The sequence below is a fragment of the Pristis pectinata genome, chromosome 16, assembly GCF_009764475.1.
Source record: "Pristis pectinata isolate sPriPec2 chromosome 16, sPriPec2.1.pri, whole genome shotgun sequence".
Lineage (NCBI taxonomy): Eukaryota > Metazoa > Chordata > Chondrichthyes > Rhinopristiformes > Pristidae > Pristis > Pristis pectinata.
The window spans coordinates 44401800-44537769 of record NC_067420.1 but is presented as its reverse complement, the minus strand read 5'-3'; the positions used below and the strand labels follow the sequence as shown (position 1 = coordinate 44537769).

The window sequence follows — 135970 nt, the reverse complement described above, 5'->3', positions numbered from 1 at the left end:
CTCGAGCCCCACCCCTCCCTCCCGAGCCCGGCGCCCCCTCCCCCCTCGTTCTGCAAGACAGAAGCTGTAAAATTTCGGTCGAGGGACCGGAACAAACCGCCTCTGATCGTTAACTGGAGCCAGGCAAAGAGCAACCAAAGTGCACCGCCCCATCTGAAGGACCGCACCCTGCGGCGCTCCCTCAGCACCGCCCCGCCCAGCCGGCGCTCCCTCAGCACCCCTCCCTCGGTCAGGTTGATGTCTCGGTTACCGAAGGGTTCGGCTCCCCCGGGAGGGAGGGAGCGGAGGCAATCCGGAGGCGCCGGTCACACCGTCCCCCTGATCCCCCCCCCCCCGCAACCAGTCTCTCTGCCCCCTCCAGTCGCCGTCTGTCCGTCCCCCGACCTTCTGTCCCCTTTTACCCCCTAACTGTTTCCCTTCACTCCCCCCCCCCACGTGCCCCCTCCCTTTTCAGAGACTGACATTCTCTGGGTGGGACAGACAAGGAACAGCTGGGGCTGGGAACAGTGGGCGCAGTGTTCAGGGGTCACCACAGTCTGTCGTCGGGTCTGCTCTGCTGCCACCCACACGGGCAGGAGCAGCACAATGTGCCCCCCGAGTCAAGTGGGGAACAGAAAATAGGTCTCTGTAAATGTGGAGCTATTCCTGATCAAAGGACCAGGCCATTTCCCTGGCATCACACGGATATTACTGAGTGCAGTAACATCTCATTGAATGGGGGGGGGGGGGGTCACAGAACCCTGTGGTCAACCCTTGTGTCTGTGCCCCGATTGACTGGGTCAGGCTGATATCAGATCCCCATCTCTCAGCCTCAGCTCCAGATCCCTCCATCCCCTCCTGATGGGAATCTCAGTCGTGCAAACTTCAGCTAGCTCTCCCACATCATCCAGGACTTCCAGATTCCCACTGGGAATACAGCCTCCTGCAGAGTCAGCAGGGAACAGTAAGGACAAGCAAGAATCCAACGTCATCCCAACACCATTCTAAATTGGTTTATTATGGTCACTTGTACCAAGGTACAGTGAAAAACTTGTCTACTGTTCATACAGAACAATTCATTACACAGTGCATTGAGGTAGTACAGGGTGAAAACAGAATACAGAGTAAAGTGTCACAGCTACAGGGAAGTGCATTGTAGGTAGACAATAAGGTGCAAGGTCACAACAAGGTAGATTGTGAGGTCAAGAGTCCATCTCATTGTAGAAGGGAACCGTTTGATAGTCTTATCACCTTGGGATAGAAGCTGTCCTTGAGCCCGGTGGTATGTGCCGTCCGGCTCCAGTATCTTCTACCTGATGGTAGAGGGGAGAAGGGAGAATGACCCGGGTGGGCAGGGTCTTTGATTATGCTGGCTGCTTCACCAAGGCAGCGAGAGGTATGGACAAAGTCCATGGAGGGGAGGCTAATTTCCGTGATGTGCTGAGCTGTGTCCACAACTCTCTGCAGTTTCTTGTGGTCCTGGGCAGAGCAGTTGCCATACCAAGCCGTGATACCGAGGTACAGTGAAAAACTTGTCTTGCATACCATCCATACAGATCAATTCATTACACAGTGCATTGAGGTAGTACAAGAGAAAACAATAACAGAATGCAGAATAAAGTGTTACAGCTACAAAGAAAGTGCAGTGCAGGCAGACAATAAGTTACAAGGTTACAGTGAGGTAGATTGTGAGGTCAAGAGTCCATCTTATTGCACTAGAGAACTGTTCAATAGTCTTATAACAGTGGGATAGAAGCTGTCCTTGAGCCTGGTGGTAAATATAGAACAGTGCAGCATAGGAACAGGTCCTTTGGATTAAACTAATCCCATCTGCCTGCATATCCCTCCACTCCCTGCCTGTTCATGGGTCTGTCTAAATGCCTCTAAAATGTTGCTGTCATATCAGCTTTCACCACCTCCCCTGGCAGTGTCCAGGCACCCACCACTCTCTGTGTAAAAAAAGCTTTCCCCCTCTCACCTTAAACTTCTGTCCTCTAATATTTGACATTTCTATCCCGGGGAAAAGACTCAGACAGCCTACTCTATCTGTGCGTCTCATAGTTTTATGAACTTCTATCGGGTCTCCCCTCAGCCTCCACCGCTCCAGAGAAAACAACCCAAGTTTGTCCAACCTCTCCTTATAGCTCATACCTCTAATCCAGGCAGCATCCTGGTGAACCTCCTCTGCACCCTCTCAAAGCCTCCACATCCCTCCTGTAATGGAGGTGACCAGAACTGCACACAGTACTCCAAATGTGGCCTAACCACAGTTTTACACAGCTGCAACGTGACTTACTAACTTTTATACTCAACACCTGACTGATGAAGACAAGTATGCTGTACGCCTTTACCACCCTATCCACTCGTGTTGCCACTTTCAGGGAACCATGGACTTGAACCCCAGGATCCCTCTGTACATCCTTGGGGTCCTGCCTTTACTGTAATACCTTCCCCTTACATTTGATCTCCCAAAGTGTAACACCTCACACTTGCCCAGATTAAACTCCCTCTGACATTTCTCTGCCCACATCCCCAGCTGATCTTTGTTGTTGCACCTCACCTCCAACCTGGAGCTAACCTTCAGAATGAGTGGGAAACGGTTCAGCCTACAGTGACCCCACACTGGAACAGAGTGCTGCAGGTTCAGAGGGTCATAGGTGACACAAACCTCAGTAGTCCAGCTGCAGGATGCAGAGAACACTCAGAGCCCAAGCTCTAGGATATCACCCACTCCTTCACTAAAGCAACTGAGAGGATGGGCCTTACACTCTGCTCCCGCAAGACCAAGGTCATCTACCAACCTGCCCCTTCTGCACACTGCCCTCCCACACGGAAGGCAGTGGGCTGAAGCACTGTAGAAAGTATCCTGACAGGTTGCATCTCAGCCCTGGAATGGCAACTGCTCTGCTCTGGACTGACGGAGCCTGCAGAGAGCAGTAAACACTGCCTAGTCCGTCACAGGCTCCTCACCTCCTCCCATCCAGTCCATCCTCACCGTGCGTTGCTTCAGGGAGGCTGACGATATCATCAGGGATACCTGCCCCCCCCCCCCCCCCCCCCCCCGGCCATTTCCCTTCCTCTCTTCTTCCTTCTGGGAGAAGATACAGGAGCTGGAAAGCCCGGATGTCCAGACTCGAGAACAGCTCCTCCCCACTGCTGTCAGACTCCTGAACCGCTCACTTCTCTCACACCCCTTCCCGGAGGGGCTGCCACGTTCTTGGACACTCAACTCCACCTCTTCCGTTATTGTGACTTCAGCATTTCTCTCTGCACCACGTCAGACTGCACGACAGCCTCTGCACCGTTCTGTCGTTCTGTGCCTGTCACTGTGTTTATTATCACCGAGTACAGTTTACTCTGTGAACAAGGAATTTCACTGCACCCTGATGTATATGACAAAACAACCTCATCTAATCTAACCCCTGGCCTCTTGCCCTCCCTCGATCTATTCCGCTGCTAACTGCCATCGCAACATTGACTGCCCTCTGAACCCACAGCACTCTGCTCACCAAGAACCAATCCTGACATTGTCATCAAACCAGCTCCCCGATCAGGTACAGGCAGTCCCCGGGTTAGTCATACAGCACAGAAACAGGCCCTTCGGCCCAACTGGTTCATGCCGAGCAAGATTCCCATCTAAGCCAGTCCCATTTGCCCATTATCCCTCCAAATCTTTCCTTCCCAAGCATGGGTTCCATTCCTGAGAACTGTCCATAAACCGATTTCTCCGTAGGTCAGAAATATCCGTCCTCTACAGTTACCCCTGCCATATTGCTCGACGTACATTTGCTATATTTCTTTCATTTCAATGAATAATTACCTTAACACTATGATACTGGAGGAACTCAGCAGGCCAGGACTTCCTGAGTCCTGAGGAAGGGTCCTGACCCGAAACGTTGACCGCCTGCTTTTCTCCACGGATGCTGCCTGGCCTGCTGAGTTCCTCCAGCATCATCGTGTTTTTCATCCAGATTCCAGAGTCCGCACTCCTTCGTTTCTCTAATAATTACCTTAACGCTTGCCATAATTAAACTAATGGAATGCATACTGTATCCAGTTGTTACTGAATACCATGAAACATTATCATCATCATTACAATCTTGAGAAGTTCTTTATAAAGTTATGGGAGAATTTGCATTAAGTAGGATTTCCATAAGTCAGGTTTTTCGTTACCTGGGCAGCTCCTGCATTAATCAGTTAAGTGAGGTTGGACCAAAGGAATATCCTCCTCTAATGAAAAATGTACGGAAATGCATCCCGTAAGTTAAATTGAATTTTTCGGTATTGATTAATATTAATTGATTAATTGATTAATATTTTGGCAGAGAAGCAAAACTAAATCCCTCAGAATCACTGACAGATGAATGAAGGATCTGTATTCGTGTAGCATCTCATCAGAACCCAGCACCCATGCTGTGAAAATCACTGGCGTGTTGTAGGAAAACCCAGCAGTGTCTTTGCTCAGTTTGTTGGCCATCTGCAGGCCCTGTGCGGCCTCCCCTGAGATGCACCAATACCATCCACCTTTGGTGGATAATGAGTGAGGAATGTTGGCAGAGACCGGGAAGTGATGTCATGCTGTTTGGCTGAGGGGGCTGCCTGGACCGATGCCATCAATTCTTTGCAGAGGAGGGAAGGTTGGGGGGAGATTTAACAGAGGTTCAAAATCACAGGGCTGTTGACAGAATAAATAACAGGAAACTGCTTCCAGTGGCTGGAGTTTTGGTGACCAGGACACAGATTTAGCAATAATTGGCAGGAGACCCCAAGAATTTCTGCTGGGAGTTTCTTTCCTCCCTACATCGTTATTTGGATTGTGCTCCCAGGATTACACCGGACAGAAACAGGCCATTCAGCCCAACCACTTCATACTGGCATTAATGCTTCACTCAAGCTTCCTGCTATCTTTCCCCATCTAAATCTACCATCACGATGCTCCATCGCCTCATCCCCCTCTCCTTGTCCAGCCTCCTCTTACATACACCAGTACTATCCACCTCAACCCCTCCCTGTGGGAGCAAGTTCCACATCCTCGCTTTTTCTTCGTGTAGGGAGGTTTCTCCTGAATTCTTGGTGACTCTCTTATACTGATTCTCCACCAGTGCAAACACTCTCTCTGGATTCAAACCCTTTGTAATTGTGAAGAGTTCTATAGGGCCACCCCTCGGCCTTCTTTCCTCGAGAGGAAGGAAACTGCCTGAATGAGCTGTTATTTTAAACTCTTTTGCAGAGGCGGCCAGCATTGCTAGTGGTGGTGAGCTGCTATCCCAAACCTTCTGGTGAGGGTGCTCCCACTGCGCTCTGAGGGAGGGAGTTCCCGGATGTGGAAACCAAAGGGAACTTCAGTTTCAGTGGAGGTGACGACACACCTTGGGGTTATTTTCACCTGATAAAAAGGTTCCAATTTACCAGCAGGGGTCTTAAATAGAACATCGAACAGTACAGCACAGGAACAGGCCCTTGGCCCACCGTGTCTGCACCGAACACAATGCCAACTTAAACTAAATCGTCTCACGTCCCTTCATTCCCTGCACATTCATGTGTCTATGTGACAGCCTCTTAAACGCCATCATCATATCTGTGTATCTGCTTCCATCACTACACCTGGCAGCACCCACCACTCTCTGTGTAAACAAAACTTGCCCCCTCTCACCTTAAGTGCATATCCTCTAGTATTTGTCATTTGTACCCTGAGAAAAAGACTGATTTGCCTGCCCTATCTGTGCCTCTCATAATTCTATAAACATCTATCAGGTCTCCCCTCAGCCTCTGGCGCTCCAGAGAAAATAACCCAAGTTTGTCCAACCTCTCCTTTATAGCTCATACCCTTTAATCCAGGCAGCATCCTGGTAAACCTCTGCTGTACCTTCTCCAAATCCTCCAACTGCACACAAAACTCCAAGGGCAGCCTAACCAAAGTTTTATACAGCTGTAACATGACTTCCTGACTCTTATACTCAATGCACTGACCAATGAAGGCCAGCATGCCGTACACTTTCTTTACCACCCTATCTACTTCTGTAGCCACTTTCAGTGAGCTATGGACTTACCCCAAGATACCTCTATACAGCAATGCTGTTGAAGGTCCTGCCATTAACTATATAATTTGCCCTTACATTTGATCTCCCAAAATGCACACCTCAAACTTTCTTTTTCCAAATTTATGGGAACACTCTCATGAAAAAGGTGTTGAGGCAGCTAGATGATGTGAGAGGTAAGACAGAGAGATGTGTGCTGAGCTTAGACATTCAGGACTATGGAGACGGATAGATGGAATTAAGAAAGAAATCAGTCATGATCTTATTGAATGGCAGAACAGACTTGAGATCACAAGACAAGGGAGCAGAAGCAGGCCATTCGGCCCATCAAGTCTGCTCCAAGGAAAAGGGAAAAAAAGAAATGAGAAATGGGGAATGGCGGGGGGAAAGAAAAACTACTCTAATCCCAATTTCCAGCCTTATCCCCATATCCCTTGATACCTTGACTATTTAGATATCTATCTATCTCCTCCTTGAACGCCCCCACTGATTGGGCCTCCACTGCTGTACGTGGCAAGGAGTTCCACAAATTCACCACCCTCTGGCTAAAGAAATTTCTCCTCATCTCTGTTTTGAAACTGTACCCTCTAATTCTAAGATTGTGCCCTCTGGTCCTGGACTCACCCACCAAGGGAAACAGCCTAGCCACATCTACTCTGTCCTTTCCTATCAACATTTTAAATGTCACTATGAGGTCCCCTCTCATTCTTCTGTACTCCAGTGAGTACAGTCCAAGAGCTGACAAACGCTCATCATACGTAAGCCCTGAGGGGCTGAATGGCCTCCTACAATTTGATTTGGACTTCTCTCCAGTCTCAGACTGTTGTTATTTCCAGGCCACCATTTCACTCAGCCACTGGTTACATCCCACAGACAGAGGCTCACCACTGTAGTTTGAGCCCATGGAGGTTGAGATCCCTCTGGGCCAAGACTGCTCCACAGAGAGTCGATTTCAATGTTCTTGATCCTTTGGACGAGTCATTGAACTAAGGTCTTGTCAGCTCTCTCAGGTGATGGTAAATGTACCTGTGGTGCCAACTCAGAGGGGCAGGGCTTCTTCCCAATGTCCAATAGGATCTGGGAGAAAAGATGGGGGGATGTAGGAAGAATAATGCAGGATTAGTGTAAATGGATGCTTGCTCAGCACAGAGTGGGTGGGGTGAAGAGCTGGTTTCTGCACTGTATGAATCTGTGTATCACTGAAGCAACAGCCTGCCTGCTCGTTCATCTCACTCCTGCTTTGGGACTTTATTCTGTCACAATGGGGTAAGGAGTCAGTTAGAAAACTCTCTGGGACATCCCAAGATGTGCGAGTCCTGTACTCCCACATCTGTCTAATTTCAAAAATGATCCAAAGCTTCAGGAAATGCTTTAGACGTCGGTAGTTGAAAGTAGAATGCTGAACACGTATATTGAAAGGATTGTGGTGACTGATTCAACTGTTCCCACACTCCTCCAGTTACACAGCTGGAGAAGAACAGATGTGAGCTCGTCTCATAGCCTTGTGGTCTGCTTCCCTCACTCAGGCCTGTCCTGGAGTCCTCTGGTCGCTGGCACTGACTGTCCGGTGCAGGCAAGGTTGGCAGGGAGTGGATAAAGGGAAGGAGTCACAAGTGCGAGACCACACTTGCAGCAGAGTCACCCAACGACCCAGCCTCCTGGCCGAGTTTGTTCCCTTTTAACCCACTGATAACAGGGATCAGTTCAAACAACAGGCAGGATTATACGTGTGTATCTACACCTGACCCACCCCACAGTTCAGCTGCCCTTGAAACCCTCATTGATGCCTTCCTGATCTCCAGGTTTGACCTTTCCCTGAACTCCTGACCAACGTCTCTCATTCTGTTCTCCACAAGCCTGAACCTCTGCTGGTCACACAGTTTCCTCCCCGCCCTGGGCCTCAGGAATTCCCTACCTAAACCTCTCAGCTTTTAAGGCTCCATTAAAGTAACTGTACCAAGCTTCTGGTCCTAATATCGCCATGTGGCTCACTGCCAGTTTTCTGGGAAAGATTTTTATTTCTGTGTTCAAGACATTCTTGTCATATTCAACTGAATATAAAATTATTATATTCAACTGAAAACAGGAGAGGCTCTGTGGATGAGTCATGGGTTTCTGCTGCTCCCTGGTGGACAGGATTTCTTTTACTGCTGACACAACGTGCTCATTCCTGAGAAGCCCTGCTCTGTGCTGAGGAGACTTCATTTCCATCCACAGCACTCCCCTACTTCAGATTCCTTGGGGGGGGGGGGGGGGGGGGAGGGAGGGAGAGTGTTTGTGTGTGTGTGTGTATATATATACACACACACACACACACACACACACGTACATCACCCTTTCCACTCCCTTCTCCAAACCTCTAGAAGAGGCTACAATATAGTGACAGTGGGGACAAGAGGAACCCTCAACCCTGATCCAGGGACACTGAGGTTCATCCGTGAAGATTTTAAAAATATTAAACATCACCTGAAAGTGGGGTCACCGGTAGACAGGGCAGTGAAGGCAGCGTTTGGCACGCTGGTCTGCATTGAGTACAGTTGGGACGTTATGTTGGTGAGGCAGCACTTGGAGTATTGTGGACAGTTTTGGTCACCCTGCTAGAGGAAAGATGTCATTAAGCTGGAAAGAGTGCAGAGGAGATTTATGAGGATGTTGCCAGGACTCGAGGGGAGAAATTGGACAGTCTGGGACTTTATTCCTTGGAGCGCAGGAGGTAGGGGGTGACCTTATAGAGTTGTATAAAATCATGAGGGGAATAGATAGGGTGAATGCACAAAGTCTTTTTCACAGGTTGGGGAGTCTAAAATTAGAGGGTATAGGTTTAAGGAGAGAGGGGAAAGATTCAAAAGGGACCTGAGGCGCAACTTATGCACACAGAGGGCGGTGGGTACGTGGAACGAGCTGCCCGAGGAAGTGGGTGAGGCAGGTACATTAACAATATTTAAAAGACATTAGACAGGTATGTGGATAGGAAAGGTTTAGAGGGACTAGCTTAGATGGGCATCTTGGTCAGTGTGGGTGAGCTGTGCTGTATGACTCTATGACTATCACCTTGCAGACCTGGACAAAATTTTTTAAGACCATCTATTTTATTCACATTTTCCATTTAGGATTCATGGTATTGAGGTTCGCACAGCTAGTGATGTGGATCTGAGAATCTGCCTGATGGCTGTGGGGACCAGGTAGAGGATTTTTTCTCTGCAAGTGTTCAGGAAACGGTCAGCTCAACACACCGCGTCATGGAAGCTCTGAGCACCACATCTACAGTGACAGGTGGGGAGCTCGAGACCTTGCTGACAATCTGCTTTTAGTTAAAAGTTGAGCTAAACTTTTGGTAAAAGTTAAAGTTAAGCCCACTCCTGGGATAGAGGATCCACAGAGTGGACATACCAGCAGCAGTACAAACACTCAGGAGCTCTGCAGGAAGGGTGGTGCCTACCCACACCTGATCCTGATGATAGAGACGCAGGTAAACTGAATGGTAGGGTTCAGTAAGGGGAGAGATTTCAGGGGATGGGAAGGAGGGAGTTTAGAAGAATGGGAGATGAAGGATCCTGAGGAAGGGTAGATGTCAAGATGTTTCCACAAGTGTGAGAGCCTCAAACAAGGGGACGTGGTGACAAGCCTTAAGTCTGTTTTGCCAAAATTTTATCAGCATGTGAACTTTGCAACTAGGGGCGATAACAAATTAGACCTGGTGTAAACAAACATCAAAAACTCATATAGAGTAGCCCCCCCTTCCCCATATTGGTAACTGACCACCCAGCTGTCATGCTCACACCTGCAATATAGACCTAGGGTGAAACAAGACAAGCCAGTGGTCAGAGAAGTTAAAATATGGCCACAGGAAGCAATTTCAGCATTGCAAGACTGTTTAGAAAATACACAGTGGGATATCTTTAAAGAGGCAGCAACATCTGACAATGTCATTGACTTGCAGGAAGACACAGAGACCGTCATCGGCTACATCAATAAATGCATAGATGACGTGACTGTGTTCAAGACCATCAAGATGCGTGCCGATCAGAAACCTTGGTTGATTGGGGAAGTCTGTTCACTGCTGAGAGCCCGTAATGCTGCATTTGAATCTGGGGACATTGCTGCATACAGATTGGCAAGAAAAAACTTGTCCCGGGGGATTAGGGAGGCGAAGAGACTGTATGGACAGAAATTTAACAGCCACTTCACGAACAACAAAGATACACGTTGTTTGTGGCAGGGATTTCAAACAATCACCGACTACAAGCCCCCCACCCCCGTGGATATGTCACAATGATCCCTCTTTACCGGATAAACTTAATATCTTTTATGCAGGTTTTGAGGCAAACAACACCGTTCAGGCACAGACGCTTCCACCATCATCAAGGGACCAGGTACTTCAGCCATCTACAGCTGGAGTGAGCAAGGCCTTCGCCAGCGTCAATCCACGGAAAGCTGCGGGGCCGGACAACATTCCTGGACGTGTTTTAAAGGATTGTGCAGAGCAGCTGAAGGATGTCTTTGCAGACATGTTTAATATCTCGCTCAGCCAGGCAGCGGTGCCCACCTGCATCAAAAGTACCCTCATTATTCCGGTCCCTAAAAAGTCAAACCCAGCCCGTCTGAATGAATCCGCCCTGTGGCCCTTACACCAGTAATAATGAAATGCTTTGAGCGATTGGTCATGCAGCACATTAAGGCCTGCTTCCCTGCAAACTTAGATCGCCTACAGTTTGCATACAGAGTCAATCGATCCACAGGGGATGCAATCTCCACTTTGCTCCAGCTCACACTGTCACATCTGGAGGGGAAGAATGCATACGCCAGGATCCTCTTCATCGACCTCAGCTCAGCATTTAACACGATCATTCCACAACAGCTGGTGGAAAAGCTGAGGCTGTTAGAGGTGGACACTGGCATTTGCAATTGGGTCCTCAATTTCCTGATGCAGCGGCAGCAGATAGAGTTGGCAGTCATACATCAGGAACCATCTCGGTGAGCACAGGCTCACCTCAAGGCTGCGTCCTGAGCCCTTTATTGTTTAGCCTGCTCACACACGACTGCACTGCTAGATTCAGCACCAACTACATCATTAAGTTCACTGATGACACAACAATGATGGGTCTCGTCAGTGACAATGATGAGTCTGTATATAGGATGGAGGTGGAGCAGCTGACAGCGTGGTGTAGATTCCACAATTTTGCCCTCAATGTGGACAAAGGAGATGGTGATTAATTTTAGGAGGGCTGGCAAGCATGATCATACACCGCTGACTATTGATGGTACTGCTGTGGAGAGGGTCAGCAACATTAAGTTCCTGGGGGTTCACTTAGCAGATGATCTGACCTCCATTATTAACACTGCAGCCATCGTTAAAAAAGCCCAGCAGCGACTTTACCCCCTCCGGAAACTCAAGAAAGGCAGGCCTCCTTATTCCGTACCTCATCACTTTTTACAGGGGCACCATTGAAAGCATCCTGACCTACTGCCTCACCTCCTGGTTTGGTAGCTGCAAGGCCTACGAACAACAGCAGCTCAATAGGATGGTGAAGACAGCTGGCAGGGTCATTGGTGCCCCTCTCCCCTTTTTGATGGAGATCTATCAGCAACGCTGCGTTCGCAGAGCTACGGCCATCATTACGGACTTCCATCACCCTTCTCACAACCTGTTTTCCCTCCTGCCGTTGGGGAAGAGATATCGGAGCATCTGCTCTAGATCGAGTAGGATGCTGAACAGCTTTTTCCCCACAAGCAGTCAGGATCATAAATGGACTGTGTCCCCTTCCCCTTCCACTGACAAGCTCTCCCTCCACACACACGGACAGACCCACATCAATACAGACACAGTTTGATAGTTCGTTACCTGGTACATTGAACTTCATCTCGAGCTGAATACGCACTTATTAATACATCAATGCACTTTAACAGATATGAACATGTGGTGTTGATATGTTTTTAGTTTTGTTTTAGAGATTTTTTATTGACTATTTTAGATATTTTTCACTGTTTTTGTTGCACTGATATGAGCCGGTGAGAAACAGTGTTTCATTTTTTTTGTGTATGTAAATACTCAGAGAAATGACAATAAAGCAAATCTTGAATCTTGAACTGAGCTCCATTGGAATTCCTTCTCATGGGTAGGGAATTGCTGGGATTCTCTACTCTGGAGAACAGGTAACTGTGTGTATGATCAGGGAATTGAGGGCAACGGGGAACTGGCACAGGAGAGGAGACGAGGCCTGCGGCAGATCAGCCATGATCATATTGGCTGGAGGCCAGGTTTGAGGGGCCAAGTGGCCTACTTCTGCTCTGTAGTTAGATTTTCAAGGGAGGTGGGGGGGGGGGGTGAGGGTGAAAACAAGAAGTCAGAGGGGGAGGGAAACCCATTTATTGCTTTGAGAGTTTGAAAAATGCAATAAAAGCTATAATTACCGACAAGAGGGGATGGAATAATCTGTGTGTAATCCAATAGATCCCCCCAACAGAAGACTGTGGGAATGGAACAGAAGTCCTCTCCTCAGCCCCAGGCCAGTCGTACAGCACAGAAACAAATCTCCCATGGCCTGAGAATCTGCGGTCCTCCACTTCTGGCCTCCTGTACCACCCACAGCATGCCTTCAGGGTCAAAGGTCTGGAATTCCATCTAAACCCTTCCCTCCACCTTACCCCTGACCAAGTTCTTGGGCACCTAACCTGATAATCCATGTGTATGTCTACTGATAACTCTCCTGTACCAGGTAAAACTGTGATACAAATGCAGGCCACTGTTATTGAAGGTGTGGGAAACATCCAGGCAGATCCCACTTCCCTAACTGGCAGCACATGGTGCCAGAGGATTCACGACCCAATTACATTTTTCCATCTGGATACAAGGAAGAGCTCCCTTACACTGGACCTGGGACTGCCATTACTGCACGTATTCCTCGGTCAGAGGCAGGCAGGGGCTACAGCATCTCCACATCTCCCAGCTGATCAGAAAATTCCATTCTTCAGGACCATCCAAAGTATTTCACAAACAATGAAGCACAAGGTTCATCACTGTGACACAGGAAGCAGGTGATTTGTTTACCTGTCATAGAATCATAAGAAAACAGGAGCAGGGGTAGACCACTCAGCCCCTCAAACCTGCCCCACCAGTCAATGGTCATGGCTGATCCCTGCTGGCCTCAACTCTTCTGTGCCAGCTCCCCACAGCCTTAATTCCTTGATGCCTCAACTAGTTATCTCCACTTTAAGTACCTCTAATGATCCAGCCTCCACAACCCTCAGGTGACTACAAGGGACTCGGCTCTTACCCCAGGTGGGCATAGCTGAAGTGATCAGGGTTTGAGCTTTGGTTTCTGTCAGAGGTTAAAACACTAATGTTATTAGACTATGGTCTGTTAATGTTTTGTTGAAACCAGAACATCAGCACGTGCCAAGTAACTGATCTGGATAATCTTCAAACAGGAGTGGGCAAGTTATCCAAAGCAGCAGCTGTGGAGGGGACTTTGATTCATTGCCCACTCTCTCTCTCCAGCATGGACACATGTAGGTGGCCAACTTGTGAAATGTTCCACCTCAAAGTGGAGGTGAACAGAGGTTCATTGAAGAGCAAGCCGGATAACAAAAGGAACACAAAGAATTTTTATTTGCCCATTTCCTGTAATATCACATCCTGTGAAGGTTGGCATTCACTGACCATCCCCAACTGACCCCAAACTGAGGGAGCACACAAGTCCCAAATTAGTGGGGCTGGAGTCATCGGATTAGACCTGGTACAGGTGGCAGATTCTCTTCTGAGGGATGCTAGCGAACCAGATGGGTTTTTAATGACAACCTGCTAGCTTACGGCCACTGTTACTGGTACCACTAGGGTAAGGCTTCATTTCCAGGTTTGTTTTAAATTCCCCAGCAGTGGTAGGTTTTCAAATCTATTCTGTGCTACTGCAGTGTTATTTTGTAGGGGGTGAGATGATGATTGGTTTAAGGTTCACATGGAACACAGTTGTGGAGCTTGTAGAGTGCTGTCTCATAACTCCAGTGAGTTGGTTCAATCCTGACCTCAGGTGCTGCTTGTGTGGAGTTTGTAAGTTCTCCTTGTGTGTGGGTTTCCCCCAGGTGCTCTGGTTTCTTCCCACTTCCCAAACAACATGAAGATCAGTGGGTTAATTGGCTTTCCTGAGTATGTAGGTGAGGGGTAGAACCTGGGGAAGGAGATGGTGGGAATGTGGAGAAAACAAATGAGTGTAGGATTAATGTAAATGGGTGTTTGATAGTTGGCACAGACTGGTGGGCTGAAGGGCCTGTTTCTGCACTGAGCCAGTGGCCGGGACAGATCAACTGTCTCCATGTACATTGAGCAATTATTTTCTGCCAAATCACAGAATTCATTGTAGATAGTGAACACTGATACACACAAAATGCACGATTTATTCATTCAAAGTGGACAATCATAGTAAAAAAAATTGTATTTGAACAGAAATTGGGTCATCTTCTACTAAATATATTCTGTTTTGACAACATTTGGTCTCAGCGAGACTAGTTAATTCTGTCTCTTGGCAAAAGGGAGAGGGAAGAGGTGGATGGAAGGGAGAATAATCTAACCCCCGATTCCATTATCCTGCTAAACTGGCACTCTGTGATTTTATGAATTAAATGAAAGAAAAATGTTGGGATTTGGCTGTCACAAGAAATCAAAAGTGGATCAAAACAAGTTTGGCACAAAAACCCTTACCGCAGACACAAGCCGGTACCTGGCAGGTACAGGCTACAGGTGGCACCATGACAGCCAGTAGTGCAGTTCCCCACCCGGCTGAGGTCACTGTGCAGGTGAGACCACAGGTAAAACATCCTCACCGTCATAGACTTCCCTTTGATGAGAAGCAAGGGTAGAGCAAGCACAGATGTTGCTGGGGCTGAGGTCCCTTTGCCCTGGCTGTCTGCAGTGGGGGACACTGAACAATTCCTCACCAGGAGGGAGAGTACAGAATCCACAGACTGTCAAACCTCGCAGGAAGAGATTAAACACCAACCAACACCAGACCCCAGCCCACCAACCAACACTGTTAACAGCACATTTAGCAGATCTTAGAAAGCAGAAGTCCAGCAGAGCTTCTGAGCACCAGCTCATCAGTAAACCACGGTGTCGGACTGCTGATGGCAAACATTTAAGGTATTTTGTATTAATACAAAACATTTTTATACTGAGAGCCACCCTGACATTGCCAGCTTTATAGATACCACACTCCACTTGTGGAAGTGAAGGATTCACAAGAAACAATTTTTGGGATGTCTAATCTGCACGACCTCCCCTTGACAACGATTCAGTGATACTGTGTCCTGTCCTCTTTGGAAGATTGAAGTCTGTCAGATATGGACAGGAGAGGGAGCTTAGATCTACAGCAACATCAGACACTGCCAACAGGAGACCTGCTCTTTAGGGCATGGCCTTTCATTGTGAACTCTGGATTGATCTTGGATCCAGTTTACATCACAATGCTGACAACAGAGGTCATAGCTGAACTGTCCAGCTCATCAGCTCTGGGGAAAGTGATGCAGTCACTGGCATCTAACCTGCAGACCGTCACTAGAAAATGTTCATGTCATCCAATCATTGCAGAGGTTTGTAAATACAATACTGGGCTAACACAGAGGAGTAGACGTTATGGTGGGGAGGGAACGGGATGGGAAGAGCAGATGATTGCAAACTTCTGAAGGATCGCTAAGCCCAAGTGTCTTGCACTGATCCTGCAAACTGGAGGACTCTGCACACATCACACTGCACGTCCAATAGGAAACATTCAAACTATACAACCAGATGAGGGGACTTTTCACTTGGCCAATTGTTCCCACCTCTCCTTAGTAGAAAATGACCTTGCAATTTTAATGTTACATAAAGTATAAAGCTATAGGTATTCAAAGTCAAAATATCAGTGGACAGTTTGGAGACCACTTTTACCCACTTCAGCTACAAGGCACCCTTTACCTGGCCGGGAAGCACACTTCACGAGTTTGCTGGGCTGACTGAAGTTCAGAAAGTGCCAGCAACAGGTCACAATATTACAAATAACACCAAGTGTGAACAGGCAATAAAGTGTCAGCAAGCTCTCAGCAGTTAAAGATTAAACCCAAGTTAAAAAATGTTAGTAGGTGGTCCCAGATCATAACATTTGTGCAATCACTCATTGCTTACAGTAACAGGCAAAAGAGCATTCTAACTGTGATGCCAGTGACAGCAGTGCTCATGTACACGCAGCATATTCTATTAGGCACAGTTATATAAAGTGCACACAGAAAGCTTTGGAGCTTGGGTGTGCAAGGCAGCAGAGTATCAATAAGCAGCAAGTCAACCCCTTGTACAATGACAACTCTATGACACTACACGGCTGGCGAGAATTACTTGGATTATATTCATTTCTTGTACTGCAGCTAGACCCCCAATTTAGCCCCTTACAAGGCCTGCTACTGTCCTGATCAATTCCTGGGTAACGTTACTCAGAGTGGACAGTCTTAACCATTCACCCCCTCCCACAACACTGTGCAAGCACAGGTCAGCCCGGTTTTATGACTGGAAAGCTGCTGGGATTGGTCTGAATCAAGACTGGGGATAGTCAGTGTTCGCAGTGCCAAGGATCAGAGGTGAAAAGACACCTCAGCTCCTGCATGCTGGATTTTGGTGCTTGTAATCCCAGTTTTGTTTTAATGTGCTCAGACAGATTAGAGTTGTCGAGAGGTTGAGGATCAGAGTGGTGCTTCACCTAGACAGCAAGGACCAGCAGTGGAGGGAGCTTCTGGTCACTTGACACTGACCCTGCCCAGTCTGGGTTAAACTGAACTAGCACCCTTATTCATGAATTTGGAAACTGAAGCCAGGGTAGCTCTGGACTTGGGAGACCCAGGCTGCAGAGTAGCCAGGAATACCAGCTCACCGCTGGAGATTAAAAGGCTGGCATGACCAGGTTGGGGAACACACCCACATCCCATTCAAACCAGCGAGGAGAATATTCAGATCCACAAGTCTCAACTCCAAACATTGAGAATATGCTTCTTATTTGAACACCTCTCCCCTCCATCCCCAGGGATTGGTCAGTAAAAGGTTACGATTGCAAATTGAGTACACATTAGGTCAGGTACAAAGCAGCATTGCCAACACTCCAGTCCTCCAGGATAGTCTCTCAGTTGGACACAAACATTTGAATTTACTTTGTTGCTTGTGCTTCCCCTGATGGGGGTGAACACTCAGCTGAGATGATGCTTTAAAGAAGAACACAAATCCTCCACGTCCTGCAGGACTGGCAAGGGTTGGCAATGCTGCATCTGTGCCAGTGCAGTCACCAGGCAGGAGGCTTCCCTGGTCACCGAGGGATCACGGCAATCCTAGTCACAATCAGCAAGCGTGTGCACTCAGCCAAGGGGTCACGACTACGCTGAGCACAGTGTGTTTCTCCTCCTGTGCGTTGTTACTTGGGTGGGTTTGGAGGATTTATTGGTGCCAGGTTTCTCATCTTGTAGTAAGACACTAACTGTTTCGGCACTTCAGCCAGGACAGTCTGTGCCAGAGCTTCCTTTGGAGCCTGAGGAAAGGAAAACAAATCTGAATTACCACCACAGACAGAGACAAACACACATTTTTAACGAATTCTTTACGACACGAGGCTGTTTCACCCTGTTAGGTCTTTACCCACTCACAGAGCAATCCCATTTCCACACTAATTTTTCCCGTAACCTGTTCTCCCCACATTCCCATTTCCTAGATCCTACCACTTACATTTGCAGCAATTTACAGCAGCCAATTAACCCACCAACCCACAGAGTGTTGTGGGAGTAAACTGGAGCACTCGAAGGACACCCACACGGTGACAGGGAGAATGTGCAAACTCCTCACAAACACCCGAGGTCTGGACTGAACCCAAGTAGCTGGAGTCAGGCAGCAGCTCTACCAGCTGCACTACTGGTCCACCTCTGCTGCAAGCCCCTCACAACAGTGGCACAGCTAATGGACAGGACTTTGGAACTTTTCACAGCCAGTGGAGAGGGCCTCCCTTGAATGTATTCACATAAATTCAGTGTCAGCTGGATTTTCATGTTCTGGTCCCTGGAGCAAGACTGGAATCCAAAGGCTACTGACCCAGAAGGTGGAGCACTACCAACATCAGAGCTGGCAAGAGGACACCAGGGTTCAGGTATTAGATGATCATCAAGTAAACACTACTTGTTGTGCTGTGGGAGGATGGTTTGAGGCTGCAGCTTGGTGGTTCCTGGGCTGGACTTACATTTTGAAACTGCCTGAATGGTACAAACTGCACAATGTCTCGAGCAACCGGCTCTCCTGCCAGTGATTTCAGGACCCCATCGTCGCCATCAAGAAACTCCATGGCATTGAAGTCTGCGCTTCCAACACCCACAATGATGATGGACATAGGCAACTTGGAAGCTTCCACAATGGCATTCCTAGTCTGGTCCAAGTCCGTTATCTCTCCATCAGTGATAATCAGCAGGACGTAATATTGCTGAAGGTGAAGAAAGCAGAGACGATGTAAACTCCACGTCGTGAAGGCTTCAGCATGAATCACCAACAAAAAGCCCACTGCAACTCACCAAGGATTTTCTAACAGTACCCCAGAACCACATTAATAGGCATTGACTTTAATTTCAGTATCCTGGGGAATCTTTTGTTTAACCTTCATTTAAGAAGAGTAACAGGAATAATCCAAGGAATTATAGGCCAGTGAGTGGGAGAGTACTTATTGGAGAAGGTTTGAGGAATAGGATTTACTCTCATTTGGAAAGTTGGCATGGCTGAGTGAGGGAGAATTCCTGTCTCAAATTTTTTGAGATGAAAATGATTGACGAGGGATGTTGTCTACATGGACTTCAATTAAGTATATGATAAAGGTCCTTCATGGTAGACTGGCAAAGACGATCAAGTCATGTGGGATCCACAGTGAGTTGGTAAATTGGCTTGGTCATAGAAGAGTGTTGTGGTGGAAAGGCATTTCTCTGACTGGAGGTCTGTAATCAGGTGTTCCACAAGGATCAGTGCCGTGATGCTTATTGTTTGTAATACATATTGATGATTTTGATGAAAACGTAGGTGGTCTGATAAGTTTAAAGATGAAGTTGCGGGTGGTGAGCAAGGTTGCCAAAGGATTCAGCAGGATATAGATCATTTGGAAATGTGGGGAGGGAAGTGGCAGATGGAGTTCAATCTGGACAAGTGCAAGGTGTTGTATTTTGGGAGGTCAAATGTAAGAGGAAAGTGTACAGTAAATAGCAGGACTCTTGAGAATTGATGTACAAAAGGATCTTGGGGTGCATAGGTCCCTGAAAGTGGCAACACAAGCAGATGGGGTGGTAAACCGCCTTCAGTCAAGGCACTGAGTGTAATACTTGGCACGTGTTGTTGCAGCTATATAAAACTTTAGTTAAGCCACATCTGGATATTGTAGTTCTGGTTGCAACATTGCTGGAAGGATGGGGAGGCTTTAGAGAGGGTGCAGAAAAGGTTCACCAGGATGCTGCCTGGATTGGAGAGTATTAGCTACAAGGAGAGGTTGGACAAACTTGGCATCATGGTCAGCATGGACATGGTGGGCTGAAGGACCTGTTCCTGCACTGTTCTATGTTCTAGACTGTGGTCACAGCACTGTTGAACCACACACAGACAATAAGACAATAAAAATCGTTTCCCATAACAAAAACTTTGTTCTCCAGCATTGGCATCCCTCAACATCCCAGCCCTTAACCGAGTGTTACGTTAAAACAGTTGGGCAAAGCCAGGTTTCCCAGCTCGGTACCTCCACCCTGCTCCACACCCAACCCATCCTATGAGTCAGGCCTTCACTGTGGATCCAAATTGTGGCAAGAATATACATGGGCAAACACAGGCATTAACTGCAGATCCCTACAGTGGGCTCTCAGGATGAAATAATCCCAGCTGCTCCTGTGCGAAGCTGGCAAGCTGAAGCGCGTAGCCTGGCTGTTTCCCCTTGCCCACGGCCCGTGCTGTGGATCAGCACTCACCCCTGCCACCTGTTGCTGAGCTGCAGTGGCTGCAAAACGGGACACGTGGGTTATAATGGGAGAGAAGTTGGTCGGCCCGTAGAGTCGCACGTTGACAAGGGCATTGCGGTACGCGTCAATAATACCCTGCACACCTGTTGACAGAGAACAGCATTAACCCATCTGAAAGGCACGAAATGGATGGACAACAGATTCCAAAAGCAGGGTCAGAATTCAACTCCAACATGGACATCACAGTCAATAATTTACTCCCCTTCAGAATATCTGCAATAATACCTGCTCCTTTGTCAGGACATGAGGACATTCTGCCCATTGAGTCTATGTCAGTTCTCAGAGCAATCCTACCCGCCCCAACTTATTTACCTGATTCACTAGAAGTTTACAGTGATCACTTAACCTACTAACGTGCACGTCTTTGGGATGCGGATTGAAACCAGAGCACCGGGGGGAAACCCACACGGCCACAGGGAGAACGTGCAAACTTCACACAGACAGCTGTAGAAGTCAGGATCGAACCTGGGTCACTGAAACTGAGATGCAGCAGCTCTGCCTACACCATGAATCCCAGCTGTGCCAGTGGGAATAAACCAGGATAAAATAGTTACTGCCCTTCCCCTTCCTCCACCTTCCCTCGTCCCTCCTTGGCTTGCAGGTCCACACCTCCAGCACTGGCAGGACCCAGCCCTTGGATCCACGAGCTCACACTCTCCCTCTCAGAGCTCACTGTGAGAAAGGAAGAGTGGGAAGGATAGCTGGCAAATAGAGCTCCCTCTCTCTGCCCTTCCCACTCCCTGCCCCACAATTCCCAAGAGTGGAGAGCTAAGTGTGATCAGCACCAATCAAAGCTCCCTGGTACAGGTACAGTGGAAGGGCGGTGCAGGACGAGTTCTGTCCATACCACCTCTCTCCTGGTTACCCCTGCACTGGATGATCAGGATACAGGCCTCCTGATAGGGTGAAGAATGGCTTCACAATGAATGGGGTGGGGGCAGTAGGTAACAGTGCAGCAGTCAGGGGAAATCGAATGTTCTTACCCTCATGCCTACCCCACAATTTCTGATCCAGCAACTGTGCTTCCCACTTCTTGCTCATGTTCAGCAGCCGCAGCTGAGCCCCTCTCCCTGCCCCCACCCACCAGCTGCTTCCTGCCTTGACCCAGCATTTACTACCCATCCCCGAATACCTTTGACAGAACAGCTTAAAGTTGAGGACAAGAATTTCACAGTGAGGGTGTTGCTAGACTGGGAGCTAGCGTGCGTCAGTGAACATGAAGTGGTGAATGAACAGATCGTGTACAAGCTGGGTCATGGGCAGCAGAGTTTTGGAATACCAGATAAAACAGAAAATGCTGCAAACATTCCGTGGAAAGAGAACCTGTTAATGGCTCAGGCTGAAGGTCCTTCATCAGAGTCGTTTCTCTCCAGAATCAAATTAGGTTTATCACTGACAGATGATGTGAATTGTGTTGTTTTGTGGCAGCAGTACAGTGCAAAGACACAAAATCTATAAGTTACAAAAATATAGTGCAAAAAATGCTGCCTGCCCTGCTGACTGTTCCCAGCATTTTCTGATTTATTTCAGATTTCAAGCATCTGCAGTTTTTGGTTTTCACTAACCACGATAGAAAACATCCAGCCCATGCCCTTCTCCTGTGGTGACACTGATGGAGAAACTTCCTACCTTGGCAGTATGGATTGTTAGGATTAAAATTCAAGGCAAACTCGTGAGACACCTGAGGAAAGTAGAAAGCAGCATTTAGGATTCAAATCCGAAATTTATCTGACTAAAATTACCCTGAGGAATCCTTCCTTATTTTACTCCCTCCTGAGTCAGCGTCCAATGATTCCAGACCCCACTGGACCACCTCCTGGCCCACCCCGGAACAATGAAGCAGGACTCCGTGTAATGCCTCAACCAAATATTCTCACAGAAAAGTGACCTAGAGACCAGCATACAAGATGCCCAGCTGTAAAGTGCTATTAAATGGGATCAGTGTGGATAGGTACTTAATGTTGGCATGGGCATGGTGAGTTGTATAACTGTGAGCTCAATGGGAGCAGCAGCTTCTGCTATAGGCCCCCGGGTTGAGTGTGATGGCCAGCTTTGTGGTACAGTTACACCGCCCAACAACATCCAGATTTTGGGAATTTAGAAAGTTTAGTGCTTCACAGCTGCACGTTACAGAAAGGGGAAGAGACGAGATGAAGGCAGTGAGTTGATGATTATCCACAGTAAGAGGCTTTTCAGATTCAGGTTATTGTCATATGCACCAGGGTGCAAAGAAATTCCTTGCCCGCATGAAGCTTGGAGTAAACAGTATACAGGGTAATAAAACAATAAATACAGCAATGAGCACAAAAAACAACAGAATGGTGCAAAGTATAGAAGTGCAAAAAGAAATGCTAGAGTGACAGTAATGGAATAACCGAGAGGGGTAGCTTAGACTATCCACGGTGCAAGGTTACACAGTAGAACAGATGAATAAACATACAAAATATCTCCGATTCAACAAGTGCTGTTGGAGTAGAACGTGTATTGTTATTTGGACCTGCAATATATCTGACCTATAAATGACAGCAGATGCATTTTGCTATAAATGCAATTTCTTTCTTAATCGAGAAGTGTATTGGAGAGTAAAACAACGGGACCAGACTGGAGCAGAATGCAACATGGGGAGGACTAACCCAATCCTCTAACGCTGCACAAAAAGAACAGAGCAGAATAGGTGCTGCACTAACCCCAGAGCTGCACACCACAGATATACTTACCTGCCAGTCGGGCGGGACCTGAGCACCAAATCCAAATGCAGGGAACAGCTTATCCCTGTGGAGACGGAGTGGAGCAAATCAGCCAGAACAAAACAGGTTGCTCATTTCAACAATCAGTTGAGATCTTTGAAAATAAAATTATGGACTGGGAGAAAGAAATCTTACGTGTCATAATCCTGTACGACCTGCCCAACAGACCAGACAGCAGTCAGATATTCATTGACTCCGTTAGGGCTGATGTAATGCAGGGAGTTGGGTGAACGAGGATCTCCATTCGAGCCAGTGAAGTCTATCCCAACCTGAGAGGGGACAAAGTTGTAGAGAACATTTAATGAAAGGGAAAGAAACAAAAAAGCTGAACATTTTGCTTATCAATAAAAATAGCCCGAGCCTGTGTAGTCGTCCTAACACTCAGTATTGTGAATAAATTCAGATGTTGGAAGCGTCCAGCAGGTGAGGCAGCTTCTCTAGAAAGAGAAAGTTAACACTTCAGTCCAGTAACACTAAGTGTTTCTCTCTCCACAGATGCTGCCTGACCTGCTGAGTATTTCCAGCATCTGCTATTATAATTTTTATTTTTTGATTGGCACTCTATTGGGACTGAGCATGTAAACAGGTCACGTTACAACAGCCTCCCACATGAGCCAGTACAACTCCATGGTGCACTTTCACACTGACCAGCACAAACTGCTCAACATTCCCCCGATCGGCTCGTGAACCGACTGAAACACTATTGAAATTTGGAGCAGGAAACAAACTGCTGGAGGAACTCAGCAGGTCGAGCAGCATCTGTGGAGGCAAAGGGATGGTCGACTTTTTTGCATCAAGACCCTGCATCAGTTCTGGTATGGGTCTTGACCAGAAATGCCAACCACCCCTTTGCCTCCACAGATGCTGCTCGACCCACTGATTTCCTCCAGCAGTTTGTTTTCTGCTCCAGATCCCAGCATCCAGTCTCGATGTCCATCACTAACGAAATGTACTCACTGTGAAATTGATCTGACATCCTCCCATAACATAATCCAAGAAAGAGAAATCCGTTTCTATCTGCAAAACAAAATCAACAAGATACCAAACTCCCGATCAGAAAATGAGGGACGAGGGTAGACAGGAGAGAAGTGACTCCCTCTGGTGGGTTACTCCAGAACACACCAACCCTTCCACATAAAGGGAAGTGGAAAGCCCAAGGTCTCTCCCCAACAGCTGCAGAAAGTGGTGCTGGCAGGATGCACGTGACAGATTCCAGGACAGTTTGATGTTTTATTTTGGGGATGGGGGGGAGGGGCGAGAGCAGGGTGATCTGGGCAGTAAGGGATGAACAGCAAAGGAAATAAATGGAGTTGAGATACAAGCCAGCTGTGATCTAAATAAATGGTGGAAATGGAGAACATTGTGTCCAGTTCCTGCTTAACAGGATCAATGGACTGAATGTCCTCCTCCAGCTTCTGTAGGACAGGATCGATGGGTGGAACAACCTCATGCCTCTGAACAAAGATGGGCACTGGGATCATCACCACTTTCCAGGGCAGCCCAGGGAGGAGACACTGGTAAACGCCCCAAGGTACATCAGGAAAGCATTTTTGTACCTTACAAGATCGGACCCGGATAATGCCGGAATTCTTGTAGTTTTTCTTCTTCTTTTTCTTCTCTGGATTAATGCAGTCAAACTCAATCTTCAGGAGAAGAATAGCAGTCAGTAATACTGTTTGTTTAAAATCACTCCCCGTTGGAAGCCTTTTCCCATCTCACCCTCAAGGACTGACCATATCAATGAAAGCCCAGCCTTTGGTTTCTTGTAGTCACTCTCACCTCACCACTAACCGTTTGTGTTTGAGCAAGTCTGATGTGGTGTGGAGCTGGTAATCGTGGTGAAACCTAAACCGGGCATTGGTGACCAGGTTACTGGTAAGGAAGTTGACAGCACTATCAATGACTTCCATCACTTTGCTGCTGATTGAGTTGACTAATTGGAGGAGGGTGGGGGGTGGTATCACTGACTCTCAAAGGAATCAAGTTTTAATCAGTTAACTAGATGGGGATCTTGCTGGCAATCCTTAATTGCCCCTGAACTAGGGAGAGAGCAGTCTATGGGTCTGAGCTCACAACTCTGCCTGGGGCAAGGAAGGCTGACTTTCTTCCCCAGAAACATTAGCAAAGTAGGTGAGTTTTAAATGACAATCCAACAGTTCCATGGTTACCAGGATTCATAATTCTACATACTTGAATTTCTCAGCTGCCAGGTGGCATGTAAACTTCTGCCACTGCATCAATGGACCAGCCCCTTGATGGGAATGCACCAGAAAAAGAAAAAGCTGCATGGTCGTCGGGAGAGAACGGGGGCCTGCAACTAACTGGGGAGCTCTTTCAAAGAGCCAACAGTGCTCTCCTCCTGCACTGCATCATTTGACGATGGGTCAAAGGGATAGTTTCTGGAGTAGACTTATCCTGTGGCAGTAACATGCATTACTAAGCACACAAAATAATTCACCCCAACGGCCATTGTGGGATTCATTTTGCTCCTCAGTTTCTCTGCCATTGCCTCTTTGACCAAGACCCCATGATAAACCTCCAATACCCGTCAAAATGCAGAGTTGTGTACAGTGTCCACCAGCAGAGACCCAACCTCATTGCCCTGCCGCCCCCCCCCCCCCCCCCCCCCCACAGGATTATAGCTGGTTTGGGAGGATGTAGTGAGAGAAGCACTCACACAGGAGGAAAATACCAGAAAAAAAAAAGGGGAATGAGTTAGACAGGGAAACAGAGGCAGAAAATCCAGCAGAGGGGAGACTATAAAGCATAGTACACCTCATTTCTAATGTACAGGAATTGCAGTATCCAGGTTAAGAATCCATCAGTCCGCAGTATCAGTTTGGGGTCCGCAGTATTAGTTTCCATTTGTAGAGATTCAGGAGATATAAAAGAGAATGCTCACCGGCGTTCCAGATTCCACTTGCAGCAGTTTAGAGAAGTTAGTTTCAAAGAGGCCTATCAGATCATGAGAACCATCACCATCATAGTCAGAGCAGGTGACCTACAGGACAGGTAACAGCAATGGTTAGAGGAAGTCTCACCACTTGGTTCTGTGCTTCCAGCAGCTTACAGACAGGAACAGTTACTTCCCCTATCAGATCTGAGCCTGTGCTCTCATCCTTATCGTTACAAGCCACCTGACAAACAAACGGAGTGAATAAGTTACCACGGAATCCACCCCAACAGGGAGGCACAAAGATCCCTGGGATACAGTCCCTTTTCAGCTCCATCAACACACCCTATAGTAACACCCATCCTGTCTTGACCTGGGATACATTTACCCACATACAGAGCTCAGCATGGGGTGTTCTGGTGGGTGACTGAATATATTACTATCCATTATACAAGTCCCCACCCTTATAATATCCTGAGGAACAGCTCCCATCTCTGCTTCGTCAGGAAGCAAGGTCAGCAGTCTTCTGAGTCAATCCCCACGTGGCCATCCTTCTTATGGGTGAAGCAAACTGACTGAAAACCGATTAAGCTGTGGAAGTGCTGCAATTGAGCACATCAAATGCTCAGACATTGCATTCTCTGGCATGGGTCACTCGAATGAAGAACAAAGGCAATGAGACTGACAGGAAAACCCCAGAGGTCTGGGGCAGCATAGAAATAGTCAAGGCCAGTAGATGGAATTATGGATTAGATCCGTGAGCACGCTGGCCTTCATCAGCCAGGGCATGGAGTACAGGAGTTGGGAGGTTATGTTGCAGTTGTACAAGTCGTTGGTGAGGCCACACTTGGGAGTACTGTGGACAGTTTTGGTCACCCTGTTATAGGAAAGACATGTAAAGACATTAAACTGGAAAGAGTACAGAAAAGATGGATGGTAACAATCTTTTCCCCAGGGTAGGGGGGAAAGATTTAAAGAGGGACCTGAGGGGCAACATTTTCCCCACGCAGAGGGTGGTGAGTATACGGAACGAGCTGCCAGAGGAAGTAGCTGAAGCAGGTACAATAGTATCATTCAAGCAGCAGTTGGATAGGTACATGGAGGGGCAGGGCTTAGAGGGATATGGGCCAAATGCAGGAAATTGGGACTAGCTGGGTGGGCACAGTGGTCAGCATGGACTGGTTGGGCTGAAGGGCCTGTATTTGTGCTGTATTGCTCTATGACTATTTCATTGGAAAACCAAAAGGCTCAAGGGAGGACTTCTGATTCAATGGTGCAGGATAGCTCTGGGCCCAGGGAACCCCAACCATGGCTTCACATCACTTCAATCACTGAATATACCAGGTGGCTACAACAAGCACGAGATAAAAATAAAAATAAAAAAAACTGAAATACGGAAGAAAAACAGAAAATGCTGAAAATAGGCAGCATCTGCAGAAAGAGAAACCGAGTTCTGACAACAGGTCACAGTGCCGCCTGACCTGCTAAGTGTTTCCAGCACTTTGTTTTTATAACATACAACATCTTCAGTTGAAGTTCATCTTCCTTACCCAATTCAACCTTCACAATCATCCAATTTAAATTCCTGCATTGCTCCAGGGATTAGCTCAGAAACAGGGCTGGAATCAGAAACCCACATCTGCTTATGAAAGCAACACATACAGTACCAAAGACTCAAACTGTACCTTAATGGGCTTCTGCATATCTCCGTTACACAGAGACTGCAAGGACACAGAGAAAGGCTTCCAGTTGGGATTCAGGTTGTTCTTAATAACCTGCAGGCAGGAAATGGCAGAGGGAGAGAATATTGTTAGAACACAGACTGGTTTTTGCATTTTTTACTGCAATGCAATACAACGCAACTAAATTCCAAAATATCTCAGCACCACACACTGAGTCCATTCTGCCCATTGTGCCCGTGATAGCTTATGAGTATAGCTATTTAATCAGTGCCACTCCCCTGCACATTTCTCCTTTAATCCACTTTTGAAAGTTACTGTTGTAGCTGCTTCCATCTCGTTTCCAAACAGGTATTGCAGATCCCAGCAACCTACTGCACAAGTTCTCATATCCACTCCTGGCTCCATCCTCAATTATTAAACCTTGTCCTTCGGTTACGGACATCCCAGCCACTACAAAATGTTTGTGCTTGATTTTTCAAAACCATTGCCACTTTGAACATCTCTATCAACCCTCCCATAACTCTACTTCAAGGAGAACCACCCCAGCTTCTCCATACAACTGGTCCCTCACCGCAAGGACCATTTTAATAGATAACTGCCATACCTGTTTGTTGGTGACAGATTCTAATATTTCCCCCCACCACATTTTCTATAGAAAATCTGACCAACATCACCCTCTGCCACTAACCCTGGAACAACCTTCACGACATGGTGTGTCTACTGTGTAGTGTGACCTTCTCACTTGTACAACATCAGGCAGCCTACGGGGCCAAAGTTAACATGTTTTTAGTCAATCGCAGGGTCTGTACATTGCTGGCAAGGCTGACAGTTATTGCCCACCTAAACATAGAAACACAACAGTAGAGCACAGGAACATCGTGCCAGTGCTGACCATGCTGCCAATCTAGACTAATCCCACCTACCTGCACATGGTCTATATCCCTCACTGCCTGTTCATGTGCCTAAATGCCTCTTGAACATTGCTATTGTATCTGCTTCTACTGCTTCCCTGGCAGAGTTCCAGGCACCTACCACTCTGTAAATCTTTTAAACTTTCCCCTTAAACCCTCTAGTATTTGACATTTCCACCCTGGGAAAAAAGCCATCTACCCCATCTATGCCTCTCATAATTTCGTACACTTCTATCAGGTCGTCCCTCAGCCTCCAGAGAAAACAATCCAAGTTTAGACAACCTCTTCTTATAACTAATGCCCTCCAATCCAGGAAACAACTCAGTGAACCACTTCTATGCCCTTTCCAAAGCCTCCACATCCTTCCTGTAATGTGGCGACCTGAACGGCACATAAAACTCCAAATGTGGCCCAACCAGTTTTATACAGCTGCAATATGACTTCCTACCTTTTATACTCAATGCCCTAACTTCCTTATCATATTATCCACTTGTTTCACCACTTTCAAGGAGCTATGGTCTTGAACTCTAATCAAACGGTCTTTAAGAGACTCCCATGCATCTTTTAAAGGCCACTTATCCTCAAACAGCTGCTCCCAATCGACTTTCCCCAGTTCCTGTCTAATACAGTTGTAATTAGCTTTCCCCCCAATTTAACGCTTTAACCCATGGACCAGTCTTATCCTTATCCACAAGCATCTTAAAACATTGGGAACTGTGGTCACTGTTCCCCAAATGCTCCCTCACTGAAACTTCGATCAGCTATCAGGCTCATTCCTCAAATACAAGGACTGGAATGGCCCCATCCCTAGTTGGACTAGCCTATTGTTTTAAGAAATCCTCCTGGATGAACCTAACAAATTCTGCCCCACCCAAGTCCCTGGTTGCCCTCAAGAACGTTGCGATGACCACTTTTCTTGTACTGGTGCAGTCCTGTGTGAATGCATTCTCACGGTGCAATTTGCTCCGGTAAACCACCTTGCTTCTTATTCACTGAGAGTGGGACCAATCACCAACACTATGTACCACAAGCACCTGGGAAGTGTCTACATTACGCAGACTCTGTCCTGTATGAGAATTTAAAATAGTCTTACAACTTCCATTGTTGCCTTGGCCTGAGCTCTGGAATTTCTTTACTAAATCTCTGTCTGTTCTCCTTCAGAATCCCGTTTAAGACTTTACTTTGACTATTTGCTCCAATATTTCCTTGCATCAATGTCAAAATTTTGTTTGATTACATTCCTGCAAATGCATTTTGGGGATGATTTTATAAAATGGGAATAGTTTACCTCTTTCTCTTCCCCCAGTTCTGGCAATGCTCAAGTTCCCCTCCTTCGAACTGTGCAAATTCCAGAAGGAACTGCCACAAGGTATGCTACACTGGCTGACTATAGGCTATCTGAAATGGAAAACTCTGAGCAGTCCAAGTACGGTTGATGCTTTAGTACCCAGCCCCGAGCCCAGGATCCTGCAAAGCAAATGTGAAACACAGCATGACACTGCAAAAAAGATGTGCGAGAAGGAGATAAGAATGAAAGCTACACACCAGGAAAGACTGAAGGTGCTGAGCTGAGTGGTGCCAGTACCTGATAGACATCTCTAAAATTACCAAAAAGAGTTTCACAGAGCAGATGTAAAGACGACAGGGAGACACCTAATCTAACATTGATGAATATAAACCAACCGTGAACTCAGAAGCTGTTGAATACATGGAACTCTCAGCCACGGAGGGGTTGAGGTGAACAGTGTAGCTCCACTTAAGGGGAAGTGGGATACACACATGCAGGAGTGAGGACCACAAGGTTGTACCGTTAGATTGAAGGGAGGATGGGGGAAGCTCATGGGGTGCAAACACTGAGCGGGTGGCTGTATGGCCGATTTGTGCAGGTTCTGTGTGATGGCTGGAGCACCCTGGACCAAGCTTCATATTGGCAGAATCAGGGCAGTGGATTTCAAATTTTGGCTGAGATCAGGTCCGACTGACTCCAACTCCCTCACCTCCAAGGCTACCAATGCTCGTATGTACAAGTCTCCCAGCAGTTACATCAAGTAACTGAGAACTGAAAGTAAACCCATCCACACAGTAAGATCAGCTCAACCAGACTTCCCAGATTAGTGTAGTGTTGTAGGCTGCCAGCAACCCTCACCATCTTCACTTACACTGTACACATTGAATAAAAACCTCAATGAAACAATCAGCCCACTGCTGGTTCTACCCTTACTGTCTCCCCATCCTCCTGGAGTCCACACCCCCTCAACACCAGTCTGAAGACCTAAGTGTTAGAAAAGACCAACCAGGAGCTCCCTACATAACTGGGCTCAAGCATTCACCTGGGTGTTTCTTGTATTAAATTAAAAGCCATCCTTTAGGACAAAAATTTAACAAACTTATGAAAAGGAGACATCTGCAGGTCCATAGGGAAAGAGCACAACATGAAACTGAGCAGTTCTGTGAAAGAACTGGCATGAGCGCGATGGGCTGAGTGGCCTCTCTGGCAATCAACATTCTATCCTAAATGGAGACTGTCCCAGCAAATCAACTGATTCACACAGAAAAATAAAATTGCCATCTAGTCAGAGGTCCCCAAATTCATTTTTGCTGCAGTCTACTTGAGGGAGGCGTTTCCTCTTTGGCCACCACCAACGTCTGTGCTCCCCCACCCCATTCCCACCCCCTCTTAGATACATGAGTAACTCTACCTCTGACCGGTAGGCCAGCTGCCATTTGTCACCATCTCCTTGCCTGTAGAGCTCCACAAATGGATCAGATTTCCCCATAAAATCCTTTTAAACAAAAAGAAAAAGACTTGTTAACCAAGTACAAGCACATGTAAAACAGCTGACATCTACCCAATCCTCCTGGTGAAGGTGCTCCCGGGTCAAGAGTTCCACAGTTTAAACCCAGTTTATCTGCAAGAGAGGACAGTGTGCGAGTTGGGGGGGTGGCGGTGGTGGGAAGCTTGGGCGTTGGGAGTTCCACACAGCTGCTATCCTCGCCAGTCTAGTTGGTAGGCTTGCAAGGTGCAATTGCAAAACCTTGATAAGATGGCATCATGAAGATGGTTCATGGTTCAGACTGCAGCTGATGGTGGAGTGAGTTCACGTTTAAGGTGATATATGAAAAGTGCTGGAGGAACTCAGCGGGTCAGTCAGCATCTATGGAGGGAAATATTGTCCATTTCCCTCTATAGATGCTGGCTGACCTGCTGAGCTCCTCCAGCACGTTTTGGTGTTGCTCCAGATTTCCAGCATCTGCGGTCTCTAAAGTGATACATGCACTGATTTCATTGTATTTTTCCCATCAATGCCACTTTTAATGGTTTAGGTTTACTTTGGCTCAGGAAAGATGATTTTCTATTCCGGTATTCAGTCAGATTGAAGCACGTCAGGGGTCAAACACTGGACACAGTACAAAGTCTATGTACTCCTCACTGCACCAACTATAACTTTACACATCAGCTACTAGCTGACTTCCGAGTAAAGAATGCCCAGAATTGGAGATAGTTTTGTGCTGCAAATCCACAACCAGGAGAAATCAGATTGGGAGCCTCCAAAAAAAAAAACATGGACCACCACTTCAAATAATCATCACACTTCACATTACCCGAACCACTGTTTAACCCCTCTCCCATATAGTTCGAAGCATTGTGAAAGAAGCCCACCCACACTAACCCCTGAACCATTGCTCAGCACCTTATTTTCCAGGTTCCTGGCCTCCAGCTGAAGAGCTGCAGATCTTTTATCATTCATCTCCTCGGCTACAACCTGAACACAAGAACAGAAAAAATTCACATCAGAATTTGATTCATAAACACTCAAAGCAAGATATTCCAATGCAGTTTTCTCCAGGGAGCTATTTGGAAAATCCAAGGTCAGCGGCGAATATTCCCAGCGCAGGGACAATACAGATTAGATACAGAGTAAAGCTCCTTCTACACTGAAATGAGATTTGACAGAAGATCCTCTTAAGGTCTCAGACCTGAAACAGTAACTCTTACATAGAGATGCAGAGTCATACAACACAAAAGCGGATCCTTCAAGCCACCAGGTCCATGTCGAACACCTTGCCCATCTGGACTGATCTCATTTGCCTGCATTAGGTGTGTATCCTTCTATACCAAGTGCTTGTCTCAATGTCTCTTAAACAGTGATTGTATCCAATTACATCACTTCCTCTGGCAGTGAGTTCCAGATATCAACCACTGTGTACAAAAGAGAATTTCCCCTTCAGGTCCCCTTTAAAACTCCTTCCTCTCACCTTAAACCTCTGCCAATTGTTTCCCTACCATGGGAAATAGGCTGTATCCACCCTATCTATGCCTCATAGCTTTTTATAATTTTATATACTGTCAGGTCACCCCCCAGTCTCCTTTGCTCCAGGGAAAATAAGCCCAACCTATCCAATCTCTCCCCATAACTAAAGTGCTCCGTTTAAGGCAACATCCTGGTGAATCTCCTCTGCATTATCTCCAGCGCAGTCACATCCTTGCTATAGTTTGGTGACCACAAGTGCAGTCTAACCAGTGCTTTGTAAAGTTGCAATGTAATTTCCCAACCATTATATTCTATGCTCCAATCTATGAAGGCAAGCTTCTTCACCACCCTACCTACCCGTGTTGCCACTTTCAAGGAACTATGGACTTGAACCCCCAAGGTCCCTCTGTTCATCAACATTCCTAGTGCTCTATCATTTACTGGACATGTCCTACCCATATTTGGCTTCCCAAAATGCACAACCTCATACTTGTTGGAATCAAATTCCATCTGCCAACACTCCATCCAATCTTCCATCTAATCCATATCCTGCCATAGCCTTAGGCAACCTTCCTCGCTATCCACACTACCAACTTTTGCAATATCCACAAACTTACTAATTGTACCAACATTCACATTCATGACATTAATATTGCACAGATACTGCCAGGTTCCCAGCATTTCCTGTTAATATTCCCAATTTCTCACACCTGCAATTTGTGATTCTCCTTCTGCAGGAAGTACAGCATGGGTTCAGGTATGGAGTAAAACTCCCCCTCAATCATCCCAAAGCCTGGGGAGCATTTCCTAGATCAAAGACTTTTCACGTCCTGGATTTCTGGTTCACTTTGTGTGGAGGCCTAACTAGCTTTTATTAAATAACTTTCATAAGCTTACAAATAAACCATTCATTTTCAAACCTCCATTAACTTAAGCTGGAGTCCCTCCTTTACAGTCCCGAGTTATGGAACCACTACAGTAGAAGTTATCAACCACTGGTAAGATTAACTGGATCAATGGTTATAAAAGAGCAAAATGAAAGGAAACAGACTTCAATATATTCGACATATTGACTTTAGATACCCTACTGATTTATCTGATTCCTATTTTGTGGAAAGAATTAAAAAGTCAATAGCAACACTTCTACACAAAGCCACTTGGGTCAACTGGAACAAGTCTGAAGTCTGGAACACTGCTGACCTCGGGGAAAGACACGAAATCCACAGAACGTGAGCGAATGCGGTGTTGGGGTGGTGGGGATGAGAAGTGGCAGAGGGCTGTGGGGGTGGAACAATGCTGTAATTTTACTCACAGTGATATTCCCTTTACCAGCCAACTTTCCTTTCTTCAACTCGAGAGGTCGAGTGAATGTTTTACTCGAGACAATCTGTAAAAAAAAAATCAGGAAGATGTTTAATAGACTGGCCAACACATGAATCCTAAACTGTCCCACTCCCTCCCTACAGCTCTGCACCAATGTAACACCATTGCCATGCTCCCTCCCAATATCCCTGTATCAATCCCACTGGCACATGCTTTCAACATGGCCCTTCAAATACTTTCTGCTAAAATGACACAATGCTCTTCCCTTTTCCCGTACCTTTTGCTTTTCTCATGATCTCTTTCCTTGTTTAGTTACAATTTATAATTGACTGCCCTTTGCTTCTCACTCCCCTACCAGAAGAAAGTCTTTTCCCGTTCACCATGAAAACTCTTCTGTCATTTTAAAACCTCCTCTGGGTTTCTCTGCTCCCAAGGGAACAGTCCCAGTACTTCAGATCTCTCATCTGCTATTGTAGCATCATCTAGCAATGCCATCATTCTTACTGGTCTGCCAGAGATCATCACACAGCAGAAGTAATACATATACACGGCATGTTAACTCTCAACCCTCAGCAATAAGAGGGGAGGCCATGGTCAGCCTGGGGAAACCAGACAGGAGATAAGGAACTGACAGCAGGTGCTCCGCACATTCCAGGTGCCAAGCCCTACGCTCCCACCTGGCAGTGATGGTCACCTGGCTAACATCCAGGAAACAATCCCAGTTGGAGCTTCCTTACTGGGGAGCAGGAAGACAGAAAACAGGGCAAGGTGCCTTAAATCACCAGCAGGTAACAGCACAACACACAAAGCAAGTCACCTGTCCCAGGGTGCACTCCACTCCTCCCAGGTAGTCGTCATCGTTCAGGGCTGTGGATTTATTGTCAATATCATAAATGCCAAATTTCAGTTTCTGCACACGCTCAAAGTAATAATCCACCTCTAGCTTCTTTGCAAATTCAGGCTTCTGGCAATTTTTTACCCTCTCAGTTCGGTCTAGCTGTTGGGAGGAGAACAAAGAGTTAAGTTTTCCAAAATCTCTCAGTTTTAAAGAAGACACTTCTCAGATTTATTTTGGGTGAAAAGGGATTCAGTCAGGTCATTTCTCGACAGGGACTCTCAATTCTGGCACATACCCATAAATCTCTGTAAAAGCTCCTTTTTCTTTACAATAGGGTGACCAAACTGCAGTGTCCCAGTATGGTTTAACCAAGGTTTAATATATTTTTAATTCTATTTTCTATATTTTCTATGGATCTTATTAACCTTTTCCAAAGTGTTATTTCACACTTCTATGCATTGCAGGGGTGGGTTGGCTTCAACTGAGACCAACAGTTAGAGAAAATCTATTCGCCCTCCAAATTTCTACTAGATTTCAGCTTAGTTCATCTAGTGCCCATTTACACCCATAAAACTAGCAACAATTTCTAAAATACACACGTGCTCTAGCAGTCCCCTTCTCCTCCACGTCTGAATGAAGAAGAAAGCCCAAAGTGAATATTAGAGTATTAGGGATAGGGAATAAGGGAATATTAGAATAACTTGCATTTATACTCATCACAATCATGTTCAATGATACTTTAACACATAATGAATTGTTTTTAAACTGCAATCACTATTGATGCTTAGGAATGTACTCCAGTCAATTTACAACTCTGCACAGAACAACATTCAGTGAATTAAGACAGCAAGCAGATTGTGTCAGGAGACACAAGAGACTGCAGATGCTGGAATCTGGAGCAACAAACAATCTGTGAGAGGAACTCAGCTTGACTCAGTTCCTCCAGCAGACAGTGTGCGTCTAGTTTGGTGCAGTCGTTACCTAATCCTGATTGCCCATCTTCTGTATGCACAACACTTCCAGTTTCATCAGCAAGCTTCTCAATTATAGCTTCTACAAATACATCCAAATCATTGATGAGAATGTCAAAAGGCAAGGAGTGTAACACTAAGCCCTGTAGAACTACTGAAAATAGTCCTTCAGTCACTGAAACACTTGTTGACTAGGGATCTGCCTGGGTACAAATGTTAAACCAAAACCCAACTGCAGCCAATCCAAACCCAACCAAAACCCAAGGACTAGCATTTTTTGATACCTGACAGATGGTTGGGCCCGCAGGTCAGGTTGCAGGGCTCTACTGTAAACTATTGCCCCTTACTTCCTGTACCTGGACTAATTCTAGATCCACCTTGCCACTTTCCTTTCGATTCCATGGGTTTTAACTTTTCTGACCAGACTATAATGCAGGGCTGTTAAAATTTAAATTTTTTTTTAAATTTTTAAATTTTATTTACAGCGTGGTAACAGGCCCTTCCGGCCCAATGAGTCCGCGCCGCCCATGTTTTAAACCCAAATTCACCTACCCGTACGTCTTTGCAATGTGGGAGGAAACTGGAGCTCCCGGAGGAAACCCGAGCTCCCGGAGGAAACCCACGCAGACACGGGAGAACGTACAAACTCCTTACAGACAGCAACCGAACCCTGATTGCTGGCGCTGTAATAGCCTCGTGCTAACCGCTGCGCTACCGTGCCGCCCCTTGAAAAGCCTTGAAAAAAATCTACACAGGCTATATTAAACGACATTACCTCCACCCATTGGTCGCCAGCCCCCGTGTTTTGAAGTAAGACGCACAGTGGATCAGACTTCGAGCCAACATCTTTGTCCATCAAATTCTCACAAGAAATGGTCAACTGCACTTTGGTTACACACTGCGCCATCTGGAAAAAAGACAGTTCGGTGTACTTAGAGCATTTTCCAAACAAGTTCCCTCACTGGTCTCGTTCACTTTGTTGGCAATACACACTACTCAAGATAAAACAACCACTAGATTAAGAAGTGGATCAGGTGCATTTTTTCTATGCATATGCAGTACACAATGAACAAGGCAATTGCCTGAAAATGCCACCATCACATTATATTGTTTAGTCCTGAACTGTAGCCTCAATCATTTTGCAATCTGACAAATAATTCAGCTCTGCTCAGAGAACAAAGAAGTTTCATCTGAGAGGCAGAATAACTCAGCTCCTCCTTAATACTCCTCACTTCCAAGACACAGCAGAAACAGATTTTACAGGAGATCCACCCAACACAGCTCAAAGCTGCCAGAACCTGGTAATTCAAACGCCCCAGGGGACTGTGACTGGTTACCAACACCCAACTGTTACACAATTCTAAATAACTCTGCAACCCTTTCATGAAAGATAAAACTATTACATAGCACTTCATTTGTATACAGTACATTTGCTAAAATGTCTCCTCAGCAAAATCCAAACAATTTTGCACCTCAGCTTGCCAACATATTTTAATCACTCGCCTTATTGCACAGCCACTTATAGATCATGCTCAATACAGAAAGGCAGAACACACCATTTCAAAAACACAATAGGGCCTTCCCAGCCACCACATTACAGGTCAACCCTCAGAGAAAATGCTCCTTTCACAATTTGCCTGCTATACTCTCATTGAGAGCTCAATGCATACGGGAATAATTCAGCAGTAAAGTCAGGAAATGCCTTACTTCAAAGTATCATGGAGACCTTGCAATCTTGTAATGAATTCATCTGTACAAATTGTATGCAAGACAAGTTTCTCCACTGTACCTCAGTACAAGTGACAATAATAAACCAACACTGATCTCTCACCCAAAAGACTGGGGAATGTTACCTTTCAAGTCCAAGCTTGGTATGTTTTTGTTGTGTCAGGATTAAAGAATAGTAAGTACGGTCAGGTAAAATGCTGGGGTACAGAACTCAATAAGCTTGAGAACCTAAATGGCCTTTGCATTCCTTCTTCAAATGCAATTCAAAAGCCTGCACCAAATCTGTACAAAAGTGAACCAAACTCTGATAAACAGATTTACTAAATTATCACAATAGCAGTTTCAGTGCACGGCTCAACCATGCCCAATGTACTTCTCTCCCTGCTCTGAATCAGAAGATCGTGGGCTCAGTCCCCTCTGGAAATTTGACACAAAATCCAATCATTTTAATCACTCGCCTCGTTGCACAGCCACTTATAGATCATGCTCAATACAGATACACGCAATATGCTCCCAATGCAAAAGTGAGGGTGTATGGCATTGTCATAATGTTGTCCTTCAGAAAAGATGTTAAACGGAGGCCTTTCTACATTCTCAGGGGAATGTACAAGCATCCAAGGCAGTACTTCAATGCAAGTTCACCTCAGAGAACTGGGTCAACCATATCACTAAAACACAAAACCCAATGGTTAGTATTTTGCAATACAGGGCCCTGTAAACTGCAAAGTTTAGTTGCTTCAGTTCCCACACTGACATTTCAACAAAAGTTCACCGAATCTATTAAGTGCTGTATAAGTCCGGATGAAGGGTCTTGGCCTGAAACATCGACTGTCCATTTCGCTCCACAGATGCTGCCTGACCCACTGAGTTCCTCCAGCACTTTGTGTTGCTGTATGATTGAGCCAGTCTTCCGCTAACAAGCAGTAAAGTACAAGGCAACCTGAAGCCAGGGATGTGACCAGAGTCATCATGTGCATAGTTTGACTATTTTCATTTATCACATTTATTTTTATAGTCATAGATTTGTACAGCACAGAAACAGCCCTTTAGCCCACCACATCCATGCTGATCTTTTTGCCCATCTACACTCATCCCATTTGTGTGCATTAGGACTACACACTTCACGGCCTTGTCTATTTAAGTGTCTACCCAAAAGCCTCTTGAACATTATAATCGTGTCAGATTTCACCACCTTCCCTGGCAAAGTTCCAGATATCAACCATCCTGGACAAACAATTTCCTCTCACATCCCCTTTAAAACTCCTTCCTCTCACCTTAAACCTCTGCCCTCTCGTTTTTGATACCCCTGCCATCGGGAAAAAATTTGTCTACCTAGTCGATCTTATACACCTCTATCAGGTCACTCCTCAGCCTCCTTCGCTTGTTGGAAAACTAGCCCAACCTATCCAATCTCTCCCCATGGCTGAAGTCCTCCAATGCAGGCAACATCCTGGTAAATCTCCTCTGCACTCTAACATAACCACATACTTCTTATAGTGTGGCAACTGGAACTCACATAATACTCCAAGTATAGCAAAGTTATAACATACCTCCCAACTTTTATATTCTACGCCCTGACCTATGAAGGCAAGCATACCATATACCTTCACCGCTATCAACCCACGTTGCCATTTTCAGGGAGCTATGGACTTGGATCACCAGCTCTCGGTTCCTCACATTCCTTTGCACTTATTTACTGTTTTTGATTTCTCAAAATGCATCACCCTGCACTTGTTGGGAATAAATTCCATCTGCCAACACTCTACACAAAACTTTTTAGCTAATCTATATCCTGCTATAGTCTCAGACAACCTTAGGGTTGTCCATCTCCAGCTCCACAACTCCAGTTTTCATGTCATCCGCAGACTTGCTAATCATACGTCCCACAGGCAACTTAGACAGCAACAGGCAACATACTCCACTTGGCTGATGGGTTAGAGAGGGAAATGTGCTTCCACTGAGAGGGTTGAATGTTAACCTAATGTAGATTGTCAGCAAACCAAATCAAACTGCCTTAGACTTCAATACAAGGAAACAGATATCCAAAGCTATTTAACAATGCCACACTTTCAAGATGTCAATGCTGGCAAGAGGCATGATCCCCAATCAAGCTTCCAACTACTTCAAGAAATTGGAGCACATTTAATATCTCAGGAGTTTTCCCCCAAAAGTATTTGAAATTCTGGACAAAGCAAGAGGAAAAAAATCATCCACTGGTCATTTAGCTTTAGAATGGAATAGTGGAAGTAGTAGTTGCTCCCTTCACCACCAGTGCAGTGGCTGGGTGTGCCATCTACAAAATACACTGCAGTTATTCGCCCAGGCTACTCCGACAGCAGCTCCCAAACCGGTGACCTCCACCGCCAAGAACAAGGGCGGGTTCCCTTCTCAGCCACACACATTCCTAATTTGGAAGGTATCACCATTGATCCTGGACGGCACCCCACCCCCCCCAACCACTAACCCAACCGCACCCACAGCATGGTAGGAGTACTTTCACCACACGGACCGCAGCAGGCGGAGGCGCTCCACCTCCTCCCGAACAGAAACGGGGATGGGCACACGCGCACATTCCGGGAATTAATGAAAACTCTTTCCTCCCATGTACTGGCCACAATGTGAATGACCCCGGCTAATATCAGCGTCCAGAAACAATGGAAAATACCATTGCAGATTTTACTGAAGCCAACACGATAAATGGGTGCTGCAGAAAGTCAGGTTTGGAGCAATGGTCCTGGACCCAGAGTACGGAGCAACACCCATCCTTTACCGTGTCGCATCAGTGCCCCACCACTACCCGTCAGTGCAACAAGCCAACGCTAACAGTACATCCACCTCGCCCTCTCCGAGTTCCAGCAGCTCTCGTCGCCGTCGCCCAGCTCCAGATGGATACAATTAAAGCCCCGCCTCCTTCAATGATTGGCTAACTGTTTGAAACCCGTATAAGACATTGGACTGTATTGTTGTCAATCAAAGGTCAAACTCTCAAATCTGGTGAATGGAACCAATTTCCGCCTCGCTGGATCAGGGCGGAGACGGAGAGGAGCAAAGCACACAGATCCCTACCACCATACCACCGCTGGCTCCTAACATACTCAGGTCCCAGAGTGGACAATCGCTCTGGTAGTTTCTGTAACAGAAACCAAAACCAACAACGTGCTCTAGAGACAACCTCACCAAGTTTATAATCACATTTATAAGTGGCATCCTGGTTATACAACATTATAGTTCCATTGAAAATCATTAACTCAGAGAGCTTCATCATCAGTTTATCACCACGGCGCTCCTGACCCCACCCAATCCAAGATATCTCCTGTCTTCCCCATTCGTAACTCAGATGCTGTCTGGCCCGCTGAGAGTTTCTCGCCTTGTGTTTTTAAATCATATTTTTCTCCAATGCCACCTCCATTTTATGCAACTATTAGCACAATCTACCTTCAGATTGCCATAATTTAACTTCTTCACACTCGGACTTTTCATATTCTATCTCATAACTTCACTACTGCGTGTTTTCCATCTGCCACCTTTGTCCATTTGCCAACCCTTAGTGTCAAGATAAACTTCATTTTTAAACAAGTCTCAAGGCGTCCCAAAATAGTTCACAAAGACAACTAAACCGTAGACATTAGTATAATCCATAACTTTTAACAATACTCCACTCGTGATATCAAGGAATAAAGTATGGCTCAGAGCAGTACTCAGACAGAAGATGATGAGGTTCAAGTTCCACTCTAATTTAGACTGACACTTCATCGTTGTATCAAGGGAGAACTGTACCGTCAGAGGAACAGCAAGGAAGAATGTACTTGCTCTTAAATGATTGCAAGAGAACTGTTACACATTAACACTACACCCCTTCAGCTGCTAGAATAGCTTCAAAAGGTCTGGCTGTAATGCAAAAGGATTTCTTTTGCAAATTCTGGTACTGGTTCAGTGGGGCAAACAGACTCTACTGTGTCACACTAGGATTATGAATCGTGTGACAGTCTGCTCATGTCATTAGCTCCAGAGTCACATCACAATGTGCTAAAAGGAGGGGGAAATGAATTCCAAAATGTGCAATGACCCTTGCAGATGTATTTTGTGCTTTGTATTGTATTTTCTGTAAATAATACCAAAGTTAGAATCATGAAACAATACAGGAGGCTATTTGCCCCATTATATCTGTGCCAGTTGAGAAGAGCTCTCCAATTAGTCCAATTGTCCTGGTCATTCTCCATACCCTTGAAATACTCATCCAACTTCCTTTCAGTTAATTTTGAACCTATTTCCACTGCACTCAGGGACTTGTTTCAGAGCACAACAAAACTTTAGCTAAGTTTTATTTTACCTCACTTGAGCCATGGCAATTCCCTCAACCCCTTTTGGTTACCCAGGCTCTGGGTTTGGAAACAGCCATTCCTTATTTACACTATCAAACCTTTAATAATTACAAAATCTAAGTCACCCCTAACCTTCTTTGCTCCAAAGAGAACAATCCCAATTTCTCTAGCTTCACCATGCAACTAAAGTTCCTCATTCCCAGGACTAGTTCAACAAGTCTCCCTCACACTGAATTGATGTTTTATTGGGGAAAAGGTTACTTTATCAGATAAATCATTGACACATTTAACAAACCACATTTAAAATTTAAACCTCAATGTTTTCACTTGCAATATGTTACCTTATTACTAAATACTGTGTTCTGCATATTTCCTGAGAGCATCAAAAGCTTATTAGCCTAAATGTTGGTTCTCACTGAGTGTGATTGAACCCATGGGACAAAAAGGAATATCTGCATAAAAGACTGAACAGTTTACAAGAAAGGTGGCTTAGGAGAGAAAGATGGCTAGTTCATAATACAAAAGCACCAAGTTCTAGAGAAAGAAGGGAGTACATTTGAACCAAGGTGATTTTTCAAAACCCTACAAAAGTTCAGAAGGCAGTTCCAATTTCAAACAAAGAAGTTGAAGACCAATAGCATAATATTGTTCTTCTCATACAAAGAACAATTACACATGGAATGGATAGAAACACATTTTAGTTGGATGGGATTTCTGATGGTTATGTTAAAAAGGGCTAAAGGGAACCTTTCTGTATCTTACAAGTGATCCCCCTAAATTCCTATCTTCAGGGAACCTAGGTAGAGGCATTAAACCTTCAATCGGCTTAATTCAAAATCGGCAATGATCTTGGGTGCACTCTTGTGGAGTACTGTGTCCCTGCAGGGATAGACAGCCACCACATCAAGACACTGGAGGTGCAACTAAACACAGTATACCATGACCACAGCATTGAAGTCTGGTACAATCAAACTTTCCTTAAACATTAGAGAATCCTATAATTGGCTGCTTTTGCAAACCAATCACTCTCAATCCAACACAGAATGGAAATTTCAAAGCTATAGCTCAAACAAAGGAAACCACTATGGAAGAGAGTTCAAAAGTGGAAGAACAATGATACTGTTCATTGAGACCAATGTCACAAATAAACTCATCACCCATCCTAATGGCTCAACCTAGGCTTTCCACACAATATATGGTCAGCCCTGAAATGGTTACAAATCTACCAACCTCTCCTGTTGTACAACACAGCCTTCCAACAACAAAGGTTCATGGAGAGACTCATTTGATTTCTCAAAAGCCACCTCTTTGCAAAGGCAGAAATAGATGAAAATACCATTGCCTTCAAGACGCCAGCAGAGCCTTTGGCCAACTGATGAGACCAAAAACTCAAACCCAGCACAAAAGCCAACTTGATGGTTGTGATCTCTGCCCTCCTACATGCTTCTAAACCACCTACCTCAAGGCATTGGAGAGATATCTCCAATGCTGTCTCTGCAAAACACTCCAGAATTGTAAACCAACCTCAGCATCCTCTCCTAAGCTAACATTCTCAACACTGAGGCTCCCGTTACACTCAGTCAGCTCTGCTAGGCAGGCCATGTTGCTTACCCACCTGACCCCAGATTCCCAAAACAGACAAGAGACTGCAGATGCTGGAATCGGGAGCAAAACCAAAAACTGCTGGAGGGACTCAATGGGTCTAGCAAACTATTCTGAGCTCAGTCACAGGAAGAACTTAACTAAAGACAGTTAAGAATTATGTAACAGTGTGGTGCCATGTAAAGAAAGGAATACAGATATGATCCCAGGTTTCATTCCAGATGGGTTTTTTTTTTAAAAGATAAATACTTCACTGTTCACCAGTGATGAAAGGTTTTGATTGCAGATTCATCATGAGGTTGAATTTAAAGTCTAACCCCACCCCTTTTTTCTCCCTCCCCCATCACTCCTTTGTCTTCCTTTATTCCTGTAGCTCCCTTCCCACCTTGACCTGCCCATCTCCTCTCCTCCATCCTTTATTCCATGGTCCACTGTCCTCTCATACCGATTCCTCCTCCTTCAGCCCTTTGCCTCTTCCACCCATCACCTCAGCTTATTACATCTTCTCCCCCACCCACCTACCCTCCCCCTCTCACCTAGACTCACCTGTCACCTGCCTGTGTGTGCTCCTCCCCCACCTTCTTATTCTGGCTTCAGCCCTCTTCCTTCCCAGTCCTGATGAAGGGTCTCAGCCCGAAATGTCGACTGTTTATTTCCCTCCATAGATGCTGCCTGACCTGCTGAGTTCCTCCAGCACTTGTACAGCAGTGAAGGACAATAAAACTACCGACTAGCCTCCTGCACAAATGCAGGAAGACCTAGACACACAGATAAATGAAGTTAACTTGTGGTCATTCACTGAACAACTTCAGTACCAAGTTTGCAAACTTTCAGCTGGAACACTGCTCTGAATTTAATAAACCTGCATGATTTTCATGGAGCCACCAGGTTTATGGCCAGCAGCTGCACATGCACGTGAGACTGCTGGAAATGTTGATTCATGCAGCATATAGGACAGCCACCAAGGCCTGCCCATTCCATCCAAACTCACATCCAATCCCAAAGGTTGCTCTTTGACCTGTTAGTTACTAGCCGGGTTTACTGAAGTCGATCATGTCAATGGCCTCAACATTATAACTGTAACTATGCACTATACTTCAATTGCTGTAAAGCTCTTTGTGATGCCCTGAAAAAGGATGTGAAAGGCACTACAAAAATGCAAACTCTTCTGTTTTCCCTCTCTCTCCACGTGTGGAGCATCTACTTTGCTAAATCTCAGCGACACAGCAAAAAGTGAGTAGGAAGCAAAGCATCCACAGAGCTACAATTTAAACAAAAAGATTAAGCTGTAAGATGGAAAATAAAGTTCATCCGCATAAATCTTGTGATTGTTGAATTCGTATCTAGTACTCAGTTCATTTTATATCAGAAATATTAGCTACATCTTGATTCTCTAATTAGCTACATGCCCAGTATATGGTTCATCTCAGACAGTACTCAACACAATACCAATCCTCTATGACACCCTGACAGCACAGTGTAAAATCATGCATTCAGCAAGACCTTCTGCCCGGTTTAGCCCTACTAATCATTCTGATCCAATAATCAAATTCATTGAACCAAGCAGCCAACAATCCTCAGGAAAAAGAATAAACTTGCAAAATGTCTGATGAGCTGTTGTCACCTTCCCTGCCTTTGATCTGTCATGACACCTTAGGAATTGGAGGAGTTTCTGTTCATTGGGAAGTCCAAAGCTGTACTTTGGTCACTCTAACTCATTCCATTCCCAGAGCATCAGGCATTTCTTCCCTGCAGACACTATCTGAAGCAGAACCAGTCTGTCCGAAGCCGCTGTGCCCTCTTAAATCCTACACTGAGCTTCTATTCTACATCCTTCCCAATACCATGATAGCCAACATTCACCTCCTCTAATATCACCTATCTCAGCTCATCTGCTGATTGGAGTGAGGGATGGAAATTTATGGAAGAAACCAGAGATTGGGATTTAGGCACCCGAAAGCACAATGCCATCTAGTCCAGCAATACTCCAAGTCCTCAACTGTGTCCTCCATGGTCTTGCCCTCCCCTTTTTATCTCCACCCCTAGAACCACCCAAGAATTTTGAGAGTGTCCAGTTCTCCTCTTGAATATCGCCCATTTCCTTTGCTGCAGCATTGGCAACTGTGTCTGGAGCAGTTTGGGCACCAAGCTTCTGGATTCCCTCTCCAAATCTCTGCTCCTCACTGTCCTTCAACAAGGCACACTAATATCTACCTCACTGAATGTCACAACTCCTAACGTGGCATAGCACGTTAACATCTCTGTAAAGCATCTTGTTAATATTAAACAAGTTATTTTTGCTGAATGACTGGCTCATAAAAGCTTAAGAAATTTATGGCACAGAAGTCATTCACCACATGTCTGTTGCCTGTATAGCAACTACCCAGTCTCATTCTACTTCCCAGCTTTCAGGCACAGCCCTGAAGGTTACACCTCATCCAGGTATATTCCAAATGTGAGCATGTCTCCTATTCTTTTTATGTAGCATGCTCCACAGTTCCATCACTCTTTGGGTGAAAACAAAATTGTCCCAAATTCTCTCTAATCCTTCGAGTGATCACCTTAAATCGATGCCCATAGATTAGTGACATCTCAGGATTCATCACATAAACACAAATCATTTTGTTTGTTCCTAAGAAAATGAACCAATCCTTACATGTAACTAAATTTCCATGGTTTTTTGACTGCAATAATAAGGGAGTTAATTTCTGACCTTGTGTCTCAGTTTCCATGATCACATTAAATATTTCAAGCCTGTGTTGTATCAACTTCCACTAAAGTTGGATTTGAATCATCACTTCCTATCATAAAATTACTTGGACATGAGCTGCCACTTAATACTGGCAACTGATCACACTAAATACAGTATGCACTTCCAGATAAATGCCACTCTAGTTACATTAGTGTAATTGCTCATCACAAGGTACTTGCCATGGCACAGGCAACTGGTTACCATTTCCAAGCTTCACTTCAGGGATCTGAGCACAAACCTTGGATCAGCCCTCCCATTAGGGTATTGAAAGCATGCTGTATTGTCAAAGGCGACACCTTCTGTATCAGACATTAAAGCCAAAGCACCTGCTCTCAGGTGGAAGGAATCAATGAAAAGGACGAGCCCATATACCCATCATTCCGTGCATTCATCTCTCAATTCTATCTTTACCACCCTGATTTGGAAATATATCACCATCATTTCTGAGGATTGAAGGACAGCAGCAGCTCAAGGTCCATTTGGAATGGACAATAAGCACCAACACCAGCGACAACGACAGAATGAATAGGAACCTCTTGACCAAATAGACTTGACATATAAATTCTATTGATACAAGTCTTGAAAAGATCAATTGACCAAAGAGTCACAGTTTTGAGGAAACAGAGTTCCAGTTCCTGTGTGAAAACATACTTCCTGATTCTCCTCCAAAGCAGCCACTTTAACGTTGCAATGTCTCGTTCCAGATTCCACCACAAAGACTGCAGCAGAACGGGCAGTAAGTGCTGGCCCTGACACTGATGCCCACAACCAGTGTATGAATTTAAGTAGTTTCTACGTACCCTATCAAATCAGTTTGTCATCTTGTGAACAATATTTACTGCTTCACTTTGCTGTTTGTGGGAGCTTGTTGTATGTAAATTAGCTACAGTTCACCACACTGCAACAGAAACTGCACTTCCAAAAGTAAATGTTGTGAAGTGCTTTGAGATGTCCTGTGGTTGGGAAAAATACAGGACAACCAAGTTCTTGATTTACTCTATCAATTAAACATTATGTGGGAAAGTCATTCCATCTTAAATCATTACATAGTAAATTGCTGTTGATTACTGAAATAGGAGCAAGTCATTCAGCTCCTCAAGCCTGGGCCACCATTCAACAAGACCATAGCTGATCTACCATTTTCCTGCCCTATTCCCACCTCTCTCAAATCCCTTAATTTCCAGAAATCTATCAATGACTGCCACAGCTCTCAGGGATTGAATTCCAAAGATTCACCACCCTCTGAAGAAATTTCTTTTCAGTCCCTGATTCTGAGACTATGACCTCTGGGATCTAGACTCAAGCCAACAGAAACATTCTCCTTCCATCTACTTTGTTAAGCCCTCCAAGAATATTGTATGTTTCAATGAGGTGAGCAGAATATTTTGTTTCATTTACAGTTATGGTTTGATAATAGATCTCCCATTAATTCAGTACCTTTCAAGTTTAAATCTTTTCAATCTAGCAGTGAAAATATTAACATAATACATTATCAGGGAGGTGTGAGATTCATATCATAAATCGAGGTTTGACATCCACATCACCCTGATATAGTATCTTAGCCAAAACCCAAAGTGAACTTGATCAGTCTCCCAGATGACTGGTTCAGGAGAAGCCCCTTCAAGGCATGAACTTACTCCATCATTTAAAGAGATCTTAACTTAAAACTCCTCTTTAACTCCCTTTGATTCATATTTCTTGACATCTTACCCTAACTAAACTTGCCAATCTCAGCCTTGAATGCTCCAATTTACTCCCTGGTGTTCACAAAACTTTCCACAGGAAGAGTGTTCCATATTTCCACTGCACTTTCTGAAAAAAAACAGAACAGTATGGTATGGGAACAGGCCCTTCAGCCCACGAAGTGTGTGCTGAGCATGATACCAAATTAAACTAATCCCTTCTGCTTGCATGTGACCCATATCTCTCCATCTCCTGCTTAATCATGTACCTGAATGTGTTCCTGACATCATTCACCAACTGTCCCACCCAAATATTAAGATTAAAGCATGGAGTCATACAGCACAGAAACAGGCCCTTCAGCCCACCTTCTCCATGGTGCCCATTGTACTTATCCACACAAATCCCATTCAGCAGCATTAGGTTTGCAGCTCTTTATGCCGTGGCAAAGTATTTGTCTAGATGCTTCTTAAAACGTGCCCACTTGTTCTGCATTACCCCACCAGAGGAAATGGCATTCCCAACTTTAGCCTGCTGAATACACACACTAAGCAATCTGATCTCCACTTCCTAAATGAGGATTGATTTGCATGGGACTAAATTAGATCACTCTTTCCAAGAGTCAGTTCCAGCATGACGTGAAAATGGCCTGTTCTCTGCTGTGAAATTTTAGGATTCCAACCTTCCCTTACATTTTAATGAGGATTTTCCAAAGCTATCCATAGCTCTTTACACATCCCCACCGGACAGGGACACATGGGGCTCAACAGTGAGAGGCGCAAATCAGGAGCATCACTGATTGACTGGCAGGAGCAGATGGTATGGGTGCAATGGGTAAATTTAGCACCAAGGTCAGGAAGTGATTCATAAAACCAGCAATAACTATAAGGAAATGTGCTTCAGGATAGAAAACAGAGGCAAAAGTAATTTAAACAGCCAGCAGTATGGGAGGAGGCTGCTTGCATGAATAAACTAAGATGGTCCAAGTAGGGTGCTGTTCCATTTCAAGCAAGTGTTAAACCACTTCAAACGTGTAATTAATGATGGACACAGATCTAAAATGGGAACTGACTAGGTGGAGACATGACTCCTACAAGTTCACATCTGCCTCCAGAATGGCAAAGGCCATAGCAATTGTGCACAAGTGCTCTACCAGTCTCCAGAAATTATTTTAAACTTGCTGACTGTGTGGATTTTCTTAATCTAAAATACACAAATCAACAGGAAGTCAAAGTAATTTAATTTCCAAAGGTGTTAACAGCTCTTGGCACTCTTTATAGTACTAAGTTGTTTGAAACAGGATAAGGGGTCACCCATTTAGTGCTGAAGTGAGGAGGAATTTCTTCATTCAGATGGTTGGCAGTCTTTAGAATTCTCTAGCTTAGGTAGCTATTGGTCTCACTGAGCAAATTCAAAGCAGAGATCACTAGGATCTGGTTACCGGGGAAATCAAGAGATATGGCGATCTGGCAGGAAAGTGGAGATGGGTATGTTAGCCATAATCTTACTGAAGGAGCAGACAAGTGACTAAATGGACTTAGAAATACATTGTTATTCCTTCTTCATCACCGGGTTTGAATTGTGGAACATCCCACCCAACAGCACTGAGGAGTACTTTCACCAAAAGGACTGCATCAGTTCGAGGCAGATCACCACCACCACTTCAAGAGAAATTGGGGATGGATAATAAATTCTGACCTTACCATCACTTATAAAATGTACTCCTTCTTGGAATATCTGGCAACATCCTCATTAAAAGTGGCTGAGACACAAAACTGTCAAAATTGAAAATATCATTGTATGTCCCTTATTACTGGAATGAATGCACAGTCTTTTTCCCAGGATTGGGGAATCAAGAATGAAAGGACACAGGTGAGAGGGAAGAGATTTAATAGGAACCCAAGGGCAACTTTTTCACCCAGAGAGTGGTCTGTATATGAAATGAGCTGTCAGAGGAAATGGTTGAGGCAAGCACATTAACAACTTTTAAAAGATGCTTGGATAGGTACCTGGATAGGAAAGATTTAGAGGAATTTGAGCCAAACGTGGGCAAATGGGACTAGCTTAGATGGGCATCTTGGTCCACATGGACGAGCTGGTCTGAAGGGCCTCTTACCAAGCTGTAAGACTCCACTGACCTGGCCTTTTGTCCTCTTTTCAATATTGTCTGTGCTTTTACCCTTCAACTTTAGAGAGACAAGAAGTGGGCATTACAAGGTGTGTGTGATGGTTACATGAATTCTAGGAGGGCACCTGATAAAATCTCTTGAGGTTGTTAAAGTAGCTCATGGAACTGAAGGCACATTGATTTAGTTTGGAAAGTGACCGAGAGCAGCTATTAGTCCAGTTCCTAGATCTCAATTATGCAAAACTATTTTGACGTTAAGCATGTTTAATGTACTCCTTGGATCTCCTAAAACAATGTCATAGGCCCATTCAGCCCTACCCACATGTCCTACTTTTTAAGTGAGGTCATGACAGATCTGCATCACTTGCCCAACTGTTCCATATCCCTTTAATATGGTTTTGTGGTGAGAGCATCTCAAATTCCTCTGATTTTACAATGTTCACTCCTTACACACTCAACATTACTCTTTCTACTCTGTCAAGATGTAGAATCAGAAATTGATATGCCTTCTCAAGTGCTTTAACTATTTGGACTGATACCTTCAGGGATCTGTGGAAATGTACTTCATGATCCCTTTACTCCTCCACAGTTCTTATGAGTATTCCATGCCTCATTTGCCCTCCCCAAATGCATTACCCGACACTTCTTCAGACTGAATGCCACTTTCTTGTCTATGTGATCATTCCATTGATACCTTCATGCAGCTACACTTTCAATCACTGTCAATTGTAGCATCATTTGCAAATGACTTAATCATGGCCTTAACATTTATTGGTATTGGCTTATTGTCACGTGTACCGAGAGACAGTGAGAAACTGTTTGCATGCCATCCAGGCAGATCACGCCATACACATGTACACTGAGGTAGCAAAAGGAAAACAGGATGCAGAATCTAAGGTTGCAGCTACAGAGAAAGTACAGTGCAGGCAATCAAATAAAGTGCAAGGGCCATGATGAGGTAGATTGGGAGATCAAGAATTCATCTGTAGCATTTGAGAGGTTCATTCAAAAGTCTAACAGCAGCAGGATAGAAGCTGTCCTCAAGACCAGTGGTCTAAATTATAGATACATATTTTGGAAAAACAAGAGACCAAGAACTGAGCCCTGCAGAATCCCACCACACAGAACCTTCCTACTATTATCCTTCACTTTCAGTGACTGTCATTTTTGGACTTGCTGCTTTCTGTTGGACCCCAAATCCTAAGAACTTCCACATTGCCCTTTAACGTTTGCTATACAGCACAGAAACAGCCTCTTTAGCCCACTATTTCCTTGTCAACTATCAAGTACCCACCTATTCCCATTTATCAGCACTTGGACTATAGCCTTCCATGCATTGGTAATTCAAATGTTGGCCTTAGACATTGAGTGTACCTTACTCCACAATCTTCTCAGGCAGTGCATTCCAGGTTGCAACCACCCTCTGGTTGAAAAAGAAAATCATCAGATCCTCTCCACCCCTCTTCCTCCTTTACCCCATGTCTTCTGGTTTAAAACATCCCTTATGCAGAAGTTTCTCACCACTGACACTAGCCATGCCCATCATACCTCTATATCAGGTCACCGTCAGCCTCATCCATTCCAAGGAATACAAACCTAGCCTGTCCAGTCATCACCTCGTGTTTAGTTTATGCCATCTCTCTTCATAACTTTGGGGAAGCTGGAAACATGCTGGCAAATTTAAGCTATTCTTCCAAAGCCAATCTATTCCAATGTGCTGTGACCCAAACTATATACTATACTCCAAATATCTAACCAGGGGTTTGTCTAGCTGTGACAAAAAACTTGACTACTTTATATATTAGCCATCTAGTTCTAAAGGCCAACATTCCCCTTGCCCGATTTGTACCCGTCTACTCTGCTTTAGTGATTGGTGTAACTGAAGCCTGTAAAATTTCCTTGGCCTTTGATTTTCCTCCATCTCAAACCATCTTTCTTTGGTTCATAATGGATTGCCTCACACTTGCATTGAAATAGTTTCAGCCACTTGCTTAATCTCTCAAGATTACAAAAGCATGTCCTTGTTTACATCTCCAGTACAACTACCAACCTAAATACACATTCCTCAATTTAATTATCAGAATACTTGAGATAATTGAAGCCACCTACTGTGGAATCACTTCCACATCCATAACTCCTGCTTTATACTCCCTAACAAATCTTCTAACTAGGTCAATAATTTGGCTTTGTTAACATGAACTTTAATGGTAACTAACAACCTTCTGGAAGCCCATAAAAGATAAATCCAAATGTTGCCAGGACTGGAGGGCTTGAGTTGCAAGGAGAGACTGGAACTATTTTCCCGGGAGTGAAGGAGGACACGGGGTGACCTTCGAACTTTATAAAGATCATGAGGGGCACAGACAGGATAGAGAGTCACAGTCTTTTTCCCCAAAGATAGGGGAGTCTAAAACTAGAGGGTACAGGTCTAAGGTGAGAGGGGAAACATTTAGAGAGGACCCAAGGGGCAAGACTCCCCCCCCCCCCCCCCCCAACGAGGGTGGTGGCTATATGGAACAAGCTGCCAGAGATAGTGGTAGAGGCAGATAAAATTTACAATGTTTAAAAGACATTTCGACAGGTACATGGATAGGAAAGGTTTAGAGGGATGTGGGCCAAATGCAGGCAAATAGGACTAACTCAGGAAGACATCTTGGTTGGCACGAACAGTCAGGTAGAAGGGCCTGTTTCTGTGCTGTATAACTATGAATTCAACCCATCTACCAAAAATACAATTCAAAACAATATCATCTTGCTAAACATGCCATACATTCTGTTAGAACTTACACCTTTCTGTTGTCTTCAGGGAGTAGCTACAATGAAGGTTATGCCTCAGGGCTAGAGTCAGACTTAGTCATAGACCCTATTCCTCCCCATAGACTCCTGACAGATATCAATCAGGTTTTATATATAAAACTTTAATGGGCTAAAGTTTCTCCCTTCCCATGTTCCATTACCAAAAAACACTGGTAAATATTGCAAAACATTCTGTCAGAACAGGTTTATACCATTCAAAGTGATGTGAAACCTGTTAAATGCTGGGGGCCATTCAATTGACAATTCTTGGAACTCACTGGAGCCAATTCCACTCAATTAGGAAGGTGCTAACTAGATGAATTTCAACCTGTTGACACTCAGGTGATTAAAGCCTTTAGGCTGGGTGCTTTCAGTTTAACTTGAGTCACGGAATGCTTACAGCAGAGAAGGCGGCCATTTGGCTCATCAAATCCATAGCTGCACTACGCAAGAGCAATCCAGCTCATTACACTGACACCATCTCCCCAGAGCCCTGCAAATCCTTATTTCCACTTCCCTTTGAATACTACTATAGAATCCCCCTGCATTATGCATTTGGCGGTGTGCTCCAGTCCCTAACACTAACTGTACAAAAAGGGGTTTCCCCTCCTATCACTTTCAGTTTATTGGCCAAACATCTTCATTCCATCTACTGATTATAGTCTTCATGATATTGAACATCCATCAGATCCCTTCACAACCTCCTCTGCTTCAAGAGCACCACAACCTCTCCAATCTTTCTACATAACTAAGTTCCTTTATCCATGGAAATGGTTCTATAAATCTCTCTGAACCCTCTAACTTCGTCTCATTGTACTTCAAGTTTGGTGCCCACAATTGGACACAACAATTTAGTTGTGACAGAACCAGTTTACTCTAAAGGTTTATCAGTCTTTCTTGCTCTTTTACTTTCTTGATAGTTTTTTTTGATGAAGCATCAATGAGGGAAGTGTAGTTGATGTGGTATATACAGACTTCCAAAAGACACTTGATAAAGCACCACAGAGTCTTCTCAAAATTTATGCTCACAGAATAAATGATGCTGTAGCAGCATGGATAGAACTTAGCAATATAGGAAACAACAGTAAAGCTGGAGGTAGAGTTGCCTGAGAGCTGGCATTAAGACCAAGCCCAGGGTCCAGTATGCTATTTCAACAAACGACACACGAATCTCCAGATATATCTGTTCTTGTACCCTTTTTAGGACTATGCCATCTAGGTGATATTGCCTCATCTCATTCTTCCTAATAAAATCTACCATACATTTCTCAGTATTAAACTTCATCTACTCACTCACTGCCCACCCATTCCAACAGCCTGTCTATAGCTCCTCAAAGTCTGTTATTATCTACATCATAGTTACTATGCTTCCAAGTTTGGAAATTTTGCCCTGCACACCCAAGTCATCAATATACAATATCTAAGCAAATTAAGAATATTTTCCATCAGCTTCAATCTTGCTGAGTAGCCTAACGTGTCATTCCATCCGACATCTTTTGAGTCCATATCAACCACATCAATTGTACTTCCCCGACTGATCTACTCTTACTTCGTCAAGAAACTCTAAGTTAGATATGACTTGTCTTTAAACATATCAATGTCAGCTTTCTCTGACCAATCCACAATAGGCTAAGTGACCATTAACTCTGTCCTTAATTTGTTTTGTGCTTCTAAGGGTCATAGAATCACAAAGAAATAGAGCACAGAAACAGGCCCTTAGTCCACACCAATCATCAAACACCCATTTTTACACTAATCCTACCCCTAAACCATTTCACCCCACATTCCCATCAACTCCCCTCAGATTCTAGCCCTCACCTACACACTAGGAGCAATTAACCTACCAAACCACAGGTTTTTCTGATGTGGGAAGAAATCCAAGTGGTCACAGTTAGAGCGTGCAAACTCCACAAGACAGCAGAGGTCAGAATTGAACCCAGCTTGCTGGAACTCAGGAAGCAGCTATACTAACTCTGCTACCCCAAGATAAAACATCTAAAAGGTAGCACAGTAGTAGCCCATTGGTTCCATATACAAAATTATTTCAGGTGTAAAACCTAATCTGAAGATAGAAAAATCAATAGGAAGTCCCATTTGCATTTTTCTTTTAGTTGGTTTTTCATTTGGTTGAGAGATTTGTGAGAGGAAGATCTGTTTATAAAATTAAAACTCTTGAAGGAGGAACCAAGCACTGCTGATTTATAAACTAGTACATTACAGGGAACTGATCGTTTGTGCCTGGCACAGTAGTTCAATAATTTAGTAACTGGACTATTAATCCCTAGGCCTCATCAAGAGGTACAAGTTCAAATTTCACCATGGCAGCTGGAAAATTTGTTCAATTAATTAAATAAATCTAGAATAAAAAGCTAGCATCAGTAACCACCAGATTCTGATCTAAAACCCATCTTGTGTTATATATCTTTTAGGGAAAACTATCTTCCATGTTTCCCTGGTTAGGTTTGTGATTCCAGACTCTTAACTGCTCTCTGAAACAGCTGCTCAAGCCTAAATTATTGAGTGAGCTACTTGATCTTAAAGAATTTAGGGATCGACAATAAATGCTATCCCTGCAACTGTTCAAATCCTGTGAATAAGTAGACATTGCAATAAATTACTGACTTAAAGGACTCACGCAACAATATTTTAAATGTGTTTGTCACATCGATTCTAATCTGTCCAATCTCAACCTTGGATACATAAAATTGAACAGAACTAGTTGTTGTCCAAATGACTCAAAAGTAAAATCTTAGTGAGAAAGTGACTCCAATGCATGGTACTGGGTTCAGGTCTGCTGTGCTCTTAATGCATCTCAACATTAGCTGTTGCACATCTCCCAGATCAATCTTCTTCTCTCTGAACCAGGAGTATGGTGGTCAACCAGTGTGGAATAAGCAGAATGAGGCACGTCACAGTTTGTAATTTCAGGGACTTGGCAAATCTCTGGTGTGTATACACTTCTACAGCTGGCAACAAATGCAAGAGGAGACAAATTATCAGAATGCATCATCTTACATAAAAGTGCAGTGATTATACTTTAAACATTAGACAAATCTTATTTGGGAAGATCAAAGACATCAATTCCAGTTCACCCACAATCTGTTACTTCACCAATACCCTGGCTGTCATGCCTCATCTGACTTGGAACCCAGTCTCTGACTCACATTCATTGCATTACCAAGACTCTACTTCTCCCCGTTTCAGCTCACTGTTGAATTCTTCATCTATGCCTTTGCTACATCATGCCCCAATTCTTTCATGGTTCTTGCAATGTAGCTCCCCAATTTTATTCAGTCTATCATTGACAGTGATACCTTCAGCTGCCACGACCCTAAAGCTCTATCTTTCAATGATGCTCCTTAAAATGAACAACTTCACCAAACTATTGGTTATTTACTCCAATTTCTTGTATCCAGGTGTCAAAATTTGTTTAATAATCACTAAAAGAAGATATTTTACTGCATCATAGGCATTCATAAATCTAAATTTGGTGGTGTTGTTGAAATATAAAGCTTGCCACCTACAAGAGAAATGTGTGCACTAGCTCCCCCAACTGGATTAAGTATTTAATTACTGATTTGCAGTCATCCAAGTCAGCTCCAAAATTCTCGTTTTTAAATAACCTTGTAGTAAAGATTCACTGTTGATTTCCTTCTTCACAACTCCTTCAGTTCCCTTACATCTTGTTTGTGCAATTAAATTCAACACAATTGTTCTTTCAGGGGTATGTGTTCTTGGAACCAGAGACAATATTTGCATCAGTTTTCTTTCTGAGAGTTAGTTGTATCATTTCTTTCACTGTCACACAAGAAAATAGCAGGAGTAGGCCACCAGGTCCTTCAAGCCCGCCCCACTATCTCATATGATCCTTGCTGATCTATGCTGGCCTCAACTTCTCTTCTGTGCCACTTCCCCATACCCCTCTATTCCTCAAGCTATCAAATGCTTATCCACCTCCACTTTAAATACTTATGATCCTGCTTCCCCTACCTGCCAGGGTAGAACATTCCTGAGATTCACCATCCCCTGCGAGAAATTTTTTTTACGAACCTCAATTTTAAATGACTGGCCCCTTATCTTGTAGCTACAACATCTCAATATCAATCCTGTCAAGCCCTTTAGGATCTTATATAAGGTCTCCCCTCATTCTTCTAAACTCCAAAGGAATACAGACTCAAACTGTCTAGACTCCGAGAGGACAATCCTCTCATCCCAAGAATTAGCCCGGTGAATCTCCTTTGGACTACCTCCAAAATGTTACTTTTTTTTAGGCAAGGGGACCAAAACTGCCTGTGGTATTCCAGGTGACACTTCAACACCCTGTACAATTGCAACGAAGCCTCCCTATTTTTAATCTCCAACCCTTTTGCAAGGCCAAAATGCTGCTTGCTTTTTTAACTACCTGTTGGACCCGTTTGCATTGAGTGTTTCGTGCACTAGAATATCTAGACCCCTCTGTACTTCACTCATTTGCAGTCTCTCTCCATTTAGAGAATAATCTCCCTATTGATTCACCAAAGTGCATGACCTTGCACTTCCCCACATTAAACTCCACAAAGTCTTTTGCCCACTCACTCAATTTATAAGCTGTTGCAGAATCAGAGTCCTTACCACAACATGCCATTCCACCTATTTTCATAGCATCAGCAAATCTGGAAACCTTGCATACTGTTCCTTACTCCAGGTCCTTAATGTTAATAGTGAACAAATGTGGGTCAAAAACTGATTCCTGTGGTATTCCACTGATTATATCCCTCCAGTCTGAAAAGGACCCATTTACTCCAACTGTTTTTTTATGAGACAGCCAGTTTTGTCCGATACCATGGGCTTTTAAGTTATGCACCAGCCTCTTATGTGGCGCCTTGACAAATGGACATCTAAATACACTACATCTACAGGTTCCCCTCTATCAACTGTCCCTGTTATATCCTCAGAATTCAAGCAACTTTAGCAGACAGAATTTCTCTCTCAAGATCATGTTGGCAAGATTTAATTATATCCAGCTTTCCTAAAAGATTCACTATTTCCTCTGATTATTGACTCTCACATCTTGCCAACAATTGCTATTAAACTAACATTATGTATGGAATCAGTGACTGAAAATACTCTTTGAGTTCAAGAGAAGAAAATAAGTCACAAAGTACTTTAAAAGTCAAAGAAAACCCAAGGATGAAAAATTACTAACTCAATGCATGGAGAAAACAGAAAAGTTTAAATTAAATGGAGTTGGCAGGTTTATGGTCTGATTATGATCAGCAGATGTAAAAGCTGACAGCCCATCTTTAAATACACGATAAGCTAACCTTGTTTAAAATCTCATTGGTGCCTGGATGTGATGCTCTTTTAATCGCAAGGAACTTGAGTTAATCAAACATGATCTTTCACCTTCACAAAGTGCCCTTAAGTGTTTATACTAGTTGATGAGTTACACATCAATCTCTGGCCTGGTTCAATTCTGATGAATGCCTTTAAATGAATCCATATATCAGATGCTAACCACATATTTCTGCAGTGTTTTGGCAAGTCACAATTCTCAAGTGCCAATGCTCAAAATTCTCACATTCTATGGTCCAGACATTGAAAGTCAGAATTGTATCACTCTTATTTTATTCGTTATAACCATATTCACAAGGCTTAACTAATAAATTCAGTAAGTGTTTGCCGAACAACCTTTTAAAAGTTTAGATAAGCAGGTAATTAATATGCAATCTCGTTTTGATTTTTTTGTGGGTACTTATAAATAGCTCGAGCTCTGCTCAGGAAACTGAGCCACCGATAGCACTTCTTGTTTCTGGTCGAAAACAAGGAGCAATTCCTTTTTAGGAATGCAAGATACAATGGGTGCCTTTCCGTTTCAGCCTCATCCCTTAAATCTGAAACATTATAAAAAACAAATTGTTCATAAATGTTTCAGATGGTCAAATGTACAGACTTAGTTTAATAAAGTTAACTGGGGTGGCCAAGGTTGCTGGATTGTGCATACACAGGAAACTAATGATGGCAGGGCTGATTATAGGAAGATTCAGCAGATTAGTTATGGGGTGCCATCAGCGGCTTATTGTACAGCACTTTCATTAGGAAGGTAGAGGGTCACATTAAATGACAAATAGTCACAACCTCACTTTAATGTAGCAAAATATCCCATAGAAATGAAATTTGATACCAAGTTTGGTTATTGAGGTGGTTTCCAGGAATATCCTAAAAGGAAGCAAAGAAGAGAACACCAGAGTCTCAGCCATAGCCATGCCTTCAGCTGTCAATCATTAAATTAAAATCAATATACACAAAAGATCAGATTAGAATGAGTTCACATATTGCAACAGCATTTCATTAAATTTTTTAAAAATGCAACAGCATCTGGATAAGCTAAGCAAAAGCAGCAGCAGACGCAAATCTAATCAAAATTAATTTTAGGGTTAATGCAGCCTTAGTTTGGAGATGCTTGACCAGACACTGCAGTTTTGGATTTGGTTAGAGAACCGAAACTCAGTTTGCATCATGAGAATAGCTAGGCTGGAATGGTTTTCTTAGGAATTAAGGCAACTGAGGAAGATTTGAGTATTAAATGAGGGTGAACAGGAAAGAAGTACTTCCCCCCAGCAGAGAGGTCAATAAGTGCATGGAGGTAATGGGTGGATGAAGTAAAGGGAACTTCATTTGTTCTCCAGAGAATAGAGTGCTCATTGCCTGGTAGGGTGGTTGAGGAAGAATCACAAAGAATACCTGGACATGCACCTCCGGTGCTGTATCTCACTAGGCCATGGATCGAGAGCTAGGAAGTGGCATTAGACTCAATAGCACCCTTTGGACACCATGGACCCAAGGCTACCTCCTGTGTGGTGAATTTCTAATGAACCATTGATATAATTAAGGATCATGCTGGAATTAGGTTACATTGATTTTCAAATTTAGCACAAAATGCATGGTGAAGAAATGCTATACAACGCAAGCATGGTTTTGGTGCAGTGTGGGCAATGCATTGGGACATGTAATTACGAGTTTCACATACACATTGTGCATAAATGCAAATTGCTTTTCCTGTACTTTCGTTGCCATGTGTCACTTTTATTATCCAACAAGCCGTGCTGGCTCTAATATATTTAATAAGTCAAGAGAAATTACTTGACAAACTTTGAGCCTCAGTTTACAGATCAGATCACCTGGTTGAGGCAGACTGCTTCTGGAGACACCAGTTTCTTTGCAGGTATTGGGATATTAGGAAGGAATTCACCATTAAAAAAAATCTTCAATACGCAAAAGCTGGTGATGACTATTGCAGATCTGACAATTTGCATAGTGTTGATTCTATCAGCAGACAGAATACTGCATGATCAGACTATTACAGCATAACAGTGGGTCTTTTGGCCCATTATGCCTGTGGTGGTTCTTTGAAAGCTAAACAATTTATTCCTCTCTCCCTGCCCTCACCTTTTAGCCCTGTCTCTCTCCAATTATTTATCCAATGCCACTTTGAAACCTACATTGAGTCCATTTTTGTCATTCTACTTGGCTGATGGAAATAAAAAATGATGAATAATCATGGCGATGGAAATAAAGATCTCACTGTAATTCCAGCTTCAAATGTAATACCTTAAAATAAATGAATTTTATAGCATTAAAAGAGACCTTTCAGCCCCTTGCATTTAAGTCCAGAGCTATCTAGTCAAGTCCTACTTCATACCTCGATCGAGAGCTTTGTCAACTACTGCAGTGCAAGTAGTCATGAAGGTACTTTTTAAATGCAAATACCAGAGGGCATAGGTTTAAGATGAGAGGGGCAAAGTTTAAAGGAGATTTGGGATTTTTGTTTTAAATGCACTGTGGTAAATGCCTGGAACACCGGGGAGGTGGTAGAAGCAGATACAATAGCAACATTTAAGTTATTTAGAAAGACACTTGAACAGTCAGGAAATAGAGGGATATAGATTAGTGCAGGTAAATGGGATTAGTTTAGATTGGGGCACAGGGCCTGTTCCGGTGCTGTTCTGTCCTATGTTCCTCCAGACCACATTCAATTAGCCATTTTTCTGCCCACCTGTCCAGTTCATTGACATCACCTTCTTTCTTCCCCATTAATAAATCAAAAAGTCCAACTTCTGGATCTTTGGCAAACATCAATGCAGTACAGATTTCAGCCCAAATCAATGATGTACATCACAAAGGGAAATGGACTTAAAACACCCTGCAGTACCCCACTGCAAGCAGGCTTCCAGTTGCTCAGACTCTCGCTGACCATTATTAGCCATTGCTGCCCATCCACTGAACCAACTTTAGATCCAGCTCACTTCCCCTCACCCCACAGTTCCCAAGTTGTTTTATTGTTCTGATCCATCTGGTATTAGGAAACTTGCGACTATCATATTTCAATTGATGTGATGTTCCCCTAACAAATCCCTGTTGACTTCTGTTGATTGTTGGCTTGCTAAACTAGGATTTATACTTTTCTCAGAATTCCCCACTCCCCCCCATGTTCCCTGGATACTGGTCCTTCTAAGTGGAAGGAATTTCACATCATTCACTCTATTAAACTAGTTTGTGATTTTTAAAAACATCCATCAAATCGCTCCTTACCATTCTCTGCTCCAAGGTGACAGTCCCTGTTCCTCCCGCCACATTTGAAGCCCCTCATCCCTGGTACAGTTCTCATGTCTTGGTTTTACATCTCTCCTTAGTACAATGCCCAGACTTGGAACCATTAGATCAGCTGAAGACTGACCAGGGATTTATGAAAGGTTTAGTGCAGCATTTCTTTTGTGCCTAATTATAAAGCTAAGACCTTTTTCTTAAACTCTCACCACGGCACCTCCAAAGCCTTCAGCATCCAGGTGTGTTCCCGAGTACCCTTAAAAAATGCACCATTTACATTGAATTTTCCTCAAAATATGTAACTTCAGAATTGTTTATTAAATGTCTGCCTGCCCATTTGATATTCTATATACTCAAGCTTTTCAGCATCCTCTTTACAGTTTTCAAAGTTTGTCGACATCATACTTCATAAACATAACACCCACGAGCCATTAATATTGAAAGACGATGGTCTGAACACCAACTCCTGGAAAATACCAATGTAAACTTCCTTCAGTCTGGGAATAACTATCCCCAGCACTATTGATTTCTACCAATTGGAATAATCCAATTCTTTTAGCTAATTCTGTATGTGTGCTCCCTTTGGCCCAAGGTTAAGTGATGAGGCAGGTTATCTGCAATGAAATCTACTATACTGCACTGTTCAGATTAAATAAACCACCTATATTCACGGGGATTTAAAACGCAGTGATAAATCAGTGGGCATCACCTGCTACATTCAACAGGGTCCTCAAACGGAATGGACCCATTACTGCCGGTATGCGACTATTTCACTACCGAGTGAGATATAGATGTAGCCAATCTTCTAAAACTGGAGGAATTACATTGACACAATTATCTTCCTGTGGATGAGAGAATATTTTAAAATATATTGTTCTTCTGTTGCTCTAACTTATTAGACGGGAACTATTAAAGGGAAGGTCAATCTTTGCATTGAGTGACTGATCTCTGTCCTTAATCCTACTGTTAGCGATTCTGCTTCCTACAGTTGTCGCTGGTGGAAATCTCCGTATTAGCCAGGTCAGGATGTGGTTGATACTCCCCGCAAACTAATCAAATTGGGAGCGGGAGGGTGTGGAAAGCTGACAATTAAGTTAATCCCTCTCCTGTACTTCAGTCTGTACAGCATATAACATCGCAGTGTCTCATGACTGCCACTGGTCCTTCTGAAAGAGGAAATGGCTTCTCTGAGAATGGGCAGCATTCCCTCCGAGGCCTGGTGTCGGCACAGTGCATACAGTAACCAACCTTACACCTGGTGGGCGGGCAGCGTTACCTACAGACACGCTAGGAAGATTTGTAAGCAACTTTCGAAGTGATCAAATAGACTTATGGTGATGAGAATCAAATGTCAAATCTCTAAATGAATGAAATATAACGACACCACAGCGCAGAAAGCACTTTAATTTGCTACAGTACTCGCTGTGGAATAATGGTTCTATCTCCATACAGCTTCCTCTTGGGTTTTAGCCGACATGACGTTCAATCTTTGTTATTGTCTTTCCATTACCTGATCTTGGAAACCCTTACGCAGCTTTTTGTTTAAAGCTGTTTATAGCTCAACATTCCCTCTGATTATAGTGTATTTTGACGAGTTGTGTCTTTTTTGGCCTGCTTCTCGCCCTCCCCAATTTATTTCCAACTCTTAGGCAACTGTTGCACACAAATTCTTCTGTTCAGACGTAGCTTATGGCACCGGCATCTTCTCTCTTATAGAAGCTGTCCGAGTATTTCCAACGATGCTTATTGTATAAAAAGTCTGCATCCAAATTAGGATGTCTATAGTGTTCAAAAACACACCGCCCCTGCCCAAAAAAAAGCAAACATGCGGGTAGCTTTTACCTTAGAATCCTCATAGTACGTACAGCCGGAAAACAAAATTGGATGTAGAGGGATAAAATTAGTCACCGTGATCGAGGTCAGTTGAATAGGGTGGGTCTATTTTTGTGAAGCAGTATTCCCACCTTCCTATGGAAGCAAAGACGCCGAGGAACGTTTTCACACAATGCTGTTACAACAGGGCGACGATGTTGGCGTGTCGTATTAATAGGTAACTTGACCAGTGAAAAAGCAAAACTCAAGCCAATGCACTAACCACAATGTTCATCAGCAACCTGGCGCTGGCTCTTTTATTTCCTTTCGAAATTCAATTTTTAAGCGGCGCACGTTTGTCTCAAATGACCGCCAAAGCAGCTACTTCAACCATTGTTAAATCTCAAGACTTTTTTCACTGGTTTACACCTTCATTTAATTCTATTTGAACCGGTCAGCTAGCGCGGAACGACGAACGAGCGCCAAGTGAATGCAGAGGGTTTATACCACACCATTGGCTCATGATTTCTTACGGAGGTTGTCACACCAGACAATCTCCCGAAGAGAATAAATGGACTGTTTGGATAATTGGCACTTGCTCGTGAAAAAGGCCCGCATGAGATGGGCCTGGGTCAATCGTGCTAATAGATACTAATTCTAATTACAGAATTCCCAGCAAGTTTTATCCTCCAATTTGCTGGGCCATTTTTATCAAAATTCAACAGACTGCACTCATTAACAATTAGCTAGGAAAGCAGTAGAAGCGTTACAGATGGCTGCGGCTCCTCGGGTTAAAGATGGATTCTTAAACAAAAAGCTCACCAGTAACCTGAACAATGTGGCAAAGGATTATTGAGACCTCGGAATCACATCTAGACCAAGCAAATCCTTTCAGGAGGCGCCAGAGGTAAACATTTGAGGTTAAATTTGAAATAAAAACTGGCCCCAATCTCGGGCAAAGTTAGTTATTGCACTTGAACAGGAAGGGGGAGTGTTTGAAGGCTGGGGGTAAAACCTATTGTAACCGAGGATGAGAGTTTTACTTCGCCGCTAAACTCGGATAAAATTGTTTCTTAATCACATAGGAGCACATTATTTGATCACAGCAGTGTGTGTACTTGTGAAGAAACGCTAGCAAGATGCACAGTACATCTGGAGGAAAAGATAGGACACTGAACTCTGCCGTACAAATAGAAGTGTGTGGAAGTTACAGCTCATTAGATATAGTGTTTGTGTTCACTTTCACGTGGACATTCTGGCAATATTTTAAAATGTAGAAATTAGAACACTTGGGACCATAAAGTGGTTTGCTTTAGTGATTTCAACAGCATATTTGATAAATATCTCCTAACCTGGGAAGCTTTAAGCAAAGCCTTTGACAAGGTCCAAAAGTTACTATTCAATGGGGTCTAGGACAATTTAGCAAACTGGAACCACAATCAGCTCAGGTGATAGGAAACAGAGGGTGATCAGAAACCAGTGATGCACCACAGGGATCACTGCGATTTGTTATACAATGCAGGTGTAATTAGCAAGTGTGCAGATCACATAAAAAGTGGTTTTTGATACTAAGGAGGGTAGTCTTGAGCTACAGAATTGAGTTGGTAAAGTGGGCAAAGAAATGGCAAAAAGGAATTTTCATCCTGAAAAATGTAAGCCAATGCATTTTAGTAGGACTAAAGGCTAGAATGCATACAATGAATGGTAGGATCCTCCAAAACAGAGGTACACAAAGGTCTCTCTGTTCAACTCCAAGGATCCCCAAAGGTGCCTATACTGGTAGTTAAGGCATACAGGATACTTGCTTCATGAACCAGGGCACAGAATACAACAGCAAGTAATGGTACAACTATGTAAAAGTGGTTAGCCACAGCTGTTGTATGGTGCAGTTCCAGTCACCACACTTGAGGAAGGATGAGGTTGTATTGGTGGACAGGCTGGGTTTGTTTCCCTGGAGAAGGCTGAAGGGTCCACATTGAAATATACAAAATTGAGGGATGTAGATGGTAAGAAATTTTTCCCCTTAAGGAGGTGACTACAAAGTGAGTGCATAGATTAGAAAGGAGAGGAGATTGAGGGATTCAATGAAGATTTTTTGTTACCCAGTGATGGTTGAAATACAAATCCACTGTGAGGGGTTGTAGGAGGCAGATGTCTTAACAATAGGTGCATTTAGGTATTTAGATGAGCACTTGCAACTTCATGCCATCAAAATCTACAAGTACAGGACACTGGAGTTACTGCAGATGGGTACTTGATGGCTGGCATGGACACACTGGGCTGTATACCTCTGACTAATTATGACAGAAGGTAGAGTATACCACACCTTGCAAATGAAGCAATGCACCAGCCAGATGCACTATATACACATCCTCCAACTCTCCCAGACTTGCTCAGTTGTTCTTCAGTTCTTTGAAGGTTCAAATGCACAATCCAAAGGTTACATTGAAATTACTATGGAAACATTAGAGATTATGGGATAGCTGCTATAGTCACAAAAAAAAAAGCAACATGTTGCCAATAACTTGGAATGAAAATAGCTGCAAATGCATTCTTCCTCCAGAATCCACAGTAATTGTGCTCCAGAACCAAAGGATGCACAGTGGAAACATGAGTACATTATGCAATTTCAGTCACTCAAGTTCCCCACCAGTTAAGAGAATTGTTCAATGGCACCAGACTAAATGATCATGAACACTACTGGACAAAAACATCCAACTGACATGCTAATGGCCTGCACAGGGCAAGTGGGAACTGTCATCCCAACTCAGTTATAGCCTGCACTCTTCCACACTACATGGTTGACTCTTACTGCAGTCTCAAGCAGTCAAGCCACACTCTGTTGTAATGTTTGCTATGTATGGTGCAAACTACCACTATTCAGTGGCAAAGCTGCTTATAATTGCATCTGTATTCTAAGAGATGCAAAGACTTCTGCCCAACAAGATACAAGGAAATATCAAATTTCTATCAGTGAGTTTATTCAACCAATCCTCCTCAAACATACATCAACCTACCTTTCCCAGCTGCCATCAGCACAATGACTTTGCAAGTCTGATTACTGCAGTTAAACAGCAATCAAGATGCAGGAATTTCACACGGCAGCTAACTAAGCCAAAGTTCTCAAAAGTCGAAGCCTTGAAAGTGGAGCTGGCATCAACTAACAGTGGCACAGAAAGGGAGTACAATTTGAATAGGTAGAATATTCCTCAGTAAATTTCCTTCATATAAATACACTTTTGCACTTAATTGGGTACATTCCTCCTGATCCAATGGCTCCATACGTGTCAACTGCAATACATTCACAATTCAATGGCTTGTCAGCTCATACTAAACAGAAATGCAGAACAGTTCACTAATCAACAGTATAATCGATAATCAGATGGTACAAGTGTTGTAAAATATCCTGTTGAGTTTCATTCACAAGATGAGCACCTTTACCAAAGCAGTTTTTATCTTAACCATTTGAACACCACATTGAGAAATACCACAGCTTTATTTAATCATATGCAAAGATGAAATATTTGTGAGAAAGACAATCAGCCGTGCCAGCCAGTGTTAGATCATTAAAGGAAATCAACTTTTATAAGATAATAACCATGAAATGGAAGCCTTTCTGTGCCAAGTTGAAAAAGAGAAAGACGGAACAAGCTCAAGAAATAGACAAATGCATCTGGAATTATCTAAAACTGATACCTTGGAATTACTTAAAACCAATACCCATTCTGCTGATGATCAAAATCAGCATTGATTTTCTATGAAGTACAAAATTTGCCACTATACAAGCAATGTATTTTTGAGATACGCACCCTATGTATTCCACATAAACCCAAAGCCCGTTAACAAATGAATCATCATGTAAAAAAGTTTGCAATGAAACCAGACTATCCAGTGCACAAAATGCCTTTTAATTCAGAGAGAAAACAACCAGGAACTGCAAAACGGTCAGCACAATGTTGAAAGTAGCACACCAGTGTCTTTCCAGCAATGTCAATGAGCAGGCAAAGTAAATCAGACACAAGCAATTTAAACACATGAAACAACAAGTTACTCTATTTTATATATGTATTTTAAGGATCATATAATAGCAGCAAACAAAATGCCAATTTCAGGTAAATATTATGTACAACTTTGTTGAGAATTGAAAGTAAATTGAGATACCATTCAAGGACAAACCAGACAAAAATTCACTCTTTCTATTTTGATAAGAAGAAATTCTACCTATTGCATTACCCTCAAAAGTAAATAAAAGTAGTCAGTTTCCCTCAAAGGGTAAATCAAATCTAATCCAGCCAACAGTGGATTTTCTCTTGATATCATCAAAAGCATGTTAATTAAGACTTTTGCCCCTTAAGCAGAACTGCAAGTATCATAAGGCTGAAGAGAAGCTAATGAGGAGGCAAGAAACACTGCTAGGTCATTAATAGGAACTTCAAAAAAAAAGGAAGCATTTAATTGTGTATGGAAAATTTCACCATTCCCTTTTTTTAGTTGATTCTCCCAACCCAATGATTGACAGCAATAAAAATCTTCATCTGGAATATCACTGCCACTGGTGCTCATAAATGAAACTCAAATAACACATTACCTCATTTTAGATTCAAATTAAGCACAGATAATCAATGGGGAAATCAGACGGATAATAGTCCTCCCATACTTGTAATCAGTATTGGACAACTTCATTCTCAACAGGCCATCAGGTGCACTAAAGTATCTTTCACTATTTCACACAAAATACATAATCAAAAAGACAGCCAACAAACATGCCATTTGCCTGGCTTTTAATATTAAAAAAAAGCAACAAAGCTTTAATCTAAACCTGAAAGGAGCCAGTTTCCTTTATTTATCACGGAATGCATTTTATTGACAGAAAGCTGCAAAGATAAAGGTGTATGTACAACTTGTTCTTTTACATCATGGTTAAGTTCAAAACTTTGCCTACTGATCGCACCAAATAGATGTAAATGTAAAATTCATCAGTCTGCAAATTACAAAGTCAATCTTTAAATGCAACTTTGCCAATACAAAGATGCTTAATATGTTGCATCTGCAGATATCCCGGTCACAAAGAACAACGCAGTTCTTACAATGGTTCTTACATGTAGTTTCAGGAACTTTTTACATCAGTCCACTGAGCAGACCTTGGGTTTAGATTTGATGAGTTGATTTGACTTGAGGATTTACTAGCAGGAGTTACAGCTGCTTTACCATTGGCTACTACTGCCAATTAAAATCCTGCTACTTTTGAGTCCCAGTATGAACTTGTGCTCTTCTAAAGAAACCAATGGGTTCCAAATACCAGCCCACTGACCCGTGCTTTAAAATAAACTGGTACAGTACATTGTGAGACTGAAACCTTAAAACTGAAAGCTACAGGGATACAAAATCCCAAAATGTACTGGGACCTGTTATAAATGCTCAGTGGACCAATAAAGTCCTTTTTTTCACTATACAGTGTAGTGTTGCACACTTTTCAGATCTCCTTTCAACATCATTTGCAAAAAAAACATCAAAAATTCAAACAAGTAATATGCATTGTTCTATTTTCTCTTAAAAATGACATCACACTCTTACTGATTCATTTTGTATCTTTTACAAAAAACTTACGATATGATACAGTAGGATTGAGTTATGGGTCATTAACAAGACTGTACAGCATTTCCCAGTACAGGGCACTGTGTCTACCCAGCACATATTTTGCTTACAAATACATTTCAAATGCTAGTTACACTAAATTTCTACTAGCACTCCATGCTGGTATGAACACAATCAACTTTTTCCAGTGCCAGAGAGGAATCAACTTGCAGCTTGACTTTAAAAGAAACAAGGTTACAAGAATTCATTTGATCTTAGAATGGGTTTTAGTTAGTTTTTTTGTAAGTTTTTTTTATTATACAAATCAACTACAAATAACAATATTTTAATAAAAGTACTAATGCAGAAAGATTACCACCATGGGTCAGCATTGTTTGGTACTGGCCAAATCCTTGAGCAAGAACCTATACTAGTAGCCTGTAGTGGTCAAAACAAGCATTCCTCAGTTTTTTGAACAAATTCTTTATATCTGTCTTTAAATTCATCACTGTTGCAGCATCAATGTGAACAGTGTGGGTACTAGCAGAACAATTAGGTAACTAGCACATCAGTAAGCTCTATAAACAGTTGAATGTCAAGCCTAGGGTCACACATTAGCATGTTTCTTTTGAACACAAGTGAAACAACTTAACCTACAGTTTGCTCTGCATGTACAGAGATCAGTGAGAATGGTTGCGCTCAATTTCAAAGATTCAAAAAGAAATAACCATACCATGCCCAGAACAAGAGGGTCAACATGCACATTAAGAACTGAGTTTTCAACTGATTTGTACCCTAATTCCTACTATTTCACTGCATCTATCGGCAGCTGACAATAACACCCCAAGTGCACAAATACTATAATTTACATCACTTAGAAAAAAAACTGCCCAACCTCGGACTAGCTCTGTGTATCAAACTCCATATGGAAGGTTAGTTATCTGTATTTGATGTGCTACCATACAGAGCTTCTTTCCACTCGGTATTCAGGGTGCCGAAACTTAAAATAATTGCATTGTAACAGAGGAGTATTAGCATCTAGTATGCATCTGTGTTTGCCTATTGTATGAGTAAGCTAACAGTTCCATGGATCTATAGAAAACATCCACTTCTGCTAGGTCTACACTATCAGTGGTGTGTACTTAAAAATTTCCACTCAACACCTAAATTTTCATTGGATTCAAAATAATTTGGGTCAAAAAGTCAGCTGCAAACACTTTCAAATTTTAGGTCATCAAGCAGAAGTTCAGACAACCTCCATATGAAATGGCTGTGCTAAAGGCAAGCCTCTGAGCAACAGACTGATTAAAATTAAAGGTTATCCTAAGACTAGCTTAACTTTCCTTGAACCCATTGGTCTATCGCTGAGGTCAACAACTGCTGACATTGCTTCATCACAGGACTCAAAAGCAACCATTGCTTCACCTGTAGGCATGCCTTGTTCATTGAACTGCAGGCACACAGAGTCAGGAATAACACGGTAGCCATAAAAGAAATCCACTATTTCATCCACAGGACACTTTAAAGGGCAAATTCTGAACTTTAACAACTGTTGGACTATTGGTACTTAAAGGACCACCTCCAAAGGTCGGCTCAACCCCTGGTGTTGGAAAATTACTTGTATTGCTGCCCCCAAATGTAGCTCCTCCCCACTGGACCATCACCAGTACTCCCACTCACCCCAGATGTAGGAACTGTTCCAGGCCAAAGAGATTACTTGATCCACTAAAGGTACTAACAGGGTTTGAATGGTGGTGCAGGGCCATTAAGATTAGCTGAACTGCCACCAGTGAGAAAAAATGTTCTCTCCTCCAACACTTGGGAGGAAAGGAGTATCAAGATTCCCTTGGTTTGTATTCTTTTGACCTTTGGCTTGAAATAGGTGGATTTGTCTCCATTTCCTGCTTTTGCCTCAACAGTGATTAGCTGGAGAAATGCATTGCGCCCATTTAATTTCTTGCGATGTAGTCGTTCAGCCTTCTGTGCTTCTTCTTCGTTTAAGAAGTGCACAAGAGCTTGCCCCAGCCCTTGACCATTGCAGTCAACAGAATCTGGACACATTTTCTGCTAGTCCAATACCTTCCAGAAACTGGAACACATCACTTTTGGTTACATTATATGGTATATTCCATATGTGGCCACATATTTTTGGTGAACCACATCCTTCCTCAGTTTTCACTGTTACTTCTCTCTTTTGCTCACTCTGCACAAATTGTGTGTTCTTTTCTGAATAATTTCCAACTTCTCTAACATTGCCTTTTTGTAATAGGGTGCACCTGGATGAAGCGACTGCCCATGTACTGCTTGTGGCGGCACAATGCTGCTTGATAATCAGTGGGATTTTTAATTCCACAAACCTTTCACCAGTTGCTCTTCCATTTGGTCATAGGCTATGTAGATGCTATCCTCTATGAGCTCCAACTTATTGAAAAATTCCATTATGTGTTTGTTTTCAGCTTCATATGGTAAACCTTTCAAATAGACACAGAACTCCTTCTCGTGAGGAGAACGTGATCGTGATCGCTCGCGCCGGCTTGGAGATTCAGACCGAGATGTGTGAAATGGTGGCAGGTTTTGTCCATAATGCCCTATGCTTGGAGGAGGGCCCATGCTTTTGGGTGCATTAAAGCCAGCTGTAGCATTCAACCATTGTCTCTCTGTTGCAGGGAATACATTGGCAAATCGCTGGCCCATCATCATTTTTCCATGTCGTTTCAGAGCTTCAAAAGTGTCCGAGGGGCCATAAAACTTCACCATTGCATCTCTGTTATTGCGTCCTAAATGGTCTTTCATCATGTGCACAGCATCAATTCGAAGTCCATGAAAAAATTCTCTCACGTCTGATTCCATTGCAGTGAATGGCATCCCATAGACATGGACATACAAGTCATCTGGATTAATTGGTGGTGGTCCCTTACTCATGAACTATGAGAATTCAAGGGTGAATGGGGTTCAATGAACCCAAGGGACCCATATACATGGAACCCAAGCTACTACTGATGCCCAAGGCAGACCCAGAGCCATTCATTCCACTGGGCCCAGAGCTTCCTAGAGGGAGAGTGCTACCTGCATTCAGAGGCATAGGCGGCAAACTTGGTATAGGGGGTATAGGTGGCATTGGGGGAATAGGAGCAAGAGGTGCTATTGGAGGAAGGGGAGGCACTGGTGGCAGTGTTGGCAAAATACCAATTGGAGGAATTGAAGGCATAGGCGGTAGCGATGGCATTGTAGGTAAAGGAGGAAGTGGTGGCAGAGGTGGTACAGAGTTAATAGTATTCAATGGTGGCATACTGCTTGTCATGGTTGATCCCATACTAAACCCAGGGCTGCTAAAAGTGGGATTGAGACTCGAGGGCGTGCTTCCAACACTGGCAGCAGAAAATGTAGGTACGTTCTTATTGCCCAAGCCTTCATGTAAGGAGGAAGCTGTGGTAACCATAGTGGGAGTGTTTAGATTAGCCATAGTAGTAGGCAAGTTACCCCTTCCACTCAGACTAGTATTACTGGGTGGCCCTGGTCGGCTGGAGCCCACTGGTGGCATATCCACATTACCAGTTTCAAACGTCTACGACTGAGTTTCAATCATATTTTGCATTTCAGTTTTACTACTCAGCAGTAGTGACACTTTGGATCCTTAATTGTACCCCACCACGCATCATACCAAGCCGCGCATCTTCATCTGTGGAGAAAACGATGAAAGCCTCACCAAGTTCACCACCTACAATATGCACGCCACCATCAGGAATGGTTAATCCAGAGAAGAAATGGCGGATATCCATTGTCCCCGCCACAATGGGGAGACCCTGCAAGCGGATGACCACGGCCATGCTGAACCCAATCAACAACAACCACCTGCAGACGAAAAAGGCACGAACTACATCAGACTTGTTAGAACAAAACCAGCCTAACCAGAATGTAAAAGCATACAAAAGGCCATCACAGAAAAACCATCAAATTCTGCGCACAGAAGCCAAGACATGAATTTAAACAAACACTGCATTAATCCGAGTCCAACATGCATAAATATGACCCAAAATTTAATTACATAGCAATTTAATTAGGAAACAATGAATCATTTCACTACTCCAAGTTGCATATTTAGAAAATAAAATCATTCCCAGGCAGTTCATACAAACATTATCAGGCCAAAATTTAAGATCAAATCATCAAGTTTAGAATACAAAACCAGGAGCCTGGTCAAAAAAGATTGGGGTTGAAGGCAAAACTGAGGGATTGGCAAGTGATGAGGGTGGAGGGGAGGGTAATGGAGAGGGCAGGAAGAGGAGAGAAGGTGGAGGGGACCAAGGAAGAGTGTGGAAGGGAGGAGGAAGGGGAGACAAGAGGGAAGTAGGAGGAGAAGAGGTGGTTTAAGGGAATTTTAGAGCATAAAGCTGAACTCAGAACTGTAGGGCTGGAGGAATTATTGATAAAAGGAGGAAATGTTAAGTGAATTAAATTATGACTGTAATAACTTATTAAAATTTGAGCACAATTCAAGCAGGTGCTAGCGATTGAGCACTGGGTGAAGAGTGAATGGGATGGGCAAGAATTAACTAAGACTAGGTGGCTGCATAGCTTTCCAAGCTCAAGTTTACAAAGGGACTGAACTGAGGGCACTGCTGGGACAACTCTAAAAGGAGATGTGGAACAGGGTGGAAACGGGTATTACTACAAGAGATGAAGCAGGCAGTTTTGGTTGAAAAGTGCACAAGGACTGGAAACTTAATCTATAAATGAATGAAGCAGCAGTCAAAAGTCTGGTTTTGCTTCAGACAATGGCCAGGGAGGGAAAACAGAACAGAGCTTTGGCAGTGAGACAAGAATGGCTTTGGTCATTTCAATATTTAGTGAGAAATAAAGTTCTGCTAGTTCCAATATTGGATCAGATGAGAAAATCAGAGGCAATGGAAAGATTGAGAGAGGTTTTGCTGAGATAAAACTTGGTTCAAAGAATACATGTAATCTTCATTATATTTTCAGATGATTTGTTTCAATGTCACACTTCTTTAAATATATATAGATATGCCAATACACATTAAATTTAAATACAGTTTACCCTGTTCAAACTGCAACTTGTGTTTTAAATCTGGGAGAAATCTCAACTGTAAACAATAGTGTATTTCAAGTAAATTTTTCTAAGTACAAACAGCTCTTGAATTAAGTTTGCTTGATAAGCAAAAACCTTTTTTGGATTTGTGCTCACTATGGTAAAAGCCAATTCTGCAGTTTAAAGATATTATCTGTGGTCCTGCAAAACCAATACATTCAAATAACAATGATGCAGAGGAACAAAATTAAAAATCCAACATACCATTCAAACACTTCAAACCAATTTCTAGCCTAAAAGTGGTCAAATCTCTTTTTTATGGAAATGTCAACTACAGAAAACAAGAGCAAAAATAACAAATTTTATTTAAACCAAAATGATCCTGAAGGAATTGCTATTTTGAATACTAATTAGAAACTAAGTTTCAGCTCAAAATTTGGTACAACTACCATGGAGCCTTTAGAAGGCTTAAAACCTCTAAACAACCTTTACAGAAGAGAATCTTACCTGTGACCAAAACAGAGGTGCTTCCCTTAAGCAGCTGAGGACACCAGCCAATCCTGTTGTCAACCAATTTAAATCAACTTTACAGACTGCAGAAAGAATAAACGGGATGACAAATCAATGTCTGCAATAAAGAATGCAATCAGGCTGTTGCTGTGTACACAAATGTCACCACGCAAGACCGCATCTTGCCGAATCAGTACAAACTAAACATTTCAGAACTCCTCACAGCATCCCACATTACACAACTTTAACCCTTTTATCTCTTCTCTAAATTTTTATAGAATACTATAATTTCAATATATCAATCACAAGCCTCCAGAACCAACTAGTGTGTTAAAATTCAGAAGGAGGAAATCCATTCAGCAAATGTCAATGTTTCTACCCACACTAAGCTTAAGATTTGCCCCAATCCACTTTTACTCCTGCAGGCATTCACTCTGCTGGGGTACAGCTCTATTATTTACTTTTGATCAAGCGGCCATGCTAGAGCAAGCCTAAATAAATTGTGCCAGAAAGCTACTTGACCTTCCAGATACAGTCTATGACTGCACCAGCTTCAATCATTTTAGCCCAGTGTTCAGGCGTAAATCTAGAAACCTTCATCTGTACAGTTCAGGTACGTGTCTGTGATACAGGGAAGTGTAAAAGATACTCACTTCCCCAGACATATCATGCTTAGTGATCATTGTGTCTTGTCGATACAGGAAGACTAACTGTTGGGATTTAATCATGGGTTTAAAAACCAAGATGAAGTTGTAAGATGTCTCCCTCATGTTTTACTGAACAGATAGCTGTATTTCATGAAAGAGAAACACAGGCTTTCTACACCATATGGCCACTATTTAACATTATGGTGAATCTGCTAGTTGTGATTACAATGCCAATGAAAACAATGGAATCAGGAATCCACACAAATTACTCAAATCTAAGTGTTTAGTTATCACAATTCATTTCAACTCTTCACACAATGTGGACGGAGTCCAATCTTAAAACAAAACTCTGTATTCATAGATAGATATCGAAATAGTAATTTTCTTAAATTCACTGAAATGACGTTTGAGAGATAAACATGGCAGTAGCTACATCACTGCAAATTTGGAGACTAATTTGCTATCTTATGACAGGTCAGTGTTATTTCAAAGCCTTGTTCAATGATAATCATGTAGAGTCTAGTGAATAGTAACTATAAACACATTTTTGAAAATTTCTGCATGTTACTTCACTGCAGCTTTTGCACAGCCTACACTTTTAGTATGAACACAAGAAACTAACCAGTTATAAAAAATCCAATCAAGAATGAAAATCTGAAAATATGGAATGAAAAGCTAATTTAGGGAACTGGCACATAAGTTGAGGACTAGTGCAGATCAGCCATGAAAATGAATAGCAGGGCAGGCTTGAAGGGCCAGTGGCCTACCCCGCTCCCATTTTGTGTTCTTGTGAAAATTAGCTGCAATGACAGCATTGACCTTGATAAAGAATTTGATTGTCTATATTTAGAATTTGCCCAGAAGTATATTCAAAAAGCAATAAATCCATTAAGGATTACTCATAACTGTGAATCTACAATTGCAACCATCCTCTGAACCCAGAGATTAGAACAGAACTATGTTATTTTGTAAAGTGACTACTGCAAAGTTTTAAGTTGACTGATAGTGTGTCTCTAGTTGGTACCCTTATGTCATTGTCGGGCTTCATTGATGGGCTGCAATAGAGGTTAACAATTGAGACCACCAGTGTGGGTTTTTAGTAATAACCCACAATACAGAAGTAAACTGATAGAGTACAATATTCAGTTGTAAATCTGGACTTAAGTAATTTGATCACAAGGTAGTATGGAAAGATGCAATTCACTTTAGAAGCATTTTTTTTAAATCATTAGCTTAGCATATGGTTTTTAAAAATCAGCATGCACAATTATCTAAAGCAGGTTTGAAAGAACCCAAAATTAAAAATTATATAGTAGCAGGGAAGTCATACAGGTGCTTAAGTTATGATAATGATGATCAGATGAAAATGAGATTTCACCTCAGCAATTTTCCAGTCAGAAATCAATACAACTAAAAATATGCACAAGGCATAGTAAAAGCAAGATGCTTATTGGAGCTCTGTTGAAGGATGTACAAGGCTTCTTTCGTGATTGCCAGCAATTCAGTTAATATCTTGCAAATGGTTCATGCAAACCATTTTCCCAGGCCCATTCTCACTCCCAATGATCAGCAATGGAAATATATCCATTGCAATCTCATGATCAGGTTTTAATAATGGTAAATCTTCAGCACAAGTAATAACTGCAGAGCCACAATGCACATTGCTTGAGGCTTCATTCGAGAATTACATAGGGTGAAATGAGCCTACTTTACAATGTAGGTTTGACAAGTACCTCCTGGAATGCTCTTTATCCTATTTTCTAACATAAGAAAAAGCAATAGGCCATGGCTGATATTGCACCTCAGCACTACTTTCCTATAGTACCCTCTGATTTCCTTAGTATCTAAATATGTGTTACACAACAAAAGATTTCTAGAGGTTTAATGAATGCTGTAAAATGTCCCCATTATAAATTCTGATGCCTTTACATACAATGGAAAGTGCCTATTCTACATTTACAACTTGGGTGTTGTAAATAAATTCTCTTCAGAGACTGCACTTTAGCATTGCAGCTTTAGATCTCACAAATCCTCATCCTTACTGTAGGGGAGTCTCTTGCTTCTAGGAATCTGGCATCTGTCTACCCTGGGTCAATTAACTCAAACCATCTAACCATGTTTCAGCTGAAAACCTGGTTAAAGAAATGGCAGGACTACAATGATTAGTTGTGGCAAAATTAGGAAAATTTCCTTCCATCAACTAGTTGTGTTGTCTAAAACCTAAATAGATTTGAGACAACAAACATTATACAGAAATAACTTCCCCCCCTTAATTTTGTGAAAAGGACTACAATACCCCTCACCTTCCTACTTTAGAATAGTTCCCTTTCCTGAAGAACACCAAGCCCTGTCAAATTTCTATCGATGCTCCCCTCTCCTTATTTAAAACTTCTGATTATTCAGAAAAGAAAGAATACCCTTTTTAAAAAGTGGCTGTGCATGAATTTTCTCATTAAGTACTGTTAGTTTAAAAGCTGACTACAACATCAAGTCAATCCGCACTATTTAAGAATAAAATTAAAGAGAAAAATGACTTGCAAGGAAAAGGGATTGAAGTTGATAGCCTCAGTGTGGAGAAAACAATGAAAAACTGGCCTCCCATGGTGAAGTTTATGATTAAAAAGGTATAGTCATGTGACATTTTCATATTGCTATTCTTTCACTTTAAGTAGGAAAATAATTTGACAGCTTTTGCTGTAACCAGACAATATTTACTCAGGTTCTTAATTTTAATCAGGTATGACTGCAAGTTTCCACTCAAGACTGATCGCCAGGATTTCAGTAAAACAAAAATAATCTGTGCACAAAGTGTTAATACATCTACCTGAATTGTTCAATTATAGATTGTGCCTTTGAAGCAAGGGCTTTAAATGGAGAAAGATTTTCCAAGTTGCCTGATGCTTGGGGATACTTGGTGGGACAACTGAAAATTTTGCACAGTAACATTTCATGCTAGATCAAAGTCACACCAAGGCTACTTATGTGTACTGGTATTACTGTGTTAAATTATCAGACTGCTACCAGATTTATTTTTGAAGTAATGAAGCTACCATCAGATCTAAGGTTAAGTCATGCAAAGTGTTCTTCCTCATACAAAACTGAGCAATTACTTGCTGCAGAAGAGCTAGGTCATCCAATCACTGGCAGCTGTTTCACTTCAAAAGAATATAGTGACCTACTTAGCGATCACACGAGTACAACTACTGCCTCTTGCTTATAGTGCAGATCTGAGCCATACACCCAATCTGAATTTACTTCCTAAAGATGGAATGACACCATTGTAAGTTAAAAACCATTGGATAATTTGAGCATCAGTTTCTAGCAGATCACTGCATTGTTACAAGTTTTCACTAAATTTAGCAAAGCTGAGCCCAGAAAAATCAGATATTGCCCAGAGAGAACACTGCAAGCAAATAACTTGCCTGTATGCAGCAACCTCAGGAGCTGAAAGCACATCATAGCCGGAAAAGTATCTTTTGAAATGCAACCACCACTGTCATGTAACACTAAAGATCCAACAAACAGCAATAATACCCATCTGTTCTTGTGACACTGGTTGAAAGGTAAGCATAGTTCATGCAAAAACTTCATGGTAAGTTTTGGAAGATGCAATGCTCCAACTATTTGTTATGGAGCAATATCATTTGCCAGTCAACTGAAAGTGTTTCTACAACGTGAGCCATCATCACAGCACCGAAAGCAACCAGTTTATAAAATCAATTAACCCAAAACACCTGTCTTGTATGTTGTGCTGTAGCTCAACAGAATAGTGGCAGTATAATGGTACAGAAGGTAATGCTGCTGGCTGACAGAACTAGAAACCTGGACTTCCCATGCTGTCTATGTCAAGTGTTAACATTTTTCTTTCCTACTGTGTGGATATCCTCCAGCTGCTCCAGCTTCTTCCCACATACCAAAGACACAAGGGATGCTAGTCTAATTGGCCACTGTAAATTTTCCGTAGCGTACGTTGGCAGCAGGAGAATATTGGAGGGTGGAGGGGTGCAAGGGAACAAGATTTGAGGGATACTAAAAGGTTACAGGAAAATAAGTGGGCAAATAGGATTGCCACGTCCTGGCATAGATCCAGTGGACTATAAGAAAATGAGAAATGAAAGTGAGGGCAGCATCATTAGTTTATCATCCATTTGAAAGCATCTTTGACAATACAGCTACATTCTTTCAGTGTTGCATTTGGATTCCAACCTAGATTGGAACCTGAATTTATGATCTACTGACAGGGCTACCACTGATATTAGATTTAGATAAGGGCATAAATACCACATACAATGGTTGGCTGAATAGGCCTTTTCTGGGCTGTGCAGCCTGTGTAATCTGTTAATGCTCCTTTGCTCAGGATCAAAAAATCATAGCCCAAAAGTGAACATCAAATGCTTGAGTCCCAGTAATGCCATTGCCAGACTAAATGAAAAAGCACAAATTAACCCCAACTCTAATTTCCTTCTCCCTTTCCACTCTCAATTGCCTCATGCCACAACTAAATCAAGAACAATGAGATAATCACCCAGGTGAACTGAAACACCAGTTGTGACAAAACTAAATAAAGGTACTGATAATCTAGCTAAACTCACGAAAATGTGTAATCAGATTCAATCACTACAAGGTGGCTTGAAATGACAAAACAAATATTTGCATAGGAGCACCCTACAAATCATATAATTGTCTTTCAAAATAACTTGCTGCAAATCCCAAAAGCAATTAAAGGCAAAATTAATATGAAATGCACACTGCCGAAGATCTAGTGATTTGTCACCAAGTAAAAAGCATTACCACATTTAAGCCAAATGATCACTGAGATTACATTCCTATACTCGTGTACAACCAAATCAAGACTGAAACGCTCCACGAGAATCACATTTGTCAGATATAATTAATGCTACTATGAAAAATTTCAAACAATGTACATTCCATTTATATATTTACCAACCATAATACATTGATCATTTAACCAGTTCTGAATACAGGATACATAGCAAGTGGCAAGTCTGAACACAAATACCATTCCAAATCAAGAACTCAGTCATTATGGGACATTTTGGAACTAATTTGTAACCACGGTGCTGATGCAAGTTTTTACACAACTGATAAATCCAATCTGTTAATAGAATCTTTTCAAGAATTAAATATTAGAAGTAATTTTACAAATGCCCTTATTAAAATAACACAGGTCGGACAACATCCTAAGCACACTTTTTATGCAATTACTGCATGGTTCAGCACATTATAAACCAGGAAAACCTTCTGTGCCAAATTGCTTCAGTTCTTGAAAGCAGATTATCTGAAATTTGGTTAGAAAAAATCCATTGCAATTTGTTAATTTTCTCAAAACATAGTACAAATTTGTAAACCACATCATTCACAGAAAGTAGAATCTTGCAATTTTATCACCAGCATAGCAGGTAAAATGAAACTCCAACAATGCCAGAAAATTTGCTGCACAGTAAACTTGTTTCTTTACACATCATCCCTAAACAAATCCTTGCGAGAACAAACTCAAAGTCCATGCTTAAACAAAATGCTTCCAAAGCTACTTGCTCTGAACAACAAGGTATTGCCAAATGGTCATTCTTAAGCAAAAGGCAATCAATTTCTCCATCATTCAAGATCAACTGATCAAAATTGTTCTGTAACTCGGTAGTACAAGAATTTTTAACCACATCATTTCAACTTAAAACTCAGTTCCAAATATTTCAATTTTTTTTTGGACATAACAGCAAAGGTGGTGCAGAGGTCTGAAAGCTGCAAATACAAGTGCTTGTTACAATTATTTAAAAAAACTAAATCATAAATTTATTCACATGTATCTTGACCATAGCAGAAAGCAAACCAATGATCCACAATCATTTAGAAATCCAGGTAACCATCACCATAATAATCCAAAAACCACTTTACTCTGAGAACTAACTCTCAAAAATACTGACTATATACTACACAAGTAAATGCTGATCATTACTTACTTCAAAGTTGGATATACTTAATGTTAAAAAGTACAAGTACACGCTGAATTTGACTTTTTTCCTCAGCACTAACTTTAAACAGGTGAAAAGAACAAATTTTATGTCCAAGAAAAAAATGATGAAAATCCATACCCAGTGAAAATTCTATCCATAATCCAATTCATAAATATTTCAAATTTAAAATATTAAGTTTGCTCTATTTTTTCCAATAAAGAAAGCGGAATAAAATTCTGAAATCCTTTAAGCTATTTCTCATACACAGAGCATGTTACCAGACTGAAAATCCCAAGGACCTTGCACGTTACACTTTCAAATTTAAGCTAAGTTTAACTTCAGCCATTCCTTTTGATTAAACATTCACCAATGTGAGTAGTTTTGCAACTTAGCCTAAGACAACCAAAGCCATGACAGCAAACAAGGTGCCTTTATCCAGCATCATTTGCTTAGCAAGCACAGGAGTTAACACACAAGGTCAGGATTAGAAGAATTTTGGGATTACTTCTTTATAGGGAGAGGTGAAGGTGGGGTGGCAGAATGAAGGATGCCAGCCAGTGGTGCTTTGAAATAGTAAAATGTACTTGGATTTAGTAGCATGTGAGGTCAAATATATCCTATACATTAAAGTTACATTTATTTTTATATTGAGGGAGTAAAAGGGAAGAAGGGAAATAACTGATAAACGTTATGTCACTTTGACAAACATCTAATGCATGAGAAACAGGCATTTAGTTATTAAACTAAATGGCAGAGATCCCTCCCATCATCAAACTGCTAATGTGCGAAATGATTGGGTTTTCTAACCTAACAGCAAATGATAAAGTTCATAGTTCCTTAGTGGTTTTCAGGTACTCAATAGTGTTTAAGTGCTCACTTGAGATAAATTAATCTGATTAAGATGTACAACATTTTAAAAGAATCAGAATGTTAATTTTTTTCTGGAAGGAAATGTCCTATCAATGTATGAAATGATTGAGTGAACTGAAAAATGAGGGATCCTATTTGTTGAAACATTACATATTTTTAGCAATTCTTTTTCATTACAAAGCCTAGAACTTGCATCAACTGCAATCATCAGTGTACCACTGTATTAATCACTTCATTATATAACCATATCAAAGCTTGACAGTCAGTCTAAATAGTACAGCACATACCTCCTCTAGCTTTCAAAGCCACTTGCCAGCAATTTAGAAAGCAGAAGTGGACCAAAATAATTCACGTGGTCAGGATTACACGCCTAAAAAAAAGCTGGATGGGAAAAGTAAGTTTACAACAGAATTCCAAACAATTCACACAAGCCATTCTCCCCAAAATAATCACATCACTTTAGCAATTAAAAACATTAGCAAAATGGAATGTGAAAATTTACATTTTCGTCCAAAATACTTTAGTGTAAAATTTGAGCACAACAATTTTATGTAGAGTGACTAATGAAATAGCTTGCTTATAAAATAAACACCTTTAAATGTTTTGGCAAACCATGCATACATAAGCATTGGTCCATTATTCCAACAATTCCAACAGAAACATCTCAGGAAATTATTTCATCAACAGGAGAAAGAAAACAGGCCAGGGGTTTCCCAAGCTGCACCCAGGCCAAGAGAACAGGATTGTAGAATCTCTCTACAACGACCACCACAGAATGTAGGACCCACAACTAAACAGATTGGCACACTTTTCATATAAAATGGGTCACTTGGATGCTGAATAAAACACCTTTCCAGTTATTCAAACCACACACCTTTCAAGAGACTGGGTGTTTCTAATAATAATGACGACATCTGCTTCAAAAAAAAATCACAAACATTCACATGAATTACAAACAACCTTAACTGTACCACTTCTAATTTCATAACCAGGCACATCACATCTTAAACATACAACTTCATCTAAAATCAATTTTCCTTTCACCTGCATACTAAGGAAAATTGTGCAGAGTAAAGATTTCCCCAATGGAACACACGGCTCAAAATAGCCATACAAAACACATGCAGTTGAAATATAAACGCAAAACTAACATAGTGATGTTCTTTGAAACAATGGCCAAGTCTTCCATATTATCACCAGTAATACTGACTTGCCCGTACTCTAATTTGATCACTTTAAAAACTAACATTTTGTTGTTTGATTTATTCAAGTCTTAGTAGTTAAAGATCAGAAACCACAAGTTCTTTGATTTTATTTGAGAAAAGCCTGAAAATAATTTGCAAATCTTACAGAAATAGCAGATACCCTGGGTTGGTTCTGAGAGTTTCCTCTGGCTACACAAACCAATTTGAAATCGCAGTGCAATCAATTTAAAAGATTCTGGCTAGAATTCAAATTCACCAACAAGTTAACAGATGGGTTTACTCATCTTCCTCTAAGTTAGCAGAAAGAGAAGTTACCTTCCCATTCACCTGGTCAAGGTTCAATGTTAATTGAATGAGAGAGAGTTGTATTTTAGACTAATGTACCATACATTTAATTTTTCCACATAAAAGTGAAACTTGTACAGAGATGGGAAGTAGTAAGCACATTAGCCCACAGCATGCAAATGCTGCCCTAGCACTAAGTTACAATTAAAAGCCCAATTCTGGACTAAAAATCACAAATTTTACATCAGGAGGCCATTCAGCCCATTGTCCCTGTGCCAGTTACCTCTAATCAATGCTTGTGCTCTCTGCACCACATTTCTCTTCACATACTTATCCAATTCTATTTTGAGATTGATCAGCCACCTACAATATATATGCATGCATAGGCACAGAACTAAAGTTTGATAATGTCCTTGTGACGAGTCTGAATAATTCTACTGGATCCACACAGTAATCTAGAACTAGTAGAAACCTCCATAAATTTCAATATCCTACAAAAGGAGCACAGGCTAACCTAGAAAACAAAAAAATTTAAGTACTGTGGTATACAGACCAGGAAAGCAACTAGTACGATCCAACCCCTGAAAGCCTGTGCACTTATTTTTGGCTTCAGACCAAGTTGATGTGTCTCTCAATCAAATAGAGCCAGTTACAGCTGAACAAATATCTTATCAAAATGCACCAGCTATGATTTTCCAAGAGTTACTTTAAACTTCCAGGCTTCAATGGACTTAAAGCTCTGTGCTGGGGCTGCAACTAATAGAGAAGCTACATAGATTTTCTTCCAAGTAATAAGTTTTTACATTAAAAAATTACTTGCCCAAAGCTGTCTCAAATCAAAACCAAAAACACAACTGATTCTAAACTAATCTGTTTCAAATGTGCACCTGAAACTACAATAATCTTTCACAAACCCAACTGCCATGGCTCATCCCTGGGTGTTGAGCCAACACTGAAAACTGCAGCATCCAACTGCACTTACATTAGTCTGTGATCACCACTAACAATTTCCACTAAAAAAAAAGTCTGCACAAGCATGAATATTGCTAACTCTGCACTAATCTCCAACAGTGAGGGACCTGAACAGCAGCTGTACTAAGTTGCACAAAGTCATTTGCATATTGCACTTTAGGATCTTTTACTCACTTAAGATAACTTAAGATTTACAGCATATTAAAATCACAAAAAATTCTTATAAATGTAAGAAATAGTCCAACCACAGGAAAAAAAGCCAATAGACAAGTCTAACAACTCAATTACATCACTAAGAATACAAATGGGTTTTAAAGATCTCAAGTTTGAGACAACAAAAATAAGATCAATATACAATTTACATCACACTACCTAACATACAGACTAAACAATTAATGAGCAATCAAAACTGCTCCAAGGACAAATTTGTAAGCCAAAGTATAAAGTCAAATAAGAAATGCTGACATCCATTTTGTCATTAGACCCTAAATGCAACATTAAATGCAAATTGTGACAAATTGATAAAAATTAGAGATGAAATCACAATCCAGACCAATTTAACAATGGAGATGCATCAACTCTCTTCCTACTCAATATTTTCTGCTTCTAATTAATTGTCCATGAAAATATTTTTAAAACAGCAACAAACTAAGCGTCCAACTTGTTCCACACATAACAAATGAACTGAACCTATTCTGATGGCACCAACACATGAAAATCACTGAAAGGGATTCATACCACGATCACCAGATTAAACAGTCCTTTCGGCTTTTCAAAAGAGTGCAGCGTCCACAAAAATGAAACCACTTAAATACCTGCAGATTATGAGACACACATTCTGAATCTTGAACAGTTAAAAAGTGGCCAGTGTATTAATGTGCCTTCAGGAGAAAGGAATAAAAAAAAGAGGGGAAGATGTTTGGGCGATGCTACCATCCTCCTTCAGTGAAAACACAAACCCCCCCCCCCCCCCCCGGCCGGGGACGGGTGGAAGCCAGGCTCAGAGCTGGAGGCAGCTCAGTGGAACCGGGGCAGCGGGAGGACCCCAGGCGGGGAACAGCCGTCGCCACTCTTGCTGCGGCCGCAGACTCTTTGTCCGTTGGCGGCGCGCCTCCTGAGGGAGGAGAGGGAGCGGGGCCCCGGCATCGACCGCCAAACGGCCCACATGAACCGGTGAGGGTACAGCATCCGACCGCGGGGTGGGGAGGTGGAGGGAGAAGGCCGGGCCCCGCAGGACACGCCGCCGACGGGGAGGGAGAGGCCTAGCCGAGTCCGGGTGAAGCCCGCGGCCTAACTCCGAGCGAAAGCCGCACTGGTCGAGTTTTTATTTCCATCAGACACCCCGCACCGGCCGCAGGAAGCCGCGTTACCGAAGCCCTTACCGGTGACACGGGGATTTTATACAAACAACACTGGAGGCGGGGGGGGTGGGCCTGAGGGTGAAGCGAGCGGACGCCCTGCTGCTCTCCGGCTCCCGCCCGATCCTCACTCCGCAAACATGGCGCGCCGCGCCCTCCCGCCCGCCCTGACGTCACCGGGCCCGCTGACGTCACTTCGCCCTGACGTCAGCGGTGGAGGGAACCTGCAACAGTGTCTGTGCTGTGAAGTTAGGGATCCCACCCTGGATACAGGATCACGGAGTCATGCAGCGCTAAAATAGACCGTTCGGCCCATCATATCCATGCAAGCCATTGAGTACCAATCGATGCACTTACCAGCACTTGGTCCCGAGCCTCCTCTGCCTTGGTGATCCCAATGCTGGTCTAGGTAATTCTTAAACGTGTGAGAGATACCTGCCTCCCCCACCCCCTCGGTCTGTTCGAGATTCCAACCATCCTCTGAGTGAAAGAATCCTTCCTCACATCCCCTCTAACCCCCCTTCCCCTCACCCTCTAGTTTTAGATGCCTCTGCTGGGAGGAAAAGTTTCCTGTTATCTACCCTCCCTATACCACTCGTTATCTTGTAGACCTCTATCGGCTCCTTCCTGCAGCCTCTGCTCCAGGAAAACGAACCCAGCTTATCCAGTCTCTCCTCATAACAGAACCACTCCATCCCAGGCAACATCTGGCGAATCTCCTCTGCAGTGCAATCACATCCTTCCTGATAGTGCAGGGACCAGAACTGTAACCAGTACTCCAGTACTATACCAACTTTTCATTAAGTTGTATCGAAACCTCTCTACTCTTATATCTATGTCCCAGCTAAGGAAGTATCCTATATGCCTTTGTCTCCTTATCCACCTGTGCTGCCACCTTCAGAAATCCTTGGACTTGTATGCACCAAAGTCCTTCATTTCTGCTGTGAGCCTTATGTCAGTGATGGGGAATTATTAGAGAAAATCCTACAGGGTAGGATTTATGTGCACTTGGAAAGGTAGGGTCTGCTTAGGGCAGGGGAAATCCTGTCTCACTAACTTAACTGAATTTTTTTGAGGAGGTAACTGAGAAGATCGATGAAGGCAGGGTGGTAGATGTTGTCTACATGGACTTTAGTGAGGCATTTGACAAAATTGCATGTGGTAGTCTGGTCCAGAATGTTAAAGCACGTGGGATCCAAGGGGAGCTGGCGAATTGGATCCAAAATTGGCCTGGTGATTGGAGGCAGAGACTAATGGTGGAAGGATGCATTTCTGATTGGAAGTCTGTGACCACAGGCGTTGGTGCTGGGACCCTTGTTGTTTGTGATATATATTGATGTAGGAGGTATTATTAAAGACCGTCCCCAGGTTACAAATGCCAGACTTATGGACACCCCCTCAAACAAGCGAGTTCCCATAATATTGTTCAACTCAAAAGTTTGACGTTAGTTCATGTTCGTTCCTATGAACAGCAGCACTAATTTCATCTCCCTCTCCACTTTTAGTAATTGTTCTTTCTTATCAGTCTTATGTGCTTTTGATGCCTTTCCTTACAATGCTGTGGAGGCATGGTTATCATACTAAATCGACTTATGCCGTCTGTAAAAACAGAACCCATTTGTTACGTGGGGACTGCCTGTGGTAAGTTTGTGGATGACACGAAAGTTGGTCCTGTTGTGGACCATGAGGAAGTTTGCCTGAGGTCACAACAGGATATGGATCAGATGGAAAGTTGGGCCAGGTGGAATTCAATCCTGACAGATGCGAAGTGATGCATTTTGGGAAGTCAGATAGGGGTAGGACAGATACAGTAAATGGTAGGGTGGTAAGGAACGTAGGGTTCAAGTTCATAGTTGTATGAAAGTGGCAACACAGGTTGATATGGTAGTGAAGACAGTACATTGTGTGCTACCCTCAAAGCTTCAGGCACTGAATATGAAAGCTGGGATGTTATGTTGCAGTTTTACAGAACACTGGTTAGTATTGTGTGCAGTTCTGGTCACCAAGTCTAGAGGAAGAATGTGGTCATGCTGCAGACAGTGCAGAGAAAGATTCTCCAGGATGCTGCCTGGACTGGAGGGCTGCAGTTATAAGGAGAGATTGGATAGACTAGGTTTATTCTCAGTGGAATGTAGAGGGCTGAGATTATAAAATGATGAGGGGGATAGATAGGATAGATGGTATCTTTTTCCCAAGACAGAGGAGTCTGGAACTACAGGACACAGGTCTAAGGTGAGAGGAAGTAGTTTTAAAGGGGCAGGTTTTCCACCCAGAGGGTGGTGGTTACCTGGAACGAGCTGCCAGAGGAGGTGGTAGAGGCAGATACAACTACAATGTTTAAAAGGCATTTGGACAGTTACTTAAGTAGACAAGGCAGAGAAGGGTACGGACCTAATGCAGGCAAACGGGATGAGTGCAGCTGGGCATGGACGTGGTGGGCTGAAAGGCCGTTTTCTGCGCTGTACAACTCTGTCACTCCCCACCGCCCTCCCACTCATTGTGTATTTTCCAGCCTTAGATCTTGCAAAATGCAACACTTCACATTATCAGGATTAAATTCCATCTGCCATTGCTCTGCCTATTTTATCAACTTATCGATATCATCCTGTAGTCAAAGATTACCCTCAACACAATCACTGACTTTTGTGTCGTCTGTGAACTTGCTAATCATACCTCCTATGTTCACATTCAAATCTATAGAGTCACAGAGTCATACAGCAGGGAAACAGGCCCTTCAGCCCAACTCGTCCATGCCGACTGTGTTGCCCAGCGAGCCGGTCCCATCTGCCCGCATTTGGCCCACAGCCCTCTAAACCTCTCCTATCCATGTACTGATCTAGATGGCATTTAAATGTTGCTGATGTGCCCGCCTCAACCACTATTTCTGGCAGCTCATTCCAAATACGCACCACCCTTTGCGTGAAGAAGCTGCCCCTGATGTCCCTTTTAAATCTCTCGCCTCTGACCTTAAACCTGTGCCCTCTTGTTTTTAGCACCCCCTCCCTGGGGAAAAGACTGTGTGCTTTCGCCCTGTCTGTGCCCCTCATGATCTTGTATACCCCTGTCAGGTCACCCCTCAATCTCCTTCGTTCCATGGAATAAAGTCCTAGTCTGCGCAACCTCTCCTTGTAACTCAGGCCCCCAAGTCCAGGCAACATCCTGGTAAATTAAGTTGTATAACAAATAGTTGACAGCCAGTAGAACCGCTGCCTCATTGCTCCAGTGACCCAGGTTCGATCCTGACCTCCGGTGCTGTCCGCATGGAATTTGCACATTCTCCCTGTGACTGCGTGGGTTTCCCCCGGTGCTCCGGTTTCCTCGCACATCCCAAAGACATGTGGGTTAGTGGGTTAATTGGCCATTGCCGTGTGTAGGTGAGTGGTAGAAATGGGGAGGGGGTTTGTGACTGTGTGCTCACAGGTTCTTCAATCATCGGTGGGTAAGTTCTTTTCCCCATTCCAGGACGTGTGTGTCTTTAGTGTATTTCTGGAGGATGCGGTCGCTGACCGCCGGTGACAGAGGGAGTGAATGTTCAGAGTGGTGGCTGGGAGCCAGACCATCGGGCCTGCTAATCCTCGAGTGCTGTTGGAGCTGCCGACATCTAGGTGAGTGGAGAACGTTCCATCACACTCCCGCTTGTGTTTGTAGATGGTGGAAGAACTTTGTGGAGCCAGGAATCACCTGCCACATGACACCCAGTATCTGACCATCTCTCATAGTCAGGGTATATATGTGGCTGGTCCAGTTAAAATGCAGGCTAATGGTGACCCCCCCCCCCCCCAGGGGGTTAACATTGGGACACTGAGCAATGGAAATGCTGTTGAATGTTGGAGGTGGGAGTTGGACTGTTCTTGAGGGGATGATCATTGGTTGTTGCCAGGCACCTGTGTTACCTGTCACTCATCCGCCAAGCCTGACAACTCTAAAGCAGCAAGTTGCAAAGGGAACTGAACATTGTGCAGTTTTCAGCAAATATCTCACTGCTGACCTAATGGTGGAATAAAGGTCATTAAGAAAGTCCTACCTAAACTGTGGCTGAGTTGTGGACACAACAGACAAATTATGGAAAAGTTATATTTACACTATTATTTGATGAAATTTACTGGTCAGTTGGCAACAAACACTCTGCTGGAGGAACTCAGCAGGTCGAGCAGCATCTGTGGGGGGGAAAGGAATTGTCATATTGAATCAAATTGTCATATTCCACCTGGGTAGTTTACAACCCAACGGCATGAACATCTGAGTTTTCCAATTTTAGGTAACTCTCCCCTCCAGTAGGTTCTTTCCCCCTTTCCCCTCTCCCAGTCCTTCCAGTCCTTCCAATCCTTGGCCCATTTTTGTCCCCTTTCCCACAACCCCCCACCCCCCCATCACCATCCCTCTCCTCCTTCTGGTTCCATCCACCCACTACCATAGAACCGTAGAACAATACAGCACAATACAGGCCCTTCGGCCCACCATGTTGTGCCGCCCTTCAAACCACACCTAAGACTATCTAACCCCTTCCTCCCACATATCCCTCTATTTTAAATTCCTCCATATGCTTATCTAACAAGCTCTTGAACTTGACCAATGTGTCAGCCTCCACCACCACCCCAGGCAGCGCATTCCATGCACCAACCACTCTCTGGGTGAAAAACCTCCCTCTGATGTCTCCCTTGAACTTCCCACCCATTACTTTAAAGCCATGCCCTCTTGTATTGAGCATTGGTGCCCTGGGAAAGAGGCGCTGGTTGTCCACTCTATCTATTCCTCTTAATATCTTGTATACCTCTATCATGTCTCCCCTCATCCTCCTTCTCTCCAATGAGTAAAGCCCTAGCTCCCTTAGTCTATCCTCTTAATCCATACTCTCTAATCCAGGCAGCATCCTGGTAGATCTCCTCTGCACCCTTTCCAACACCTCCACATCCTTCCTATAATGAGGCGACCAGAACTGGACACAGTACTCTTAAGTATGGCCTAACCAGAGTTTTGTAAAGCTGCATCAACTCGATCCCACGACTTATGAAAGCTAACATCCCATAAGCTTTCTTAACCACCCTATCCACCTGTGTGGCAACTTTCAGTGATCTGTGGATATGAACCCCCAGATCCCTCTGCTCCTCTACACTGCCCAGAATCCTGCCATTTACCTTGTACTCCGCCTTGGAGTTTGTCCTTCCAAAGTGTACCACCTCACACTTCTCCGGATTGAACTCCATCTGCCACTTGTCAGCCCAGGTCTGCATCCTATCAATATCCCTCTGTAAGCTTCGACAGCCCTCCACACTATCCACAACACCACCGATCTTTGTGTCATCTGCAAACTTGCTAACCCACCCTTCCACCCCTTCATCTAAGTCATGAATAAATATCACAAAAAGTAGAGGTCCCAGAACCGATCCCTGTGGGATCCCACTAGTCACGGCCCTCCAATCTGAATGCACTCCCTCCACCACAACCCTCTGCTTTCTACAGGCAAGCCAATTCTGAATCCACACGGCCAAGCCTCCCTGGATCCCTTGGCCTCTGACCTTGCCATGCCATGAGAGTGGTTGACCTTGCCTACCATGCGGAACCTTATCAAACGCCTAAGATCCACGTAGACCACATTCACTGCACTCCCCTCATCAATCTTCCCGGTCACCTCCTCAAAGAACCCTATCAGGCTTGTGAGGCAAAATCTTCCCTTCATAAAGCCATGCTAGCTGTCCCTAATCAGTCCATGATTCTCTAAATGCTGATAGATCCTATCTCTTAGAATCCTTTCTAACAGCTTACCCACCACAGACGTAAGGCTCACTGGTCTGTAATTCCCTGGACTATCCCTACTACCTTTTTTGAATAAGGGGACAACATTCGCCACCCTCCAATCCTCCGGTACCATCCCCGTGGACAACGAGGACTCAAAGATCCTAACCAACGGTTCAGCAATCTCCTCCCTCGCCTCATGAAGCAGCCTGGGGAATATTCCGTCAGGCCTCGGGGACTTATCTATCCTAATATTTTCTACCAACTCCAACACATCCTCTCTCTTGATATCTACATACTCTAGAACATTAACCTTACCAACACTGTCCTCAGCGTCATCAAGACCCCTCTCCTTGGTGAATACTGAAGAGAAGTATTCATTGAGAACCTCACCCACTTCCACAGCTTCCAGGCACATCTTCCCAACTTTGTCTTTAATCGGAGCTACCTTTACTCTAGCCATCCTTCTGTACTTCACGTACGAGTAAAAAGCCTTGGGATTCTCCTTAACCCTACTCGCCAAAGCCTTTTCATGTCCCCTTCTCGCTCTCCTCACCCTTTCTTAAGTTCCTTCCTTGCTACTCTATATCCCTCACAAGCCCTGTCTAAACCTTGCTGCTTACACCTTATGTATGCTGCCGCCTTCTTCCTAACTAGTTGTTCCACCTCTCTCGTCACCCACAGTTCCTTCACCCTGCCATTCCTTCTCTGCTTCACCGGGACAAATTTATCCCTAACGTCCTGCAAAAGATCCCTGAACATCGACCACATCTCCATAGTACATTTCCCTTCAAAAATGTCATCCCAATTTACACTCCCAAATTCTCGCCTTATAGCCTCATAATTTGCCTTTCCCCAATTAAATATCTTCCCTTCCTCTTTGCTCCTCTCCCTGTCCATGACAATTCTAAAGGTTATGGAGCAATGGTCACTGTCCCCCAAATGCTCACCCACCGATAGATTTGTCACCTGACCCGGTTCATTAACTAAAACTAGATCTAATATGGCATTCCCTCTAGTCGGCCTGTCAACATACTGTGTCAGGAATACACCCTGGACACTCTTAACAAACTCCGCCCCGTCTAAACCTTTGGCACTAATTAGTGCCAATCAATATTTGGAAAGTTGATGTCTCCCGTTATAATAACCCTGTTATTTTCGCATCTTTCCAAAAACTGCCTCCCAATCTGCTCCTCAGTATCCCTATTGCTACTGGGGGCCTATAGAATACTTGCAGGAGGGTAACTGCTCCTTTCTTGTTCCTAACTTCCACCCATATTGACTCTAGAAAGGATCCTTCTATATTATCTACCCTTTCTGCAGCTGTAACAGTGTCCCTGACCAGTATCGCCACCCCTCCTCTTCTCCCCCGCCCCCCCCACTATCCCTTTTAAAACACTGAAAACCAGGAATATTCAATACCCACTCCTGCCCTGATGTCAGCCATGTCTCTGTAATAGCCACAATATCGTAGTCCCATGTACTTATCCAAGCTCTCAGTTCAACTCCCTTACTCCTGATGCTTCTTGCATTTAAGTAAATGTACTTTAGCCCATCCACCTTACTACTTTTATAACCTGTACTCTGCCTCTCCTTCCTCAAAGCCTCTCTACCTGTCAGATCTGACTTTTCCCCATCCCCTTCTTCCTCTGACCTACTCCTCCGGTTCCCTTCCCCCTCGCAATCTAGTTTAAACCCTCCTGAACCACCCTAGCAAACCTGGCTGCAAGGATATTGGCCCCCCTCAGGTTCGGGTGTAACCCGTCCTCTCTGTACAGGTCCCACCTTCCCCAGAAGAGATCCCAATGATCCAAAGATCTAAAACCCTCCCTCCTGCACCAACTTCTCAGCCACGCATTTATTTGCCATCTCCTCCTACTCCTGCCTTCACTATCGCGTGGCACTGGCAGCAATCCCGAGATTGCTACCCTTGAGGTCCTTTTCTTCAGCCTTCTGCCTAGCTCGCTAAACTTACTTTTCAGGACCTCATCCCTCTCCCTACCTATGTCATTGGTACCAACATGAACCACGACTTCTGGCTGTTCTCCCTCCCGCTCTAGAATCCTGTGGACCTGATCAGTGACATCAGTGACTACACACACAGTTCATCCATAGGCTCTCCCACCTCCCCTACCTGGTCCTGGCTCCACCTGCCGTGCACCTCTCCCCTAACTGTTCCCATTCTCACCTCCTTAACTTAGCAGAGTCCAGCACTGTTCCTGCTTATCTCCCTCCAGCAGCTGTCTCCAACCTTCATTCTCCCCTCCCCCATCTCGCGCCATCTCTCTCTCTCTCTCTCTCTCTCCCTCTCCCTCTCACTCTCTCCCCCCCCCCCCCCCCTCCATCTATCGTTCACCTGCCACCGTCTCCCAACTCCACCCTGCTCCCCTCCCCTACCTGGCATAACCTGCCTGTCATCCTACACCCCTCCGCAGTCCTCCAATCACCACTCTCCTTCTCTTTATACTGACTACCCTCTCCACTCTCAGTCCTGAGGCAGGGTTTTGACCCGAAACATCAACAATTGCTTTCCTGCCGCAGAGGCTGCTCGACCCGCGGAGTTCCTCCAGCTGATTGTTTGTTAACTTCAGACCTTACTGACAGGATGTAACAGGTTGCATTGTGACACCTAAAATGCAATCCATGGGCTGATTATTTGCCAAGCATAAAACACACATGGGGTTTGCTATTCCCTGTGATATACATGGGCAGGTATTTTCTGTAATAAACACAGGGGCTGCCGATACCCATGTACACTCTGCTGGAAGATGGGATAAAAGTCAGTCAGCAACACATAATCCAGACACATAGAGTCCTGCAGTTACAATATAAACTCCGCTCTACGTTTAATATAACAAGTGTCCCAAAACGCTTTGCGGATGCATTATAAAATAAAATAAGACAAAGACACAAAAGTCAAAATTAGCACAGCTGAGGTATGTTTTAAGGAGTGTTTTTGAGGAAGAAAGGGAGGTGGGGATGTGTCGAGAGGTGGGGGGGGTTTAGGGAGGTGAGGGGTTTAGGGAGGTGGGGGGGGTTTAGGGAGGTGAGGGGTTTAGGGAGGTGGGGGGGTTTAGGGAGGTGGGATGGGGTTGGGGGGTTGGGTAGTTTGGGAAGGTGGGGAGGCTTAGGCAGGGAATTCCACTGCTTGGGACCACAGCTGAAGGTACAGTCACCAAAGGGAAAACAATAACATTTCAGGATGATCAAGGCCAGGACTGAGGAGTCCAGGGATTTCACACTCTTGTAGGGTTGGGGGAAATTAAAGGGAAAGGATGGAGCGAATGCACAGTGGAATTTGTAAGACAGAGGCCTGCTGTCGAATGTCGACAGGTGAAGGGGATTTGGTGCAGGCTGGGACTGGATGACCCTGAGTGTCTGTCAATCATTTTCAGGATTCGGATGAACATCACTGCACGGCCAGCATCTACTGCCCATCCCTAACTGGTGAGTTGCTGCAGTCCTTCTGGTGAAGGTGCTCCCACAGTGTTGTTGGGGAGGGAGCTCCAGGGTTCCTGCAACAATGAAGGATGTTTAAGAACAAGGGATGACAGTGAGGAAAGTATCAGAATTGTCTAGTGAGAGGTGCATGTCCTCTCCCGGTTACCACAGGGTTCCGTTCCTGAGAACTATTCATGAGCCCAACAGTTTACAAGTCAGAAATGTGGCCACCCGGCAATATATTTAAATAAAACCAAAGGCCAACCAGGGGCAACGTGTAGTTAAATCAGGGCACTTAACTCAACCGTTCAGATATTGCTGCAAACCAAGTTCCCACCCCGACAGAAGATGTCTGCAGCCAGCAGATCCATCCCCATCCATCCTGCCAGTCTCCCAAACACTCGCTCGTATGTAACCTGGGGAGGAGCAGTAACAGAGTCTGGGGGTGGGTGATAGCAGATGCTGAGTAGGGGCAGAGTTGTGTGGTTACAGAGCTGGAAACAAAGGTGTTCGCAATGGTGTGGATGTGTGATCTCCAGGTCAGATATTCGGTTCAGGATCTGCCACTTCCCAGGAAGAGGGAAGGAGTCAGTCACTGGGGAGTGGTGTCTGTGGTGGGAGCCAAGACAAACCCTTCAACCTTCACAATATTTGCTGGAGAATATTCAGATCCCACACTGATAACTGTCTGCACACACTAATATTGCATCTAAAGTACACCCAGGCTACTCTTCTGCACCTGGTACACTGATACCAAACGGATGCATTGTGGGGAAGCAAAATTCCGTAAATTTTCCAATGTTTTCCTATGTAAATGGCATGCCATAGTGGGAAGTGAAGGAATACCTACACTGGCCAGACACTGCAGACGACTTTTTCCTGAATGTTAACACGCTTTGTAATGTGCTATTACAGAAGATGCCGGAAACATCCACAGGTCAGGCCGTCTCTGTAGAGGGAGCTGTGTTTCAGGCCAAAGACTGGAAAATGTTAGAGGTAAATGAGCTGAGAAAGAAACGTGTGAGGAGAGAAACGGTGTGTGCCAGGCAGGAGAAAGGGATGAGGTGTAAGAGGACAGGGGAGCAGAACCAGGACCAGAGAAGGCAGCAAACTGGATCTGGAGGAGGGTTTAACGCTAATAGCAGAATGTTGAGTCTGGAAGCTGTGTCAGAAGATGAGATGATGTTCCTCAGGTTTACATCGAGCTGAGTTGGAACAGTGATGGAGCACGACTGGAGTGGGAGTGGGACAACCAGCTGAGGCGGTAGCTCAGCATCGCAGGTACAGACCGCACGGAGATGGTCCACACAGTCATCAGCCAATCCACGTCTGGGCTCCAGAGAGTTGTCAGCAATAAATACAGCAAACAAATCAGAAGGTAACATGAATAAGTGTGGCTTTCCTTGGTACCAGTACAGGGGTCCTGGATGGTGGGAGCAGAGGACATAACATGAGAGATGTTGCATCCCCTGTGGTCACACGGGAAGGGACCAGAGGCGAGTGCATGCTTGCTCCGATGGAGCAGAGAGCTGGGCTGGAGGATTGGAACAGTTATTTGTCCCACCATCACTCACTTCGGTCTTACAGCATCACCCCATTTGATCTGCTCTCTCCTGGCCTGCACCCACCCAAACTTCTCCTTCCCCTCACCTCTTCCTGCACCTTAAAACTTATTTTTTATCTCACACTATCATCCAGTTCCGATGAAGGGCCATCAACCTGAAACGTTGACTCTGTTTCTTTCTCTGCAGCTGCTGCCTGACCCGCTGGGTGTTTCCAACATTTATTTTATTTCAGATTTCTAGCATCTGCAGTGTTTTATTTCGGCAGTAACGTGGTGATTTATATGATGATGCACCCAACACTCAAAAGCAAGTGAGGCATGACAGTGAGTCCATTATTGCACCAACTCGGACCATGAGGGTTCTACAGAGACCGGTATCTCAAATATCACCAGGGTTTCTTTCACAAGCTGCATTGTAAGGTTATTGGTATTGGTTTATTATTGTCACTTGTACCGAGGAACAGTGAAAAACTTGTCTTGCATACCGATCGTACAGATCAATTCATTACACAGTGCAGTTACACTGGGTTAGTACAGAGTGCATTGACGTAGCACAGGTAAAAACAATAACAGTACAGAGTAAAGTGTCACAGCTACAGAGAAAGTTCAGTGCAATAAGGTGCAAGGTCACAGCAAGGTAGGTCGTGAGGTCATAGTCCATTCATTGTATAAGGGAACCATTCAATAGTCTTATCACAGTGGGGTAGAAGCTGTCCTTGAGCCTGGTGGTACGTGCCCTCAGGCTCCTGTATCTTCTACCCGATGGAAGAAGAGAGAAGAGAGAATGGTCAAAGAGAGAAAAAGGTCAAAGGTCTTCCAGAAGGTCCTGTAGTTGTTTGAACGATGGTCGTCTCCAGGGATGTTCTTCCCAACACATGGACATGATGTGGTACAACTGCTCCGTGCAGCCCAGTGGCTTTTGCATCCGCTGACCACTCTCCAGGAAGTCGAGAGTTTGTGCAAAGGTTAGACCTGAAAGAGAGACTTCAGTGAGTTCCCTGGATACAATCCACATGGCAACAACTGTCCTGGAGGAGGTTTCCTTTTCTACATTACAAGGCAGCATCATTGTTCAGATTGGAGAGAGGGATATGGTATTGATCAAAATTGTCCTTATGGTCGGTAGGAAGGAGAATTCCAGGCTGTAGGAAGCTATCAACATGGATAAGAAATGTGACTGATGGGACTCAACCCGGAGAAGAGTGTGGCAACACATCTGGTGGGAGCAACACGGCAGGGGAAGAGACAACACATAGTAGGTTCCTGACACGTGAGGAGGTGTCCAACACATCCCCCTTACCTTTTATTTGTAATTTGGTATAAAACTAATAACATAGCACAAGAAACTTGGCTGTGTATGTTAAGAGCTGCAGAATTGTGCATTTAATATATAAATCTTACACATGCTAGTGTTTCTGTTAATGACGAGAAAGATATTTGTAATTACTGAGGAGCCTGCACCTTATTCTGTGATCAAAGACAACCTGACCTGTCTGCAAGCTTGTTAAGATGGTGGAGACAAGGGATTATGTGTGTCCAAAGATACGAGGGATCTGTGTGTGAGGGATCGGTGGCTGGAGGGCTGAGGTACAGACCTGAGTGCAACAAAATGGTGGGTGGGATCTTCAGCTGTGGAGGCACCTCTGACTACCAGAGCCAATGGAATCATGGACCACCTGCTACGGACCATGGATGGACAATGACTGAGTGGCCTCTGTCTGAGGATTAAGGGGTAAAGATGCATGTGAAGCAGGTCACTGACCAGGGGAGCGGAGAGCGGATTGAAGGTAGCGTTACCTGTGTCAGCTGGTGCCTTTTGGGAACTACATCCCTTTGTATTTAATAAACAAAACCACTTATTTGGTTATTAAATACAGCACTGGGTGTTGAACATCGATCAACACCCACTGTTGGGGAGGGGTAACCCTCACCAGGGGAGGGCGAGCTGGGGTTCTGCATATCGGTAGCTTTGATGTTCAGGGGTTGCTGGGAAACTGGAGGCTGGGTAAAAGCATCGCGGCTGCTGACAAGTCAACTGAGAACTACATTGGAAAGGTGCAGGATTATCTTCAGTGCCTACAGTGTCTCAGCTAAACAGATGCCTTCAGGAAGGAGCAGATCTGAAGCAGGTAAGGCCAAAGTGATCTCACGGGTAACGTTTTACTATGTGCTCCAACAGGTGACAGGTATTGTAGAAGCTAAACTAAGGATCTCAAGGAGTGCCACTCCCAGCAAACAGAGGCAGATGTTCCACAGGTGCTCAGCAGCAGAGTAGAACAGCCCTGCGGGACTTGGTCCATTTCGAGAAGCACAAGATATGAAAGGTGTATTGACAAAGAGGCATGCCGAGAGGTCACCCTTAGCAGGAGGAGAGGACTCAGGAGGGAACTTCAAGGAAACCAAGCAACTCCAGCGAGTGACAGGCCATCCTCGGAGCTAACAGAGAAGCTGGCCGAACAGGCAGCAAGAATAAGCTTGACTCTAGGCGGCGACGATGGGCATGCAGCCAATCTTAGTTATTCTGTGGTTCTGCCAAGCCACAAAGAAAAGGTGTCCCACAATAACAATGACCTAAGGGGCAGTCCTTCCCTGAGGCATCAGTTCCCACAGTGGTAAACAGAGTTGTTCGCAGAGCTTTCGAAAATCCAAGCAGTACAAAGTCTCCACCATGCCTCAGAGCCCCACCGGGAGCCTAAATACGGAGCAAAGTCAAAGACACTGGAGAGGGGGCAGGCTGGATAAACCCCCACAGACGGTGCCTCCAAAGGATTGGAGATGCAATCCCTTAAGTGGTTGAGTTCAGCTGTTTTGACTAATAAAGAAGTCTAATGAAAATCCCAGAGGTAAATGGAAGCAACAAGGATCTGGAACGAAGGATTCCCCTGGGAGAGAGTTATAATTGTCGCATGACATTGTCTAGGATTTAAGGCAACAGGTTTATATTTAGGGCAACAGGTTTATAACCCAATTTAGGCAGTAGATCAGAAATGAGGTGAGAAAGCTCAGAGGCTGCTGGAGGTTTTGTTGGTGCGAGGGTGCTGAATGTTCGAGTCTGCCCGAGCAGTAACTCCCTTTAAAGTCTTGGAGTTTAGAAGTCTCCCTGTAGTGTGTCTCGCTGCTTTCAAGCCACTGTGCCTGTTCAATCCTTGTGAGTAAAAGATATTTCATTAATGATTTAAAGTCCGTGAATTTTTTGAGAGTTCTAAAATGTTGCATGAAGTTTGGCAACTTCTGAGTGTTTTTTGATTGATCAGATATTGAGGGATTCGAGGGAACGAGGTTGGTGAGGGAAAGTGGCGCTGAGGTAGAAGATCAGCCTTGGTTTCATTGAACAGCAGAGCAGACATGATGGGCTGAATGGCCTGCCCTTGCTTCTATTTCTTATCACAGGCTTTCAGCACTTGGTCTGGACTCGGTAATGTTCAACTGCCACCACAGTGTCTTCAATGAGTCAGGGCTGGATTCCTTACCTGCTGGTTCATGTGACACCTTCCACAGGAAACAGGAGCAAGAGGCTGGTGTGGTGATTGAGAAATCTGGCTGAACACTGTCACCATCAGAGTCTGCAACAGTGCTGGGTTTGTGGGATCACAGGAAGAATATTAGATGAAAATGGAAAGTAAAAAAAAATTGCAGCTGCTGAAAATAGACACTGCTGGAAATATTCAGCAGGTCAGGCAGCACCTGCAGAGAGAGGTTCTTCATTGATTAGATGACAATGAGTTGAAGAATATCAGGTGAGGTGTGATGTACTGATTGACCGGAGAACAGAGTGGTGGGAGAGACCAGTACATCCAACTGCCTTTAATGTGACTGTGACAAGTGCAACTTGACCAGTCATGAAGCATCTGTTGGAATCATCTCCAGAACACTGACAGTAGACATTTTCCCAATCGTCTGAATGGTTTCCTGTCCCCGGGTGTAAGAGATTTCACGAGTGCTGGGTCAGATGGGGAGGGAGCGGGGGTGGGGGGGTTGGGTGGAATTTGCTGCCTGAATGGTGGAGAGGAAGAGAGCCTACCACTGGGACAGGACCTGGATGTTATCTGATGCCTGTAGCCCTGGGGCCAAACAGTTGACCCGGCTCTCGTACGTTTACCAACTGATCCAACTTTTTCATTGGAGGTGACAGCTCAACCTGTGTCAGCACTCGAGACCACCGACCTCAGCCAGGTGGGGAGAGGACGTATGGAGCTTCAACCTGCTCCTGGCTGGGTGACAAGTGCAGCTCGGGAGGTGGGGCTGACGTTGGACTTCTATTGGCCTGCAGCCAGTGTGGCATTGTCCCACTGTGAGGAGTGGCTATTCACCTCAGATCGAGGCGTTCTTGTGTGTAAAGTACCAAAAGTTAGCAGGAGCAGCAGCTGGTGAGGAAGGCGAACGTTGGCATTTATTGTGAGGGGATTGTATAAATGGGGAAGTACTGGAGTACTGCGCGCAGGGTGTGGTGTGAGGCTGCACCTGGAGTACTGCGCGCAGGGTGTGGTGTGAGGCTGCACCTGGAGTACTGCGCGCAGGGTGTGGTGTGAGGCTGCACCTGGAGTACTGAGCACAGTTTTCCCCCCTTACTTTGAGAACAGAAACACTGGCACTCAAGGCGGTCTAGAAGAGATTCACTAAGCTAATATGCAGAATGAGGACGGTCTTATCAAGAATGAATCAAATAGTTAGAACTGTAGCCTTTAGAGTGTAGCTGAATGAGGGCTGACCTCACTGAAACCCTCTGGGGACGTGATGGGGAGGTGTGGAGGTGTTTGCACTGGAGGGAGAATCTCGAACGAGGGTCATAGTCACAAGATAAGGGGTGCTCGTTTAAAACTGAGGTGTGTAGAAACAACTTCTCGCTGAGGGAGTGGAATCTCTGGAATTCCCCATCCCAGAGGGTTGTGGAGGTTGGATCACGGGGGGATTTAAAGAGGAAGTTGACAAATATGTGAAAACTCAGGGAGTTGAGGGCAAAGGGGAACTGGCACAGAGGAGGAGAGCCCTGGGGCAGATCAGCCATGATCACATTGAAGGGGGCAGGTTCGAGGGGCCCAATGGCCTATTGTTCTTTCTCACCCTGGTATGGGCTCTGCCCACATGTCACCAGCTCCATGAGGAAGATGCCAAAGGACCAGACGTCGGATTTGGAAGTGTGCGATTTTTCCTTGAAGACTTCGGGTGCTGTCCATTTAACGGCAACTTTCTCATCTGCAAAACATCATCGGCGAGACCAGTGAGACCTAGCGTGTGTCCAATGGGCCGAATGGCCTTCTGGGCTGCAGTAGTGGTGCAGCGGAGGATGCTCTGTGAGGTTGGGTGCAGAGGCAGACAGCACCATCCCAAAACTGGCAAAGCCCTGTTGCCATGGTAGTATTGCCACTCCAGAGCACCCCTTCAATCAGGCTGCAGAATCTAAAACGAAGGGCGTCCCACCAAAGGCAGGAGGAGCCTTCACCACACTGCCCCCAGTTACACACACATTGCCCAATGAGCAGTGGAGGGAGGTCACTGTGGAAAACACCCTGCTCTTCCTCAGGATAAAGCCTTGAGATCTTAAACATCCTCATCAAAGGATGGGCGCAGTGGAGCAGGTCCTTGGTACTGCGGGCAACTGTCAGCCATGATGTTGGTCTCTGGACTGGGGCTCAAACCCACACAGAGACCGCGGAGCTGCTCACTGATCCAGGCAGCAATTCCACCGGCCTCGGCCCTCAACAGCAGTTGGGCTTTGACTGTTGTAGGCCTCACGTTCCGACCATGCCTTGACTGATCTTCCCGCAAGTATTCTCCCTGGATTGGCCAATGAGGATGGAAAGCCGAGTGATTTGTGTTCCTCTGTCGCACATTCAGGTGCCGAGCACAGAGCGGAGCAGGGAAGCAGATCTCTCCGGCCCCAGAGCCAGGTGAGTACCGGGGACTCTGTATCCAACAACCATTTCAGATAACTCACTTTTTCTGTGTCAGAATTGGCCAGTTATTGTGGAAACAGGCCCTTCGGCCCACTGAGTCTGTGCCAACCTATTACCATCCATTTGCACCAATCCCATTTTACTCTCCCCACATTTCCATCAACCCCACCCCAGACTAGGGGCAACTTACAGTGGCAGATTAACCCACCAACCTTTGGGATGTGGGAGGAAACTGGAGAACCTGGGGGAAACCCATGGGGTCACAGGGATAACGTGCAAAGTCCACACAGACAGCGCCGGAGGTTGGGATTGAACCCGGGTCTCTGGAGCCATGCAGCACCACTGTGCCACCATTCTGTCAGGTTACCCATCTGTGATATCGAAGTCAGTTATTTCCTCTCCACAGACACTGCCGGACCTGAGGGGCATTTCCAACATTCTTCTCTGGCAGCTCATTCAGCTCTGACCTGCCTTTCACAGTCAGACTGGAGAAACAAAGGACTGCAGATGCTGGAATCTGGGTAAAAAACACGATGATGCTGGAGGAACTCAGCAGGCCAGGCAGCATCCGTGGAGAAAAGCAGGCGGTCAACGTTTCAGGTCAGGGTCCTGACCCCAAACATTGACCGCCTGCTTTTCTCCACGGATGCTGCCTGCCTGCTGAGTTCCTGCAGCATCGTCGCGTGTTTCATCTGCGTGTTTCATTCACATGTTTCATCTGCGTGTTTCATTCACGTGTTTCATTCACAGCCTTTACATCTCCCATTGTTTTCTCTCTCCTCAACTGCCCTCATTAACCAGACGCTGCGGTAAGTATCGGGACTACCTGGGCAACCCAGACCTCACCCTAGCAGAGATATTCCCTCTGTCTCATCCCTCCCTACTCCATCCCCTTTCAGTCTGAAAACTAACTTGTTTTTCCTCTTTCCCAGTTCTGATGCGGCTCTTTGAGCTGAAACGTCGACCATTCCTCTCTCTGCAGATGCTGCCTGACCTGCTGAGTGCTTCCAACACTTTCCATTTTGTACATTGGGTACATTAACTAGGTCTCAATTAATTGAGCACATTTCTGGTCTTTGAACAAATAATCTCAGTTGCCTGTACCTCTGCGGATGATATATCTGTGGCCGTCCAGTTTCCGAGCAAGGCTGAAGTCTCCAATCTTGCACTCTAGAGCGTTGGACAGGAAAACATTTGCCGACCTCAGATCCCGATGCACGTAACACTTCTCTTCCATGTACAGCATTCCATCGACGACCTGCAGGTACAGGAGTCTTCGTTCAGCTGCTGCCCTGGCCTCTCCTTACTGTGTCCTATCCAACCAGCCCAGCACACCACCTCTCCCAACAATAAGAAGCGCTCACCTGTCTTGCAAAGTCAATCAACACCACCAACTCCAGCTGTCTGCCGAGGTCACTCCTTAAATAACTCTTCAGATTCCCTTGAAATAAAAAGTACGTCAGTTGCCACAAGTACATCAGTTGCAGTGACAGTTTCCTAGGTTATGGTGCTGACACAGGGCAACATTGGGTAAGTCCCCACGATCCAGTGCGAGTCTTCTCCAGTGCTTCCCCCCCCTCACCCCCCTCCCCACTGACAGGATGGTGCACACGAGGAAATAGGAGCAGGAGTAGGCCACTTGGCTCCTCAAACCTGCCCCACCAGTCAATCTGACCATGGCTGATTTATGCTGCTACAACTCTGCTGTGCCAGTTCTCCATTACCATAAATTCCTCCATCTTTCAAATATTTATCTATCTCCACCTTGAATACATTTAATGATCCGGCCTCCAGTTTGTTTTGATATTACACAAGTTTTCTCTCAAAATCATTGCTCTCGCCTCATATGAGATTTTTAGTTTCACTGCTGGATGCTAAAACTTCCCAGTCCTCTGGTCTCCCACCAGCTCTTGCCACGTTGTATGCCCTACTTTGCAATTTAACCTTATCTTGACCTCTTTTGTTAACCATAGCCTGTGCCTCTTTGGTTGTGGAATCCTTTTGTCATTGGGATAAATTCCTGCTGTACCTATGGACCAGCTGTCTGAATGTCTGCCACTGTTCATCGACTGACCTGCATCGCTAAAATTCAGAAGAATGGGAGGGGATCAAAATTATGAAAGGGAGAGATAAGATAGAGGCAGGAAAGTTGTTTCCACTGGTAGGTGAGACTAGAGCTAGGAGACATAGCCTCAAGATCCGGGGGAGTCGATTTAGGACAGAGATGAGGAGAAACTGCTTTTCCCAGAGAGTAGTGAATCTGTTGAATTCTCTGCCCAGGGAAGCAGTAGAGGCTCCCTCATTAAATATATTTAACACACAGTTAGATAGATTTTTGCATAGTAGAGGAATTAAGGGTTATGGGGAAAAGGCAGGTCGGTGGATCTGAGTCCACGGCCAGATCAGCCACGATCTTATTGAATGGCGGAGCAGGCTCGACGGGCCAGGTGGCCGACTCCTGCTCCTAGTTCTTATGTTCTTAGCTTATTTTGCCAGTCCTCCTGAGACACAGGTAGGATTTATGTTCACTTGGAAAGGCAGCGACTGATTAGGAGTTAGCAAGGTTTTGTTCAGGGGAGATCACATCTCACAAATCTGAGTTTTTTGAGGAGGTAACTAAGGAAATTGATGAAGGCAGAGCAGTAGATGTGGTTTACGTGGACTTTAGTAAAGCTTTTGACAAGGTCCCACATGTTAGGCTGGTCCAGAAGGTTAAGGCACAAGGGATCAGAGGCATGTCGGCAAACTGGATCCAAGGCTGGTTTGGTGATAAGGGGCAGTTGTGGTGGATGGGCGTTTGTCTGACTGGAAGTCTGCAACGAGTGGTGTTTTGTAGGGATTGCTGCTGGGACCTTTGTTGTCTGTAACATACATAAATAGAACATAGTACAGCACAGCAACAGGCCCTTCAGCCCACCAGTCTGTGACCTGGATGAGAATGTAGGTAGTCTGATTAGTAAGTCTGCAGATGACACTAAAATTGGTGGAGCAGTAGACAGTGAGGAAGGTTGTCGAAGGATATGGTGGGACATCGATCAGCTGGAAAGCTGGTCAGAGCTAATGGCAGGTGGGATCCAGACAAGCGTGAAGTCATGCACTTTGGGAAGTCAAATTCTGGTTTGACATCTGGAGTAAGTGGCAGAAACCTCAGGAGGTGCTGACGTACTGAAGGACCTTGGGGTGCAAGTCCAGGGCTCCGGGAACGTGGTGACACAGGCGGTTAGGGTGGTGAAGAAGGCACTTGGTACGTGTGTCTTCACAGGCTGAGTTGGGACATTCACGTTGTAGCTGAACAAAACGTTGGTTAGACCGCACTTGGAGTATTGTGTTCAGTTCTGGTCACCACACTGCAGGAAGGATGTGGTAGCAATAGAGAGGGTGCAGAAGAGATTCACAGGATGTCGCCTGGAATGGAGGGCTGTAGGGGAATGGAGACTGGACAGGCTGGGTTTATTCTTACTGGAACGTAGGAGGCTGAGGGGTGACCTTATAAAATCATGGGAGGCATAGATAGGGTAGATGGTCAGAGACTTTTTCCCAGGGCAGGGCACAGGTTTAAGGTGAGAGGGGAAAAATTTGAAGGAGACCTGTGGGCAAGTTTTTCCACACAGGGTGGTGGTTGTTGGGAATGAGGTGCCAGAGGGGGGTACAATTACAACAGAAGGCATTTGGACAGGGACTTAGTTGGAAAGGTGTAGAGGGATAGGAGCCAGTACAGGGAAATGGGATGAGTGTAGCTAGGCACCATGGTCGGCACGGATGAGATGGGCCGAAGGACCCGTTTCTGTGCTGTACAACTATATAACTCCTCCTTCACACAATGGTAATTGCCCTTATTTAAGTTGAAGACAGTGATCTTGGTCCTGTGGTGTTCACCCTCAAACTGCATCTGGAATTGTATCATATTGTGGTCACTACCTCCCCAGGGATCTTTAACCACAAGATCTCTTTTTAAACCTTCCTCAGTACATATGACCAAGTCAAAAGTAGCTTGTTTTCAGGTAAGATCTGTAACATACTGTTCTAAAATGCAATCTCTGATCCATTCAACAAATTCCTCCTCTACAACACCCGTCAGTCGGGTTTGTCCAATCACTATGTAGATTAAAACCCCCCACAACAATGACATTCCCTTCAATCGTATCCTTGATATCTCCCCATTTATGTTCTGACCCATAGTGAGGTCACATTTTGGGGTCTACAGACCACTTCCTGCCCCTGCTGTTCAGGACTTCACAGACCGATCCCACGTCACCACAGCTCTGCTCTGGTACCTTCCTCGATTAGCCCACCTCCTTCCCCCTTTGGCCCGTTCTGTCGGAACATTGGATAACCTGGAACATTGAGCACCCAGTCCCAGTCACTCTGTAACCAAGGTAACATCGTACTCATACATTGCCCTCTGTGCCATCAACTCGTCTGTTGTTGTAAATGCTCCATGCATTCAAATAAAGAACATCACGCCTTGATTTTGTTTTAAACAGTTTTTCCTCCTGCTGCACTCTTCTGATCAGATTTTCTGCCGCAGCCTGTCCCACTTTGTCAATCCTCCCTCACTACCCTGTGCCACTGCACTCCCATTTCCTCTTGTTTTATTAAACAGCCGTCCGCCCTCCTGGTAAATTGAAAGCCCTCTCTGTAACCCTAGTTATGTGATTCACCAGGACACTGGTCCCAGAACAACTCAGGTGGAGCCCATTACCACACAACAGCTCTCTCCTTCCCCAGTACCAGTGTCCCATGAATCGGAACCCATCTCTCCCACACCACACTTTTACCTCCCTAATCCTACTTACCCTTTTCCAATTTGCACGGCTCAGGCAATAATCCGGAGATTATTACCCCTTTCAATCCTACCCCCAGCTCCTTTGCAGAACCTTCTTCCTGTCCCAGCTATGACCACTGGATCTTCCCTCTCCCCGTCCTTAACCCTGGCACCAGGCAGGCAACACTGCCTCTGGGATTCTCTGTCGTCGAGGCTGTTGTCACTCTCGCCACCATCTCCAAGACAGGACGTGTGTAATCTTAAAATGGTGTTGGAAAGAGATCTGAAATGAACCGTGTCCTCTGACACCGTGTCCTCATCGGGCATTGAATCCACGTCGGACAGGCTGGTAGGATATTAGTTTAAATGAAAGAAATAATTCCGTTCATGTTTGTGGTGCAATCGCTGTTAATCCGTGGGAAAGTGCTGACGGTGTGTTTGCATTAAAGTCTTTCCCAGTTGTTATTTTGGGGAGATGGATGTTGGTGGGTGACTGTATTGTCCCTTCACATGAAGGTCATGGGTTCAAATCCCACCCCAACTGCAAGACCAGGACAAGTGCATGGTATTCTTGCATTCAGTTAGATAGTCATGTGGGTTTTCTTACTGGACTGTCATTCCAGATGGACACCAGCAAAGTACGTCAGTGTTCAAAGGTCAGCCTCCTCCTCCTGAAAGTCTCCCTGTCAGAGTGGTGCAGCACAGCATCAGGCCGTTCAGCCCACTGTTCCATGCTGCCCTTGGTACCTATCTACACTAATCCCATTTATAAGAGTCACAGAGCAATACAGCACAGATACAGGCCCTTCAGCCCAACCAATCCATGCCGACCACGGTGCCCACCCAGCTAGTCCCAATTTCCTGCGTTTGGCCCAATTCCCTCCAAGCCCCGCCCCTCCCTGTACCTATCCAAGTGCTTCTTAAATGATACTGTTGTACCTGCCTCACCCACTTCCTCTGGCAGCTCGTCCCACACACTCACCACCCTCTGCGTGAAAAAGTTGCCCCTCAAGTCCCTTTTAAATCTTTCCCCCCTCACCCGAAACCTAGTTTTGGACTCCCCTACCCTGTGGAAAAGACTGTTACCGTCCACCTTATCTCTGCCTCTCATAACTTTAAATACTTCTATAAGGTCATCCCTCAGTCTCCTACGTTCCAAGGAATAAAGACCCAGCCTGGCCAACCTCTACCTGTAACTCAGGCCCTCGAGTCCTGGCAACAGCCTTGTAAATCTTCTCTGTGTTTACTAAGGTTAGGTCCACGGCCTCCTCTACCTTGGTGATACTTGTCTAGATGCTTCTTAAACGTGAGAGAGTCGCTGCCTCCAGCACCCACTCAGGCAGTGCGTTCCAGGTTCCAACCCCCTCCATGTGGAAAAACTCTCCCTCAGATCCCCTCCTCTCTGTCATCTAAAACCCATGCCCTCTTGTGTTAGAAACCCCCAGCATGGGGAAACCGTTTTTACTAAGTACCCTACCTATCTCACTCAATGATTTTATCTACTAGGTTCCCCCTCCCCCTTCTCCACTCCAAGGAAAACAGAACCCCCCCACGCTCCCCCCCCCCCCCCCAGTCTCCCCCTATAGCTGAAACGTTCTATCCTGGTGAATCCCCTCTGCACCCCCTCCAGTGCAGTCACACCCTTCCTGTAGTGTGGTGACCGGAACTGCACCCAGTGCTCCAGGTATCCTGGCTCAGTTGAGGCTGGAATGGGGGCAGGTGAATCTGTGTTGGAAGGACTGTGCCCCCTAACACTGAGTAACAGGACTTCAGCAATTACCTTGGCTCATGAACTCAGTGACGATGAGCATGGGCTGAGACTGGGTCACCACCCCGAGGAGCTGGACCAGCCGATGGTGCTGAAGACCTCTCCTAATGCTGACCTCCTGCAGGAAGGCTTCAGCTGGGGCCTGCTCCACATCCCACACCGTAACACACACCCTGGTCCAGCTGCCGCCCAGATCTGCAGAGGAACAGCGAGATTCACATAAACATCACACGGAGTGCTGGCTCGGCACTGACAAAACAGCAGCTGGATAATGGGCAGGAGGATTTGTCCCCATTCAGTCTGGACGTAGATAATGGGGTAGAAAGCCATCTGTCCAGGTTCACTGGCAGTAGATCAGTGTGGAAACAAGCAAGGTTCTGGGGTTGGGGAATAAGAATTAGAGGCCATAGGTTTAAGGTGAGAGTGTAAAGATTTTTTTTCAATCTTTTTATTAGTTTCCAAATTAATACAGATTAATATATAACATCAATGTTCGTACATGTAATACAGGGAGATCAGGAGAATAATCATGGCATAGATGATCATAAAGGACAATAAAATATAAAAAAATCTTTAGATTTCATGCTCTTAGTAGATGAATGTAATATAAAAGAAAGGAAAGAAAAAGATTTATTGTGCATATAAAAGAAAAAAAATCCCCAAATCAATAAAAAATTGTAAATAATATATCAAACCAAACTGAAAAGAAAATTCCAAAAAAAAATACAAAAAAAAAGAAAAAAAGACTGGACTGAAATTTCTCAGCAGAAACAGAGCAATATTATGTCGAAAACTCCATTCCTCTAAACTGAAAAGTTATTGAAAAGGGATCTATATCATATGAAAGTATGATTTAATAGGAACTTGAGGGCCAACTTTTTGTTTAATATACAGAGGGTGGAACCAGTCTTCCAGTGATGCTGGTGATTCACGGGACCCTAACCTGGTGAATCTTTACGTACCCATCTTCGCCTTTCCAACACACCCCGCATCGAGTTTGCTTTTCAGTCTGATGGACTTCCTCGGAATCTCAATCCCATCCACCTCCAGACTCTCGGGCATCGCCTTTTTGAACGAGGGGCTGGCTAGCCTCTGACACAGGCCATCTGCGTCTCCTGAAGAGCAAGTTGTGTCCACGTTAGTTCCGCCAGTGCCTGGACTCTCAGCCAGCAGCACACTTACACAGCGACCTGTGCTCCAAACATTCAGGGTGAAGTTCAGAGCAGGGAGAGAGCCAGGCCTGACCTTCATTCAGCTCCAGGACCTCAGTCACAATAAGGCTAAGACTTGGTGGAAGACGTCATTGTCGGGGGTTATTCATTGATTCGCACCGTGCAGATGTTGCTGGGAAGGCTCTGAGGTCAATGACCTGTAAGCCTCATCACAAAGTGGATCTGGAGCTGTTCAGAAAGGAGGCTGTGCAGGGATGCAGGTGAAGTGGAACATGCAGCCGGACAGGGTGGGCGGTACGTAGGGATAACCTCACATGTCATAAAGTAAAACTCATAGCAAGACACAAGTAAACGTCTGCCTCACCGAAGTCAAACCTGGTCCGTGTAGCTCAGCTGGTTTGTTTTAATTCGAACGTGCAGTTTAACTTGGTTACCACTGGAACTGGTTACTGAGTTGGTTCCTCCACACAGAGGTTTCGTCCAGTACAATGCAACCAGCAAAGATAGTTTAGCTCCAATATTCCATTTGACTTTGACTCCTCTAGATAGATGTGGCATGAGGTTTTAAAAGTCAAAGGCACTGCACTCTGCCCATGAAACGCATGGATAATTAATCTTTTCTACCGACAACTCCTGGGCACCAGAGAGCAGAGAAAGCAGGGACGAACTTTGACCAAATCTGCCCGAGGGTTTGTTGATAGCTTTAGAAATGGAAAACCCTCTCTCTCTCTCCCCACATTCACCATTTCGTGACATACTGTTTCACAGTGTGTGCGCCCCAGACCCATTCCTCAGTACAAGCTCACAACACGTTTCCACAGCTCGTCCCCCCTCACAAACACCACCGACCCACTGTGATGTCCAGCACTGCAGGAACACGGGTCTGGTTTGGAAGGTTAGGTTAGGTAGTGTGGGGATGCCTGGAGATGTGCCCTTGTCTGTGAAAGACAAAGGGCAGCATCTGTGGGGTGGTGCAGGGACACCAGTGTGGGTCAGCCGGTGTGACTGGTTGTGTGGACACGTACAGTGAGCTTGCACCGAGGAACACACAGTACAAAACAACAGCATATCTGTGAGAAAGTGGGAGAGACAAAGAGAGAAAAACAGTTTGAATCTGTGAGCCACGGATCCTAGCCTACTGAGAGATTGTCTCTGAACAATCAGATACAACAGCTGGACTTGTCCCTACAACCAATGACAGGATGAGCAAGGGGACCTGCCAGAAGGAATAGTTGGTTTGGTGGTGGGGGAGGGAGGGAGATGGAGGACCCCCAGAGATTTGGATCCTCAGGGAGCTGTGCCGGAAGCAGGGGAGAAGGAAACGGAAAAGGTACCACTGAGTAAGTGGGATTCATATCCTGGTGGGTAGGAGCCTGCACGGAGTTAGTGGAAAGGTGGGGGGTGTGTGTGTGTGTGTGTGTGAGAGAGTGGATAGTGTGCGTGTGATAGTGTGTAACATAGTGTGTGTGTGTGATTTTGTGTGTGTGTGTGAGAGAGAGAGAGAGTCCATCTGTGTGTGTCTGTGTGTGTGCATATGCAACAGTCGCAGATAAAATCCAGTAATGTTTGCGTGGATCCCAAAGGGTCTTTTCAGGACCATGAGGGGAGTTCTGGAAAGGACTGCTGTGTCCCTACATCTTGGAGGCTGCCAGGACTGCCTTAACCGAGTGAGGAAAGAAACCAGCTGATTCAACAGCAGGAACTTATCAGGGTGGGAATTTAAACAACAGGACTGGATCTGATCCTCAGCAATGGATGACGTGGGAACGCTCTGTTGAGTTTTCTATAATCTCTATAAACGGGTGCACAACTTGTCCCAGTGGGGGCAGATGATGCAGTTCTTAAAATCAGATGTGACAGCGCAGTGGAGTGCCCCCTCACTTATGAGGGAGTTGATGAGGGGGATGTGTGTGGTGGGACCTCACACCCCGAGGGTGCACGTTCTGCTGTTAGTCACTGGAGTGGCCGTGGTAGGAGACAGGCCCAAGAAAGGAGCAGTGTTACAGGAAGTGGGGGGGGGGGGGGGGGGAACAACTGTCTGAGGACGCAAGGCACACAATTGCACCATGACCCTCACCTACTTGGGTGTAATGAGGTTGTCACGGTTACTGCAGGTTAGCATGCATCATCCTCCAGGGGGCAGCATTTGCAGGCTGCACTATCTAGTAACCAGCTCTAACCACCGATGAAGTTTGATAACTAGCAGGGTGACAGGCCACATCCTTGATGATGATATCAGATCCCCCCAGAAGCCAGTCAATGGAAAGTGGAGCAGTTCTGGAGGAGCAGCTCAATGGTCCAATCAGCAGATTAAGGTGATGTTGGGACGTTCAGGCACATCCGTCATCCGACTAGCCCGGAACACAAGGGAACACTTGGATAACCCCGGCCAGCACCTGCCTCAGCTGGGTCCGGAGTGAAGGAACGGTACAACTGTGAACTCTGGTGGATATCCTGGGAACTGCTGCAGGGTCTGTGCTGGTTAACCTGTTGGTACTTGCTGTGTAACTCAGCGCAGCACAGGAATGGTGTTGCAACCGAGGAGGAGGAGCTGCCACACCTGCAGCACAAGGTGACAGCACAGGAGGGGGGAGAAGGGATCAGTATGTCTGATGTACATCACTAGATGGTGTGCCATGGGGAGTTACCCTGATTGGATGTGAACAGACCGAACCAGTGACCACCTGCCCACACTGGAGAGCGACGGGGAGGCTGGCATGGATTGAGGGTGAAAGACCTCATGGTGCTTAGCAGAGATGTGCTGGCCGATGTTATTACTTAACCACCACCGGCGTGGATGAACTGGTGACCCACATCACTGCTGTACACAAATTCGCTAAAGAACTTTACATCAGCTGGCAGTGTGTCCAGGAGGGATGCAATGGCTGTGCAGAGCTGGGTATTGACCCTTCCAGGGAACCATCTGCTGGTGGGGGCCAGCGGTGAAGTTCAGGAGGTGACAGGTGTTCCTGGAGCAGTATCCAGTGCAGTGTCCTCCTGGTGACTGGAGAAGGTGCCAGGCTCAGTCCTGCACTCTTGTGCTCACAGAACACACCCACAGCAGCAGGGCATTGAGACCAGTGTGCCCCTGTGGGAGCTGCCTCATTAAAAGAATTTCCATTTCTATAGGATGTCCCAATGTGCTTTACTGCCAATGATTTGCTTTGGAAGAGTAGTCACTGTTGTAACATGGGATAAGCACTGCCCAGTGGTACACAGGAAGCTCCCACAAACAGCAACGTGACGATGAGGCCCACTGAAGGACAGTTATTGGCTGGGACGCCCTCACTCCCCACAGCCGTGGGTAAGAAAGACCCCAACTTACTGCGATAGTACTTGACCAGCTCCTGTAGGCTGATGAACCTGACTCGAGGTTTGATGTAATAACCACTGGGGCTGCTCGAGATCTTGTAATGGATCACTCTGACACCCTGCTTGGGATCCCAGTGTTTAACCAGCAGAGCATAGCAACCTGCTCAAGGAAGGGAAGAGAAACATTTCAGGACCTCTGAGCATCAGGAGGGGAGTTTCTCTTGTTCAGGCACTCAAATGCACCTCACACACACTTCTACACCGACCTTGTACCTGTTCACACCCCAATGGCTGAGCCTTTCCCTCCCCTCCCCTCTTCCTCTGGGCCCTTCCACCATCCTATCTTCTTCCACCCCACTCAGCCCCACCGGCCTCATCCATTGGGCTCCCCTGGCTTCACCCACCGGCCTCACCCTCCGGGACCCTCTGGGCCTCACCCACCGGCCTCACCCTCCGGGACCCACCAACCGGGCCTCACCCTCCGGGCCCCACCGACCGGGCCTCACCCTCCGGGCCCCACCCTCCGGGCCCCACTCACCATTAGTGGCTCCACATTCCTAACATTTCATTAGAAATCTCTCCTTGGGATCCACCTCTTTTTCTCACTTTCTCTCCCTCTTTAACTCAGTGCCCATCTGATGTCTCATGCAGTCTCCTGCTACCCCACCAGAGCCCCTCCACCCTATCCCACCCCCCCCCCCTCCACTTTGGTACCAGGATTCTCCGGGCCTTGATCATCCCAGAGCGTTGGAATCCCTGCGGCTCTGTTCACCTCTCCAGCTTCGCCGGTTGCCCATCGTGCACACCCAGCCCCTCCTCGCCCTGCACCTGTTGTGGGGCAGGAACCTTGAGTGCCCGGAACTAACCCCGTACCACATCCTGCTCACCCAGCACCAGCACCCTGCTGTGTCTCCTGATGCACACTGGCTGTAGCGAAAGAGGAAAACTCCTGGCCAATCCCTCAATTAAGATCGATGCCACCTGGTCATCACCACACAGTTATCTGTGGGATCTTGCTGTGTTTTCTACAGAACAGCTCTGAGCACACTTTATTGGCTGTATGGTGCTTGGGGTATCCTGGGATTATGGGGAGTGTTCCCTGTCACTCTGAGTCTTTTATTCTAAGATTCCAAACTATTCCTGCACCGTCTCCCGTTCTGGTCGGACAGCCTTGAGCCACTCCCTCGTGAAGACCCGTCCTATCGCTCACCTTTCCTTGAGCGACTCTCTCTGACCAGGAATGATCCCACTTTGTTCTCTGCTCCCAGGATTATCTGCTCCGCCTCATTGCCTTTTATTGCTTTGAAGAACCACCTGTGGGAAAACAGACACTGTAAACAGGCAGGGCATTGAGCACAGGAGTCGGGACGTCATGTTACGGCTGAACAAGATGTTGGCGAGGCCACACTTGGAGCACTGCGCACAGTTCTGGTCGCCCTGCGACAGGAAGGGTGTCATTAAACTGGAGAGGGTTCAGAAAAGATTCACCAGGATGTTACCAGGACTGGAGGGTCTGAGTTATGAGGAGAGATTGGATAGACTTTCTGTGGAGGGTAGGAGGCTGACGGATGACCTCATGGAGGTTTATACAATCATGAGGAGCATAGATAAGGTGAAAAGCCACAGTCTTTTCCCCAGGGTAGGGAGTCCAAAGCTAGAAGGCTCAGGTTTAAGGTGAGAGGGGAAAGATTTAAAAGAGATCCGAGAGGCAACTTTTTCCACACAGAGGGTGGTGGGTATGTTGAGGCAGGTACAATTATGGCATTTAAAGGGATTTGGACGGGTACATGGATAGGAAAGGTTTAGAGGGATATGGACCAAACGCAGGCAAATGGGACTGGCTCGTTTAGGCAGCTTGGTCAGCATGGACGTGTTGGGCCGAAGAGCCTGTGTCCCTGCTGTAAAACTCTGTGACTCTAAACCTGTCACATCTGGGGGAACAGCTGCAAACCTGAATCTCCAAACTCATGGGACAATTCACATTTAGAAGCCCATTCCACAACCCAAAGTTGTAGTCCAACAGTGGTCTTTGCAATGAAGCCACTGTTGCCATGTTGGTGAACGTGAGAACTAACCTGGACACAGCAAGATCCCACCTAACAAATGGAGTAAACCACTGTTAACCTGTCTGACAATGGATCAATAACGAACACTGTCACTGAACCGAGGTGAATGCTGCCTCACCGACACTGCAACACTGCCTCCGCGCTGCCTCACCGACGCTGCAACACTGCCTCCGCGCTGCCTCACCGACGCTGCAACACTGCCTCCGCGCTGCCTCACCGACGCTGCAACACTGCCTCCGCGCTGCCTCACCGACGCTGCAACACTGCCTCCGCGCTGCCTCACCGACGCTGCAACACTGCCTCCGCGCTGCCTCACCGACGCTGCAACACTGCCTCCGCGCTGCCTCACCGACGCTGCAACACTGCCTCCGCGCTGCCTCACCGACGCTGCAACACTGCCTCCGCGCTGCCTCACCGACGCTGCAACACTGCCTCCGCGCTGCCTCACCGACGCTGCAACACTGCCTCCGCGCTGCCTCACCGACGCTGCAACACTGCCTCCGCGCTGCCTCACCGACGCTGCAACACTGCCTCCGCGCTGCCTCACCGACGCTGCAACACTGCCTCCGCGCTGCCTCACCGACGCTGCAACACTGCCTCCGCGCTGCCTCACCGACGCTGCAACACTGCCTCCGCGCTGCCTCACCGACGCTGCAACACTGCCTCCGCGCTGCCTCACCGACGCTGCAACACTGCCTCCGCGCTGCCTCACCGACGCTGCAACACTGCCTCCGCGCTGCCTCACCGACAGTGCAGCACTTCCTCAGCACAGCCCTGTCAACAGTGCAGTGTTGCCTTGGCCCTGCCCCACCAACACTGCAGCACTGCCTCTGTGCTGCACCGTAGGGTGTGTCGTGGTCCCTGGTGTGGCACTTGAACCCACAACCTGGGAATCGGTCAGGTTAATATTCACTGTGACAATCTAATCATGGGGTTAAAGCCAATTAACATCACATTTATTGAAACATTTCAGTTAGGCTCCAGGTGGAAACAAATGCCCAAGAGTTGATTTAGAAGCTGGAATCCAACCATGTTTCTATTGGTTGGTACCCAGAATGACCGACAGCTCCATGGCAACTGATAGTTCATGATGCCATACTGTACAGGAGGAGGCCATTCAGCCCATTCTCTCTGCTTGTTCCAAGGTAGATCAAAGTGGGATTAGTACAGGGAGGCACGATGGTCAGCATAGATGTGGTGGGCCGAAGGGCCTATGCTGTACAACTCTATGACTTCAAATTATTCTAACAGCTCAGTTCTTCCTTTTCCAAGTTCTGTACAAGTTCCTGACACTTCCCTTCGACTGACACAGCAGCAAACAATCCTCACTCTCTGGGCCCTCCCAGACCCCTTAATTCTGTGCCCCAGCCAACCATCCTGTCACCAGCAGCAGATCCTGCCTCCTCACTCCATCGGCACCAGCTGAGACTCTCCCCTCAACCTCCCCACGGGGAGTGTCTCCAGTCTCCCCCGAGCCTGCCCTACTGCACTCCCAGCTGCCCAGCGATTATATCCCGGCTACCAGCTCACCTGTGATCCAAAGTGGAAAAGATGCTGGAAATTCTCAACACGTGTGGCAGCATCCGTGGAGAGAGAAATGGTGCGAACTCCACAGGTTGACGGCTTGAACGGTTCTGATGAAAGGTCATCGACCTCTCTGCACAGACCCTGCCCTCCATGATGAGGAGTGTTACCAAAAACAAGCTGCTGGAGGAACTCAGTGGGTCCGGCAGCGTCTGTGGAGGCAGAGGGACGGTTGATGTTTCAGGTCCTGCATCAGGACTGAGCCTGTAGAGGGGAGGGAGCCAGTACAGAGAGGTGAGAGGGAGGGGTTCCATCTTGTGTTTCCCTTCTCTGTTTCTTTGTGCAATGGATAAAGGTTTAGCCTAATTTTCCCGTGTGTTACATCCACAGTAACTCCAATGACCTTGTGTGTGTACTGAATGTCCTCCCCAACACATCCTGACAACAAACAAGCCCTGTGAACACACAGTTCCATCCGTCCACGCACACCGTGTACAATTACACTGTTTCATCTGTTTGACATTTTGATTTTGTCCAGATATAACCTGAGGATTTGCAGGGTTTAAAATGAGACATCTGGATAAGGAGATCAGTGTAAAGCTGCTGCTTCAGCGGAGTGTGGCTAATGGCAGATGACACCAACCACAGTGCCCTGGCTCAACCCAACACTGTGTGCTCAGCAAAAGCACATTTATGTTGTTTCCATAACACCTGAAACCCAATCATAAAGGTTAATCTCTCCTAAAGTCAGAGTTTACAGCACGGAAACAGGCTCTTCGGCCCAACCAGTCCATGCCGACCAAGTTCCCTACCTGAGCTAGTCTCACTTGCCCGCGTTTGGCCCATATCCCTCTAAACCTCTCCCATCCAAGGGACAGTCTAAACGTCTTTTAAATGTTGTAACTGTACCCGCCTCTACCACTCCCTCCGGCAGCTCGTTCCACACACCCACCACCCTCTGGGTGAAAAACTTACCCCCCAGGTCCCCTTTAAATCTTTCCCCTCTCACCTTAAACCTGTGCCCTCTAGTTTTTGATTCCCCAACCCTGGGAAAAAGACGGTGTGCATTCACCCTATCTCTGCCCCTCAGGATTTTATGCACCTCTATAAGGCGACCCTCCAAGGAATAAAGTCGTAGCCTGGAGCCATGGAGACGGCAGACACTGGAATCTGGAACAAACGCACAATCTGCTGCAGGAACTCAGCGGCTCGAGCAGCGTCTGTGGGGGGAGAGGAATTGTCAATGTTTCGGGTCCAGACCCTGCATCAGGACTGAGGGTGGAGAGGGGAGATGGCCGGTATAAAGAGGAAAGGGGGAGGAGTGAGGCAGGAGTCTGGCGTGATTGGTGGACTGAGGAGGGGTGTAAGATGACAGGCAGGTGGTGCCTGATAGGGGAGGGGAGCGGACGGAGTTGGGAGACAGTGGCAGGTGAAGGATAGATGGAGGCAGAGAAAGAGAAAAAAAAATGAGAGGCAGATTGAACACTGGGAGCCTTTGTGTTCCTGCTGATCTGCCTCCAGCAGCCGTCTCCACCCTCCCCTCCCTCCATCTGCCTCTCAGTTTCTTCTCTTTGCCTCACAGGCAACCAGGCGCTTACGCTTCCTCCTCCAGTGGTCTGACATCTGCACCACTGTCATTCAGTGTCTCTCTCCCGACCACAGACTTTGTCGGTGGAAAGTTTTCTGATCTGAAATATAGAAATCAGGATTATACACAGAACAGGATCCAGCTGCCTGGTCGGCCCCAGGGGTTGTATCGGACTAGCCTCCTCCACCCCTCCAGCTGCTGTAATTAACCTGCTGTAACTATCTCCACTACGACTCCCCCCCCCCCACCCCCGACCACTGCTGTGGGAGGGGTTCCACATTCAGGGAATGGCTATGTTGGAGATGGATGTAGGTGGTCTTGGTGAGATCCAATGTTCCTCTCAGGTCAAGGATACCACCCAGGCCGGGAACCATCTGGTTCAGTTCCGATGTTTTCGCCAACATGGACTCGATAGGCTGAATGGCGTCGGCTATGACTGCACTTTCCACGGACAGCGATGCAGGGAAACTGGAGAGTGATACAGTGATGTCGGCCTCCACACTCTGATGAATCCTGTGCTCTGACAGTGGATCTTTGGGACGAGCAGCGTGATTGGACCTGTGGTTCCCAGAATGATCGCCCACCATGTTTCCTTCACGTCCTGGCTGGATCTGATGGAGCCTTGTTGGTCGAGGTTGATTCTAGGAAGTGAATCTGCGGTCAGTGAAATAATGCACTAAGTGGGGAATGCCTGGTGCAGCTCAGTGGGTGAACCCCGGGCTTTTACAGTCGGGTGAGATGGAACGGGAGGTTCTACCATGTACCTGCATCAACACAAGGAGGCAAGTGATCTCACAGCCATCACCTCAGAACCTGCAGCCCCACCCACCATGTCATCAGGGATGGGGTGGGGTGGGGGGGGGAAGAGAGGTTCCAAGAACATTCCCATTCTCACTGAAGGCGGGCCCCATGTGTAAGTGTTGATGAGATGAAGCATTCACCAGCATGTTCCGACAGAAGGGGTGAATTGATGGTCTACCTTAGCTCCCCACCGTCACAGCCAATTCAATTCACTCCACAGGACATCAACAAGTGTCTGAGAGCCTTGGATACAGCAAGGGGTGTGGGACCAGCAATATCCCAGCTGTAGTACTGAAGACCTGAGCTCCAGACCTGGCTGTGCTCCAGCCAAGCCATTCCAGTGCAGTTACAGCACTGGCATCTTCCCAACTGTGGGAAATTGCCCAGCTATGTCCTGTTCACTAGCAGTAGGACCAATCCGCTCCGGCTCATCATTGCCCAGTCTGCTCTTAATCAGCAGCAGGGTCATTGACAGGGCAACTAAACGGCACTTACCTCAGGAGCCCAGCTTAGGTTTGGCTGGGAAGTCCAACCACTCACCCGGGCATCTCTCCTCACACCACTGCTGTACAGTGGCTGCAGAGCGCATCATCTACAAACCAGCCCTGGCTACTCTGACAGCACCTCCCAAACCAGTGACCCCCACCATCGAGGACAAGGGCACCCACAGGTTCCCCTCCAAGTCACAGCCTGGAAACATATCACCGTTCCTTCACCGTCGCTGGGTCGAAATCCTGGAACTCCCTCCACAACAGCACCGAGGGAGCTCCTTCACCACACGGACTGCAGCCGTTCAGGGCAGCAACTCAACTTCTTGAGGGCAATTATGGATGGGAAATAAATGCTGGCCTTGCCTGTGATGCCCAAATCCCCCAAAATGAATGAAAGGTAACACTCAGCTTGGCTGGTGGGTACCCCACCACATCCTCGTGGTTCTGGTCCCTGTGGTCCGTCCAGTCTCTCCTCCTCAGCACCAATGTGCTGAGATCAGAGCTCATCACCACCTCTCCCGACTATAGAACTCTGTTCCTTCTCGGGCAGGGCAGTGGTGGGGGAGAAGCTGGTGTGATCTGCCCACTGTCGAGGCGATGAAGGAACATTGCTTTGCTGTGGCCGTTTAATAGAGTGAATCCGTTTCGAGGTGCCCTCAGAGGCAGTTCCCCTCACTCCCACCGCTGAACTGGACTCACACATGGACCAGGCCCCAGGTGTCAGTGGCAGGTTTATTTCCCTTGGGGGATAATGATGAACTGGATGATTTTATGATGATGATCCAATGCTTTCACAACCTGACATTTATTTACGTAACTCACTTTAAATTCCGCAGCTACTCTGGTGGGATTTGCTACTAGATTGACAGCCCATATCTCTGGATTACCAATCCACTAACAGTACCATGGCACAACCTTTTCCTGGTAGGGAAAGGAATTCCTTACTTTGCATTTCCCAGTTTTTTTGTAACAACTCCTGATCTACATATCTGTAGACGTACTGTTGAAAGTATCCTGACTGGTTGCATCACGGTCTGGGATGGCAATTCGAATGCGCAGGAACATTAAGAAGCTGCAGAGAGTAGTGGACTCAGCCCGATACATCACAGGCACATCCCTCCCCACCATCGGGAGTATCTACAGGAGGTGCTGCCTCAAGAAGGCAACATCCATCATCAAAGATCCCCATCTGGGCCACGCCATCTTCTCACGGCTCCCGTCGGGCAGGAGGTACAGAAGCCTGAAGTCCCACACCACCAGGTTCAGGAACAGCTACTTCCCTTCAACCATTCGGTTCTTGAACCAACCGGCACAACCCTGATCTCTGCCTCAGTACAGCAACGCTATGACCACTTTACACTTCAATGGACTTTGTTTCTTTTTTGTTCTAACTGCGTCCTTGTATAATTTTCTATAAATTGTTTAATTAATGTTTTTCCTGTGAATGTTCTGTCTGTATGTGCCTGTGATGCTGCTATGAGTAAGTTTTTCATTGCACCTGTGCACACGCGGACTTGTGAATATGACAATAAACTTGACTTTGACTTTATAATGAACAATCTTCCTTCCAAGTCCTGTGTCCCTGAATCTACTTCTGAAGCAAAGTCCTTGACACATGGATAACACAGGTGGTATCTCAGCAACTTACCTCTCTTCACCCTCCTCCATCTCGACCACGTCTTCACCCTCCAGCTTTTCCTCTTGATCGTGCAGGTGCCCAGGGTGAAAGCTTCTCACTCAGTATCGAAGACCCCGTGACCCACCAGTCTCCCAGTCTGAAATGAGGAAACTCGGTCTGCTTTCTCAAGTATTCACCGGCATCTGTTGGACCAGAGACCCTCCTGAACGTGTGATTGAGTGGACACACGGGATATCTATGCAACTGTGTTTAAATGTGAATGGACACCACCAAGTACGTGGGCGAGAGCGGGTGTGCAGAATTGAAATTGCCACTTAATTTTTAGTGGCGGGAAGTGAAGTTCAACTGTTGGGAACAGTTAATACCTGTGGGTTAGAGCCCAGCCCAGAGACTTCAGCACAAAAATCGGCACACTCTTCGAGATCTATAAACCTCAGGCCTCTTCCAATCATTCCCAGGATGTGGAGCTTGCCGGCAGTGCCAGCATTCACCACCCACCCCTCAGCCAGGGAGACAGGACAGAGTCTGCCACATTGTTAGGACTGGAGTCACATACCGACCAGACCAGGGAAGGAGCACCTCGGTCCACCAGGTTTTTTTTAATCAAATTGTCTCCCTGATTGAAACTAGTTTTTAATTCCAGATGGGAATTGTCATGTGGGATTCACTCACACCCCTGGATCGATGGTCCAGGCCTGTCAACGCCAGCCCAACATCTCCATCACTCTATGGTAACACCCAAAGTGTTCCACCGCTGGCAGCCATGCCTCCGGCCGCCTGGGCCCCGGGCTCTGAAACTCCCTCCCTGACTCGTCCCCCTTTCATTCTTTCTCCTTCAATGTGTTCCTTGAAATATCTCCCTTTGACCAAGAGTTTGGTCACCTCTCATTGTGGCTCTTTGCATCCAATAGTTTTTGATCATGTTCCTGCAATGTGCCCAAGGATGTTTCGGTGTGGTGGAGAATCTATAAGAAAGCAGGTTGCTGTTGTTGTTAAGTGTCCACAGGTGGACGGTGAGCTAAGGGGAGAGATTTGCTGCGATGCTTTCCCTTGTCCGTCAGCCTGCCGGGACACCCTGTGTGGGGTGGATGTGGGAGGGATCCAAGCCAGACAGAAAACGGCAGCAATGTTCGGGATGAGCGGGGAACATTGAGCTTCTGCAATGATCAAATTCTGCGAAATCATGTTGGTAATGATTGGGAGTGAGGGAGGAGGGAGCAAGGGAGAGAGAGGGAGGGAGAGAGAGCTAGAGCAGGGAAAGCTGTAACCTATTAATAAGCAGGTGACATTGGCACTGGCAGTTACAGCGGTTTGGGTAATGGGAATTCACCCTCATGGAATTACACAAATCACCACCAATACATCTGGGATACAGAATAAAAATTCACACTCACTAAATTTATGTGAAAGAAGTGATTAAATTAACACAAAATTATTTTTTTTAAACACATTTCTTAACGCACGTGCATTGGCAAGGCTTCACATTACAGAGAACACAACTCCTCTGTCACGTGGAGGTGGCCCGTACCCAGGACTGGGCAGAGCCGGCGTGGGCTCAGGAAGGGAAATTGGGTGGGAAACCTGATGGAATTTTTGGAACCTTTAACTAGCAGAATCGATAAGATGCATCACTGGGTGTGGTGTCTTGACCGTACTGATAAGGTGCCACACAGTAAGTCATTGAACAGAGTTAGAGCGCACAGTGTTTGGTTAATAATGTGTGGACAGAACATGCTGTGAGGTCATCATAAAGGCAGCGTTTTTTCAAATAGTGAGAAACTGAAGATTGTTCAGAGGGACTTGTGTGCCCTAGTACACACATTACTGAACATACAGGAACAGGCCCTTCGGCCCAGCATGTCTGTGCTGACCATGCTGCTAATCTAATCCCATCTGCCTGCACATGGTCCCTCTCCCTGCCTGTTTCATCTTTTAAACTTGCTGTTACCCGCTGCACTACCTGCCACCCGGTTCCCGGCACCCACCACCCTCTGTGTAAAACATTTGCCTTGCCGATCTCCTTTAAACCCCCCCCCCCCCCCACCTTAAACCTTTTGCACCCTGGGAAGGGGATTATTGGCCCGTAGAGACAGCTAGAGAAGGTTGAGCAGAGGGAGTGAGAGAGTTTGGGAAGGTGGTCTGGGCTGTGAGGGCTCTGTCATATTTCGGAAAACAGCGCACCTCTGAACTTCAGCACAAAAGCAAAATACTGCAAATGCTGGAAATCATGATTACAAAGATGCAATGCCGGAAAGAGTGCCCCTTTCCTGTTGTGTTTCCAGCTGAGTCCAGTTCTAGTTCTGCTCTGAACCCGTCTCCCCACCTTTGATCAGCAGCCCCTCCCAGTTATTCTGTCTCAAAACGGATCTTTAGTTCGACTAGTTTTTGATCTGTGCTTTGGAAGTTGCATAAATGGAAGCCACTCCCAGTACACAAACCTCTATTTTCTTAGAAATTTCTTTCCCTTTAGGTTAGACTTTTGAAATGGTTGTTAAATTGATTTGGCTGCAGGAAAGTGGCTGTCAGTTCACTGGGGATCAATTGCTTGGGACAGCTGTGTGTGCAGTTCTGGTCTCCTTACTTGAGGAAAGCTATCCTGGCTTTGGAGGCAGTGCAGAGGATGTTCACCAGGTTGATTCCGGAGATGAGGGGGTTAGCCTATGAGGAGAGATTGAGTCGCCTGGGACTATACTCACTGAAATTCAGAAGAATGAGAGGGGATCATATAGAAACATATAAAATGATGAAAGGGATAGATAAGATAGAGGCAGGAAGGTTGTTTCCACTGGTAGGTGAGACTAGAACTAGGGGACATGGCCTCAAGATTCGGGGGAGTAGATTTAGGACGGAGATGAGGAGAAACTGCTTTTCCCAGAGAGTAGTGAATCTGTGGAATTCTCTGCCCAGGGAAGCAATAGAGGCTACCTCATTAAATATATTTAAGACACAGTTGGATAGATTTTTGCACAGTAGGGGAATTAAAGCAGGTAGGTGGAGCTGAGGCCACGGCCAGAACAGCCATGATCTTATTGAATGGCGGAGCAGGCTCCACAGGCCAAATGGCCTCCTCCTGCTCCTAGTTCTTATGCTCTTAACAGGGATACACAAGCGATTGAGAGACAAATTGGGTTGCAGTAACATTTGGAATAACTTTAGCGGTTAATTCCAGATCAGGGGAAACCTGCAGAAGAATCACACATTTGCAATTGTGCCTTCATTTTGCAGTGGGACAGAGAATGGGCTCTGATCCTGCCCCCACACAGACGCAGGTTGCTGCATTGCAACATTCTGGATTTATAGGAAGACCCAGAGCGGGGGTCGCTGGAAACTCACCACAGCCTGGCTCCTCCTGGATGTCCCGGCAATGGTGAATGGGTCACAGAATGTGTCTGGCTCTCGATCACGAGAAGGCACAGGCGTTGACAGAGTAATGGAAAGACAGTTGAAAGTAAAACCTTTATCAGTGCGCAGAAAGTGCAAAGTACAGGAGAGCTGATTGGGCAGCAGAGAGACAGGTTTCAGATGGCTCGCCTCTGAACTGAGCAAACACTCTCACACATCGCCACCTTGTTCCGCTAGGGGGAGTTCCTTAAAGCAAGGATCCAAGGCAGTGTTACCTGTGGCTCACCAGCCAGTACTCTCACTGGGGCAGAAGGTGCCACGTTTGTCCACTCCAGGGACTTGACCCAATTGTTCTGAAGCACACTCCAGTGTGGTACAGAAGGGAGTGTAATGTTCTCGAAGTGAGCATTGCACTGGTGAGGGGGTATCACTGAGGGAGTGTCACATCAGAGGCGCAGTACTAGAGTACCATTCTGTAACGGGGCAGAACTAATGGATTGGTGAAAGGTCAGAGGGGTTTATTACAGGAGGGAGTACCACACAGTTAGAGGGAGCAGTGCTAATCGAGTGCCACACTGTCAGAGGAGCAGTACTAAAGCAGTAAGGCGCAGGCAGAGGTTGCATTGTGTGGTCTGAGGGACAGTACTTCTTTCAAAATTCAAAAAGTTACAAAACCATTTTAGAATTTGACCTTCTAGTTGCTGTCTGATGTCACTTTAAACCACTATGGTTTGAAATAGACAGCAAGGACATGGAACGGAAGCAGCAGTCGGTGATACCAGCATTTGGGAGTGCTCTGCCATTTGAAAAGGTAAAATAAATGGTCGAAGTCACCAATGACCAATGAAACCTGCATCAGCGCAGGATTTGGGCCTGCACACAGCTGCTTCCACACTGAAGCACTGGGGTTTGAATTAGCTTCTGAAACAACAGTGTGGCCTGCGCTATTCTCAGAAATGCAAACAGAAAGTGCTGGAAACACTCAGCGAGTCAGGCAACATCTGAGGGAGAAACCGTTAGTGTTTCGGTGTTTAGTGTTGACAGAACTGGATCAGATCAGTTCTAATAAAGGGTCCCGGAGCTGGAACACTAATGGTTCCTCTCTCCACAGACGCTGCCTGACCCGCTGAGTGTTTCCAGCATCTCCTGTTTTTATTTCAGATTTCCAGCGGCTGCAAGTTTGGACAGACCTTTGCTGGGTTATAGGATGCACTAACTCTTCAGTCACGTGGTCGGATTCTGGAGACTTGCACAGAAAATCTGGCTCGGATTCTGTGCGGTTCTGAGGGAGTGCCGCATTGTTGGAAGCACTGCCTTCCACACCAGAGGAAGCCGTCTGTTCTTTCGAGAAGATGGAAGACTTCATTGACTAACCTGAACGGCAGGGGAACGTCTGGTGTCATGGCCAATGTTTATTCCTTGTTCAATATCACCCAACCATGTTATCCGGTCACTCTCGTTTCACCTTTTGTGAGGTCTTGCTATGCACATACTGGCTGCTGAGAACACAATAGGAGCAGGAACAGGCCACCAGACCCCTCAAACCTGCCCCACCATTCACTATGACCACGGCTGATCTACACTGGCCTCATCTCCCCTTCTGTGCATTTTCCCATACCCCTCTATTCCTCAATCTGTCAAATGTTTATCCACCTCCACCTTAAATACTTCTTCTGATCTCTAGCTTCCCCTACCTGCCAGGCAGAGAATTCCAGAGATACACCTCCTTCCGTGAGAAGAAATTTCAACACATCCAGGCCCTTATCTTGTAGTTACGTCCCCTCGTTCGAGACTCTCCCATTAGTGGAAACATCCCCACATCTACCCTGTCGCCCCCTCAGGACTGAGGAATACAGACCCAAGTTACTTAGTCTCTCTTCACAGGACAACCCTCTCGTCCAGGAATTACCCCGGTGACTCTCCTTTGTGCTGCCCCCAACGTTACTGTATCTTTCTTCAGGTAAGGGGACCAAAACCGCCTGCAGTATTCCAGGCAACGCTGCACCAACACCCTGTACAATTGCAACAAAACCTCCCGATCTTTAACCTCCAACCCAAATGCCTTTATCACGATTGGTTGTGACCGGTTTTGGATGCCCTGAAGTGTGAAAGGTGCCACAGAGATGCAGGTTTCCTTGTCTCCACCCTTTTCTAAAGCTGGACGTCAGCTCAGAGCAGTAATTTCTTCAGCGTTGTGAGCCCAGCACTGAAGATGTGTGTGGTTAACAACGGTTATCATTGTACACAGAATGCCTGCAAAAGTCAGTAAATGTTGGTACAGCCGATTATCCTGTGGAACTAATTCTAGAATCCTGAGACTGTCCATTGGGTAACACAGCAGTGAAACCAATGTTTCAGCTTTAAGCCAAACCTCACTTATAGATGTGACATCCTCCCCTACACACCGAGATGTCTGCCAGCCTTACCTTGGTTTATCGTGAATCAGGCAGGCGTTCTGTGGTGCCAAGGAGCCACATTCCACTCGACTCTCCCAGCTTTGCACAGCATTGCCCGATTTCCAAAAGGCATTCGAGAAGGTGGAACGTTAAAGGTTACTGCACAGCACGAGGGGGCATGGAGACAACTGCTGTCTTCTGATACAATTACTGTGTTTGAGGTATTTAGACAGACACTTAAGGAGGCAGTGCCAGGAAGGGTACAGTCCCAATGTGAGCAAATGGGATTAGTGTAGGTGGGAAACAAGGTCAGTGAGGATCATGGTGTGCAGAAGGGCCTGTTTCTGAGGAGCGTTTGATGTCTCTGGGCCTGTACTCGATGGACGGGGGAGCTTAAGCCTATCGGATACTGAGAGGCCTGGATAGAGTGGATGTGGAGAGGATGTTTCCATCAGTGGGAGAGTCCAGGATCCGAGGGCACAGCCTCAGAATAAAGGGACGTCCCTTTAGAACTGAGATGAGGAGGAATGTCTTCAGCCAGAGGGTGGTGAATCTGTGGAATCCGTTGCCACAGAGGGCTGTGGAGGCCAAGTCATTGGGTGTATTTAAGGCAGAGACTGATAGGTTTGTGATTGGTGAGGGGGGTTACGGGTTATGGGGAGAAGGTGGGAGAATGAGGTTGAAAACAAATCAGCCATGATTGAACGGCGAAGCAGACTCGATGGGCCGAATGGCCTAATTCTGCTCCTCCATCTTACGGTCTACGATTCTCAGTGAATTTCACAAAGCCATTCCCAGCCAGGTATCTCCAACTTGGTTTTAATAAGAAATTCTTTGGAAAAAAAAACACTCACAACTTGAAGTCAAAAGACAGCTGGGCAAAGACAATAAGGCTAAAATGGAGACTCCCCTCTTCCCCCTGTCCATCACACAGTTCGGGATAATTGGGAACAGTCCGTGGCGATTGATTGCCCATCCACCTCTGGAAAGGAAGCTGGAGAACTCCAGGCAGTAACTGACCAACAAAGCCACCAGCTGAGACACGAGGGGGCACTTACCCTGCGGCTGGCGTGGCTGCACACCTTCATGCAGTCACCACGTGTTACTGGCCGGACCAAGTAGCCAGTGTTATACAGTCAGTCTGCTTCCGGACAACCGGAGATTTTGATGGTGCAGGGAACAGACCCTCTCGACCCTACACCCGCCTGCGCTTGGCACCACTGGGGCTGGACGGGTTACTGTTCACACTCAGGAGGTTGGCTGTAGTGCGGTTTCTCTTCCGCTTATCGATCACCTCCTTGGTCCCTGCTTCACCAGGCACCGACACCTTCTCTTTCACCATGGCCTTTTCTGCCACCTTCGTGTTACCTGCAGGAGAAAGGATCCCAACAGATTGCTGATAAAATAGAATAAAATGTTCAGCACCGGCCGGGGTTCAGGGGCCACGTCAGTGAAGGGTACACTGAACTTCACCACATCGGTCTGCCACGTGACTTCCCATCTCCTCCCCTTCCTGACCTCTAACGCCCACCGTGCTTTGCACTACGGGTCCTCACTGCTCACTGAAAGGTCTCCTGGACTCTTCAACACAAAATCCATGACAACACCTGTACTGAGGGAGCGCCGCAGTGTCAGGAGTGCAGTCTTTCTGATGAGGTGTTAAAGCACAGCCCACCTGCCTGCTCAGGTTGAGTTACGTGTGTCCCAGACAGCATGTAGTCCTGAACCATCTGTGCCTGACACCTCCCCCATGAGTTAGTGTGACCCTGATGTACTGCAAGACAACAGAAGTCCTCAACACTTATGCACCAATATTTTCTTTCTTATGAAAAAGTACCATCTGTGTACATCCTCTGTCCCTTTTCCCAACAGTAATTCCGAGAAGCTTCAGATGTTATTGAACTCAGTCAAGCTGGAATTACCTCCTCATCCAGGGGGAAGCTCCCTCCCACTGGGCAGGGGCAGCTTCTGGCTCCTTGTACCCACTCCTCCATAACCCCACACCTTGTCAACTGCTTCTCATCTCCCTAAGTTCCAATGATCAGGGCTGTGGAGCTAATCTCAGCAACGTCTGATAAAATTTGCATTGTTATAACACCAGGTTCAGGGACAGCTTCTAATCCCACTGTTCTCAGACTTGTTGTGGCCCTTGCACCTCATGGTCTACCTGCACCTCATGGTCTACCTGCACTGCACTTTCTCTGGAAGTGTAACACCATATTCTGCATTCTGATTTATCTTTACTACCTTGGTGTAATTATGTACGGAATGATCTGTCTGGGTAACATGCAAAACAAAAGCTTTTCACTGTAGCTCGGTACGATGATAAACTAATCCCAACCGCAACACACACCCTGTCCACTGCAGATGCACAGAGCTGACAGAATTCCTCTGTTTGGCTCAGAGGACACTTCCAACAAACCTGTGCAGTGACCCCCTCGGACAACACGGTGACAATGTCTATTTTGCGATGTTGATTGGTGGATCAACATCGGCCAGGAGACTAATGCCCTTTGATGGAAATGAGGGGTCGTCAGTCTCAGTGTTCATCTGAAAGGCACTGTAGCACCGGCTCTGTTCTGCTGTGTCTCTGCAGCGGGATGTGAATCTACAATAGTCCAACTCAGTTGAGAGAAAGATCTCCCACTCGAGCCGTGTAGGGTGTGCACTGACCGACTGTCCAACTGTCCTTGCCTGAACCAAGAGGCCAACTCAACTATCCCCTTCCCAACTCGGCAGCAGGAGACTGACTGCGCTGCCTGGCTGGTCTTTAGATGGTGTTACGTCAGCACTGACCTTGGGCTCTACTCACTCTCACCTTCACAGTGAAACAGTGTTAAGTATTCTGTGCACACACCTTCCTCCGGCACGGCCAGCTCTGGCATCTCCTCCTTCAGTTCTGCCTTCAGCTCCTCGTCCACTCCGCTCTTGCCTGTGGGGGAGGATTATCAGCAGGTTACACAGGGGATGCATCAGGCCGGAGAGGATGGATTAGAGAGACCAGGAAACATGGGAACAGACCGCAGGGGACACAGGCCGTGACTGGGCCCTGAACACTTTACTGACAAGTGGAATCACAGGGAGACAGGGTGGTGAAGAAGGCGTTTGGCACGCTGGCCTTCATCAGTCAGGGCACTGAGTATAGCAGCTGGGACGTCATGCTGCATGACGTTGGTGAGGCTGCACTTGGAGTCCTGTGTTCAGTTTTGGTTGCCCTGCTAGAGGAAAGATGCCATTAAGCTGGAAAGAGTGCAGAGGAGATTTATGAGGATGTTGCCGGGACCTGAGTTATGGAGAGAGGTTGGGCAGGCTAGGGCTGTGTTCCTTGGAGTGTAGGAGACTGAGGGGTGACTTCACAGAGGTGTATAAAATCATGAGGGACAAAGGTAGGGTGAGAGAACTCTTTCCCAGGGTTGGGGAATCAAAAACTAGAGGGCAGAGGTTTAAGGGGAAAGATTTAAAAGGGACCTGAGGAGCAACTTCTTCACACAGAGGGTGGTGGGTATATGGAATGAGCTGTTTGAGGAGGTGGTTGAGGCAGGTACAATAACAACATTTAAAGGGCACTTGGAACTTTGATAGGAAAGGTTTAGAGGGATACGGGCCAAACGGAACTAGCTTAGGTGGGCATCTTGGTCAGCATGGACGAGTTGGGCCGAAGGGCCTGTTTCTGAGCTGTATTACTCGATGACTTTAATTGAGCAAGCAAAGTGACTTTGATCAATGCAGAACTCTCAGTCTGATTGAGGGGTCAGGATGTGAGTGGTACCCACAGGTATCAGCCTCAGTCTGCACCGGGATCTGTGGAAGGCGAAGCTGAGGCAGGGCCGGCCAGCTCCCTCCATTTCCCACATCTGAGGAAGGGCCCATTACATTGCAACGACAAACATGTCTCCCTTAGTCAACGAGGGAGACAGAACACAGGGAAGCTGCAGCCTAATGGGCATCGTAGGGAAATGTTGGAAGCTATCACTGAAGATATTCTGCAGGGGAGTTGGAAACTACTCAAGGTAATCAGGCAATGTCAACAAATCATGGTTGACCAATTTACTGGAGTTCTTTGAAGAAGCAATGTGTGCTGTGGATAAGGGGAACCGGTGGGTGTGCTATACTTAGATATCCAAGAAGCATTTGATAAGGTGCAGCATCAAAGACGACAAAAGCATCACGGGGTAGTAAGTAATTTGTTGGTGTGGACAGTGGCCAACAGGACACCAAAAGTGGGCAGAGGTGGAGGTTTCTGGTCGGCAAGGTGTAATGAGTGGATTCTCTGGGATCAGTGCGGAGGACTCAACGCTTTACAATTTATATCAATGGGGGGGGTGAAGGCACCCGATGTGTGTCTGCTGAACTTGCTGGTGACACACAGAGTAGGTGGTCGTGCAGAGGATATGAGGGCTGACAGCAGATGTAGGTTAGGCAGCAAAGATGGGGAAAATGTGAAGTTGTCCACTTTGGTCTGGGACAATAAATAAGCAGCATCTTCTCAAAACGGTGAGTGGTCACAGAGCTCTGGGTGACTCGTGCATGAGTCACTGCAGGGTTGTACGCAGGTACAACGGGTTATTAGGGAATGTAACAGAATATTGGACCCGTGCTGGATCATTCCACCTGCTGTAGCGACTGAACACAAAGATTTAAAGTTGTCTTTCAGTTACACAGGACATTAGTGAGGCTGCACGTTCAGTACTGGTCTCAATTAAGGAAGGACGTTAATGTGTTGGAAACAGTCAGGAGAAGGTTTATTTGAATAATATCTAGAAATGGGCAAGTTGCCTTACTTGAAAAGCTGAACAGCTGGGCTTGTGTCTGCTGGAGCTGAGAACAAAGAGACTTGATTAAAACAGACAGGATCCTGAAGGGTGTTGACAGAGAGAAGTTTTCCCTCGTGAGAGAATCTAGAACGAGAGGGTCACTGTTTGAACCCGTCTATGGGTTCCCACGTAAGACGGAGATAAGGTCATTTTTTTCCCTCTCAGAGGGTGGTGAGTGTTTGGGACCCTTCCTCAGAGGGTGGTGGAAGCAGAGTTTGAATATCTTCAGAGCAGGGGGCGGGGTGGAAAGTTACGGACGAGAATGTGTTAACGTTACAATAAGATGAGCCACAGTCTCATCAAAGGGCAGGGCTGCCTCGAGGTTGGAGTGGTCTCCCCTCTCATCTGCACGCGCACAGCTCCACACCTTCTTTCACTTCGTGGATAATGTCTTCAGGGAGAACAAAATTCCGCTCGCCGTTTGGGAAAGGCAGGATCTCAGACTCGTGCTGGAAAACAAGCAACAATCAGGAGAATCTATACTCCGGATAACACTTCCATAAACCGACAACACTGGACGAACTTTGCAAAGGATTTGATCTGTGACAGGAAAACAATAAAATGGGTTTAAGCAGCCAGAGATGTGGAGGGAATGCAGGAAGTGTGCCCCAGGGGGAGCGTCCCACAGCACGGGGGTGTGGGACGTGTCCTGGAGGAGGGGATGGGCATTCCAGAGCGAAGGGGTGGGTGAGGGTTGTCCCAGGCTGAGGGAAAACACAAGTGAGCTGTATAAAAGTTTGAGGGCCGCCATACAACTAAAAAGCAAAGGATCTAGTTCCCTTAGGAGAGCGGTCAAACACCAGGAGCAGAGATTTGAAGTCACTGGTAGAGAGGAGGAAAGTTCTCCCTCCCCCCAGCCTCCAGGGCACCGGTCCTCACCGAGGGCTCACCGGTGGAAAGGGTGAGCAACTTCAAGTTCCTGGGTGTCAACATCTCCAAGGATCTGACCTAGGCCCAACATCTTGACGCAATCACAAAGGCAGCACACCAGTGGCTCTACTTCGTTAGCAGTTTGAGGAGATTTGGTATGCCACCAAAGACTCTTGCGAATTTCTACAGATGTATGGTGGAGAGCATTCTGACTGGTTGCATCACAGCCTGGTACGGAGGCTCCAATGCGCAGGATCGCAAGAGGCTACAGAGGGTTGTAGACTCAGCCAGCTCCATCACGGGCACAACTCTCCCCACCATCAAGGATATCTTCAAGAGGCAGTGCCTCAAGAAGGCGGCATCCACCACTAAGGACCCTCACCACCCGGGATATGCCCTCTTCACGTTACAACCACTGGGGAGGTGGTACAGGAGCCTGAAGACCCACACTCAATGATTTAGGAACAGCTTCTTCCCCTCCGTCATCAGATTTCTGAATGGTCCATGAACCCATGAACACTACCTTGTTATTTTTTTTACACTATTTATTTATTTTGTAATTTATAGTAATTGTGACTTTGCACTGTACTGCTGCCACAGAACAACACACTTCACATCATCTAAGACGGTGACAATGAACCTGATTCTGATCTGGAACTCACTGGCTCGGAAGGGGACAGAGGCAGAAACTGTTATCACATTTAAATAGCAGTTGGGCGTGGAGCTGAAAAGCTGTGAAGTGCAGGGCCACAGACCAGTGCTGGGCGATGGGGTTAGGCTGGGTAACTCAGCTTTCACAGACAAAGGGAACTGTGACCAAAGGAAAGCTGTGGCGATCTCTCCCCTAGCAACACACACAAAATGCTGGAGGAACTCAGCAGGTCAGGCAGCATCCTATGGAGGGAAATGAACAGTCAGTTTCGGGCCAAGAACCTTCATCAGGACTCTATCAGAGCAAATGTTGACTGAAATGTCAACTGTCCATTTCCCTCCACAGACGCCGCCCGACCTGCTGAGTTCCTCCAGCATCTTGTGTGTTGCTCCAGATTTCCAGCGTTTGCAGTCTCTCGTGTCTGTCACCTCTCCCCAGCCTCCAACACTGGTTTCAGGGCAATGAAGACGTTAGAGGCTGGGAGGACGGCACTTCAGTTTTACACTAGATTGTGAACCAAGCTCCATTAATGCTTCAAACTGCCCCAGATGTAGACTGGTTGAATCGAGGAACAGTAAACAGCCTCACATACACCAGCCACTTTCACGGTGAAACAATGCATCATTAGGAAAGATGCTTGGCACATTCGTCGCACATTCCTCAATAACCACGTTAAAAATCCCTGCATTTACACACCCTTCCATCTATCGAGCTTTCATACTATCAGTTCCCAGGTCCACATTTAGAATGGATGTTTTCTATGTAAACATGTCACAATGTAATTACAGCACGAATTCAGGGCGTGAATTCTTCAGATTCTACTGACTGCAGGTGTAAGAATGACCCCAAAGACTAACTTTAAAAAATTGCTATTCATATTTTTACACTGATGAAACTGCGCTGGCTATATATTTTATAAATCATGTTGCTTTAAGACTGTGGCTTTTGTGATGCAGATATTGGGCACAGACCACTGACCAATCACATTTGTTTAACAACACGTGTTGGAGGACACGTGACAGGATAATCTGGCGGAAAACCCAGAACAGTTAGAACCTGGCAGCAGTGGGTGACTTTCAATGTGCAGGTAGAATTTAGTGGAACAACACTGTTTTGTTCCAATTTATCACAGACAGTGAAAGAATGTCTGAAGATTGGAAATACCTGATTTTTTCCAAATGGTATAAAATAAAAAAATCCTTCCCAACCTGAACTTAATCTAAAGACTGAAAAGTTAGTTCATGCTCCACGGGGGAGCTGCTGCTGAGGTACAATGGCAGGTTTAGTCAACTTCTGATAGAGATAATGAAAGAGCGAGCTGCTATGGGAATGCATTTACAGCTAACTCAAGGTATTAAAATGGGAACAAAATTGCATCAATGTGCAATGGTGAAGTAATGCTGCAACAATGGCACACTTTCACCTGGAGATTAAGGCTGGTTATGTGGGCTGCAGCAATGGTTGTAGGTACCATGCTGGATATCTACAACACACAGTGCACACGCAAAGCCTGCAGAATCATAGATGACCCCTCTCATCCCTCCCACAACCTACTTGTCCCACTGCCGTCTGGCAGGTGGTACTGAAGCATCTGGGTCAGAACGACTAGACTGTACAACAGTTCTTTCCCCCCAGGCTGTCAGGCTCCTGAATACCCTGGAGACAGTTTCAGACAAATGCTGTGTCAAAAGCCCTGGTTTGCACAACGGCGTATAAGAACTTTGGCTACTGCTGAACATGTTTATACATTTAGTGCAACACAACGAGTTCTGGATTTTCTTTGTCCAACTCGGGTTTGCACTAACCCTGCACTAGTTTTGTATCCTGTATACACGGGTTTTTGCACTATTTGTACTTGCACAATTTTTTTGTCTGCGTTTATTGTATGTCCTCTATGTACGTCCTCTGCTCTATGTACGTTCTCTGTCGTGAGAGTCTGGGGTTTTTGTAGCATGTGGGTAAATGACAATAAAGTAACTTGAACTTGATGTGGGATGTGACGAGATTTGTTATGGCACAGGGAGCACGTGGAGCAATGGGCAGCGATTACCAGGACGTTGTCTGCCTTGAGGAAAAACAAAAGGTGACATGAGAAATTCTGTGGCCATCGAGAGTTGCTATGGGCCATCGAATGCTTCACCAAAGGGTGTGCTGATTTACAGATTTCTCCAGCCAGTGAGAATTTCAGAGATTTTTACATATTCTCATTGCCTTGAAAATGTAACATGTCAAGGCACGGGGTGTTGATATCATGAAGCTACGATTACGTCTGGGTCTGGGCCACTGATGGTTTACATTTGGATGGTCACCTCTCATCTTAATTATTTCAAAATACAAAAGATTTTACTTCTGTAAAAAAAAAACTTTGCTCACATTTCAGGTGCCGCCTCAGTACCATCCAAGCATTCTATCCTGACATTCTGAAGTAAAACTGAAATCTGAAACTAAAATCATGCTTTTTACTTCCTGGTCTATTTTTTGTGAGAATTCTTCAACCTAGTTGGCTGGAGAGCATGCCTGATGATAACACTATTGGTGGATGTGAGAAACCTGCCCGAACTGGCAACAACCAACCATGGGCAGCGGTAGGAGGTGGCTAAACCTTTGATCATGGTCGCTTCAC

The 135970-nt window shown here is 45.4% G+C and overlaps 4 protein-coding genes across 13 annotated transcripts in view; all 4 read right to left on the bottom strand.

Moving 5' to 3' along the window:
• Nucleotides 1-14388: 14388 nt before the first annotated feature.
• Nucleotides 14389-85679, bottom strand: LOC127578983 (copine-1-like). 9 transcript variants are annotated; one of them, XM_052031595.1, is made up of 17 exons: nt 85540-85679; nt 81983-82076; nt 36445-36576; nt 34678-34857; nt 33850-33924; nt 31977-32048; nt 30984-31067; nt 27377-27466; nt 25701-25799; nt 24355-24441; nt 23756-23815; nt 22934-23067; nt 22769-22823; nt 21681-21732; nt 20001-20134; nt 18251-18487; nt 14389-17551 (listed from the first exon to the last, which is right to left on the bottom strand). In XM_052031595.1, exons 3-17 carry the CDS (start codon nt 36574-36576, stop codon nt 17438-17440), a joined length of 1605 nt encoding a protein of 534 aa, XP_051887555.1. In that variant the 5' UTR covers nt 81983-82076; nt 85540-85679; the 3' UTR covers nt 14389-17437. The 9 variants fall into 9 exon arrangements, with proteins under 9 accessions (XP_051887555.1, XP_051887554.1, XP_051887557.1 ...); XM_052031594.1 differs by lacking the exon at nt 81983-82076 and having other exon boundaries at nt 85540-85669; XM_052031597.1 differs by lacking the exons at nt 81983-82076; nt 85540-85679 and adding an exon at nt 72356-72462.
• LOC127578986 (RNA-binding protein 12-like) lies at nt 70703-72289 on the bottom strand. The gene is given in 4 exon segments (XM_052031600.1): nt 70703-70913; nt 70916-70996; nt 70999-71034; nt 71037-72289. Coding segments are annotated over 4 exon segments (735 nt in total). The 5' UTR covers nt 71572-72289; the 3' UTR covers nt 70703-70830.
• Nucleotides 85680-101297: 15618 nt separating the features above from the next.
• On the bottom strand, nt 101298-113259 carry LOC127579058 (tyrosine-protein kinase Lyn-like). The gene is made up of 6 exons (XM_052031689.1): nt 113178-113259; nt 109643-109795; nt 108693-108875; nt 103512-103588; nt 103252-103405; nt 101298-101446 (listed from the first exon to the last, which is right to left on the bottom strand). Exons 2-6 carry the CDS (start codon nt 109740-109742, stop codon nt 101298-101300), a joined length of 663 nt encoding a protein of 220 aa, XP_051887649.1. The 5' UTR covers nt 109743-109795; nt 113178-113259.
• A 14564-nt stretch (nt 113260-127823) lies between these two features.
• mrgbp (MRG/MORF4L binding protein) overlaps nt 127824-135970 on the bottom strand; it is an 11628-nt gene continuing 3481 nt past the window's right edge. Inside the window, exons 3-5 of one of the 2 annotated variants that reach the window (XM_052031378.1) lie at nt 132193-132274; nt 129830-129943; nt 127824-128379 (exon numbers count right to left, since the gene is read on the bottom strand). In XM_052031378.1, the coding sequence (XP_051887338.1) occupies nt 128207-128379; nt 129830-129943; nt 132193-132274 (369 nt within the window). In that variant the 3' untranslated portion in view covers nt 127824-128206. The remainder of the gene's footprint in view (nt 128380-129829; nt 129944-132192; nt 132275-135970) is intronic. The other variant, XM_052031379.1, reaches the window with a different exon arrangement.

What these genes read in the sequence shown, in the direction of transcription:
- LOC127578983 (XM_052031591.1), bottom strand. An exon ending in AAGTGGAATCTGGAACGCCG is followed by an intron (nt 24,442 to 25,700) that starts GTGAGCATTCTC and finishes CTTCTCCTGAAG; the next exon opens with ATTGAGTTTGACTGCATTAA. An exon ending in TAACAATCCATACTGCCAAG is followed by an intron (nt 20,135 to 21,680) that starts GTAGGAAGTTTC and finishes CTCTGTCAACAG; the next exon opens with GTGTGCAGGGTATTATTGAC.
- LOC127579058 (XM_052031689.1), bottom strand. Translation starts at nt 109,742, where the DNA reads ATGCCCGAGAGTCTGGAGGTGGATGGGATTGAGATTCCGAGGAAGTCC. An exon ending in CACTGAGTTCATGAGCCAAG is followed by an intron (nt 103,589 to 108,692) that starts GTAATTGCTGAA and finishes TTTTATTTCAAG; the next exon opens with GGAATCTGAAGAGTTATTTA. An exon ending in CAGATATATCATCCGCAGAG is followed by an intron (nt 101,447 to 103,251) that starts GTACAGGCAACT and finishes GATGTTTTGCAG; the next exon opens with ATGAGAAAGTTGCCGTTAAA.